The sequence below is a fragment of the Marmota monax genome, unplaced genomic scaffold (genome assembly GCF_021218885.2).
Source record: "Marmota monax isolate L192 unplaced genomic scaffold, Marmota_monax_Labrador192_F-V1.1 WCK01_AAM20220418_F8-fsc00012, whole genome shotgun sequence".
Taxonomy (NCBI): domain Eukaryota; kingdom Metazoa; phylum Chordata; class Mammalia; order Rodentia; family Sciuridae; genus Marmota; species Marmota monax.
This window is the reverse complement of record NW_026695227.1, coordinates 30431820-30555962: the sequence shown is the minus strand read 5'-3', so window position 1 is coordinate 30555962 and position 124143 is coordinate 30431820. Positions and strand designations below refer to the sequence as shown.

At 36.9% G+C, this 124143-nt stretch overlaps 1 protein-coding gene, 1 non-coding gene and 2 pseudogenes across 4 annotated transcripts; 2 read left to right on the top strand and 2 right to left on the bottom strand.

Moving 5' to 3' along the window:
* Positions 1–2700: 2700 nt before the first annotated feature.
* Positions 2701–111202, bottom strand: Spats2 (spermatogenesis associated serine rich 2). Of its 3 annotated transcripts, XM_046435962.2 has the most exons (14): positions 110897–111202; positions 68954–68997; positions 53157–53431; positions 37650–37729; positions 32773–32881; positions 30445–30494; positions 27621–27882; positions 26100–26279; positions 21444–21579; positions 15275–15333; positions 10814–10923; positions 7332–7434; positions 5168–5373; positions 2701–3985 (listed from the first exon to the last, which is right to left on the bottom strand). In XM_046435962.2, the coding sequence occupies exons 3-14, from the start codon at positions 53179–53181 to the stop codon at positions 3674–3676; spliced, it is 1632 nt and encodes a 543-aa protein (XP_046291918.1). In that variant the 5' UTR covers positions 53182–53431; positions 68954–68997; positions 110897–111202; the 3' UTR covers positions 2701–3673. The 3 variants fall into 3 exon arrangements, with proteins under 3 accessions (XP_046291918.1, XP_046291917.1, XP_058432119.1); XM_046435961.2 differs by lacking the exon at positions 68954–68997; XM_058576136.1 differs by lacking the exons at positions 53157–53431; positions 68954–68997.
* Positions 31348–31883, top strand: LOC124087111 (NADH dehydrogenase [ubiquinone] 1 beta subcomplex subunit 3-like; annotated as a pseudogene).
* LOC124087213 (histone deacetylase complex subunit SAP18-like) lies at positions 54170–56792 on the top strand (annotated as a pseudogene).
* Positions 71479–71582, bottom strand: LOC124087484 (U6 spliceosomal RNA). The gene has a single exon (XR_006850076.1). It is a non-coding gene; the product is annotated as a U6 spliceosomal RNA (small nuclear RNA).
* Positions 111203–124143: the final 12941 nt, after the last annotated feature.

The window sequence follows — 124143 nt, the reverse complement described above, 5'->3', positions numbered from 1 at the left end:
CAGCCCTTAAGTAGTATATATTCTTATGAAATATATATATCCAGAAGAATATATAAGAAATTAAATAGTGGTTGCCTCTGGGGGAGGGTACAAACAATCCAGAATGGCAGGGAAGCTTACTTTTTATTATCTATACTTTTGAACTGTTTAGATTTCATTTCTTCTTTTTAAAAAAATATTTATGTTTTAGTTATAGGTGGACACAATATCTTCATTTTTATTTTTATGTGGTGCTGAGGATCGAACCCAGTGCCTCACTCATGGTAGGCAAGTGCTCTCCCTCTGAGCCACAACCCCAGCTTAATTTCATTTCTTTATAACCATTTACAAATAATGTTTTTTCTTAAAGGAAAAAATAATTAGGTTATGAAAAGCAAGGAAATTTTTAAAAGCAAGTTGTGTAAATATATGAATGATTCCCATTTATATAAAAGAAAAACATTTGGGTTTAAAAAAATCTCTGGAACAATATGTAAGAAACTTCCCAATGATTTCTTTTGGGGAATGGGGCAAGATAGGCGATCACTTTTTACTTTCAACCATGTATCCTTTTTTGGGGGCGTGGAGATAGAATGTAGGGACTGCTAGTCGAGTGCTCTACCACTAAGCTACACTTTCAACCAGTATTTCTTTTTAACTAGTTTGTATTACTGTTTTATTTTTACTTTTGTATTTTCATGGTACTGTTTTGTTTTGTGGCACAGGGATGCTCTAATACTGAGTTACATTTCTAGCCCTTTTGAGTCAGGGTCTATGTTGCTGAAGTTGGTCTTAAACTTGGAATCCTCCTGCCTCAGCCTCCCAAAATGATGGGATTAAAGCAATGTGCCACAGTGCCCAGCTTGTGTTACTATTTTAAAAGGCACATTTTTAAAAATGGCTATAGATTAGGGGTCCAGAAAATATTTGATGTTCATAATGAAGTAAATGGTAATTATTATTAATTTTCTTTTGCAGTGGTGGGAATTAAACCTTAGGCATACTAGGCAAGTGCTCTACTACTGAGCTACATACCCAGCCAAGTCATGGTATTTAAATTTTACCTATCAAATGACACATAACTGATGGCTAAACAACTTGAAGCCCCAGTCCTATCTCTAAGTTGGAGATGGCAAGACATGTGCCTGTAAGGGAAGACATATGCCTGTAAGGGGAAGGAAAAATGACAGATACAACCTCTTTGAGGATTAGTAGTAGCTACCCAGGGTATGAAACTTTCCTTCTCTTAGGAAACCCAGAACTATTATGAACAACACAAATCAAACTTAAGATAACCTTAACTTCTCTTCACTGAAGAAAAGACAAATTAGAAAATTTAGAATATGTTCAGGAGATACTCAATGAATTATGGTTTAGATATATTATTTAAAAAAAAATAAGTCCTGGTTCAATCCCCAGCACTTCAAACACACACACACACACACTTTTTTTTTTTTTTGTAGTTCTATGGATTATTCCCAGTGTTACTCTACCTCTGAGCTACAAGCCCAGCCCTTGCTAAATTACTGAGGCTGGCCTCAAACTTGGGATCCTCCTCAGCCACAGAAGGTGCTGGGATTATCAGAGTGCACCAACATTCCTGGCTTTATTTATTATTTTAAATAATACCTTTGTAATTCAAAACAAAACAATAAAAAGAACTTTCGTTATTTTCAAAATTTTTATGGTCATTAATAATCTTCATGGGGCTGGGGTTGGGGCTCAGTGGTAGAGCGCTTGCCTAGCACATGGGAGGTGCTGGGTTTGATCCTCAGCACCACATAAAAATAAATAAAATAAAGGTATTGTGTCCAACTACAACTAAAAATATATTTTTAAAAAACCTTCAAAAATTTTTATAAGGAAATTTAAATTTCAATTTCAAGGCAGTTTTGACAAACATGTTGCTTCCCATTTGTCAGAGTGGTTAAATGCAGTCTTGCCTGGATATAGGGATAGGTCTCTTAATCTTTCAAGGTTATCTCAATCTCTGGATTTATTATATAGTATAGGCAAGTAATTAATCAGGAAAGCAGGGCTTTTTCCTGACACCTAGCAGGCTGATGGTGTTAGATAAAGTCTCCAAAATGAGGTGATCAGTCCCTTAGAAACGGTTTCCCCAGTATTCCTTGACTACTGTTTTCTTTACCCAAAGACACACCCACTCACACACACACAGGCATTCTTTTTCAATCTGTTCAACCAACCTGAACCTTGGAGGCTCAGCTTCAACCAAGGAGCCATGGGAGGCCCTGAGGCAGCTAAGTTCTGCATCACTGCCACAACCTGGGCTCAGGAGACACATGTTGGAGGAAGGAAAACTCTTATTAAATCATAGATGCTGGGAGTGGGGTGGATAGGAGAGGTCCAGCACTAGCTACTTGCTATATGTAGAAGCTCAATTATACAGTTAAATTCACTACCCCTATCCAGGGACAGGGAGGCAGGGAAAACGGTGCCAATATAACCTTTGGTTGCCTGAGAGAGTGGCTGGCAGCTGTGGTTATTCTAACCTGCTAAGCACTCCTTCTCTATCCTATGGATCCTTTCTCATAAGGAACAGCTGCATTTGCTTATCCTGGCTTTCATATTTTAATCTGATCCTAAAGCTAAGCAGCAGTGGACAAATGACTTAGGAATCAGACCCCCTCATTTAAGCACAGAATAAGCTGTCCAAGTGACTTCTACCCCATGAAGCCCAAAGAAAAACAGATACTGAAATGAAGTCTCTTGCTGCTATGAAACAAATGTGGGAACATTTATGCAGCTATTTTTATTTATTTATCTATAAAGATTTACTGTGGCAATTTTTTTCTGGGTACCTTAGATTAATACCAATTATATTGCTATAAATTTGGTTCAAGATCAGAACAGGATTCAGCAAAGGGGGAGAACATCAATTTAAAAAATCCTCAAACATTGAAACAATTTTTTTTTTTAAACTTAAAAAAGACTTTAATTAAATGCTACTTTCACAGACTTCCTTAGACTGGTTTGCAGTCTAAGGTACAGCTTAAGGTAACAAGAAACAAGGCTTTGGGCATTTTGAAGAAATTGCAGTTAAGCTACGGTGCCAAGCAAGGGACTGAAACCCTAATTCAAGTGTCAAATCTCAGGCACATTCTGAGATAGAGGCAGATTCTCAAATGTTTCCTGGTGTTCTCTCCTTTTTACCAATTAACATTTCCCTTTTCTGGCTAATCCAGTGTGGTATACAATCCCCTCAATTGCCTCTTCTGGTCAAATTGTTATTTGGAGGGAACTTGGCAGGCACCTGTGGCTTCTGCTTAGACTGAAATGGTGACAGGACTAGCTCTGACCCACTTCCTCCTGAGATAGCCTCAACAATGGGGACTTGCTGAACAAGGCCTCTTCAGGCAGTTGGAAGACTTGGTGTAGTGGGAAGAATGTTGCTTACCCTTGGGAAGCGTGGAAATAGTTGCCCCTGATTCCTGGTGGAAATGACTAATCAAAATCAGTCCATATCACTGGGAAAGGTAGAGGAAAAAACAGTTTCCCCTCCAAAAATGATAAAGAGGAAATAAGGAGAGAAGAAACAAAAAAATATTTAGAATGGCACAAAGTGATATGCATAAACTTCTTTTTGTTATTAAATCTAACTATAAGTTTTCTAAAGTCCAGTTATCAGATTGAATTAAGTGGCATACAGAAGAAAGGTCAACTGGAATTTCTCTCAAGAGTTCATAGCTTCAGGCTGAGAGGTCCTGGGTTTGCGCTGGGGGAGCCCCTTTTTGAATGAGGGCTTGGATGGACAAGGCTCCATGCTGGCTCCAGTTCCATTGGTCCCTGTAGAGTGAGCCTGGCCCCACTCACTAGTGTTTCCAGGTGCCTGGGGTGCAGCACTCTGATACTTAGAACCAGATGAATACCAGGAGCTATTTCTGTAACGACCCATACTGTCATGTCGCCCTTGGCTCGTGGGGTCACTGGACTTTTGGCCTTGAGGCCTGAATCCCTGTCCTCCTCGTCTGTTCCCCGGCAACACCTAAGGATAAAAGAATACAATGTTCAAGGTACTCTGGCATTATGATACACCATTTGTTCTAGTTTAGTTCACAGGAGTAATCTAAAAACCATACTTGAGGTATATCATGTTTGGGACTCAGAATTCTGTCAGCCAATCTGACCTAGCTACTATATTACAATACATCTTCCACCATTGTCTCCTGCTTTTCACTTATAGACTCTTCACTGAAGAGTAGTTTACCTCACTTTTCAGGAAGAAAGCTAACATGGAAGAGAATTCTTTGGGTTGTTACAAGCTCTTAATTGGGCATCTGAATTCTGTAGATTTTAGGCCATTTAAGATAAGGAACAATTGGAATAATAAAATTAGCACCATTATGGTCAATGTTGCAAACCAGGATTAAACCATATTGCAGTAGACCAAAAAGCTTATGCCCTGAGGGATTTCTTTTTTTGTCTTCCAATTTCAATGTTAAATCACTTCTGAACAATGTATTGACAGCTTTGTCTTAGATTATTCTTTTGTTTCTCCTTCAAACTAAGGAAAAGAAAGTATGGTTTACTCTTCCACTCTTCCTTTTTTTTTTTTTTTTTTGGTACTGGGGATTGAAACCAGGAACATTTAACCATACGGCCCCAGTCATTCTTATTTTTTATTTTAGAACAGGTCTGGCTAAGTTGCTGAGGCTGGCTTTGAAGTTGCGATTCTCCTGCCTCAGCCTCTAGAGTCACTGAGACTATATGCCTGCGCCATTGCATTTGGCTTTACTCTTCCACTAATGTGCTCATTCCTCATCCCTAGTAGGTTCACTTTCTCTTCCCCTGATACATTTATACTGAGTTTCTAGTGAGTTGTTGCTTTCAGATACATGCTGGAGAACCTACACTTGCAGTGCTGGTCTGTCTTGAGATGGTACATGACTTCCAGTATGACTAATTACCAGGCTATACTACCTAAGGGGTGAGGATCACTGCCAACATAAGAAAGTCAGAAATTCTTGGTAACAGGAAGTTACTAGCTGATAGTTTGAAATACCTGTCAAATACTTTCTCAGGAACTAACTGGTACTAGAGGGAAGAAAAATCAGTATGGAATGGGAATAGAGAGAGGAAGTTAGTATATTGAGCTATATCAGCACTTAAAAATTCAAAACTTGGACGCCTTTGCTCTTTCCCATTCTCAGTGTGGAAGCTAGGTTACCTCCCGATGAGGCTGGTAGGGTCGGCTGCTGTTGGCTGTAGGAGTCTCTCCTGGTGCCGAATTTCTCTTGTTAGCACCTGTAAGGCTGGGAACAGAGGCACAGGTGGAAGAGGAAGCAGCAGAGGCATCACTTGGGCCACTCAAGGACACAGCTATAACTGAGCTACATCGTGATCTGTTTGAGTAGCTATTCTTTGGATGGGACACTGAAACAGAAATATGAGGAACATGTGGTCATATGATGGAAAAGCATAAGGAATAATAATACTTCCCCTGTTTCTCCATTTCAAAATGAACAATTTAACATAAGGAACTATCCACTAGAATAGCATAAAGAAAAACCAATAAAATGGATAACAGGAAGAAACACCTCCCTTTGCTTTCATTCTTCCCTCCTTCCAAATCCTCACTGCTTGGGGTAAATGAATTCTTAGAGATAGGGAAAACAGTTTTAAGATCAAGTTACCAATGCTTCCTACTGAGTAATGACTTCCTGGCATTTCCTACTACCTAAACTCCTGGCTGTGCCTCCCAGAAGCTGACTAAGCCTGGGAACAATAGTATGGGCCATATGTTCAGTTTCCTATGCAAGGAACATTCTAAAGTACACACTTTACAAAGAAAGAGAAAGGTAAACAAATCAATTTTTTTCTAAATCCTTCAAAAAAATATGAATGATGCAAGGTAAAAATAATCAAGATCAGTTAAATATGAATAGAACTAGTCTTTACCACAAACATGTATCTTGCCAAATTTCTTTTTGCAAAAATAACCCCCAATCCAAAATGCAATCTAACTGAAAAATATTAATATTTTTAATTCAAATTTTGTTAAGAATTCAATGGTTTAAAACTATCTCCCAGCCTTAGCAACTTAGTGAGACCCTGTCTCAAAATCAAAAGAACTGGGGATGTGGGGATGTAGCTCAGTAGTAAAGTGTTCAGCCCCCAGAGCCCCCCACCACCCAAACAAACAAACAAAAAACCCAAAAACCACCACTCCCCAGATTTTTTTTCTTAGTTTTTTTTAAACTAATGATTAGTTAACAACCACTACCCTAAGGACAATATTTCACTTTTTTGGGGTGAAATAATCCAGGGCCTCATACATGCTAGGTAGGTACTCTATCATAGAGCTATACTTCCAGCCACATTTCACTTTTATACTGAGACAGAACAGAGGGTCTAACCAATTTGTCACTACAAACTTTCATTCACAGACACTGCACCCTCCCCCACCTTAAGGATAATATTTAAGGATCTATTATATGCCAGGGAAGGCTGGTATTACAATTATTATCATCTCTATTTGAGGAGTAAAAAATCCAAGATATCAGCTTTGAGGCAAAGATTCAAACTTGGTCTGACTCCAGAGCCCCATATTCTTTTACACTATGTATTTTACACCTCTCAACTCAGCAGAAAATAGTGAAAAAGCATTTTGTTTTATTTTATTTTTAAAATATTATTTTACTTGTTGATGAACTTTTTATTTTATTTATATGCAGTGCTGAGAATCAAACCCAGTGCCTCGCACATGCTAGGCAAGTGCTCTACTTCTACCACTGAGCCACAGACCCAACCCTTTTTATTTTGAGACAGGGTCTTGCTAAGTTGCTTAGGGCCTCGCTAAGTTGTTAACTCTTGCTTTGAACTTGTGATCATTCTGCCTCAGCCTCTGGAGGCACTGGGATTACAGGTATGTAACCAGAGAAAAAGTGTATTTATTCTTAGGGACCTAGTAAATAATCATCTTCAGAGTTTCAAGTATCTGCATCCACAGACTTCATAAATATTCCCATGATTACTTTTCACAAAATTAAACATACAAGAGGCACTGAGGAAGACTCAGTGGAGAAGCTAGTTAGCATGCCAAGAAAAGATAAGTCACCCAGGTGTGATGGTTCATATCTGTAATCCCAGTTACTTGGGAGGCCAGGGTAGGAGGATCACAAATTCAAAGCCAGTCTAAGCAATTAGTGAGATCTGTCTCAAAATAAAATAAAAAGGTCTGGGGATGTATCTCAGTGGTAGAGTGCTAGCCTAGCATATGTGAGGCCCTGAGATAAACCCTCATTACTGCATAAAAAAAAAAAAAAAGAGCCTAAGAGGTAAAGGATAGAAAGGACACTACCTCTACCTCTTAGAATCTTTCACCATCTCACCTTGTCCAAAGGAATCAATGCTCTTCTTTAAAGTCTCTACATCACAGGTGAATCGGGCTACTCGTCCCAGATCCTCGTCATATTTACGTTCACTAACAAAGTGCTGGAGAAAGGACAAAGAAAAGCCTCCAAGTTAGACAAACATTAAAAAATTGAACTTATAGCTTGCTACACACAGGTGGAACAGAATTATTTTCAATTTTCTTCTTTTTAACTTCTAAGTTTACTAAATGGCTATCATATTACCAGTGCTGAATCCACTCATTTCACAAATCCACTCATTTCACAAGGGCTCAAAGTTTGGGAGTTTTATGAAAAGCTATAGAATGGTGCATGCCTCTAATTCCAGCTACTCAGGAGGTGAGGCACGAGGATCACACATTTGAGGCCAACATGAGCAACTTAGTGAAACCCTGTCTCAAAATAAATAGCTCAAAATGTAGTTCAGTGGTAGAGAGCCCTTAGGTTCAATTCCCAGTACCACTATTAAAAGAAAGAAAGAAATGCTGCATGATGTTCAAAACCCAGCAGGTACAATCAAAAGAAACCTTAGGAAAGGAAAAAGGAGAAAGAATTTATAGTGGAGGACCATCTTTCCACTATTGGGGCTATTTTCCATATTGTTCTATTTAATATAGAAACAGAGGCAGCAAAAATATTCATAAACTACAACAAAAAATCCCATTTAGATGTTTTGGTGTTCTTTAAAAGGAACTTCCTTAGGAAACCCACTTCACCTTTTTATAACATAAGATTTCACAGTTCTTGAAAAAGGAACAATTTCTTGAGACTGAAAATCATTCATGTGAAAAGTCAACTTTGCAAACAAGAAAAGTTTATACTGCAAGTTATTTAATACTTTTAAGTGGACTGAGCTGAGAAGTAACTAACCCCTTGGGTCAAAAACTAACTATACCATAGAAATTATCTAGAAACATGTCAAGAATGTCAAGAATAAAGTGCTTCTAGGGATCTATTTCGATTAAAAAAAAATGTCTAAGGTAGCCTAGAATCATTTTTTTTTTTTTTTCAGATGAAAACAACATGAGAAAGAAAAATTAAGGGCCTAGATATAATCTGGAAGAACTGAAAGCCTCATAGCAAAGCAGTGTACTTCTTAACTGAGGGAGGCCTACTCCCACATCCAAAATGCATCAGAATCCTTGGGATGCATCCAGAAACACTGATAGGGAAAGGAGAGAGAAAAATTACCTTTGGGTCTTGAAGTCCTAAAGATTTTTGAGTATACTGTGCATATAAACTTGAACCAAGCTCTCCCGCTGAGCTACATCCCCAGCCCCACATGAACCTCTTGTAAGAGAACTTCAGAAAAGTAATATCAGTCTGAGATTAATTCTGAAACATATTCTAGGGTTTGTTGAGCCAAATACATAATGGGAATGACAGAAATAAAATGATCTGGAAATAAGACATTTAAATTGCACAGCACCCACTTCAGCACACTGAAAATGTGGAGAGAAACAGATCCTTAGTCAGCCTGCAGTAATATTTCTAGCAGCTTTTCAGCCACGTGGGAAGGGGAACAGATGTAGCCAGATTTCTCATCTAATTCCAAAGAGGTTTCCGGTTTCTCATAGATAGTTGAATGAGACTGACTGGCATAAATGTGAGGAAGACATTCTATAAAATTTTGTAATATAATTTTAGTTAAGAGAGAAATAGTAATTTTAAAATTTGCTTTATCTGGCTATTTCACCCTAGTTTTTTTTTTTTTTTCTTTTTCTTTTTTTGTGGGGGCTACTGGGGACTCAGGGGCATTCAACCACTAAGCCACATCCCCAGCCTTTTTTGTATTTTATTTAGAAATAGTCTGTCACTGAGTTGCTTAGCACCTCACTTTTGCTGAGACTGGCTTTGAGTTTGAAATCCTCTTGCCTCAGCCTCCAGAGCTGCTTGGATTACAGACATGGGTCACCATGCCCAGCTCACCCTAGTTGATTTTTTAAGGGAAAGGAGTGAGAACAGTCACATTCTGTAAGTTTGTGTGAATCACTGGATCAAAATGATAACAAGGATTCCTAAAAGGTCCTAGATGATCTTCCACCTATGTTTTTATTTTATAAAGGCTGTTGCAAGCCTCTGTAGCAAGTATTTCTCTCAAAAATGGCAATGAAGCTCATGTGTTCACAAACAGTGGTGGCTATGGGCTCAGGAGTAGAAAAGGCCAACTCTCCTTATTCATACAGCTAGCCACTTATAAACAATTGTGTAGAACACCAGTGTCCACAACTATCCACGAATATTCCAACTTTTCTTGGGCTCACATGCTTAGTCACAGAAATACTGTTCTGTATATAAGAATTTAAAAGGCATGAATATTGAACCTCAGTAATCTTTATAGATCACAGTATAATCAGCATCTCAAATTATCAAATTTTCTCTATAAAATCATAACTGATCAAGAAAACATTATTTACTAAAGACCTGCTATATGCCAAGGCACTGGGGATATAGCAGTTTCTGCCATTGTAAAGTTCACAGTCTGGTAGGGAAGACAGATTAATCAAATGCACATAAAGATGTAACTGCACAGAGGGATAGCGCAGTCAGGGGAGCCAGGAAGGATGAGTAGGTTAAGAATGACCTGTGTGCTCAGAGGGAACAGAAGAATGTTTTGGATACATGGAAAACATGCAGTGGTGTTCTAGCAGGAGGGAGCAGGAAGAATTGTGGAAAGAACCAAATAGTACAGTTGGAGTACAAAAGACAGGGGCCTGTTGTGAAGTAAGGACGGTGGGAGAGCCAGCCCATGCAGAACCCTGTACACTAGGTGGGAGATTATTGTATTTATCCTAAAACTACTGGAGAGTCTAAAGCAGACTACTAATTTTTTTGAGGAATAGATAGGAAGGGAGGGCAGAGGGGGCAGAGGTAAAATGGATGGAGAATCAGGTAAGAAGGTATTATAGAAGTACAAGCAACAAAAGATAGCTTGATCATGTTGGTGGTAGAGATGAAGAGAAAAGGTCAGATCTTAGATTCAGTAAAAGGTAAAATGGCTGGGCGAGGTGGTGCACACCCATAATCCCAGCGGCTTAGAAGGCTGAGACAGGAGGATTGTGAGTTCAAAGCCAGCCTCAGCAAAAGTGAGGTGCTAAGCAACTCAGTGAGACCCTGTCTCTAAATACAAAAGGGCTGGAGATTTGGCTCAGTGGTCGAGTGGACCTGAGTTCAATCCCCAGTACACCCTACTCCTCCACCCCCCTTAAAAAAAGAGGTAAAATGGACAAGGTCTGCTGACAGAGTTAACTTGAGAAATGGCAAAATTTCCTAAGATTTCCAGCTTGGACAACTGGATAGGTGATAGTACCATTTACAGAGAAAGAGAACCTGGAAGAGGGCCAGGTATGGAAAGGGAAGATCATACATTTGATATATTTGATATAACCATGAATTATGGAGATTTGCTACTTTAGCCTCCTGAGGATAAGAAGAAAGGCAGAGAGGAGAATAAGTTTTACTTTGATATCAGCTCTGAGCTCGACCAATTGCTCCTCTGACATTCGCACAGCCACATCAGTCATCTTCTTTAGAAGTTCAGCTTTCTTTTGTCGGCTAAGCAAAATTTCCACTGCAGAGGAAAAAAGTATGAATCTCAGATTGCTGCTAAATAGGATAAAGAATAACTAGAAATATAAGCCATTCAGTATATGTATTCGGACAGCCAAGAGCTTAGCTTTTTCCATCCAGAAAAAGAAAATACTAACGGTCCAGTTTCTACCTTCTGGGAGGGTCTTGAAAGCAGTTAAAGGATAAACATTTTTTTATGAATCACAAAGATTCATAAATCATTTTTCCTTTCTCAGTAAAATAAATTATCAAGCATATAAATTAAGATAAATACATATACCTGGTAAAAAATTCATCTAGAATAAATGGGTATTCAATGAAAAATAAAAATATCCCTCCTATTTCTGATTTTGTAGTCCCCTCCCTAGAGGGAAATATTAACAATTTCTTATGCATTATTTCCAAATATTGTCTATGTATAAACAACACACACCTTTCTTCCTCTCCCCATTACTCAAAAATGGCAGTCTATCATCACACCATCCTCCCTTTACCTTAGTCAGCCTTACTTAATATATCTTGTTATTCATTCTCTATTCATATATCTGTATCATCTTCATTCAGTAATACAATGTGAATATACCACAATTATTTACCATGTTCTCTAATGATGAATATTCAGGTTGTTACTATACCCCTTTAAAAAAAGACCTTCTTTGGTATTTTAATATGTTCCCTGATTCAGAACTCAGATGTGGTCATGGCAAATAATAGATGATTAAAAAAAAAACCAAAACCCTCAAGCTGGAGATAAAGCATAGTGGTACAGAAATTGCCTAGCATGCATAAGGCCCTCGTTTCAACCCCTAGCAGTGCAAAAACCAAAACCAAACGAATGGAACAAAACAAAACACCTCCCATGCACAATGGGCCAGGGCCAAGAAATCCTTCCAGGAGGCAGAACTAGGAACTGTCAGATAAACTACCTAAGGAACCTGACCATATTCCTACCCAGCAATATTTGATCATTTGCTTTTCAAGTGAGAATTTTTTAAAAATATTTTTTGTAGATGGACACAATACCTTTATTTTATTTATTTATGTTTATATAGTGCTGAGGATCGAACCCAGGGCCTCACACATGCTAGGCAAGTGCTGTACCACTGAGCTACAACTCTAGCCCTCAAGTGAGAATTTTTACCATAAATTATCCTCTTCTCTTGTCTACCGATGTAATTCTAGAGGAGGGAGTATTTACAAATTGAATTTATGGGACCTGACCACAACATGCCACATCCAGACCTCATGGAAGACCTAAAATTACTCAAAAGACCTGGCTTTCAACTGAATATACAAACTAGATGAGACTCTGGAGGTGCTGCCATTGAGAAGAAGGTGGGTACGTTCTCACTTTAGAAAAAAGAAGGACATTAGGTAGCTGAAGGGGAAGACCATGGCAAATACTTAGTTGACTGGATTATCCCATTCTCCTTTTCTTCCTATCATAAGTCCAATGTTGTTGGGCACTGATGTACTTAGGAAACACTTATCAGAAGGCTTTGCTACAGATGAGATGGTCATGCACTATATAGTTTAAACAGAACTCACAGGGCAGAGTTTACAAGAAAGGTCTTTAAAGAAATTTTCTAGCATGTCACATTTTGCCCCTCCTTGACTGAAGTCTTAGGAGTTATGTTTCAATCAAAAACATACTCTAAGGATGGCTAAGTAGGATAGAGAAACCTGGGTTCCTAATGTCATCTTGGAGATGCCTTGTCAGTTCTTGACTGGCTAACTCTTATCTTCTCAATTCATGACAGAAAAGTAAATTCACATTTATTAAAGTCACTCGATTGCATGTTGTTAAACTCAATCCTGAACTGATACAAGGAATCCCATACCCTACTGAGAAATTAGCTAAATTTATGGTAGAAAAAGCAGAAATTTTCAAAGAGCACCACCAGGTATTATATAAAGCTAAAGGTCTTTAGCAGGTTTACTTAGCCCAACTGCCTCATACATGCCACACATGGGTTGCCCATACCCATGTCGGGTTACTATCAGTAAGGACATACTTTCCCAATAAGTTAGGAACACGCTTACAAGTTTCTTAACACCAAGGCCTAACAGCTACAAATGATCTATTGGTTTAGCTCCCAAGATAAAACCTATTTGCCATTCTTATCAACTTCAGTTTCTCTTAGCTATCTGTAGCTTTCTCAGATTTTATTACACAATTGTAAAGGGCAAAATGAAGAATGTCTTGAGTAAAGATTTCTACACATATAAGACAACTTAGAGGGGCAGGGGTTGTGGCTCAGTGGTCAAGCGCTTGCCTAGCACATGTGAGGCACTGGGCTTGATCCTCAGCACCACATAAAAAATAAATAAAATAAAGGTATTTTGTTCATCTACAACTAAAAAAAATAAAATAAAATAAATTTAAAAAATTAAAAAAAGATAACTTAGAGAGAACTTAATTATATGAGGCTGGACAAGTCAAATTTCTCCCAAAGAATAAGTTTCTTCATTCATGAAATGAAAACAAAAACATCCTTCCTTGAAAGGTTGATGTAGAGATCATATATGAACATGTATGAAAAAAATCCTCTGAATTAAGAGTTTATTTAATAAAACTTTAGCATATAAAGAAGTACCTTCTCGATAGTATTGGTAATGGAGTTATTACATTGTGTCCCTGAGGAACAGCATTTTTAGGGAGAAAGGAGATAAAGACATTCAGATTGATAAAGTTAGGTAAAATTCCATAGCTCTGAATTTGACAAAATAAGATTGGCATGAGTTGACAACTGGTTGAAGTTGGGCAATGGGGGTTCATTATATTAGCCTCTATATTTGAAATGACTGAAAGTTTCCAAAAAGGACATGTATTTAAAAGGACATACTTATCAAGAGCAAGGACTATGTCTTATTAGTTTTAGTTTCTCCAAATCTTCATCTTCAAAAACAATATTCAGATGTGAGACTGAAACTGTCAAATTAAGAAATTTCAAGATGTACTGCTCAGTGTAAATGCAATCTTACCTCTGACAAACAGTAGGCAGCATCTCTGCCACATTCTCTACCTTCAACTTAAAATGGACCAAATTGAACTTGGCTCAATGCTTCCAAGCTGCCTTCTCTGTTCATAACCATAGGCACAAATGATTTAGCTGTAGTCCACCATCTCAACCCAGCCTAGTATTTCTACTTACCAGTTTGATGAGGGTGGGTCTTAAAAGAAACAATGTTTCTAATTATAAATATAGCATTTGATTTAAGAAGGTAAAACTCACCACTGAAAAGACCCAAGCCAATGCTACTGTCCAAGTTGTAGTTGGTGTGTCTTCTTTTCATATACCTATATGTTTTCAACCTAACACTTGACAGAAATGACTGAAAAACAGATGTCTGATTCTTCCATTAAAAAAAAACAAAACAAAACTCACAGATTATCCAAGCTTGAATATTCCTCCAGAATCTATTTATATAAGGAACCCTAGTCATGGGTATCTTTATTCTCAATTCAATGCCTTTCCTTTACTCATTGATTAGAAACATTGAGTGAAAAATGTTGTACAAACTGAGAAAACAAAGTTCTGAGACAGGCAATGACAGGAACTCATATACTCAATTGTATGCAATTTGGTAAAGTCTCTGATTATAAGAATTTTTTCCAAATAGAAAAATATTCCAGTGGAATTGCTTAATCCCTGGAGGTAAAAACAAAATAAAACAAAACCCAGGCACTTTCTAGGTACTTTATTTTCCTAAGAATGATTCTTTGATGGCAGATAACAGGATGAAATCTCTGAACTCCACACTGAAAATATTAAAATTTGAAAATATTTTTAAAATATACTCTTGAAAAGTTATTTATCTTGAAAGGATTTATATGCTAATACAGCATAGCAACTCAAGAATGATTAAATATATAAGCTCTTTTTTTTTTAAAGAGAGAGTGAGTGAGAGAGAGAGAGAGAGAGAGAGAGAGAGAGAGAAAGAATTGAGAGAGAGAGTGAGAAGTTTTTAATATTCATTTTTTAGTTTTCGGCGGACACAACATCTTTGTTTGTATGTGGTGCTGAAAATCGAACCCGGGCCGCACACATGCCAGGCGAGCACGCTACCGCTTGAACCACATCCCCAGCCCCATATATAAGCTCTTTTTTAAAAAAAAGTATTTTTAGTTGTAGATGGACACAATACCTTTATTTATTTATTTTTATGTGATGCTGAGGATCAAACCCAGCACCTCATACGTGCTAGGTAAGTGCTCTATCATTGAGCTACAACTCCAGCACAATATATAAGCTCTTATTGTGGCATTCATATCAAGCTTTTATTATGAGGGCTGGGAAGCAAGAATACCTGTGTGGGTAACAGCTTTAATTAAAGATTAATCATCTTACTTGCTTCAGCTTTCACTTTGTCCATTTCAGCAAGCAATGCCACTTCTCGATCCATTAAACTAGGAAAAGAACAAAGAAAAAAAAAAAAAGGTTTGATCAGAAACTCACAAAAATAGCATATCATTAACAGCAGAGACGGGCTGCTGAGTTTGTTCACTAAAAGCTACAAATTAATGCTACATGGACCACATGACAATTCTGATGTCTTACTTTCAACAAATAATATTCTTAAGGATTTCCAATGAAATAAATAGACCCAATTCCCTTTTATATCTATATATTACAGTACACCAGTTGCTAGAAGTACAAGTTGAGGACCAGTAGATGGCAGTAACAAACTATAAAAACATTTCTTTGTAAGTTGTACTAAACCAAGTCCTTATGGAAATTACTATTTCCACATATGCACTCACATATTTACTTATATTTTGGTCTACAAAATTTTAAAGCTTTGCTTTTAATAATTTTAACCATATAATATCTCTTCTAGGGCACAGGAAATTTATGATTAAGATTTGCAAATTAAAACAGCTAATCACAGTTTACCAAGTTCACTGACACTTTTAGTCCTTAAGGTGCTGAACAGGCAAAGCTGATTGCTGATACACATTTTCTTTTTCTTTCTCTCTCTCTTTTTTTTTTTTTCAAGCAGTACTAGGGCCTGAGCCCAGGAGCACCTTTCCACTGAGGTACAGCCCCAGTCCTTTTCATTTTTTTTAATTTAAGACAGGCTCTTCCTAAGTTGCCAAGGCTGGCCTTAACCTTGTGATCCTCTTGCCTCAGCCTTCTAAGCTGCTGGGATTCCAGGTGTGCATCACTGTGCCCAGCAGATTTCTGATAAACATTTAATAGTAGTCTGGAAAGGACAGAATTAAATGTTCTGGTAGGCTTTTTAAATTAAATGGGCAATTAGAACATTTGCAGTGAAAATGTAAATGGTTTGTAGGTACATAAAGATTTTCTATGTTCTTACAAAAAAGCCCACCATGTATAAGGAGATAGTAGGTAACATTAATATCCAATCTCTGGATACAAATAATTTTCCATAATAGTTTTGCTTAAGTAGTAGGAGGAAAAAATCTAAAATTTTATTATCTATACAAATGTGAAAGATTTCAATTTTAAGTCTTAGAATTTGGTGTTCATTTTGATTTATTCTTCTGAATAGAAATATGTTAATAAAAATTCCATCCATTTCTTTGTAAAAGAAATCAAACATATACACACATCAATTCAATTTAGCTCAATATGTAGGTATGTTAGCACAAAGTAGTTAATACAGAGACTACGTATGAGACATACAAAAAATGTATAAGGCAGGATAATTTCCTCAGGGAGCAAAATTCTTCATAGAGAAATGCCAGAGAACACAAGTTTGATAATCATTATGTATGATGTTAATAAACAAACTTGTAACTAAACAGATTTGGTTCGCATATTAATCCAACAGCACCAGACTACAGACAAGATACAACTACTGTGGGATAGCCATACTTTGCTAAGAAAGCATTTCCCAAACCTTGGCAATATTTTGCTCCAAGAATTCTAGCAGCATTTGGAATACCTAAAAAGCAAAACAAAAGCACAACTGAGATAGGATATGCCAGGCCTTCAGTTTGACATTATCTCTCTTCTGTTGCCAAATCACCTTAAGATGGAGACACTGTCCACCATAAGACAAAATTATTGTCTCTGACAAAGTTTATAAAATATATATGTATATATATTTTGGTACCAGGAACTGAACTCAGAGGCGTTTAACCTCTGAGCCAAATCCCCAGCCCTTTTTTTGTATTTTATTTAGAGACAGGGTCTCACTGAGTTACTTAGTGCCTCACTAAGTTGCTGAGGCTGGCTTTGAACTCATGATCTTCTTGCCTCGGCCTCCCAAGCCACTGGGATTACGGGAATGTGCTACTGTGCCTGGCTTGTAAAATATTTATTTATTTATTTATTTATTTTTGGTACCGGGGATTGAACTCAGGGCCTCTCCAAACAATGAGCCACATCCCCAGCCCTATTTTGTATTTTTATTTAGAGACAGGGTCTCACTGAGTTGCTAAACATCTCATCATTGTTGAGGCTGGCTTTGAATTTGCCATCCTCCTGCCTCAGCTGGGATTACAGGTATGCATTACTGTGCTTGATTTAAAATATTTATTAAGTGACTTCAGCAAATGAGTTTTTTGTACCTTACAATCTTTATTACGAAAGGCAGAACACCACGTGATACTTTTTGAAAGGAATTTAAGTTTTAATCAATGCAATCATACTTTTTTTGTGTATGTGGCAATATCAGTTCATACATTTTGACAGCATTTTCTCCCCCTGTAAGAATGATTAGTGACCATTTTAAAGTTTTGTTTCTTGACTAACTGGTGATCAAAAGAAATTTACAGGGTAGTACTATGTACATTCTATTTTAATAATTTATTTATTATATTGGGGAATATACCCAGGGGCACTTCACCATTGAGCTACAAACTCAGTCCTTTTTATTTTATTTTTATTTTGAGACAGGATCTTACTAAAGTGCAATCATCCTGCCTCAGCCTCCTAAGGTGCTGGGATTACAGGCATGTGCCACCATCCCTGACAATACTAAGTACATTTTAAATGTTATATTACCACATTCCTTTATTTCTAAGATTTTTAGATATTTTTGGAGGTACTTTGGTTCCTAAAATGATTTCTAAGTTTTCAGCATCTCTATTATGGCCTTTATTTTTATTTTTTTTAACTTTTTGAAGTACTGGGGATTGAACCCAGGGGCACTTAACTGAGCTACATCTCCAGCCATTTCTATTTTTTATTTTGAGACAGGGTCTCACTAGATTGTGAGTCTGATCCCCCTGCTTCAGCTTCCCAAGTCACTGGGATTATGGTTGTGCACTACCATGCCCAGGCCTATATGGCCTTCAAATTTAAGAACTTAAAAGCCTTTGGTAAAACTAACAATAGCTTGATTTAACATAAGAAGAAAATGGAAACTCAAATAAAAGTAACATTTCTAAAGTCAGTAAGGAATCAGCTACAAAAATTTTCAGAATCTTAACTGCAGACTTATATCATGATTTTAAGTATGCATAATCTCAATTTTTTTTTTTTTTTTTTTTTTTGGTGCTGGGTATCAAACCCAGCCCTCATATAAGCTAGGAAAGTATTCTACCAATGAGCTCATCCCCAGTCCCTAATCTCAGATTTCCTGATGGTCTTTTTCTCTTAATAATTTCTCCTTTCAATAAATATTTTTCATAAAATTGTAACTTTTATAAAAAGGGAAGCTGAGTGTTCACTGTTCTCATTTTTTAGTAACATACTGTATGAGAACCTTCCAAAGTAGTTTGATTATACTGCAACTTCATGTACTACTTCATTTTCTGCCTCCTTAACAGCCTTAAACTGAAGTCAATAACAGCTCTAACAACGTAAAGGAGACAAATTTTATTAATAAGAAAAGTAAAACTTGGGGTCTAGAGATAACTAAGTCACCAATAAGAACAGATCTTATGTTTTATATATTGTAAAGTTTCTGATTTTACCTTCCTCAGCTATGGGTCAGCTTTTATTTGGCATCAAAGTGAAAGGAGTCATCCATATCACTTCTCTTGTGTCCTGTAAGGGGTAAGTAATCTTACTGCTGCAAATCTGTTAGAACTCTTTGCTTTTCTTTCATACTGTAATCAACTTTCTAAGTGACATTAACTCCAAGCTCTGGTTTGGTGCCAAATGGAGTCAGCTCACCTGTCAATTATGGCTTGAAGTAGCAACTACAAGGAACATTGACATAAGGAGTTAAAAAAAAAAAAACAATCAGCCAGAGAGAAGGGCTTCCCATCAGCAGGAAAGAGCAGGTAATCTCTTTCCTCAAGTTAAATTGACCTGGTTGTTACGCTTGCTAATCAATACTAAACACACAGGTCTCAGGTAGGAAACCATTTCATTTGTCATTTACCCAGGTGGCTGGGTTCCAACTCAGCAGGAACTCACAAATCTCTCTCCCGGAACCGTGTTTCCTGGTTCAGGCTTGTTCTGAATGGAATCAGATCCTGTAGCTAAGTAATCAGTAAACTGAACAATCATGTGGTCCACAGGCCTATCAAGGTAAAGTTTTGATGATCTACACTTAGTTCTTTATTTTCCAAATACACCTACAGTATCTGATTCAACAAGAATCCAGTATAACGCACATGGTGCTCCCTTCCAGAAATTCAGAAAGAGGATAAATTAATTACCTAGTAAAATTTCCAGAAGTTAGAGCTTAATTTCAGGAGAATTTTGGAGAACTGGTTGGATTAAGATAAATATAGAGATATAGAACATATCAAGCCAGAAAACTAATACATGGAAGAGGAAAGGTAAATGTTAAGTAAAACAAAAGGGCCAGGTGCAATGGCACATGCCTGTAACCCAGCAACTTGGGAGTCTGAGGTAGGAGGATTCCAAATTCAAGGCCAGCCTGAGCTAACCTCAAAAATAAAATATAAACAACTGCAGATGTAGTTCAGTGGTAAAGTGCCCCTAGATTCAATGCCTAATACTGGGGGGAGGGGGGAGCACAGAAAGACAAATACAAGACATGACACTGAGCTCCTAAATATAAAACCTGAAAGGCAAAACTCAGGGTTCAGGGCTAGGCATGAGTAGACTATTAGACAAATTATCCTAAAAAGTACCTTTAATTTATGATGATTTAACATTTTGGAGGTTGATTTCATCTTCATTTTTCACTCTTTCAATTCCAGGCACCAGAAAGACCAAGGGGACCCCCATTCTTCCTTTCTTGTTTGCTATATGGTACATAGCAACTAGACCAAGTCTATGAACACAGACATGGTTGTGCATGGCCTAAGGAAACAGGCTCTAGACAAGCAGCAAGAAAATGAATGGATAGTTGGGAGAAAGAGTGGGACTTTCTATTCACAAGCACATCCATTCTTGTTTCAGATCTAGGTGGGTGTTTTTCTTCTTCTTCTTCTTCTTCTTTAACCAATAAACAGAATGGACACCTACATTCTTAAATAAGTCCAACAGCTTGTCTTCCCAACTGCTGTCATTTTGATTAATCTGGTCCTAAAGTTTTTTTTATTTAAAAAAAAATCCCTCTTAAATACCCCCAGAAGGGAGCTATGATTTAAATATATACTGTCTAATAGTTAAAACAGCTTTGGTATTCTAGGATTCTAGGAGACGTTAGCATATATTCCCCCCAAGAGAGTCTATAATTAAACATACTTGATTTTGTGAGTGTGAATGTGAGTGTGTGGTGCTGGGGATTGAACCCAGGGCTCATGTATGCCAGGCAAGCTCTACCACTGAGCTATTATTTCCCAGTCCCTATAATCAAATATGTTCAATAAACAGCATAATTCACAACATACATTAGCATTCAAAAGGCAGTAAGAAGGCCAATATAGTAATATTTTTTAAAAAGTATTTTCAAACCTCTTTAACTACCAAACCTGGTTTCCCTGACAGAAAACATATTAAGGTATTATAAGAATGACTATTCTACAGAACATAGTTTGAAAAACACAGAATGAAAAGCAAATCAATGATTAATAATAGGTCATAGAAGAGATTGTTGGGCTAAGGTGCATCATGAAGGATGAAAGGAGGTAAGAAAACAAAGAGCTTTTCTACTTTATAATTTTGTTTGAATATCAGGTCATTTGTTACACTACCAGTTTAAAAGACAGACCTTAAAGCAAGAGTGCATGATTTACTCTCTAATTATTTGTCTCTTTCCAAACAATATTAACTTCAGGCCCATTTCTAGAGCATATTGTGTTCAAAAGGACAAAGCAAAAAGGTAAATATACTATAAGACTTTTATAATCCTCTCCCTACTATGTGGAATAGTCGAGGATTAAAGACCCTAGTAAGTAGCTAACCATTTTTACAAATGATCATTCTTTTATGTCAATTCCCTCTCTCTCTCTTTTAATAGTGCTGAGTACTGGGGATTGAACCCAGGGGAACTCTATTACTGAGCTACATCACCAGTCCTTTTAATTTTTTATTTGGAAACAGGGTCTCACTAAACTGTTGAGGTTGGCCTTGAACTTGTGATTCCCCTGACTCATTCTCCCAAATTGCTGGGATTACAGGCATGTGCCACTCACTGTGCCTGGCCTGTGCTAATAATATAAAATGCAACTTAACTTACCAGCTCTGCAATTCAGCAAAAGCTTGTTTCATTTTCTTAATGGAAGCATCCATTTCTTCTTTAACTACAACTCGATACCGTGCAAGAGATACTGTGCAGCGCTGGAGGTCTTTTACAGATTTTTCAATATTGGAACCTGAGGGAAAAAACCCAAAGAATATTTTTAAAAAGAACATAAGTTAATTTAAAAGTTGAATCTGAGCACCTAAGGCAAATGTCATAGAGAAGAATAATGTTTCCTAAATGATCACCCTCCCAACAACACAGAATAATACAGAAGATAGAATGATATTTCATAATTTTTGAAAAAATAAGTATTCTGGTCAAGATAAAGTAATAAGAACTGGATTTATCCTCCAATCCTAAAAAGTTAACATTCACAAACAGACACAATATATGAAACAGTGGTTTTCAGACAATGAAAAACAGGTAGTGCTTTCTCCCTGAAAAAGTAGAGATGAATTAAGTAGGGACTATGGTGCCCCGATATACCAACTTGAGAATTCCTAGGTTACAGTGCAGTGAACAGAAATCCTAAACACACTGGAATTGAGAGGACAATTCTGAATTGAGAATTTAGGGAAGCCAAGGTGGCTAGAATTCTTAGGATACAGTCCTGGAGAGATCCACACAAAATTCAGAGAGCTGAACAGTGATCTACAGAGAACTCTGAATATTAATCAGTGCATAGGTGTGAGGAAATTACCAAGACAAGGAAGACGACCACTGCAAAGAAGCAGGCAGATAATTCCCTGAACTCATCCAGGCCAGGAATGGTTTGTGTCACACTAGCCAGAGTGAAAAAAAATCTCACAGTTTATAGGGGACCAGGTAGAATACTTAGAAGGGTATTGCCCCAGTAATGAAGCAAAATTAGCTGTAAACTAGAAGCTGCTGCTCTAAGTCCATCCCATCTAACAAAATTTAAAAGCAAGCCTCAAACTGTTTTTCACAAAACTGAGTCCCTTAACAAATCACAAGGATGTGTGGTGGTATATATCTCTAATCCCAGCACTTTGGGAGGCTGAAGCAGGAGGATCACAAAATTCAAAACCAGCCTCAGCAACTTAGTGAGGCCCTATCTCAAACATTAAATAAAAAAACAGAAAGGGCTGGGGATGTAGCTTAGTGGCAAAGTGCCCCTGGGTTCAATCCCCAGTACCAAAATTAATAAAGCAGAATATGCAATAACTGGCATCTGATAAAAATGATCAGTTATATAAATAAGACATAAAATAGAAAAACACAAACACAAGAAAAAAGAAGTATAGAAAAATATGGCCCATAATGAAAAGAAAAATAAAACAGAAGATAGAATAATACAGAAGTTAGAATGAGGTAGAAAAGAACATCAAACAGCTTTTAAAATCTTTTATAATCTAATACCATACATTCAAGAAGGTAGAGGACAGCATAGCATAATAATCAGCGATACAAAAGTTTTTATTTGGTTTTGCTAAATTGCCCAGGCTGGCCTTAAACTTGGGATCCTCCTGCCTCAGTCTCCTGAGTAGCTAGAATTACAGGCATGTGCCATTGTGGCTGACTTATTTATTTTGAGACAGGGTTTCACAAGTTGCCAAGGTTGGCCTTGAACTTGCAATCCTCCTACCTCAGCCTCCCAAGTAGTTGGGATTACAAGAGTATACCACAGCACCAGACTAGAAGATATAATTTTACAAGACCTCAAGTGAACTTCTGCAGACCAAAAACATAAACAAAAACAAAACAAATTCTGGGATGAAAAACAAGACTATATTAACAGCAAACTAGAACTACTCAAAACAAAACAAAACTTAGGGAGAAAAGAAAAAAGCAACCTATTAAGTAAGTACCAAATTTTCAAAACTTCTCAAATGACAGGATTAATAGAAAAATTTACCATATGAAAATTACAAAATTTAAAAAGTTCTCTTTCTATAGTATAGTTTGAAGCATTACATGTGGGTGTTATGGATTAGATCTGCAATGTCCCCTGAAGGCTCTTGAATTGAAAATTTGGTCCTAAACTATGCTCAGCAGCAATGCTCAGAGGTGGGGCCTTGGGGGAAGTGATTATACCATCTGGGTTCTAATCGCATTAATGCATCAATCCATTGATAGAGTCACAGCTGAATGGACTACTGGAATGATGTGAAAACTCAGGAGGTGGAACCTAGTTAGTCATTTTGGGGGACCCTTGGGGACTATCTTTTATCCCCAAGCCCCTGTTTCTGGGCCACCATGAGATAGCGTATTTGCTCTACCACACTCTTTCTGCCATGATGCTCTGCCTCACCAAAGGCCCATAGCAATGGATCCAGCTAATTATAGAATGAAACCATGAGCAAAAATAAATCTTTCCTCCTCTAAGTTGATTTTCTCAGGTATTTTGTCACAGTGACAAAAATCTGACTAACATAGTGGGCAAGCCCAACTTTGTAGAAAAAGATAAAATATATTTATTTACCTAACATATTTCAGATAGTTTCCAAGAATCCTATTAACCTTTCTATCTGCTGATGTCAAAGTTATACATATAGCTCATTAAAAGAATCATGGGTCTAAGAAGATTATAATTGTGACAAGACACACATTTGTAACTTCTAAATTAATTTTTAGAGTCTTGTGTTGCTTAGGCGGGCCCTAAATGCCTAGGTTCAAGTGATCCTCCTGCCTCAGCTTCCTGAGTAGATGGGACTAGGGCTCCCACTATCTTGCCCAACTTAAATTTCTAGATTTAAATTCTTCCTCATTTCATCTTTATTTCTTTTATTTTTTATGTATGTACATATCTATATTGTATGGATTTTTTTTTTTTTTTGGAACAAAGGAATTAACACAGGAGCACTTAACCACTGAGTCACATCCCTAGCCCTTACTATTTTTTAAGACAGGGTCTGGCTAAGTTGCTTAAGGGCCTTGCTAAATTGCTGAGGCTGGCTTTTTGAATTTGAGATCATCTTCCTCAGCTTCATAAATCACTGGGATTACAGGCATTCACTACTATGCCCAGTCAACTTGATTTCTTTTAGAATCTACCTAAAAGTTTTTATGCCCTATGCCTATAAACCTTTTTATTTTTGCTTAACTGGATATTCTCAGACTTCTTGTTCTGCAGAAAGTTGAGGGGTACTACAAAGATGAAAAAGGAGAGTATTACTAAGTAAAATTTAGCTCATGTGGAATAAATGACTCAATAGGAGCTACAAGTTACAAGTGTCCTTTATATTTGTTTCATATGTTCACTGGAGTGAACTATCCTGCTTAGATGTATGAAACTCAGAAGGGCTATTATCTCTCTTCTTTAAAAATTACTGGCTGTTTGTTTAATTATTTTTTAAGTTTTTAAAAATTTTTTATTTATATATGACAGTGGAATGCATTACAATTCTTATTACACACATAGAGCACAATTTTTCATATCTCTGGTTGTATATACAATATATTCACATCAATTCGTGTCTTCATACCTGTACTTTGAATAATAATGATCACCACATTCCACCATCATTAATAACCCAATGCCCCCTCCCTTACCCTTCCACCCTCTGCCCTATCTAGAGTTTTTTCTATTCCTCCCATGCTCCCTCTCCCTATCTCAGTATGAATCAGCCTTCTTATATCAAAGAAAACATTCGGCATTTGGTTTTTGGGGATTGGCTAACTTCACTTAGCATTATCTTCTCTAACTATCCATTTACTTGCAAATGCCATGATTTTATTCTCTTTTATTGCTAAGTAATATTCCATTGTGTATATATGCCACATTTTTTAATCCATTCATCTATTGAAGGGCACCTAGGTTTGTTCCACAGTTTAGCTATTGTGAATCATGCTGCTATTAACATTGATATGGCTGTGTCCCTGTAGTATGCTGTTTTTAAGTCCTTTGGGTATAGACCAAGGAGAGGGATAGCTGGGTCAAATGGTGATTGTTTATTTAAATTATTATTATTATTATTAAAGCAAAGAGCTATGACCAACTAATTCATGCTAAGTACTTCAGAGATAATAATCTTGTTAAAAGCCAGAGTCTGTCAGGTATCAGTAAGAACATGAAGTTGTGAAAATATTTCTTTGAAATGTCATGTCAGAGATAGAAGAGATTTTTTTTTTACTTGTTAAGTCAACTAGGAGATAAAATGAAAAAAAAGTGCACAAAAACACTGCAGTAAAGCAAAGAAAGGAAACAGGTTAATGTTAGCTAAGTCATTCTGGCAGTAGAGTTTGGCTGTAATTCACAAAAAGGATTCTGTTATTTGAACAACCGTATACAGTATCTGAACTACTTTCAGACACTATGTACGTGGAGGTAGGAAGAGTTGGGTAATTAGAGCCTGAAAAATAGAAAAAGTATTACCGGATGTCCAACCCACTACCTTTTTTTTTTTTTTTTTTTCAATACTGAGAATCGAACCTATGATCTTGCACATCCTAGGCAAGTGCTCTACTACTGAGCTGTGTAGCATCCCCAGTCCTTTTTCAAAATTTTATTTTAAAACAGGTCTCCCTAAGTTGCTCAGGCTGGGCTCAAACTTCTGATCCTCCTGCCTCAGCCTCCCAAATAGTTAAGACTGATGCACTTCTGAAACTTTACCTATGGGAACAAAGGTAATTTGCTCTCTTTAGCCAAAAACAGATGTTTCACTTCTCACAAGTGAACCTTTGATTTACCAAGCTTTTTATTGGTGGAGGAGAGTGGAACGTCCTCCATTCCCAGACTGGAAAACTGAGGTCCTTTGGTGGATCTTGAGAGAGATTTGGTAGCATTCTTGGAATGTTGGGCATTCTGAATAGGGTGTACAGCCGAAGACCTGGGCTCAAAGTCAGAGACACCATTCTCCAGTACAGATCCTATCCAAGAAAGAGAGCACAATGTACAGGTACATCAATCAACCAGTCTTAAATACACAAAGAAAACAGGTAAAAAATGTTTTAGGCAAAACCATACCTCTTTCAAAATCTATGAACAAATCAACTGACAAAATAGAACAAAGATGAGTGTGGCTATCAGTAGCTTCTGGCTTAGTCCTAAGAGATACCCTACATGAAAAAAAGAAGCTATAGCCAATCCATTTAGACAGGGAGTGTGTGCCTTATGGCTTCCTAGCTTCCTTGTAGTTTTGGCACTAGCAAATGGAGAGATAGTATCTCCAACTTCTACTAGCTTCTGAAAGTTGCACTATAGGGGGGAAAAAGTTTTACATTGTTTCAGGGAAAGAATTTAAAAGCTTTAGAAAATAGAGAAAGGGTGGAAATAAGAAATGAGAAGAAAACTAGCTCAGAAAAAAAAAATGGAAGTCATTGGCTATCTTTGGTTTGTTTCAGGTCAATGTAGGTACGATATTTTTTCTCTAGGTGTGTGTGTGTTAATCAATAAAAGAACATTTAAAAGCACAGCATAATTCTTTTTTGTTTTTGTTTTTTTTATTTTGAGACAGGGTTGTTGCTGAAGCTGACCCTCAAATTTTGTGATCCTCTTGTCTGAGCCTCCTAAGTCATTGTGATTATAAGCCTGTGCCACTGCGCCTGTCTAGTACAGTGTAATTTTTATACTGACATTACATTATAAAGCTAGGAGCAGCAAGGTAGGGGGAATTGGATTAACAAATAAGTAATTTTTAAGAGAAAGATTCCCAGTATCTTTCCAGCTCTCAACAAAATGGTTAACAAAGAAATGTACAAGATAAGTGCATTTACCATCTATCACTAATCTTTACTAAAAAATAAATGTGGGCCTATAAAAACCAAGTCTAGTTTTCATGAAAGCTAGGATGATCATTAATATTATATATTCCTTACTGTGTTGTGTCTTAGAATAACATCACCATAATCATCATCTCATCCTCATTTTCCTTAAAGTCTACAATTTTTAAAAAGATTTTAAAGTCAACTTCTGCTGTCTCTATGAAAAATCCTATATTTTGGATAAACTCAAACAAAACATTTCAAAGGTACTCCTTTGCTATTAGAAAATTTTATAAGATTGATTCAGAACAGAGTTAAAATATGAGAAAGGTAACAAAATTTTATGTTTCTAGGCCTTTGATAATGACAAAATGTGACCTCCACACAAAAGATAACAAAAACTAAAAAGCAAAAGACCTATCAGATTTAATGATTGCTTTCTCAACCAGGAGGTTCCTATATTTTTTAACTGAACGCAACTTTTCAAAAAAACGTTAATAAACTCACCTGTTCTATCCAGCGTATCTGGCGAGCCAGACTCTGGATCTTCTAGTTCTCTGGCATCTACTGAAAGTGTCTCCAAACCTTCACTGAGTGAGTCCACAGACAATGCATCATTGATGGCACCATTGACATGGTAACCATTAATGCCACCTTTTCCTGAGGAAGGCACAGACTGCTCCTCTTGAATGGAAACCAATTTACTGGAATCTGGGATACTGTTACTTGCTTCTGCTGTAGGTTTTGGTTTGCTTTTCTTCTTTTTGTTCTAAGGTTATTGAAGATTTGAAAAACAGAAAAGAAAAGGCAGAGCCCCACCACCACCAGTACAATCCAAAAAGGTAAGAAACTCTATCTACCTAAAGGCAACCAATGTTACCAATTTTTTCCTATGTTCTTCCAGAACAAATTTTTGAATATGTTGAATCACCACATAAAATATTTTTTTCCTATGAAAAATCCTATATTTTGGATAAACTCAAACAAAACATTTCTTTACGGCAAAACCTACCTTAAGCAAAAGAAAAAGATAAATTACAAAGTGTGGAAAAAACATGTCTGACTTATACTCAAAGAGTTAAATAAATACAGAGCTCTAACAAAAAGCAAAAACAAAATAATAACCCAATAGAAAAAAAAATGGCATAAGCTATAAACATACTAAATGAAGCATAGCCTTAGTTTAAATAATATAAACTAAAACTATATACTGTAAAATAATTTTTTATCTGTTAGATTAGCAAAGGTCAAAAAATATGATAACACTGTAGGGTTGAATGTATAGAGAAGCAATCACTTTTATATATTATTACTGGGAGCATCAATCTAATAATACTTGTCCAACTTACAAATGTACATATCTTTTGGCCAGCAATTCTACCTCTAGGAATTTATAGGTGAGACTAACATGTACAAAATTACATAGACACACCAGGTTATTTACTGCAGAACTGTTAATGATAGCTACTAAATTAATAGTTAATTATTACCTTGTTAAAGGACTGGAAACAACCCAAATGTTGGTCTAAAAGGGACTAGTTAAATAAATTATGATACATCCAAATAGCAGGATGACTATATATCCACAAAAAACAACAAAAAAGTTCATTATTGAGACATGGAGTAAATTCCAAGATCTATTACATGAGAAAAAGGAACAAAGAGGAGAATACATGTTCATATCTGTTTATATGCATAAAAATATACTGGAAGATACATAAGAAATTGATAATACTGTTTGCCTCTGGGGTAGAAAACCAAATGGCTGGAGAACAGGGATGTGATAAAGTTAGTTATGTGCATTAACTTTTGTACATTTGAATTTTTAGCTGACTATATTACCTATGAAAACAGTAAAATTTAAACAAATAAGTCCTTTACTTTTGTTTTGTCAAACCACAGCTCTGCTGACAAAACTTAAAATTCCTAAGGCTAGATGGATATAACTGAATCAATTTTCCCCCAAGTTTTTTTGGTGGTCCTCTCTGGCAGGAGCACACCTGAACTCAAGATACAATTTTCTTCTCTGCATAGCTCTCGTCTTGCTCTTAAATATTTTCTCCCATGTAAATTAGCTAAGTTTTCATATTACTGTTCCATGTAAAAAATAACTATATAACCCTGGGCCAATAAATTAAGATACTAGTGTTTTTCAGAATACTCATAACTATTCTAGGTTGGGTGAAAGCAATGGGAAGAAGTTAAACGAATATGCAAAGCTATAGGCATGAAAAGCTTCAGGACAGTCTGTAATAATATTAGGTACCTCTGGAAAAATTCTTAAGGATCACTGAGACCAGCCTGATTTGGTCAAGACCTGATAGAACTCCTAATGAAGTGATTTAGAGTCATCACAGTTGCATTTCAAAACTCCAGCATTAACCTAATATAAGAAAAGAACACCCTAAACAGATTTCATAGAGATTAAAATCCATACTTCAGGCATTTCTTTTTTAAAAAATATTTTTTAGTTGTAGTTGGACACAGTACCTTTATTTTTTTTTTATTGTTATGTGGTGCTGAGGATCGAACCCAGCGCCTCGCAAGTGCTAGGCGAGTGCTCTACCGCTAAGCCACAACCCCAGCCTCTCAAGCATTTCTGAAAGGCACTAGATTGAAGGTACAGAGTTATGGGAAAGATTTTGAGAACAGCTGGTATTCCTTGGAGAAGCACTTTGATTTTAAGGATAAGGAGAAGGGATCAAGAACTACTAGGTTAGGCATTATATTAAATACTTGTATGTATTAGTATTGCTTTCCCTACTTTAGAGATGAGCAAACTAAGGCACACAAAGATTACAATATTCCTAGATCACAAAGCCAGGATAGAATGGAACAGGATAAAAATCCAGTGCTGAATGACCCCATATCCCAAGTGCCTTCTAATTCTCTAAATTGCAACATCAGACCCCTTTGAAAAGTACCCAACAGCTATGGTAGTAAGAGTCTTCTATAGACTTAAAGTTAGTTCATTAATATTAGGGATTAAAACTCAACTATTTTAGCTGATCTATGATATGTACAGTTGAAAACCAGAACACTTTCTCTGGAGGAGTTCTGCTTCCTCCATATGCTCTCCTGCTTTACTCCCTGTCTAGTATCCTCTTGGCAAGTGCACTATGGCAAAGGCACTGTTTCTTACCTTCATTTATAGGGAGGGAACTGGGGTACTCTGTGAGACACAGTTGTATCTCAATATCAAAGATTTTTTTCAACCAGCTAAACTGAAGATATTTATGTAAACCTTTTCTTTCAAATATCTGCAGAGATTAAATTTTTAAAAATAATATAAACATCAATATCATGCTCTTAAAATTTAATTCATTTTTACCTTTTTCTTGCCTGTTACTGTCCATTCTTTGAGTACTTCACTGGCACTACCTGTAAAAGAAACCAATTAGAGATTTTCTCTCCACATACACAGTTAATCAAGAATTAATGTCCCTATATTTTATAATTACTGGAGAATTTCCAAAGTGCCTAATAATAAGAGTTAAGGATTAAATCTCTAAAGTAATATAATATGAGATCATGTCATGCTTCCCTTTTGGAATACCTGCCTATTTGGATATCCTTTTACATGTAATTAAATTTCCCCAGTGAGTTCTTCCAAGAAGAGACTAATGCAGCCTGGCCATTTTGAAGATGCTTTTTTTCCTCCCCTCAGTACTGGGGATTGAATTCAGGGCCTCCCACATGCTAGGCAAGCACTCCATATCCGGCTTTTTATTTATTTTATTTTGAGACAGGGTTTCACTAAATTGCCAAGGTTGGCCTTGAACTTTCAATTCTCCTGCCACAAGCTCCCAAGTAGCTGGGATTTCAAGCGTGTACCAACATTCTTCTGATGAAGAATCTTTTTTCATGGTTGACTACTGAGTGTTATGAGAAGTCAAACTGCTGTCAGAAAAAGTTATGTGTGATCTTGTGTATTCAAAACCATTAATACAGCATTTGAAAAGAGTCACCTAAAGAAAGACATGGCTGGGCTGGGGACATAGCTCAGATGGTAGAGGCATGGGAGCAGAAGGGAGGGGGCATGGGGTTGGAAATGATGGTGGAATGTGATGGATATCATTATCCAAAGTACATGTATGAAGACATGAATTGGTATGAATATACTTTGTATGCATATATATGAAAAATTGTGCTCTATATGTATAATATGAATTGTATGTATTCTGCAGTCATATATAAAAAAATTAATAAAATTAAATTAAAAAGACAGACAGACATGGCTCCTGAACATGAACATGAACATGGTCATGGAAAACTGGAACTTCCAGTTTATAAAACAATGGAAGATAGAAGGGACACCGTTAGAAACTGGAAAAGCTGGCTGCAAAAGGGCTCAGGGATCCATGGGGCTGCAAAGAAGTTTGGTGATACATGGGTGGCTTTGCACACCCTTTCCTTTGTTGGTGCATAAGTAAAAGGATTCATATGGGAATTTGCTGCTTTTATGGTAGCCAAAGGGGCTAAATATTATCTGGAGTCTCAGAATGAACATAGAAGCATTATTGAAGATAGCATATGGAAATACCTTAGTGACTTCTTAATTCTCTTATAAAAATAAGATTTCTTCATTGTATTGTACTTGTCTATGTATTTGTCCCTTAAAGAACACTAGTAAGGTTTAATAAAGTAAGAAAAAAAAAATAAGAATCTTTTATCTATACCTCAGTCTGTATACAAAGATGAACTGGTCTTAGCCCAAGTGTGCCATCCCCTCCTCTCAGGTTACACATTACCTTGGCTACTTTGTTTGAAAGAGACTTGCACACCACACCAGACCCAAATGCTAACATTAACATTTAGCATGAAAAGAAAAGAAAAACCTTTCAGTATATGAACCTATTTATTTATACACTTGTAAATTCAGGAAAATAATAATAATTTTATTATTAAAATTTCTAATAAACCTAACCTGATATACAAGGATGAAACAGGTTCAAGTAAAGTTCTTCTCAAATAAATTAAGTGGAAAGAAGTTTGTGAAACACTCCTCAACTCTGAATCTGAAGGCTCCACCACACTTGCCATTCATTCTTCTGTTAGATAAGGATATTCAACCCACCCAATTGAGTTACTTGTGCCAAACTAAATGATAATAGAGCTTCCAAGAATGCCAAGTCCTGGAATTTGCCATATGTTGCTGGGCCACTGAATTACTCCATTGTTAGGAAGAGCCTCTTAAATTCTTTGTTTCTTTTTTTCCTTTGCAGTACTGAGGACAGAAGCCAGAACCCAGAGCGTCGTGTATGCTAGGCAAGCACTCTACCACTGAGCCATATCCCCACCTGAATATCTTAAATTCTAATTTCACCTAACTTTAATCAAGTTCCTTATAGCAATCACCATGATGTGAGACTAAGTTTTTAGAAACCAGTGATGTGGTTTCTCAAAGTGGAGAATATCTGTATAGAATAATGGAGTTTTCTTACTTTATCTTTTATTCTAGATATCTTGTAGCTTATGTATAAATTATTTCTAGGGATGAAAAAGGCATCTTACATTAACAAAATGTGATGGTATGTTATGTTATCATGGGGTCTGCTATAGCATCTATGAAACTATAAATTGCTGTGTTCCAAAAGTCTGAAGTAACTTCTACTGAACAAATACAAACTAATAAGAAAAAAAATTGGGCTAGAATTACCTTCCATGAATGCTTGTACGGTTTTGTCCACACAATTATCAAAGTGCTGCAAAACCAGGATGATTTCATTGTTGCTCTTATTGGGAACTATTGCACGCACTGCATTTATCTAGAAAAGAAGACAGAGTCATTTAATTCTGACATGAGTAGGTCACTATGAAACTGACACATATTATAGAGAATAACAGTGACATTTCGTTTTTAACAATATTATCACTCTTTAGTGTCAGTGGAAATACATGCAACCATCTCACTGTGAATAATAAATACATGATGACAATAGCACATGAAAAATTAATATCAAAACTTAGAAAGGTATAACATTGCTGGGAGCAGTGGCACATGCCTATAATTCCATCAACTGAGGAAGTCAAGGCAGGAAGATCACAAGTTCAAGGTCAGCCTGGGCAACACAGAGAGACCTTATCTCAAAATAAAAAATAAGGGGCTGGAAAAAAAAAAAAGAAAAAAAAATTTGGAGCTAAAAAAAAAGGGGGGGGCTGGGGTTGTGGCTCAGTGGTAGAGTGCTTGCCTAGCATATGTGAGGTACTGGGTTCAATTCTCAGCACCATAAACAAACAAACAAAGGTCCCTCAATAACTAATAAAAATATTTTTTAAAAAATAAAAATGGCTGGGGATGTACCTGAGTGGTAAAGTACCCCTGGATCCAATCCCCAGTACCTGTCCCTCCCTCCAAAGCAGAACTATATTTTGGTAGTACTGGTGAGCAAACCTAAGACCTCCCTCCACCATTTATGTACAATTATAATGCATCAAAAAAGTGGGGAAGATCAGACCCAGAGCCTCATGCATGCTAGGATGCTAGGCAAGTGCTCTACCACTGAGCTACATTTCTAACCCAGAACATTTCTAAAAATAAAAGACATGTACTTTTATATTAAGATTTTTATATTAAGAAAAGGTACAGCCAGGTGTGGTGGTGCATGCCTGTAATTCCAGTGACTCAGGAGGCTTAGGCAGGAGGATTGAAAGCTCAAAGCCAGTCTTAGCAACTTAGTGAGGCCCTGTTTCTAAATGAAATATAAAAAAAGGGCTGGGGATGTGGCTAAGTGGTTAAGTATACCTGGGTTCAATTCCAGGTACACACCCACCAAAAAGAAAAGGTGGTTTCATTTAGGTATCAGATATTATTTAGCATGTTTCATCATTTTTAGCATACTGTAGGGAAAGGTAGAAAGTTTAATAAAGCAAAACCATAACAATTACAATTTCTTTGTGGCATTGTTCAAAACATTTCTACTTTGTATCACTTATCTGTGTAATAACAAAGGTAATTTATAGAAATAATATGAATTATTATAAACTATGTCAGGCATACAAAACATAATGAACAACCATGAGGTGACACCAAGTTTAATAAAATAAAACAAATGCAATTGAAGCCCCATGACCTAAGAAATCTTTTTCCCTTCTCTCCCCAGATTTCTACCCTGAATTTGGTGCCCCTGGGTTCAATCCCTAGTAAAAAAAAAAAAAAAAAAAATCAATTTCTTATTTTATTGCTACATGGTACATCCAATGTATACACAATTCATTCATTCATTCATTCAGTCAATGAACACATTATTTTCAATGTTTGGCTACTGGAAAGAATGCTATATTGTACGTTCCTATATTTATTTGCAGCTGAATCCTTAATGGCTAAAACAATATTTAGTACACTGTAATAAAGATAAAGAAAAAACATTAAATAACCACTAGTAGAATCCTGAATAGTTGGCATTTACAACTTCATTTGATAACAAATACATATGCCAACTTGTCAGATTTATTCCTAAGGTATTTCATATTTTTTTACATTAAAAATATATACCTTGTAATAACTACATATTGTTTTCATTTTTATATATTTTTATTTAGTAACCTTGATGAACTTTTGTTAGTCCCATTAATTTGTTGCTTTCCTGGATTTCTCTATGTTAACTGTATAGCCTATAAATAACATTTTTCTTCTTCTAATTCTTATAACTTTAATTTCTTACCTTACTGCATAATGTATAAATGGTTACTTCTCAAAGAAGATCTAATTCCTTTTGATGGAAAATGGTCATTAGAATCCAACTGGAACTAGATGTGTTTATTTTTACTGGGAGTCATTGTTTCCAGTTCTTTTAGGGGATATAGCTAGGAGACTTTTTATTAAATCATGAGTACATTGACATTCTCAATTAAAATGTACTATTAAAAGGTCTTTTCTCACAGGCACAGTTATATGCCTGTAATTCCAGTGACTCCAGAGGCTGAGGAAGGAAGATATCAAGTTCTAAGCCAGCCTTGGCAATTTAGCAAGACCCTGTCTCAAAAAGTAAAAAGGGCTGGGACTGTAGCTCCATGGTATTAGTATGTATCAATATACAGCTCTAGGTTCAATTCTGTGTGTGTGTGTGTGTGTGTGTGTGTGTGAGTGTGAGAGAGAGAGAGAGAGAGAGAGAGAGAGAGAGAGAGAGAGAGAGAGAGAGAGAGAGGGGGCTTTTCTTATTTTCTTTTTTGATCCTGGGGACTGAATTCAGGGGCACTTCACCACTGAATTATTTTCCCACCACTTTTTATTTTGCTAAGTTCCTTAGGGTCTCATAGTTGTGACCCTTCTACATCAGCCTTCCCAGTCACTGAGATTATAGGCCTGCACCACTGCATCTAGCTTGATTTTCTTTCTTTCTGTTTTTCTTGGACTGGGTCAATCTTGCTATGCTGCCCAGGCTGGCCTTGGACTTTTAGTCCCCCTTGCCTGAGCCTCCCAAGTAGTGGGGATTACAGGCATGCCCCACTGCCCCCAGCTTCTCATCTGATTTTCAACTTGGATCTCTTTTCTCTTATGCATAAATTTTAGATCCTAAAAATAAAAGTATTTACCAATTTGTTTTATCATATAATATTCACAATATCATTGCTAACAATACAAAAGATTACTATTAATGACAAAACCATTGAATAAAACTTAAAATTTGTAACTTTTTTTTTTTTTTTGGTGGTGCTGGGGATCAAATCCAAGGCCTTGCAAATGCTAGTCAAAACACTATACCACTGAGTTATACCCCCAGCCTGCAATTGTTTTTATCACTCTACACATGTACTGTAAAAATACTGTATTTGAATGTCAGTGGGAGATTCTTTAGTTCACTCTTTTTGTAAAGGTAAAATATTTTTAAGTCCCAATCTTACATAAAACTTGTTCTGATCCTTTACCAGGACAAATCCTGGGCGCTATGGTCCTCTATGGTAAATACCATTTGTTACTTAGACTGGCAGGGAGTACCCAGTTTAGACTTGCCACTCTGTTTTTAGACCCCTCTATATTTTTGGCATCTATCCCTTACTTCTTTTTTTTAAATGCTTTTTAATGTTTATTTTTTAGTTGTAGTTGGTTATGTGGTGCTGAGGATCAAACCCAGGGCCTCACATTTGCTAGGCGTGTGTTCCAACCCTGAGCCACAACCCCAGCCCTATCCCTTACTTCTTATGTTCAGTTACACATTTAAAATAACACCTGTAACTGTGATGTAATGGATAGCACAATGGATTTGTAGCCAAACCTGCAGTGGTCATTTAAAATAATACATGAATTTTTTAAATTCAGTATTTCTAGGTATCTTATGACAGAAATGTCTTCAGGTTGTCTAGTTAGTTACACTGCTCAAAAAGGAACACCTTTAGCTGGGCATGGTGGCACACACCTGTAATCCCTGTGGCTCAGGAGGCAGAGGCAGGAGGATCATGAGTTCAAAGCCAGCTTCAGAAAGAGAGAGGCACTAAGTAACTTAGTGAGTCCCTGTATCTAAATAAAATACAAAATAGGACTGGGCATGTGGCTCAGTGGTTGAGTGCCCCTGAAGTCAATCCCTGGTACTCCTCCAACACACACACACACACACACACACAAAAAGGAAGACTTTTATAGATGAAGACCAAGGCTTAAGGAAATAAAGTAACTTGTCCCATTAATAAGCAGAATCTGTACTACAACAGAAGTCTTAGTATTTTTTTCTCCCCTCCATTGTTACCATGCTCTTTTTGTTTCAGACTTAATTTAACAATGTTAAAATTTAAAAACCACACAAGTGTGAAAGTATATAGTTCATAATTCAAAGTGGGCTAATATATATATTTTAAGATAAATAAGAACTAAACATTTATCCCTAAAAAATGAACAGTAGGTGAAACTTATAGATTCGGTGAAAAGGTAAGACACTGGTAATTTAAAATGTGAATATATGGGCTGGGATTGTGGATCAGCGATATAGCGCTTGCCTAGCACGGGCGGGACCCAGGTTCGATCCTCAGCACCACATAAAAATAAAGGCATTGTGTTGTGTCCATCTACTCCTAAAAAATAAATAAAATTTCTTTTTAAAAAATAAATAAAATGTGAATATATTTATAACAGTGAATCACTGTATGTCTATCCCTCTATAATCAACAACATAAATTTTTTTAAAAAGACAACACATAAAACTTTTTGTTTCATATTTTCTTAAATATAGCTTGTTTGGGGCTTTATTATGAAAAACACATATTTTCTTCCAAAGGAATGCTACTTAGAAAATTTACTGCTGTTCTTGTTCTGTAGTCTCCTGGACTTAGTCATATAAATAATATTTATCATAACACTAATTAGTAACAAATGTCTTCAAGAGAATTCAGAATGAATATATACAAAGATATGCAAGAAAACTGTGTTTGCATTTAATAGGCTCTAATTCCTCAGAACCATTATGTCACCCTCTGATATATAATGGCATTCTCCTTTGTTGCTAAAATTTCACTTTCATAATAAGTTGTGATAGCCACTGGTTGTATAAGTACCTAAATTTTCCTATAATGTTTAACTTTGTTATCCATGATAACTGGTCTTACCTTCTCTTTCATGTTTTCAAAAGTACCTCCCTGGGCTAGTACAGTGTTAGACTGTAAATCAAAAATGAATCCTGATGAATCTGAAAGAAGAAGAAGGGACAAACATATTACACATGATTAAAATATACTGTATTTCAGGTAAGTACCCGAATTATATATAATTATATATTATTATAGGCCATGCCTATTACAGCAACTTGGGAGGCTGAGGCAAGAGGATTTCGAATTCAGGGCCAGCCTGGGCAACTTAGTGTGACCCTGTCTCAAAATAAAATTTTCAAAAAGGTTTGGCAATGTAGTTCAGTAGTGGAGCACCACTAGACTAGGTTCAATCCCCAGTACCACCTCCCTGGAAACATATATTTCATCTCTAAGATATAAGAGCCAAGACTGGCTGTTTTTTGCCTGTAAAACAATTAATAACAACTTAGTTGCTATTTGGCAAATCCTATTATATAGATAACTCATAACTAACATTTTGAGTTAAACTTATAAAATTTGATTTTAATAGAAAATGTACATATTGTGGAAACCAACAAATCCATCAGCTGTATTAGACTTTCCTGTAATCCCTGGTATCTTTATTTATTCTCCCTTAATTCAAAAAGCTCTCTAAAAATGATGCAAATAAATAGCTCCCATGGTAACATTTAATACTAAAGAATCTGAAAATGTGAGTGGGATAGAAGCTTCTATAACATTAATACACATGAGAGTAATTTCCATCTTCTAGACTTCGTCATGCACTTTATATTCTTGGTCTAGTGAACTCCATGGGATACATTCTTGATAAAACAATGCACCCAGTTTTATATTACCAGAAATGTATCCAAGTTTACACTGAATAAACTAAAACTACCCAAGAAGCAATGTAAATAAAACAAAATACAAAAAAATCTCGGTGTGTTTACATTAGGGGAACACATGGTGATTAATTTTTTTTTTAATCTAGATTTTAACTTCTCAGTATTTATAAAAAAGGATATCTGCAAATGTAGTCAGTTTTCACCTGTGACTATATGATCAGTAAACGACCTGTTTTAACACTCTATAATTTTGATTTCTGGTGCCTCCCAACCCTAGTACTGGGGATCAAACCCAGGGGCTCACACATACTAAGTTAGTGCTCTACCACTTAGCTATAACCCAGATCTTTTTTACTTTGAGATGGGATCTTGCTAAATCACTCACACTAGCCTCAAATTTGTGGTCCTGCCTGAGCCTCCAGAGTAGCTGGATTATAGGTATGCACCAATGTACAGGCTAACAATTTTTTTTGCAATCCAACAAGATGCAATCCCAGAAAATGGTTAGAGTGCTTTTCAAATTCTAACGTGCATACTTATCATCTAGGGATCTTATGCTAAAATGTAGTCTGTAATTCAACAATCTGGCCTGTGGCCTGAGAATTTTATTTACAGATGATATCAATAATACTGATCCCTGGTGGCTCAGTGGTAGCGTGCTCGCCTAGCATGTGTGAGGCACTGGTTCGATCCTCAGCCCACATAAAAATAAAGACAATAAAGTCCATCAACAACTAAAAAATATATATATTTAAAAATAATAATACTGATCCCTGAACAGTTCTTGAAGTAGCTTGGGAGTTAAAATTTCAACAAAACAAGTAGAAGTTCTGATAAAAGGAGTATGAAAAACACAGAAATAAGCTAGTACACTGTCCAAATTCTTTTGCTATTATTATAGATTAATTAAGGCTTTTTATATATAGTTTAATCTTTATCCTGTTTCCAAATAATTCCTAGTTGCTATGAAGATCAATAATTTATAAGTTAGATTAACAATAATCTTTTATTTGACCTAATTTTTTTGTTATTTTTAGATATACATGACAGTAGAGTGTATTTTGACAGTAGAGTGTATACATATATGGAGTGTAACTTATTCTAACTGGGGTCCCATTCTTGTGCTTGTAACATGATGTGGCATTTCACTGGTCATATATTCATATTATGAACATAGGAAAGTTATATCTCATTCATTCTACTGTCTTTCTTATTTCTCTTCCCACTCCCTTCCCTTCAATCCCTTTTGTCTAAACCAATGAACTTCTACTATTCTTCCCTCCAACCCTTATTGTGTGATAGTATCAGCATATCAGGGAGAATGCTGAACCTTTGTTTTTTGGGGGATTGGCTTATTTCACTTAACATAATCTTCAATTCCATCCATTTACTGGCAAATGCCATAATTTCATTCTTCCTTTTGGCTGAGTAATATTCCATTGTGTATATATGCCACGTTTTCTTTACCATTCACCTAATTGGTTCCATAACTTAGCTGTTGTGAATTGAGCTGCTATAAACACTAATGTGACTGCATCACTACAGTATGCTGATTTTAAGTCCTCTGGGTATATACCAAGGAATGGGATAACAGGGTCAAATGGTGGTTCCATTCCAAGTTTCATGAAGAATCTCCATACTGCTTTCCAGAGTGTTTGCATCAATTTGCAGTATCTAGCAACATATGGATGTACCGGTTTCCCCACATCCTTACCAACATTTATTGTTACTTGTAGTCTTGATAATTGCAATTCTGACTGGAGTGAGATGAAATCTCAGTGTTGCTTTAATTTGTATTTCTTTTTTTTTTTTTTAATATTTTTTTAGTTGTAGATGGACACAATACCTTTATTTATTTGTTTATTTTTATGTGGTGCCTCACACATGCTAGGCAAGCATGTTCCACCACTGAGCCACAAACCCAGCCCCTGCATTTCTCTTATTGCCAGAGATGTTGAACACTTTTTCATGTTTGTTGACTAATCGTATTTCTTCTTCTGTGACATTTTTTTTTTTTTTTTGGTGTTAAGATTTTTGAGGGCTGGGGATGTGGCTCAAGCGGTATTGAGCTCGCCTGGCATGTGTGCGGCCCGGGTTCGATCCTCAGCACCACATTCAAAGAAAGATGTTGTGTCCGCCGAAAACTAAAAAATAAATATTAAAATTCTCTCTCTCTCTTAAAAAAAAAAAAGATTTTTGAGTTCTTTACATAACCTAGAGATTAATGCTCTAACTGAGGTGCATATGGCAAAGATTTTCTCCTTCTGTAGCTCTCTATTTAAGTTCTTAATTGATTTCTTTGCTGTGAAGAAGCTTTTTAGTTTGATACCATCCAATTTATTTATTCTTGATCTTACTTCTTGGGCTTTAGGAGTTTTGTGATTAACAACATTATTAAACCAGAAGTAGAATAAAGGACATGAATTGAGCTTATTCACTTCAAGAGAAACTATGCTAGCCAATTACCACTGAGCCTTCAACTAATTCAGCTCTAACCTCTGTTAATACTGGCAATTTTGAGATTGTCACTCAAATGAAAAAAATTGGTTATATTTAATACAAACTCAGTATTTAAGCCTGAGTCTTCTAGGCTTATGACTACACAATAATTAACTGCCACTAATCTTTATCAATTGAATTGATACAGTATAGAAAGATCTTATATAGCCAAAGTAAGATTTCAAACATTTTTAGAATCACTGTAGATAGGGCAAATGACTATAACTTGAATGTTAAAATGTACGCGTCCCTCCCCTAAAGATGGATCAATGAGCAGTGTGAGATTAAACAAAGATCATTAATAATCTATTTATTAGAGAATCAAATCACTAATCTCTTTTAGAGAAAGGAAGGGAAACTTAAAGCAAAGGAGTCTGTGTTTAAATAAACTATTATTTTTACTAGCCTCTTAAATATTATGTAATACTTTTTGTTTCTTTAACAGTATCCTAGATAACACAAAGTCCAAGGGGAAAAAAAAGGTAGTTCTGCACTAAGTTATTATCCAAAACAGATTAGCCTAATACTAGAGTTTATTGGGAATACTAATTAGGATAATTAAAAATACATAAAGCAGCTATTTCAGCAGGGTCCTAGCAGGAAATGAATTCAAATTAAAATAATCTGGAGAGTCTAATAAAGTGACAACTTACAAAGATGCTAGTGCAGTACAACTGACATATTTGTGAATACTGTATATATTACTGTTTTGCTGGCTTCAAAAATCAGGTAAAGGGTGAGACATAGTGCCTCACCTAAGTAAATGCCAATAATCTCATAATGCCTCATCTAAGTGAATGCCTATAATCTCAGAGACTCAGGAGGCTGAGGCATAAGAATCGCAAATTCGAAACCAGCCTCAGCAACTTGGTGAGACCCTAAGCAATAAATGAAACCCTGTCTTTAAATAAAATGAATAAACAGGGCTGTAGATGTAGCTCAGTGGTAAAATACCACTGGGTTCAATCCCCACTACCAAAAAAAGAAAAAAGAAAAAAGAAAAAAAATTAGATAAAGGTTGTTTCAAGACAGTATGACACAGAAATATATGAGCCTGATTATCTCATATATTAAATAAACTTTGGGTTTATTTTTATCTTGCTTGCAGTGCTGCCTTCAAATCCAAGACTTTCACATGCAAAGCAAACACTCTACCACTGAGCTACATACCCAGCCCAGCTAAACCAACTTTGAATAGGTATCTTTTTAAAAAATTTTTTCTAGTTGTTGATGGACCTTTATTTTATTTATTTGTATGTGGTGTTGAGAATCGAACCCAGTGCCTTACGCATGCTAAGCAAGTGAGCTACCACTGAGCCACAACCCCTGCTCTTGAATAGCTATCTTGACAAGCTCTGAAACAGTCTAATTATGATAACTTATAATTTAATCTAAGGATAATATTGAATTTTTATAATTAATTTGGTCCAAAGTTATGATTATATTCATATCTAAGATGTCCGTTCATCAATAACAAAACTAAACAATTATTGGCAAGTATATGGGAAAAAACTGGAACCTTGGTATGTTGCTGATAGGAATGTAAAATAGCTTAGCCTCTATAGAAAGCCATATGGCAAGCGTGGGGATGTGGCTCTGCAGTATTGTACCTGCCTAGCATGCGCAAGGGCAAGGCCTGGGGTTCAATCCCCAGCACCACAAAACAAAACAAAACAAATAGAAATCCATATGGTGGTTCCTTAAATGATTAAACAAAAACTGCTGTATGATCTGGCAATTCCACTTTTAGGTACAGACTAAAGAACTAAAAGAAGAGAAATTCATATACTCATATACAGTGCTAGGCACTGAGGATACAATAGTGGACAAAACATCTATGGTTCCTGCTCATTAGGAGCAGTCTAGTGCAAGAGAGCAGTTAAAAAAAATATATTAACCATCTCAATATGATAGCAATTATGTATTAGTTTATCAAATTGTATAGTACTAAATATATATGATTGATTCCCACAATAACACTATTTAGAGAGGAGATTAAAAGCTTGACCACCTTGTTGACCATCTTGGGTCCTACCTTGAAAAGTTTAGCAGAGCTAATATTATGAACACACTATAAGACTCTCCAAAGTACATAAGTAAATTCAGTATGATTATTCATTAGCAGATTTCATGGAAAGGCCTGCTTACAGCAGACATAAGTATTGAGGGGATTCAACCCAGGCATGGAGTCTTAAGATTCTCATAAGGCTAGTAAATTTGTACCTTTGATTTGACAACTAAATGCCTATGTGTTAGATTGCTTATTATTATTATTATTTTTTTGGGGGGGAGAGGGGTAGTTGTAGATGGACAGCATGCCTTTATTTACTTTTATATGGTGCCGAGGATCGAACTCAGTGCCTCACACGTGTGAGGCAAGCACTCTGCCACTGAGCTACAGCCCCAGTCCCATAGATCGCTTATCTTTTTTTCACTAATATAGATAATGGCAAACCATTCCCTCTGAAGTGAGGGAAAAGGTGGGATTATAATCCCTCTGAGAATACTCTCCTTTAATTTTCTGTTGATGAGAAAATCAGTTGTGGTACTATTCTTGTCCAAAGTCACACAGTAAGTCATAATGCAGATTCAAGAAGGAAGTCCAAGTTTTGTGTTGTACACTAGTGTTGTTATTCATCACATAAATTGATTCAATTTGCCGTTATTTCAACAGTACCTTGGCATATCATCTTTCTTCTAAAGATTTCAGATTCTCGCAGTAACTCATTGATTTTACTTATAGACACAAAGCAAGTTGGGTAACAATATTATTCATATTTAACCATAACCAAATAAAGGCCAGAAAAGGTAAGATGCAATTAAATGCAGGTAAAACCCAGAGATGAAGAAGCCTAGACGTTCAAGCAACGTGACAAGTGTGATTATCACTGATCATATTTTCTGTTATCAACTTCCTTTTAAAAATTAAAAAGTAGGGCTGGGGTCATAGCTCAGTGGTAGAGCGGTTGCCTAGCACGTGTGAAGCACAGGGTTTGATTCTCAGTACCTCATATAAATAAATAAAAAGATCCACTGACAACTAAAAAAAAAAATTAAAAAGTAACTAAAGAGCAGAGCCTTGTGTCAACTTTTGCAGAAGTGGTATCTCATGAACAATTAAATGAACTGAAGATGTTGTCCAATACTTTTTTTTTCCTTGACAGAGAGAGAGATAGATATTTTTAATATTTATTTTTTTAGTTTTCGGCAGTCACAACATCTTTGTATCTGGTGCTGAGGATCGAGAGCGCTACTGCTTGAGCCACATCCCCAGCCCCTATTGTCCAATACTTGACCATGAAAGAAAGTGACCAATCTGGAATTGCTTTTTCTTATTCCAACCTGGAGAAAAATCTACGTAAGTCATTTAATAAAAATTACAAGAAGTGCTGGGTGCAGTGGCACATAACTGTAATCCCAAAGTTTCAAGAAACTGAGGTAGAAGAATCACAAGTTCAAGGCCAGCCTCAGCAGTTTAGTGAGGCCCTAAGCAACTTAAAAGATCCTATCTAAAAATAAAATAAAAGAGGTTGGGGATATACCCTTGGGTTCAATCCTCAGTTAAACACACACACACACACACGGAATTATTTCTTCATGGGCTCTAATGGGAAATATGGGTTATTCTATATAAATATGAATGCAAGGAAAATAAAGTTACTGTCACAGTAACCACTGGCTAATGCCTAGAGTGTATTCAGTACTTCAAAACTAAAGATGTCACCAACTTTAATTTCACAGGTATAATTCTTACGGTTTTGTTAAGAATAAGATATTTAGGACAAAGGGAACATATAAATAATGTGGAAGCAGGCTTGAAAGTGGAGTACACGAAAGATGGGAAATTTAGAACAACTATGTCAAAATGCCATTCTGTAAGACTTCTAAATCTGCTCAAACAACAACTACTATTATTACCACTAGTACTATTCTAATTACTACTGTGTGTTATTGTAGCCTTCCAAAATGCTAACACTTTCATATATTTAATTCTTCCAAAGCAACTTAAAAACCTTTATCTTTGCTGCCAACTACCAAACACACACAACCTCTCAGTGGGCTGTAAGCATTAGATTTGTCTCATCAACTGATTTTCCTACCCATTTCAGATGACAACTGTGGCTCACATGTTCGGAAAATCTCCACACTTAAATTACCAATCTAAGTATGTATTCAGTGAAAAAAGGCAACTTTTTACCTTCCTGTTTAAATTTTTTCTTTGCTCCTTTGCTTAATCAATCACATTCTGAATAATACTGTTTCTGTCATTTTAAGACAAAACACTTACTCTGGGGAAGTCTCAAACTTCTAGAATGAGTTCTGATTTTTTCAGGTACTACTTGATGGAAAAAGGTCAGGGTTTTTATTAAGGAGAGAGAAGCAATTAAATCCTTATTTTTTCCACTTGGTTTTCCCAAGTTTCTGACAGGTACACAGAATAAGCTTTTATTTTTTTAATTCCAAGAAATCTTGAGGGCCTCATTGTTTAAAAGGTTTGCTTGCTCCAATGATAATATTGTCAATTCCCCCAAGACTGGTGATTGGGTAAAAAAAAAGTCAGTCCACCTTCTACAAACTCTCTTAGTAATACCCTCTAGAGCATAGCCAGCAGGCAATGATATTGATTGAGTGCCCAATCTCTTCTGTTTCAATGTCATCTCTCATTAGTCTGGAATTAGTTCTCCAATAACAAAATTAAATGCACAGTTTTAATGAATATTTCTTTCCTACTTCTCACTGTCCTTTAGATTCTTGAAAATTCTACCAACCATACCAGGAAAGAAATTCAATTCTCCAGTACTATAGATAGAACCCAGGGTCACACACACGCTAATCCAGTAAGTCAAAATATTAAAGCCTTTAGGAACTAGTATTCTACAAAATGTTGAATATTTCCTTCCCTCTACCCACTCTATATCCCTTGCTTTGAAGTACAGAAATGAATAGGTCAATCCTAATCATATATTCTGCTCCAAGAAAATAACCTTTCTCAGAAAACTACAAACAGCACTGAAAAAAAATCTGTCACTCTTTAATCATTAACCTTTGTGCAAACGAGAATTAAATCTGTGAGCTTTTTATCTCTTAAACTGATTTATGGATCAATAATCTCAGTTTTAAATATTTTTGTATCCAAATAGTTGTCACACTATGACAGCTTTAATTGTTAAGGTTAAGAGACACTATTTAAGAAGAGACACTTGTTTAGGGGCTGGGGTTGTGGCTGTGGTACAACACTCACCTTGCGCATGTGAGGCACTGGGTTTGATCTTTGGCAACACATAAAAATAAATAAATAAAAATAAAGGTATTGTGTCACCTACAACTAAAAAATTTTTTTTTTTAAAAAGGAGAGACACTTGTTTAAACCCATTCTGCCCCAATAAAATGTTCACTAATATAAAATATAGTCTAACTGAATGCAGTGGCACACCTATAATCCTAGTTACTCAAAAAGCTGAAGCAAGAGAATCACAAATTCAAGGATAGCATGGGTAATTCAGTCAGACTTGGCTCAAAATAAAATTTTTTAAAAGGTTGGGGGCTGGGGGCTGGGTGGTACAGTGCTTGCCTAACATGCATGAGGCCCTGAGTTTGATCCTCAGTACTGTCAAATAAATAAGTAAATACAGTATATATACACAAAGTATTACAGTTGGCAATTTATCTTTAAACAAACATTCAAGTAAATCTAATCTACTAATCAGGTCAAGAACTAAAACACTGCTAGCACCCCTGAAATCTTGCCCCTTCTCAATCATCACCTCCTCCTATATGCCAAAGGTAACCATTTCCAGACTTTCACTTCCTTTCTTTATATTTGACACTACTTAAGAACATATCTCTAAGTGCTACAATTTTGTTTTACCTTTATTTATAAAACAATTTTATATTCATTTCATTTTTAGTATGTGGCTTATTTTCTCAACACTGTATTTGTTGATTCTTACAGGTTAATGTGGCTTGTTCATCTTCATCGCTGAATAATATTTCATTGTATGATTATGCCATTATTTATCTATTCTGCTAGTGATAGACAGTTGGGTTGCTTCCAGTTTTTGGCTAAAACAAACAATGTTGTTTCGAATATTGTTGTAAAAGTGTTCTGGTATACCTGGAAATAAGTTTCTGTTGAATATAAGAACAGAACTATTATGTGCGTATCCTTCAAATTTACTGCACAATGTCAAACAGTTTTTCAAAGAAGTCACACCAGTGTAGATGCTCACTAGCAGTGTTTCAGAGTTTGTTGTTCCACATAATCTTGGTATTGTTAATCTTTTAAATTTTATTCAATACTCTTTTAGAGTAATAGTATCACATTATAGTTTCGATTTCAGTCGTTTCTAAATGAGAATGAGCACCTTTATATATGTTATTAGACATCTGGTTACTGTTTCCTGACAAAACCTACTTTTGTCCAGTTTTTAAAAGGGGAACTGTCGGGGCTGGGATTGTAGCTCAACGGGAGAGCGCTCCCCTAGCAAGGGCAGGACCCGGGTTCAATTCTCAGCACCACATAAAAATAAAGGCATTGTTTTGTGTCCATCTACAAAAAAGATTCTCTCTCTAAAAAATAAATAAATAAATAAATAAATAAATGGGGAACTTTTTTTCTCATTGATTTGTAGTTTTTCTGTAATACAAGTTTCATCTCCCATTCTGTAACTTGCTTTCTCGCTCTTTAATTGTGCCTTTTGATGAACAGTTTTTAATTTCAATGGTAATAATGTACTGACATTATTTTTTATATTTTTATATATTTTTTTTTGTATTACTGGAATCCAAAGGCCACTTCTCCCTAAACCATACACTCAACTCCCCTGTCCTTTATTTTGAAAAGTAAGGGTCTTGCTAATTGCCTAGGCTGGCACCAAACTTGCAATCCTCCTGTCTCAGCTTCCTGAGTTGCTGGAATTACAGTCGTAAACCGTCATGCCCAGGTCTGACATTAATTCTTTTCCTCTCCTTTATAGTTAGTAGTTTTTATATCTTATTTCAGAATTTTTTCCCAGTGGGGCATAGTGTCATCCCAGCAGACAGGAAGATCAGAAGTTTAGCAAGACTTGCAATTTAGCAAGACCTTTTCTCAAAACCTGAAAGGGGGCTGGTAATGTAGTAGCTCAATAGTAGAGTGACCCTGAGTTTAATCCCCAGTACTGCAGTCAATCAATCACTAAATAAATTAATCTTGTCTTGAGATAATGTCAGAAACTTCCTTCAATTTAAACCACTGGGAGAAAGCACAAACCTTGAAAACATTACACTAAATGAAAGAAGCCAGACATAAAAAATTATATTGTGGGGGCTGAGGTTGTGGCTCAGTGGTAGAATGCTCACCTAGTACATGTGAGGCACTGTGTTTGATTCTTAGCACCACATAAAAATGAAATAAAGATACTGTGTCTACCTACAACTAAAAAATAAATATTAAAAAAAAACCAAGCATGTGTGAGGCACTGGGTTCAATCTCAGCACCACATAAAAATAGACAGATAGATAGTTAGATAGATAGAGGTGCTGTGTCCATCTATAACTAAAAAAAAAAAAAAAAATTTAAAACTATAATGTATTATTCTGAGTATGTAAAATTTTTAGAAAACACAAAACTAAAGAGATAAAAGGAAGATCAATGTTTATCTGGAGTTGGAATAGGGAACAGAAATTAGTCACAAACAAGTTAAGAGAAAACTTAGGAGGTATGAAGAAAGTGTTTGAAAATAGAATTATAGTAGGGCCTGGGGATATAGCTCAGTGGCAGAGTAGGCCCTGGGTTTGATCCCTAGCACTGCAAAAAAAAAAAAAAAAAAAAAATTGCTTTGAAGGCTACACAACCACAAAAATTTACTAAAAATAATACAACTGTAGGGTAGGGGCTGGGGTTGTGGCTCAGTGGTAGAACACTCACCTAGCACGTGAGAAGCACTGGGTTCAATCCTCAGCACCACATAAAAATAAATAAATAAAAAATAAAGGTATTGTGTCCAACTACAACTAAAAAATGTTTTTAAAAATAATAAAACTGTATATGGGTAAATTTACAATCTTTTGTTTTTCCTTGTGAGGTCCTAGGGGCTGAACCCAAGGGTACTTTACCACTGAGCCACATTCCTAGTGCTTTTTTTTTTTTTTTGCTTTTTTTCTCTTTGGTACTGGGGATTGAACTTGGGAGCACTACTCAACCATTGAGCCACATCCCCAGCCCTTTTTGTATTTTATTTAGAAACATTATCTCACTGAGTTGCTTAGTGCTTCAATTTTGCTGAAGCAAGCTTTGAACTTGCAATCCTCCTGCCTCAGCTTCCCAAGTTGCTAAGATTATAGGTGTGTGCCACCATTCCTAGCTAAAAGAGTTTCTAAATATTTTTCATTTCCATATGCACTATTCCATTTTACAGAAAGAATTAGTGCAGGACCAGACACCAAGAACTACTGATCTGGTTGTTAGCTGAAAGGCCTGCAGCAATAAAGAGTTGTAACTAAAACTGACTTAGGCCATTCAAGGGTAACTCCACTAAATATTTCATGAAATAAAGAATTTACAAGTATTACTGACAAAAGGATAAGATAGAAACATGGTCTGGGGCTGGGGATGTGGCTCAAACGGCAGCGCGCTTGCCTGGCATGCGTGCTGCCTGGGTTCGATCCTCAGCATCACATACAAACAAAAATGTTGTGACCGCGGAAAACTGAAAAATAAATATTTAAAAAATTCTCTCTCTCTCTCTCTTAAAAAAAAAAAGAAAGAAAGAAACATTGTCTGTGGTTGAGTAAAAACAAAAATAATTACAAGATGAGGCTGTAAATAAGATGCTACCAGAGAACAACTAGCATAGCACCTTTTTAATACACTACTATATAATTAAATTATAGAATCATTATAAATTATTTGAACCAATAAAACACGACGAAGCAATGAAAATTTTAACTGACATAAACTTCTTTTTTTTTTTTTTTTTTTACACAATGCCTTTATTTTTATGTGGTGCTGGGGATCGAACCCGGGTCCCGCCCATGCTAGGCGAGCACTCTACCACTGAGCCACAATCCCAGCCCCTGACATAAACTTTTGTACCTTGTACTTTTTTAATTCATGATCTGCAAATCAACTATATGTATAGATTTGTTTCAGAGAAAGTCCTAACAACAGATAAACTTCATGTTGTTTCTAACTAAATATAAATCTAGGCTAAGTTCAACCAAAACTGGTTAAGCACTAATGCCTATTATATAATTTAAAATGTAAATTCATTTTATAGCAGATACTAATCACAAAAAGCAATGATAGTTTTTCAAAGCTCTGGCAAAACACAGACATGAAGTAAAGACTCTAGTTTTTAAAAGGTCAAAGCAATCTACTAAAGTTAAGTTTTTAAGGAAAAAACAAATGTAAACTTTTTACATGAAGTTATTTGATTTTCAAATCCAGAATCTTATTTTTATTATAGTATTTCTTATTTGCAGGATGAAAACAGATGTTTAACATTTCAAGCAAAACTGAGAAAAAAAACAACAAACTGGATCGTGTTGACTAAAAAGAAAAAAACTTGGATTATATAAAAAATTTTATATAAAAAATTATATAAAAAATTTTTCAGCCAAAGTACATGTATGAAGTCTCGAATTGGGTGTCAACATACTTTACATATAAACAGAGATATGAAAAATTTTGATATATATGTGTAATAAGAATTGCAATGCAAAAAAACCCCAACAAAATACATGTATAAAGGCGTGAATTGGCATAAACATACTCTATATACAAAGATATGAAAAACTGTACTCTATATGTGTAATAAGAATTGTAATGCATTCTGCTGTCAAGTATTTAAAAGAATTTAAAAAAATTTTTTTTTCAGGGCTGGGGCTATAGCACAGTGGCAAACCACTTGCCTGGCATGTGTGATGCCCTGGGTTCAATCGTTAGCACCACATAAAAATACACAAATAAAATAAAGGTATGCTGTCCACATACAACAATAAATAAATATATATATATATATATATATATATATATATATATTTTTTTTTTTTTTCCAGATTATGAATCTCATTGTAGGGCTGGTGTTGTGGCTGAGTGGTAGAGCACTTGCTTTGCATGGGTGAGGCCCTGGGTTCAATCCTCAGCACTACATAAAAATAAGTAAATAATAAAGATATTATATAAATAAATAAATTTCATTCCATGGAATAGTCACGCTTCTTTAATAATCTGACCATTCCTTTGAACTCATTCTTTTTTTTTTTGGTACCAGGGACTGAACCAGGGATGCTTAAACACTGAGCCACATCTCTATCCCTTTTACATATTTTATTTAGATACAGGGTCTTGCTGAGTTGCTGAGGCTAGTTTTGAACTCACTATTCTCCTACCTTAGCCTCCAGAGCCACTGGGATTATAGGTGTGTGCTACCATGTCCAGCCTTTCTTTGAGCTCAGATTTTTTTTTTTTTAAAGATTTACTATATAATGAAACTAAGGCTTTTAAAACCATAAGCGATTCTAATATATTATTTATATTATTTTCTTTTTTCTTGGTACCAGGGATTAAACACAGTGGTGCTTAACCACTAAGCCACTTCCCCAGCCAGTTTTATTTATTTGTTTGTTTGTTTGTTTATTTTGAAACAGGGTCTCCCTAAGTTGCTCAAGGCCTTGGTAAGTTGCTGAGGCTGGCTTTGAACTTGCGATCCTCCTGCCTCAGCCTCCCAAGCTGCTGAGAAGAGTGTACCACTGTGCCCAGAATAGTATATTATTTTCTTATAAGGAGGTTTTTAAATTGCCAAGTCAAAATGAATTTCCTTCATATTTAACACATGAGATCTAAATCTATGAAGTTTTGTTTGGAATTAAAGAACACTGAGCCAGGTGTAGTGGTGCATACCTATAATCCCAGAGACTCAGCAAGTTGAGGCAGGAGGATGGCAAGTTCAAGGCCATTTAGCAAGGTTCTAAGCAACTTAGCTAGATCCTGTCTCAAAATAAATAGTGCTGGGGATATAGCCTAGAGGTAAAGCACCTCTGGGTTCATTCCTTAGAACAACCACAACAAACAAAACACACAACAACAACAACATACAAAAAAAAAAGAAAAAAAACACAATAAAGAACATTAACTTTAAACTGAAAATTCTAATGCAGGAGGCTGAGGCAGGAAGATCACAAGTTCAAGGCCAGCCTCAGCAACTTAGTGATATACTGTTTCAAAATTAAAAATAAAAAAGGATTGGGGATGTAGCTCAGTGGTATAGTACTCCTGGGTTCAGTATCAATAATTAGTTAGTTAATTAATCAATTGGGGGGAGGTAAAGATACCTATGAAGTCATTCTTTTTTTTAAATTTTATTTATTTTTGGTTGTAGTTGGGTACAATATCTTTATTTATTCATTTTTATGTGGTGCTGAGAATCGAACTCAGGGTCTCACACATGCTAGACAAGTGCTGTACCAGTGAGCCACATCCGTGCCCTAGAGTCATTCTTTTAATGAATATATTCTAGTTATGTACAATAGATGTAGCACTATTGCTGAATTTGTCCTTTTCAATTTTTGCAGCTTCTCTAGGAAAGTTGAAAAAAGTTTTACAGAGACTTTGTTGTCCTTCTCTTCATTATAACTACTTTTGATACTTCCTTACTCTTTGCATCTTTTATTTTACTTTAAAATAAAAGAAGGCTAGAGAAGCTAGAGTAGCAATCCTGGAAGGAAAAATAAAGAAGGAACCAAAAACTGGAAGCAAATTACTCTTATTCCATTTCCTTTCTTTGGGAATACAGAACGTCTTGCAGGAAGTCATCTCCTACCGTATCTCCCTAACATATGTTCACTCTCCAAATACGCACCATCAGGTTGCATTTGGCTTTCCTGAAAGTTTATTACAATTTGCTAAGTGTGTATGAATAAAAAAGCAATTGCTACACAAATTAATTCTCAGACTAGTAATACACAAAACTACTATAACCTAATATCCACAAATACTTTGCAAAATCATTTGAAACACATTTTTAAAAGAATAGTTTTTAAATACATACATATAAACGGGGATCACTGATCCACAACTACTTTCTTTCCTTTTTTTTTTAATGTGGTACTGGAGATCAAATCCAGGTCCTTACACATGCTAGGCAAGTTCTCTGCCACTGGGCTATATCTCTAACCCACTACAATTCTTTTAACAATTTATGCTCACATGAAATCTTACCCTTCTGGCTTTGTTTCCTAGACATTGCAGTTTCTTTGATTTCAAAAACTACAGATGAAAAGTATTTTTTTTTTTTTTTTGCCTTTTCCAGGCTCTGAGATTATCTCTGATTTTAGAGTGGGCAACAGAAGACTAGAGTTAGAAGCGATAAACACAAAAATCTTGGTTGTATGAAATTCTGTTCACTAGCTGTTAATCGCCTTTCCTTCGGTTGTATCAACTTCTTGTCAGGAAGTATCATTGCAGATAGTCATGGCTCTTTTTCCAGAGAGATTCTAAAGGGAAAAATACAAAAACACATTTACCATTCGAGTAATGTCTATGTGAAATTTCTAAGCAATGTCCACAGGTTTTATTTTTCTCTACTATTTTTTAAGTGCTCTATAAAGAATGTACATGTTGAAAAGCACTATTTTTCTCAAGAAAACAGTCTTTGAATCAGATCATATTAGTTTAGAAAGCATGTTTTATTTTTTTTTTTAATTTTTTTTAATAGTTGTAGATAGACAGAATGCCTTTATTTTATTTGTTTTATTTTTAATGTGGTGCTAAGGAATGAACCCAGTGCTTTACACATGCTAGGCAAGTGCTCTGCCGCTGAGCTACAGCCCCAGCCCATATTTTCTTTATCTTCTTTTGTATCTGCCTCAAATATTTCATCCTCATCACTACTTCACAAACTAAAATATTACCTTTTATCACTCCCTAAGATTTTACCACCTGATCTTCCTATCCAAATCAAGGGACTTTTCTCTTTCCCTAGAATTTAGCTTCTCAGGTTTCTCAGCTTAAATATAGCTGCAAGAAACTTGGGTGGTGCAAGTTGGGGAAAGTGCAAAACGATTTTAATATGGAAAATCAAAACATCAAAATGTGACTAGTTGGGCTGGGGATGGGCTCAAGCGGTAGTGCGCTCGCCTGGCATGCGTGCGGCCCGGTTCGATTCTCAGCACCACATACAAACAAAGATGTTGTGTCCGCGGAAAACATTAAAAAATTCTCTCTCGGTGCTCATGCTCACTGCAGGGGTCGGAGGTCGGGGTGAGCGTCTTGGGGGCCGAAGAAGAAAGATGGCGGTGGAATCGCGCGTAACCCAGGAGGAAATTAAGAAAGAGCAACAGAAGCCAATTGACCGCAAGAAGACATGCCCGCTGCTGTTGCGAGTCTTCACCACCAATAACGGCTGCCACCACCAAATGGATGAATTCTCCCGCGGAAACGTACCCTCCAGCAAGCTGCAGATCTATACTTGGATGGATGCAACTTTGAAAGAACTAACTAGTTTAGTAAAAGAAGTCTACCCAGAAGCTAGAAAGAAGGGAACACACTTCAATTTTGCGATTGTTTTTATGGATCTTAAAAGACCTGGCTATCGAGTTAAGGAGATTGGCAGCACCATGTCTGGCAGAAAGGGGACTGACTGACGATTCCATGACCTTGCAGTCCCAGAAGTTCCAGATAGGCGATTATTTGGACATAGCCATTACCCCTCCAAATCGAGCACCGCCTCCTTCAGGGTGTATGAGACCATATTAAATTTTATTTACTATCTCTCAAATTTATTTTTCAGCCAGTTATGTAAAATAAACTTACATACTCTTTCCTCCCCTGATTTTTGCCATTAAGCCTTTAAATTCTAAACAAATGTAATGCATCTATTTAGGAGTTAGATTTGGATATACTATGGGTATGGATATTAATAGAAAGTCTGTATGTTTCACGCCTCTGTAAAATATGAAGAAAAGTACTCTTAGCATTATGTGTACAACTGTTAAATATATATGTACAATCAGTCTGAATGTGAAAGTCAATGGAGGCATGGGAATAGGGTTTCATCTCTTATATGAAGTTTATACAAAGCAGTGCAGGCGGCTATTCCCAAAGGTGAAGAATAAAAATACTGAGATTAAGAAATTTAGCATGAGTTTGGGCTGTAGACTAGAGTATGCAGTTAGAAAAATGACCTATGACAATGAGGCAGCAGAGGCTTTTTGGAATGGTATGAGCTTCGACAAGTTGAAGGAATTATGTTGGAAGACATGGCCTGCCTTGGTTTGGGTGCTAAAGAATAGTGTTATGGTGAGGATTTATATGCTTTAAAATGGAGGCTAGGACATTTTGAAGGCAGGAGCCAATATCTTTAAGATCTGAAAAACTGAGAAAGGGACAAAAAAAGAACCTCTTACACATCCTGTGCTGGGGACTAGTGTATGATTTGAGAGGCATTATAACACAGTGATTAAGACCAATGTACAAAGCATTTAAATTCTGATTGTACCAGTAGCTCTGCAACCTTAGATGAATTACTTGAATCAAGTGTGTGTGGGGGGGTGGCTGGTGGTGGTTTTTAATGGAGACACTAGTCTATAGGGTTATGAAAAGTTAAAAAAAAAGACCTAGGATAGTGCTTGGTGGATTAGAAACAATAAATACTGGTTATTAGCCAAAAAAAAGAACTTAGTTAAAACTGGAAAATTATCTTAATGCATTGTTTGATTCTCATTTTGAAGTTTATGAACTAGATAACAATGTGTAGAAACCCTAATTATTTTTAGTCTGACAGTAGAAAATTGAAATCTCCAAATGATAAAAGTGCTAAAAATGTGCAAGTAGTCTCAGTAAAGTGAGTTTTATCTTGTGCATACAAAATAGTCATTTAAAATCTGATTCTGTCAAATTGGTGTCCCTGTTACAGTGAGTCCACAATTTCAGATGATTAGATCTTAGTGGTTCTTTGCTGTAGCTTACTCCAAACCCTTGGCTTATATATTCATTCAGACTACATGGACCTGAGTTACTAACCTTTTGGAGAATAACCATGATTATCTTCCTGTTTGTGGGGCATGAAAGGGGGGATGATTTACTATTTAGATCCAAAGGGTGGGAACCACATTAAGGACCTTCAGAAGCCAATTTTTTCATATGGTGTGATCTCTTATCTTACAAGGGCTCTCCTGTTAATTCATGTTATTTTCTCACTAGTTTTAAAATAAAGTGGTTTAGCTGGTTTGCCCAATTCTATTCTTTGTTGATTCCAACATGAAATTTTTCCTTTAAAGATTTCAGTCTTTTCGGGGCTAGGGATGTATGTGGCTCAGTGGTGGAGCACTTGCCTAGCAAGTGTGAGGCACTGGGTTCAATCCTTAGCATCACATAAAAAGAAGTAAATAAAGATATTGTGTCCATCTACAACTTAAAAATATTTTTAAAAATTCAGTTTTCTACCAAAAGCATAAAGTTCAAGAATATGCAGTGAGTTTGTTATTGGCTATACTAAGAATCAAGGCTTAGCCCTTGTTTTCCTTTGACTTTGCTAAAAAGGTATGGTTTTAAGTAGTAACTGAGCTATTTTCTCAGAAATAGAAGTGGTTACCATTACAGCATCTTTCTCAGTTCTTTAGTGTCTTTCCTAACTGCCGCAATTGCTTATAGGTTTTCAGAGTTGAAATTTTTCCTTTAGAACATGTGAATTACAGTACGCGACATTGCCCATGTCTTTTCGGTGTCTAAAACTGGAATGGTTATGCCCATGCTCATTGACTCAGGTAGTGTTTCAGAGATCAGTTGTGTGTGTGTGCATGCATGTGCATGTGAAGGGCAAGTATGAGTGGGGGGGAGAAAAAGCGATTAAACTGTTAGGCCACGTTGAAAAAATTTTAAACTCTTGTTATTCTTTAATAAAGAGCCAAACTCAGGCAAAAAAAAAAAAATTCTCTCTCTCTCTTTAAAAAAAAAAAGGGATTAGTCAATACTGGAGGAAGCTTCTCTAAGTTGTAAAAATATAAAATCTATTTTTCTTTATTACTAAACTTTTTTGGGGGGTGGGGGGTACCCCAACCCTTTATCAAGGGATTGAATTCAGGAGCACTCAACCACTGAGCCACATCCCCAGCCCTCTTTTGTATATATTTTAATATTTTTTAGTATTTATTTTTTAGTTGTAGTTGACATAATACCTTTATTTTACTTATTTATTTCTATGTGGTACTGGGGATCGAACCCAGGGCCTTACACGTGCTAGGTGAGCATTCTTCTGCTGAGCTACAACCCCAGGCCCCCTATTTTGTATTTTATTTAGAGACAGAGTCTCACTGAGTTTTTTAGCCCCTCACTTTCGCTGAGGCTGGCTTTGAACTATCGATCCTCCTGCCTCAGCCTCCCAAGCCACTGGGATTATAGGAATATGCCACCGCACTCAGCTTACTAAACATTTTTAAAATTTTTTAGTTGTAGATGAAAATAATTATACCATTTATTTACTTTTATATGGTGCTGAGGATCGAACCTATTGCCTCACATGTGCTAGGCAAATACTCTACCACTGAGCCACAACTCCAGCCCCCATATTACTAAACATTTTAAAGATCCTTCTCAAAAATTTCTGGGTATAGAAAGAATAATTAGGATCATTGAACTCATATAAACTAGAAAATAAACATTAAATACTGAACAAAAAGAAAGCAAATTGCAAAGTTAAAGAAAAACTGAAAAACACCACTGATTATAGATCTAATAAAAAGGTAGAAATGCTAAGCAACAGATGAAATAGAATGAATAGAATGAAAAAGAGCAGAAAAAAGAGATTAAAACAATTAGAAGATAACGTTAAAGCACCCACAAAAAATGATCCAATATAAGATAACTCAAATCTAATATAAGAACTCAAAAATTATGACTCAATAAAGGTAATGGAAGAGGATTCACAGACAATATGTAGGAAAATTCCTTGAAATAAAAAAGACCTGAATCCGTTTGCTCCCAATCACCTCCAGTTCATCAGAAGAAATGCTGTGTTCTACCTTTAAAACACACCCAGAACTAGACCACTTCTCACCTTCACTGCTACTACCCCTAAGTCACAATCATCACTCACCTGCACTACTGAATCAGAATGATAATAGCCTCCTAACTGGCATCCTGAGTCTTCTGCCACCTTTGGCTTCTATTTCACTATGGTGGCTTTTAAAATTATAAGACAGATTATAAGCAACTCTGCTGCTCAAGGCTCATTTCATTAAAATTAAAAGCCAAAGTCCTTAGAATGGCCTTAATGGTCTTATCAAATGTACCTCTCTGCCTCCATTTTCCCTTACCTTTTTGATCCCCTGTCCTACTACCCTTCCCTGAACTGAGATAATTCACTGAAGCCATACTAATCCCTTTATCATCCCTTTTATACTCTAGATATATTTATACCCTGGGGTCCTTAAAGCTTTCCCTCTTCCAGGAATACTGTTCCCCTAGATATTGACATGGAATATCTTCTTGTCTTCAAACTTTTTTCAAAAATTACTATCTCTATAGTTTTTCACAAGAAACCACTGAATCTGGGATAAGAACAATGGGAGTCTATGGTGTTGTTATCAGAGGATTTTGTAACACACACCATCAAGTCAGTAGGAAAGGTAGTTTCACCAAGGTGAGGAAAGTCATGAAACCCCCCCCCCACACACACACACACACAAAGCCTTCTGGTTTTCACAGTGCTGGGGATGGAACCCAGAACATCAGGTATGCTAAGCAAGCACTAAGCTGCATCCCCAGATCCCCGTTCAAATGATTTTTGACAAAGGCACCAAAAGCATTTCAGTGGGGAAAGAAGTCTTTTAAACTAGATGTCTTAATGAATAAAAATGAACTTAGACCTTTACCTTAATCCATATACAAAATTTGGCTCAAAATGGATCATAAACCCAACTGTAATATTCCTAGAAAATGCACTGGAAAAAAAACAACATCATCAACAACAAACTTCAACACAACCATATAATCAATAAAATGAAAAAAAAATGGAAAAACTGGAGTTGTTAAAAATTTTAAGACTTCTCATACTTTAAAATGTGCATTATAACATATAAGAATTACCTCAAAATTACCTCAATTTGCAAAACAATTTTATATTTATTTATAAGATAAAGAATTACCTCAAAATGAAAACAAATGAAAGACTCTCAAAGAGTTATTTGCATACCCATGTTCATTATACATTAGTCACAATAACCAAATGGTGGAAGCAATCTAAATGTCTACTGACAGATGATGGATAAATAAAATGTGGTACATACACATAATAAAATATTATTCAACTTTTTTTTTTTTTTTGGTACCAGAAGTTGAACCCAGAGGTATTTAACTACTAAGCCACAGTCTCAGTCCTTTTAATTTTGAGACAGGATCTCACTAGGTTGCTGAGGCTGGCTTTGAACTAGAGACCCTCCTGCCTCAGCCTCCCAAGTTGCTGAGATTACACACACACACACCACCACATCCAGCCATTCAACCTTTTTGGGGAGTACTGGGGACTGAACTCAGAGGCACTTAACCACTGAACCACATCTCCAGCCTTATTTTGTGTTTTATTTAAGACAGGGTCTCACTGAGTTGCTTAGGCCCTTGCTTTTGCTAAGGTTGGCTTTGAACTTGCGATCCTCCTGGCTCAGTATCCTGAGCGTGCACCATGGCACTCAGTCCATTAGCCCTTTAAAGAAAAGAAATTCTGGTCTGGGGCTGTAGCTCAGTGGCAGAGCACTTGCCTAGTGTGTGTGAGGCACTGGGTTCTATCCTTAGCACCACATAAAAAACTAAATAAATAAAGGCATGCTATCCATCTACAACTACTAATTTAAAAAAAAAAAGAAAAGAAATTCTATGTACGTTACAAGATAGTTAAATTTAAAGGACATTATAAGAAGTTAAATAAGCCATTCACAGAAAAACAAACGCTCTAAGATTCTACTTACATGAGATTTGACTAATCCAGTCAAATTCATAAAAACAAAAAGTAGAATCAAATGGTAGTGGCTGGGGGTTGACAGAAAAGGGAGAATTATTGCTTAATGAGTTTCAGTTTTGCAAGATAAAAGAACTCTGGACATGAAAGGTGGTGACAGCTGCATAACAATATAACTGTGCATCAATATAACTGAACTATACATCTAAAAATAGTTAAGATGGCAAAATAAAATTTTTTAAATAGATAGTATTATTATGTCTCATTCAGCCTGGTCCAAAACTCCTAGGCTCAGATGATTCTCCTGCTTCAACCTCCTGAGTATCTGGGACTATAGGGGAATGCTACCACATCTGGCCTAGATGGTAAATTTATATCATGTGTATTTAACCACAATTTTTAAATTTCCTAATCATCTTAAAATTAATCAAAGACCCAAATGTAAAAGCTAAAACTATATAAAATGCTTAGAAAAAAAAAGGGGGGACAAATCTTTATACCATTGATGAAGCAATAGTTCATTAGATATACCTAAAATACAAGCAACAAAAGAAAAAATAGATTAATTGGATTTCATCAAAATTAAAGCCAACCCTTTAGCTGGGCACAGTGGCACACACCTATAATCCCAGTGGCTCAGAAGGCTGAGACAGGAGGATCAAGAGTTCAAAGCCAGCCTCAGCCAATGGCAAGGCACTAAGCAACTCAGTGAGACCCTGTCTCTAAATAAAATACAAAATAGGGCTGGGGATGTGGCTCAGTGGCCAAGTGCCCCTGAGTTCAATCCCTGGTACTCACCACCACCACCCAAAAATTAAAAACTTCTGTGCATCAAAGGACAGCATCAAGAAGGTAAAAAGAGGCTGGGTGTGGAGGTACACACCTGTAATCTCAGCGGCTCAGGAGGCTGAGGCACGAGGATTGTGAGTTCAAAGCCAGCCTCACCAACTTAGTGAAGTCCTAAACAACTCAGCAAGACCCTGTCACTAAATAAAATACATAAAAGGTCAGGGGATGTGGCTTAGTGGCTAAGCAACCCTGGGTTCAATCCCTGGTACAAAGAAAAAAAAGTTTAAAAAAAAGCCAACAGAAGAGAGGGAGAAAAATATATGAAAATCATACATTAGATAAGGAACTTGTATCCAGAATATATACAATATACAAAATACTCTTAGGATTCAAGATTAAAAACACAAATAGGGAAATGTAGCTCAGTGGTAGTGTTTGCATGAGGCCCTGGGTTCAATCCCCATATCACCAAAACATAAATATAACAAATAAAATGAAAAAGACAAATCACCCAATTTTAAAGATTAGACAGTGAAATGTATAAATGGCCAATAGATACCTGAAAAGATGCTTGATAAATTAGTCATTAGGGAAATGCAAATCAAAACCAAAATAGGATACCACTTTAAACCTACAAGGATAGCTATAATTTTAATTCTATAAATAAGCAACAAAAAATAACAAGTTATGTTTAGTCAAAGTTGTCCTCACTAAATAAAATATATAAAAGGTCAAGGGATGTGGCTTAAATAGTCACAAATTAAGTGACTATTATGCATATTTTTTCCAAATTTCAGTAATAGATCCCCAACAGCCAAAATAATCGTGAAAAAGAATGAAGGTAGAGGCCTCACATTTCCTGATTTCAAAACATATTATAAAACCATTGTTACCAAAACTAGTATTTATGGTATTAGCATAAATATAGATATCTAGACCAATGAAACAAAATAAAAAGCTTGGAAATAAATCGTTGTAAACATGGCCAAAAGATCTTCAACAGGGTACCAACACCATTTAATGGGGAAAGAATCATCTCTTCAACAAAAATAGTTCCAAGAAAACTGAACATATGCCTGAACTTGGACCCTACTCTAATCTATATATAAAAATTAATCTGAGGGCTGAGGTTGTAGCTCCATGGTAGAACTCTTGCCTAGCCTGTGTGAGGCCCTGAGTTTGATCCTTAGCACCACATAGAAAATAAATAAATAAAATAGTAAATAAATAAAATAAAGGTATTGTGTCCATCTACAATTAAAAAGAAACTAACTTGAGCTGGGATGGTGGACCATGCCTATAATCCCAGCAATTCAGGAAGTTGAGACAATGGATTGCAAGTTCAAGGCCAGCCTCAGCAATTTAGTGAGGCCCTAAGGAACTTAGTGAGACCCTATCGCAAAATAAAATATAAAAAAAAAAGGGCTGGGTATGTATCTCAGTAGTCAAGCACCCCTGGGTTCAATCCCCAGCACTAAAACAAAAAAAAAAAATAAGCAATTTTTAATTAATTAATTAAAATATAAATATAAAAAATGTGGCATTTATACACAATGGAATATTACTCAGCACAAAAAAAGAACAAAATCATGGCATCTGCAGGTAAATGGATGGCGTTGGAGAAGATAATGCTTAAGTTAGCCAATCCCCCCCCAAAAAAATTATATAAGGGGGTGACTCAAGTGGGGTAGGGAGGGAGAACATGGGAGGATTAGATTAATTCTAGATAGGGAAGATAAGTAGGAGGGAAAGGAAGGGGAAGGGGATTAGCAAGGATGGTGGAATGTAATGGTCATCATTATACAAAATACATGTATGAAGACTTGAATTTGGTGCCAATATACCTTATATACAAACAGAGATATGAAAAACTGTAGTATAGGGGCTGGGGTTGTGGCTTGGAGGTAGAGCGCTCGCCTACCATGTGTGAGACACTGGGTTCGATCCTCAGCACCATATAAAAATAAAATAAAGATTTAAAAAATTGTGGTATATGTATTAAGAATTATAATGCAAAAAAAAAGAGTATATGTATAATGGCATAAATTGGTGTGAACATACTTTACATACAAAGATAGGAAAAATTCTGCTCTATATGTGTAATAAGGCTTGTAATGCATTCCACTGTTGGTGTGTATTTAAAAATAAATAAATAATTTGAAAAATTTAAAAAAAAATTAAGCAATTAATTAATTAATTAAAATATAAATTAACATAGAGAACTGTGATGTAGAGTTCAGTAGTAAAACCCTTGCCCAGCATGCCTGAGGCCTTGGGCTCCTTTCCCAGTACTACAAAATGATGACGATGACGACGACGACGATGACGACGACGATAGACCAAACAGCCAAATATAAGACCTAAAACTGTAAAACTCCTAGAAGAAAATATAAGGGGAAAATCTCACGAAATTGGATTTGGCAATGATTTCTTGGATATGATACTAAAAGCACATGCAAACAAAACAAAAATAGATAAATGGGACTACTTCAAACTTAAAAACTATGTGTGTCAAAGGAAAAAATACAATGAAAAGACAATTAATTGAAGAAAATACTTGCAAATCATGTATCTGATAAAAGGTTAATATCCCGATTATATAAAGTACTCTTAAAACTCAACAACTACAACAAACCCCCAAGAAACCCATTTTAAAGTTCGTAAAGGACTTGAATAGATATTTCTCCAGAGAAGATATACTGATGACCAACAAGCATATAAAAAATACTCAATACCATAGTCATCAAAAGAATGCAAATTAAACCCACCATGAGATATCAGTTACCACCCATTAGAATGGCTGCTACAAGAAGGGGTGCTGGAGGTGTGGCTCAATGATAGAACACCTGCCTAGCATGTAGAAGGCCCTGGGATTGATACTCAGCACAAGAAAGAAAGAAAGAAAGAAAATTAATTAACCATAGGTAGGGAACTGATAGTGTAGCTCAGTGGGAGAGTGCATGCTTGGAATACACAAGGTCCTGGGTTCAATCACCAGCACTAAAAGAAAATAAGTGTGGGTGAAAATGTGGAAAAATGTAAAACTTGTGTTGTTGGGAATGTAAAAATGGTAGAACCACAGAACAATTTGGAATATTTTCAAGAAATTAAAAATAGAATTATCCTATGATCCAGCAATTCCACCTCTGGGTATACATATAGAAGAAATGAAAGCAGAATATCAAAAAGATATTTGCTCACATGGGTTCACTGTAGCATTATTCACAATAGCCAAGAGGTAGAAGCAACTCAATAACCATCAATGGACAAATGAAGAAACAAAATGTGGCATTTGCATACACTGGAATATTTTTCAGTCTTTAAAAAGAAATCCTGTCACATGCTATATCATGGATAAAATTTGAAGACATGAAGATAAGTTAAATGGGCTAGGGCTGGGTTCAGTGGTAGCACACTTGCCTGGCATGTGTGAGGCACTGGGTTCAATTCTCAGCACCATGTATAAATAAATTAAATAAAGGTCTATCAAAACTAAAAAAAACTTTAAAAAAACAAGATTATAAAAAAAAAATAAGTGAAATAAGTCAGCAACAAAAAAACAAATATTGCATGATTTTTCTTACATTAGGTATGTAAAATAGTAAAACTCATAAAAAATAGAAAACAGAATGACTGATACCAGGGGGTAGAGGTTAAAAATTAAATGGGATGCTATTTAGAGGGTGTAGGGTTTCAGTTTTGCAAGATAAAAACAGTGAGTATCTGTGGCACAACCATGTGAATCTATTAAAAACCCTACTGAACTATATATTTTAAAATGATTAAGATGATAAACTTAGTATTATGAAGTTCTACCACATTTAGAAAAATTTTAAAAAGTACTTAAAATATTTCCAAGAATATGTAGACTTGAAGGGGAATAAAAGAAAAAGGGATGAGAAATGTTAAATATGGATGAATTGGTATAAATCCATCATCACTAGTGGAAAATCAAACCAAAGCACATACTCTGATGAGGATTAGTACATCATATTATAGACTCAGTGCAACTGAATGAATAAGTGATAGTTCTGGAGGGAAACTACCTAGGTTTCCACTCCAGTTCCACCATTTCCTGGCAACTGACTTAAAGCAAGATACCTAGCTTCTATGTCTCAGTTTCTTCATCTATAAAATGCAACTAGTGCTAGCATCTTCCTCACAGGGTTATTACATGATTAAATGAGTTCATACAGATGTAGCACATAGAACAACGTGTGACACATATTGACAATCACTCAATAAACACTGGCTGATATTAACTGTAATTAAAGATTATTCTATAAAACTAAAAGGTTCCAGAATTACAAAAAAATACTACCAAGACCATGTGTTACTAGGAATACTTCATAATTATAAGTACTGTCAGAGCTTTAGAATGCCAATTCCATTTATTTAAATGATATACTATCATCTAAATCAAAATGCTCTGAAGTACTCTAAGGAAAAAGAAGGTATAATTTTCCAGCATTGGAGTGCATGAACTTTTCACATTGGCAAGTATAAGGACCTGACATACTAACAAAGACCTAACTGGGTTGTACACAAAGGTATTTCTGGTTATTTTAAATTTAAAATACAGAGTGTTACAAAATCTACCTATCAATAGAATCAGAGGACAAGGGAGAATAAAGAGGGTAGAAAATGAAAGCAAAATAAATCTTCATTTTCCAAAAAAGGAATGTCTAAAATTGAAAAGATTAAGATATCAGTATAATCATTTTATTCAGAAATATGAAAGCTAATATCAAAAGAAACACTATGTGACCCATAGAAACTAGCCGGAATAGGAAGTTGGGGAGGTAGGGCAGGAGGCAAGAACTGCCCCCCTTCCTTTAAGTTGTAGATGGACATAATACCTTTATTTATTTATTTTTATGTGGTGCTGAGGACTGAACCCAGTGCCTCCAGGCAAGTGCTCTACCACTAAGCTACAACCCCAAATCTAAAAAGGACTACTTTTTATTGATATTATAAGCCCTGAAATACTACTTGATTTTTTTTAATTCCTTTTTTTTTTTTAGTATTATAGCCGGGTACAGTGATGTACACCTATAATTCCAGCAACTCAGGAGACTGAAGCAGGAGGAACTCAAGTTCAAGGTTAACTTAGGCAACTTAGCAAGAATCTATCTCAAAATAAAAGATAAAAAGGGCTGAGAATGTTGTTCAGTGGTAGAGTGCTCCTGGGTTCAATTCCCAGAATAGCAAAAATAATTAAATCTAACCTATTTTATGCAAATTGAGACCACTAAAATACCTTTTCCCCCTCTTCAGAATGGCAAATATCCAAAATGATGATCATATACACTGGTAATAAGGCTATAGAAAAAGATCCTCTCATATCTAAGCAAGAATGTAAAATTAAAAAAAAATTTATATGGAGGGTTTCATTGTATTGTCCAGGCTGGTCTCAAACTTTAGGGGTCCTGTGATTCTCCTGTCTCAGCCCCCTGAGTAGCTGGGACAACAGGTACACATGACCCTGCAAATAACAAGAATGTAAATTTGTGAAATACATGTGGGACAACTAGAATGAAGTTATCAAAATTAAAAATGTATATATTGCTAAGCATAGTGGTGCATGCCTGTAATCCCAGAGGCTAAGAAGGCTGAGGCAAGAGGATGGAGAGTTCAAAACCATCCTCAGCAACTTAGGAAGGCCCTAAGCAACTCAGCAAGACCCTTCTCAAAATAAAACATAAAAAGGGCTGGGGATGTAGCTTGGTGGTTAAACACCCCTGAGTTCAGTTCCCAATATTTAAAAAAAAAAAAGTATATATTAATTGACTCAGTAAGGCAATTTTTAGGAATTTACCTTACAAGCATATTTGCAAATGAGTGAACCAATCTGTGTAATATTATTTATAAGAGCAAAAGATAATAATTGTCCATCAATAAAACACTAGTTTAATAAGTTACAATTTATCTAAACAATGAGACTGTCACAGTATGGATCTGCAATATACCCCCAAAGGCCCATGTATTCAAGGCTTGGTCCTCGGCCTTACACTACTGGGAGATGGAATCTTTAAGAAGTGGGGCCTAGTGGAAGGAAGTTAGGTTATTAGGGGGTATGCCCTTGAGGGTTATACTGGGTCCTGGCCACTTTCTGTCTCTCTGGTTCTCAGCTACCATGAGGTGAGGAGCTTTCCTCTGCCACATGTTACTACCATTCTGTACTGTGCCACCGAGTGTCTCAAAAGCAATGAAGCCAACTGAATATGGGCTGCAACTGTGAGCAAAAATAAATCTTCCCTTTTTATACACTGATTGTCTCAGGTTTCTGTCATAGTAACGGAAAGCAGATAATATGCAAATATTTTTAAAAAGAGAAGTTCTTTAAATATTGAAATAGTAAGATAATATTGTTAAGTGAACATAATAAAGGGAAAAATGTTTTTGCATTGGCCTGCACATACATAAATATTAGAAGGAATCAAAAACTAGTATAGTACTGATTTGGGGGGGAATGGAAACTGAAAGAATAGGAAACTAGAGGAAGAAGGACTTTGAGTCAATCTTTTTAGATTTTGACACTGGACCTGCCTCAGCCTCCCGAGTCAGGTGTGAACCACCATGCATGGCTTAACACCTTTTTAAAAAAGATCCTTGCCTAGTAAATTAAATCGAAGCTGAAAGCTCTCATTTTAACTTAAAAATAATCATTTCAAATCAGAAATTAATCAATGGGTCCAAGAAATGAGTCAATAAGAACTAATAAACACTAACATACTACAACTGCATTATTAACTGAAAAAAAAAAAAAAAAGGAAGTTCCAAATAAGAGTATTTTTTTCTTTCTCTCTGTGTGTGGAGAGGGCGGGGACTGATCACAGGAATGCTCTACCACTGAGTTACATCTCTGGTCCTTTTTATTTTTTGAGACAGGGTCTTACTAAGTTGGAGGCCTCAAACTTCTAATCCTCCAGCCTCAGTCTCCTGAGTAGCTAGGATTACAGGTATGTGGCACCATACCTGGCTTATTTTCTCATTTTGGTTGTGCGAAATTTGCCAGGAGTTCCAATTCCATAATATCATCAATTTGCCAATAAATACCATTCTCATTAGATTTATAGAGGAAAAAGGAGAAGGACCCAAATTAAAGCATTAATATATTCTAAAAAGGAATTAGAACCAAAAAAGGTAATTTCCCAAGGTTAAAAGGGTAAATGTGAGTCCTTTCTATAAGTCTGCTTTTACAAGGGCACTATTTTTCTACTCTAATCTAAAAACTCTCCCATAATTATAAGACCTGATTACCATAAATATTATTTTGGGGAATGAAGTTTCCATTTAGAAAAACTAATAAATTCTTTCTCTTTTTAAAAAACTCCAAGTTAGAACAACAAAGAATTGGAAACTGTAACAACATAGAATTTCTAGAAATCTAAAATACATTCTAAGTAGAAAACCAGAAACCACATAATACTACTCTTCTTTTCTGCTATTAAAAGACACAAGCTCCTCATCTTGCTTAGCATTAGTCAGCAGCAGCAGCTGTATGTGTGGGAGCAGGGAGAGCTGAAACGGAGCAGAGTGGGAATAGTGGGAATATATATCTGTTTGTCTCCTCCTACTTCACAGCTAGAGTGTGTGTGTGTGTGTGTGTGTGTGTGTATGTATCTCAGGTGGCTGTAACCCAAGTGCAACAAGCCAAATCATCCTCAGCTCTATTATTTTTCAGTAACTGATTTAAACAATGCCCATCATTGCATCCCCATCCACTATACACATGTATAAATGCCATTTCTCCTATCTTCCTTAAGCCCAAATGAGCAAGCCCCTTAAGGGAATCAAGGTAGTTACTATGCAAAAAATAAGAGCAACTTTATTTACTGACTCTTATTCCATGCACACAGAAAAAGTACCTCCTAATTCCTGTTAATTTAAAAAATTAACTTATCAAATAATAAATATTTAATGTGAATCTATTATGTGCCAATATATGTAATTTACAAATTACAAAAGACAGAATATTAATCAGGCCTTTTTTAAAAATGAAGAAATTCTGACACATGCTATAACAGAGATGAACATTAGGGATATTATACTAAGTGAAATAAATCAGTCACAAAGAGACAAATATTGTATAACTTTACATATGTAAGGCACCTAGACAGAAAATAGAATGGTAGCTGTCACAGGAGGGAAATGGAAGATATAGTTTAATGTGTGCAAATTCAGTTTGGGAGTACGAAAAAAGTTGTAGAGATGAAAGTGGTGGCGGTTGCATAACAATGTAAATGTGCTTAATGCTACTGAACTGTACACTTACAAATGGTGGGCTGGAGATAAAGCTCCATGGTAAGAGTGCTTGTTCTGGGTTTCACCATCATCACCAGGAGGCAAAAAAAAAAATAGAGAGAGAGTGGTGAATTTCATGTTATGTGTATTCTACCACCCCCACCACCACAACAACAAAACTGTTAATAAAATTTTGAAAATTTAGTCAGGGGTAGTGGTGCACACCTTTAATCCCAGTGACTAGGGAGGCTGAGACAGGAGGCTCACGCGTTCAAGGCCACCCTGGACAACTTAGTGAGACCCTGTCTCAAAATAAAAATTGTTTTAAAAGGCAGGTGGTATAACTCAGTGATTGAGCACCCCTGGGTTAAATCCCCAGTGCCACACACACACAAAACTAAGAAAGAAATAGGTGATTTCTTGACCAGCTAGAAATAATAATCAAGGAAGAAAAACAAAAAATCTAAATAGACCTATTTCTCCAAAAGAAATTAGGGTCACAGTTTAAAATAAAATTTCTAATAATGAAAAGGAACTCATTTCTTATCTACTGCTGATAGGAATGTAAACTAAACTTCTTTGAAATACAGTGTTACTTTGTAAAACACAACACTTACTAATCCTATAACCCACAGGATTTATATTTATATTCCTAAATACCAAGAGAAATTTTTGGTCATAGTACACCAGAAAACAGGTAGTATTCAAAACAGTAAGAAAGTAAAAACAGGAGCTGGGGATGTGGCTCAAGTGGTAGCACGCTCACCTAGCATGCGTGAGTCACTGGGTTTCTCGGCACCACATAAAATAAAATAAAAATATTGTGTCCACCTAAAAAAACTAAAAAATAAATATTAAAAAAAAAGAAAGTAAAAACAACCCAAATGTCATCAACAAAACAATGAATAGATGATGATAAAGTATTAGTAAGACTCTGTCTTAAAATAAAAAGGGCTAGGAATATAGCTCAGTAGTAGAACACCTCTGGGTTTAATCCCTAATACCCCTGTCCAGCCCCTAATCCTCCACAAAAAAAGAATATGCTAGCCAGGCTAGGTGGCATGTGCTAATGGTCCAACTACTCAGGAAGTAGTACTCTTTTTTAGACGAGATCGGGCGCATTCAGGGTGGTATGGCCGTAGATGCTTTTTTAAAAAAGATCTTGCATTTTACTTATATATATTACATATCAAATAAAGTTTATGAAAAAAGAACCTAAAGGTATCTGTTGGGAAAAGTATAAACAGCAGCCATACCCCAGAGAAAAAACCCCAACATGGCGCCTAAGCACCTCTTCTTCCTACCTTCTTTTCTGCAGTGGTGCGAAAAGTTCCCGCCCGTGTGAACTCTCCCGCCGGCGCCAATTTCAAATCTCGCTGGCGGGGAACCTTAGCCCCAATGAGAACTAATTCCTGGGCTCCGGAGCTGATATCTGAAAGAACTTGCCAATAAACGGGTTGCCTGCCATTTATCTAAACCCTACCATCTCCCCCTTAGTTCTATATAAGCACACTGCTTTTTGCAATAAAATTGGAAGTCTCCCGGGGAAGTGTCTTTGCGTGGGGAATTCTTTCAGTATCCTTTTACCTCTTACTACTCTGGAAGCTAAGGCAGGAGGTCACTTAAGTTCAATAGTTCAAGGCCAGCCTGAACAATATAGCAAGACACCACCTAAAACAACAAAAGAATATGCCTCTGGGACCATATGAATTCCTCTCATTGACCAAAATGGCAGCATGTTTACCACATTCCAGCATGTGTGGTTAATGTAACAGAGCCTGAGAAGAAAATGATTGCTGAACCACCACATGGGGCTTAAGAACACAGGTCTGAGTATCATTAAACTAGAAAAATAATGGACCAGGTCCTCTTGATATAAAAAAAAAAAATGCTTTTGTTACTAAATTTGCCTTGAAAATAAATTTTCTCTAAAACATACATTTAAAATTTCTTCCCAGAATCTGACACAAACCATGGGTTTCTCAAAAATACAACAAAATGCATTCTATATTCAAGCATCTGTTTATACTGGAGTATGACAGTTTCTTACAAGATATCTTTAAAAGCATAAGAAAGCTCTTAACTGATAAGTACTATAAGAAAGCTTTTCATTTCATTCATTATTCAACTAATATTCACTGAATATTTTCAATATTTACAACTTGTGAGAGCTTGTGTAGGAGGGTATTCTTTCAGTTTCAGGGAAGCAGAGGTTATATGAGAGGTTTAATATGAGAGCAGGTGGTGAAAAAGTGGAAACCAAGACCCTAACTATTCAACTAGTATGAAGTATGACAATAAAGGAAATCAAAGAAATGGGTATTAGCTAGAGTGCTAGTAAGACTAAACAAAAGTGTCCCTCCCCCCAAAAATGGGAAGACTTCATAAAAAAGATCAAACATACTACAGATAAGGCAGAAGCAAGACAGAAAATGTAATCACAGATAAAATGAATCTCATATTCAATGTCAATCTTTTTTTTTTTTTGCATTTTTTCACATTTTTATTGGTGCATTTTAGTTGTATATGGTAGGATTTATTGTTACATACTCATACAAAAACACAGAATGCTTCATTAATTTGCATATCATCCTTGTGCAAGGGCCATGCTAATCTTCTCTGTATTATTCCAATTTTAGGATATGTGCTGCCAAAGATGCCATAATCTTTGTAATGCCTGATATATGCCAGGAAACTGTACTAAGCATTTCCACATATATTATCATATCTAATTCTCACAACAGCCCTGTGAGGTAAGATAAACATACTTCAGAAACAAAGAATGAAAAGAGAAACAAGCCAGGCATGATGGAGTGCACCTGTAACTCCAGCAACTTAGGAGGCTAAAGCAAGAGGATCTCAAGTTGGAGGCTAGCCTCAGCAACTTAATGAAACCTTGTCTCAAAAATTAAAAAAAAAGGGCTGGGGTTATCGCTCAGTGGTGAAAGGCCCCTGGATTCAATCCCCAGTATCAAAAAAAGAAAAAGAGAAATAAAAATCATACCAAATGACATTGATTCAGTAATAGAAAAAGGAGGAGAAAAGAGCAAGGTGGCTTTGAAAAGGGCTTTATAGGAGATAAGAAACTAGCATTTATTGTCTACAATGCACAGGCAACCTAATATCCTTTAGGAATGTGATTCTATGAAGTACTTACTATTCATTTAATGGAAGAACTTGCTTGATATGGTTTATGTGGGTAGCTCAGCAGGCTGAGGTAGGAGGATTTCAAGTTTGAAATTGCCAGCCTTGGCAACTTATCTTCAAAATAAAAAATAAAAAGGGCTGGGGATGAAGCTCAGTGGTAGAGTGCCTCTGGGTTCGATCCCCATACTCCCGCTGCCCAAAAAAAAGAAGACCTTGAGGTTGTGGGAATTTTCCAAGATCAAACAGCTAATAATTGGTGAGGTAGTGATTCAAGCCTAGGTCTATGAGACTACAAATTTTATTCCTTTCCACTACATTACACTGCCTCTTTAACATCAAGAATAAAAAGATTGGGCTGGGATTGTGGCTCTACGGTAGAGCGCTCACCTAGCATGTGCGGGGCCCTGGGTTCGATCCTCAGCACCACATAAAACAAATAAGTAAAATAAAGACTGTGTCCAACTACAACTAAAAAATAAATATTTAAAAAAAAGAATAAAAAGATCATGAAGATCCAGTTAAAAAAAAAAATGAAATAAGTAATGCCAACTCAGTGCCTTCTCTGCATTCAACCACCCAGGTAAAAAGCATTTACCATTGGGGAGTTACTAAAGTTGCAAGAAATTAATTTGTACATATAAGAACTAAGAAAGGGCAATTATTCAAACAATAATTGAATATCTTTACTAATTGAATATCTGCAAAATATTACACACTGGATGGTCTAGTAAGACTTCCTACCTAGCCATTTGAAGATACAGTTTGGGTATCTGTAAACAGTCCAAAATTCAACACTAATCTAAGGAAATATTTAATGTTAAAGTATCAGAAAATATCCACCCAAGAATAACTTTTAGTTTTCAAAACTGACTTTATTTACTAAGAGTAAAAGGCCTCAAAATTAACACATACTGAATTAAAACTTTTTAAAACCCAGGATACCCATTTATATTTTGTACTTTTATAATATAGGGTAAATACATAATGAAAAAATATAAAATGGAGCAGAAAGATCACTGGGCACTGTCTCATGAACAGAAGCTTTAACATTTCAGAAATGCCTAGAATCTTTTGTCTGAACTACTTTTGTTAACTACAACCACCAATAAAATAGATGGTATATTTTCATATTAGACAAGATCTACATTTGACAAACATTTTTTCTAATCTAAGATTCCTACCAGTCCACATCTGTATAATCATGAAACTACATTTGCTGTTTTCAAAATAATAGCTTGTTTTCTACTGGTATATGTCAAATGAAAGGACAGAATGATATTTTTTAACGAACTTGATTAAAATATGTATACACAAGGCTGGGGCTAGGGCTCAGCGATAGAGCGATCGCCTAGCATGTGCGAGGCCCTGGGTTCGATCCTCAGCACCACATAAAAATAAGTAAATAAAATAAAGGTATTTAAATAAATAAATAAATAAAATAAAGGTATTTTAAAAAAATGTATACACAGTTTAAAGAATCCCAAACCAGGGGCTGGGGTTGTGGCTCAGCAGTACAGTGCTCGCCTAGCATGTGCGAGGCACTGGGTTCGATCCTCAGCACCACATAAAAATAAATAAATAAAGTAAAGGCATTGTGTCCAACCAGAAATTAAAAAAGAAAGAAAGAAAAGAATCCCAAATCAGCTATTAATACATGAACCAACCATCAAATCAACAACATATTTTAAATTCATTAATACAGAAAGGAAAGGGTAAATCAATGCTCAGACCTCTGGCTTTCTAAGGCCCAAATTAAAAATATCTTTAATACCACTAATCTCCATGGAATTACTGGCTTCAGAAAGCAGCTTTTTACTTCAAGCAGGATCAAACTAATCCCCTGACACTCCCAGGAAAGTAGTAAAATCAAGTTGTTCCAAAAATCTTTACACTTGGCATTCATTCAGATCCTTCTAACCCACCCTCAGGCTTGTAAAATGTCAGGAAAATATTGCTCTAGCAAGTAATTATTTTATCCAAAAATGAACAGAGCAATTTAGACAGAAATTTGTATCCATGCCATTCATAAATCCATTCTACTATACTTCTTAAAATTAATGCATAATGCATGCAACATATCATGCATTAAACATCCTAAAAGATAAATTTTCATGTAGCTGAAGTAAGTAATACCAACAGATTTTAAAACTATGAGAAGTTCTCCCCACTCTACTAGGCCTTCCAAACCACTCAGGAATATTTCTGGTGGTAATCTGTCAAATGGAGAGGGAAAAAAGAATGGAGATAAAAACAAATCAACTGAATATTATGGAAGGCTTATCCCAAAACTTTCAAACTGCAAATGAGTTTAACAAACTGTAATAAGAAGTCTTCACCATTTTAAGTATTTCAAAATAGGTATGTGTTATCTTCCTTTCTGGAGGAAAACTTTCATTTTTGACTCTTCTAATGGTCCTCATACTGCCAAAAAGTAGCAGGTGTTTGTTTAGGATTCTATCAAAACTTTCTCAAAATATTTTTCAAATACCAAATAAAAAATAACTGGGTCAGGGTTGGGGTTGTGGCTCAGTGGTAAAGTGTTTGCCTAGCATGTATGAGGCCCTGGGTTCAATTCTCAGCACAGCATATAAATAAATAAAATAAAGATCCATCAATAGCTAAAAAGTACATTTTAAAAAAAAAAACTGAGTCACTTAAAATAAAAAAGTTAAGGACAGGTGTGGTGGCGCACACCTGTAATCCCAATGGCTCAGGCAGAAAGATGTCAAGTTCAAAGTCAACCCCAGCAACTTAGGGAAGCCTTAAGCAACTTATGAGACCCTATCTCTAAATATTTTTTTAAAAGGGCTGGGGATGTGGCTCGGTGATTACGCACCCCTGGGTTCAATCCCTGGTATTAAAAAAAAAAAAATTAAATAGGACTTTCTCTCTACCCCAAATTTAACAAAGTATAGATCTGAATACTACCAAGAAAAACAAAAGGGGAAAATGATTAAATATAGGTGATTCTTCTTCCCAGTAGACAGGCAGTGACTAACAGCAACTTTCTAGTCACTAAGCTATCATCTTTTTCTCAGTTCACAGAGAATTTGGGTTGAATTTCTCATGAAGTTCAAATACAGAAACAAGGATAAAGAAAAAGAAAATGGAGTAGAAAGAATACAAAACACAAAAGCCTCATAAAATACCCCAACTTTTCTGAGTATCTTCAGATCACCATATAAGGCAACAGAGCAGTTCCAGAGACCATTCCTTAATGCTATTCAAAGTTTCCTATAAGACATTTGACTAGCTGCTCTATAATACCCAGATTTGAAATTAGTTCCATCACCTATTCCTTTTTCAAAATTTCCCTTAGGAGTATCCATACAGGAATTAAGAAAGCTAGCTAATGTGATTCAGCTGGAAAGTGTGAATCACAAGCAAGGACATGTACTCTTCCGGTCTTGCAAAGACGTTACTTATTGGATTCAAGCAATTCTCTAAATGGTAGATTTTTTTTTTTTTTTAACAAAGTTTCGGTGATTATGTTTTGTTTGTTTCTTTCTTTCTGGTACTTGGGAAGGACTAAACCCAGGGCCTCACACATACTAGATAAGCAATCTACCAATGAGCTACATCTGCAGCCCTTTTTAAAATTTTTATTTAAAGATAAAATAAAGTTGCCCAGGTTGGCCTCAAACTTAGGATCATCCTTCCTCAGGATGATAAATAACATACTGATCCGGCTCTTTGTTTGTGGTTGTTTTTGTTTTCTTTTTTAAGATAGAAAGAACTGGGGTACTGGAATGTGCCATGGTGATCAGTTGTTTCTTTTTATTTCCTCTTTTGGGACAGAAGGACCACTGTGCCTGCTCTCATACAAAAGGAAAAAGAATAGCAGTTCAAAGCTTCCAGGTTCTGTGTCTACTGAAGAGGTACTTGTTACCATGAAGTCTCCTTCCATAACTCTTGAATATTAAAAAAAAAAAGGGGGGTAATCTTTTACCTCCCTGCCCAGTGAAAAGAGAAGAAAAGGCCTGACCTATTATATTATAGGCTCCAAAACCTAATAAGTATATATGTGGGGTATTTTGTGTTTTAAAACATTTGCAAATTCTTTGGCCCTTCTATCAGAAGGTAGAGTCTAATTCTTCCCCCTTTGAAGAGAGTGCAACAGAAGGCACATTAAGCTACCTTTCCAGGTAGGTTATTGTATATTCTCTCAGGCACCTCTGCAAGGTGCTTTCTCAGGCAACTCTGGAGTTCTGTGTCATCACGTAAGATACCTGTGAGACATATAAGATGCTCTGGGAGCAGTAGCTACCAGGTCTTCTCAGCCTAGCCATCTTATATGTGAAGGAATTGTCCTTTGAAATGATGGCTCCAGATCCAGATACCATCTATCTCCAAGTGCATAAGAAACCCGGAGAAATAATTCTGAATGATTCCAGTTCAGCAATCATCTGAACCTCCATGTGGAACCCTAAGAAAGAACCACCTAGTCAAGTCCAGCTAAATAGTGAAACCATACAAAGTAAAAGGGAATTTTTTTGTTTATACCACTAATATGAAATTATGTGTTTCGGGACAACAGATAATCAAAACAGATTTGGGCATAGGGAGTAACTGCTGCTCTAACAAAAAAATTAAAATGTTAGCCAGAAACAGTAGCTCATTCATGTAATCCCAGTGACTCGGGAAGCTGAGGCAGGAGGATCACAAGTTTAAGGCCAGTCTCAGCAATTTAGCAAGGCCCAAAGCAACTTAGGGACACCCTATCTCAGAATAAAAAATAAAAAGGGATGGGGCTGTGGTTTAGTGGCAGAGCGCTTGCCAAGTATACGTGAGGCACTGGGTTCCACCCTTAGCGTCACATTCAAAAATAAGCAAATAAAATAAAGGAATGCAGTTCATCTACAACTACCAAAAAAAAAAAAAAAGGCTTTTGGACCCCCAAACTTCTATGGGAAGGAAACAGAAAATTATCAAGCTGCCAAACAGAATACATTTTATAGAAAAGTTAAGAATTCAAAGAGCGGAACCAAGAGATATGGAGAATCACTTAGGCAGTACAGCTGAGCACTCTGGTAGTATTACAGAACTGGTAATAATATGCATCACTGGATTTCAGAATTGCTGCAGACCAGTGACTACTGTGAGTCTTCGTTTTTCTTTATTTCTAACTAGGAGTGTCTATAAGTAGTTAGCTTACATCTGTCCACTTTTGCCTATTGGGTGGGATGGGCAGGGGGTAGTGGATAACTTGCATCTTTAGTTCACAGGTCTTCAAAATGAAAGCAATGGTGAATAAGCCATGACCAAGCAGCCTGATCTACACCTGTATCTGATTCAGTCAGCAAGATACTGGACCTCAAACTACAGCCTGATGCTATAATAGAAGATTGGGGGCAGGCGGGGGTGGGGGTGGGGGGGTGCACCTTGAAGAAGTGATAAGTGCATTTTGCAAGCGAGAGGAATGTAAATACTTCATGACCAAAGAACAGACTGAAGAGGCTTTGAAATGACCTTTAACACTTCTCCCACCAAAAGATAGAGTCTAATTCTTCTCCCATTGAATGTAGAACAGCCTTAGAGACTTACTTCAAATGAATAAAATACAGAGGAAATGACACTTTGATTCTGACACTAGGTCATAAAAGACTGGCTGTCTTACTCAGAAGGAAGTGTTTTTGAAGCTCTAAGCCTCCATGTAAGAAGTCTGGTCACCATGAAGTCCTTATGCTGGAAAGACTACATAGAAATAGAGACATCAAGCACTGCAGCTCTTCCAGCTCCTATCTATTTAGACTTTTCTGTTCAAGTGCCAGACAAGTCTAAGTCTAGATGGAAGTCTTAGAGATAACTTTAGGAGGGCTGGAGTTATAGTTCAGTGGCACTGCATTTGCCTGGCAAACGAAAGGCTCTTGTTTAGATCTCCAGAATCACACAAAAAGAGAGAGATAACTTCAGGATCAATCACTATCTGGCTGCATTTGAATGAGAAAACTTGAGCAAGAACTAAGCCCACATAACCCCTAGAACCATACGGGTTTTATACCACAAAGTTCTTTTGCTCCTTCATAATAGATAATTGCCAAATACATGCCTGAAATCACAGTTTAAGACACAGGGAGGTTAAATGTACCCCACCTTCTTTTTCTTTTTTTAGTTTTAGATGAACACAATATCTTTATTTATTTTTATATGGTGCTGAGGATTGAACCCAATGCCTCACACGTACAAGGCAGGCATTCTACTGCTGAGCTACAGCTACAGCCCCTTTTTAAAATTTTTATTTATATATTTTTAATTGTATATGATACTGTTTAATTTTGGTTTGCAAGTGCTTATTTTTTAATTAATTTTTTCATTTATATGTGACAGTGGAATGCATTACAATTCATATTATACATATGGAGCAAATTTTTCATATCTCTGGTTGTATACAAAGCATATTCATACCAATTTGTGTCTTCATACACGTATTTTGGATAATAATGTCCATCACATTCCACCAACATTTCTAACCCCATGCACCCTCCCTTCCCCTTGTAGCCCACCTTTCTATATTACTACCCAATTATCATCCAGCAATATAGCTCCTTACTCACCCAGTTCCTTCTTCCTATTCTTCCAGCTGAAATGTTTGACTTGACCATTATAAAATGTATTTTTACCTTTAGTTTAACATTTTTCCAATTACAATTTTTACGTTTGGTTTAACATTTATCCAATTACAATGTAACAATTACTATCAGTTTCAAAATTTGTGCCAATCTAATTTTGTTATTTGAAATTAACCTCTATTTACACACAAGCACACAGAATACTATAATGATATAATACTAGGAGATTATTTACGTTTCAAGTATTGTTAAATTATTAGATAAATTGAGGCTGATAGTGATGCTGCTTCCTCCATAATAATTTGTAGTGTTTTAGAAATGTCTGTATTTTGGTTTTGGTTTTGGTTTCTTGGCTGCGATGCTAGGGATTAAACCTGGGACTTTGGGCATGCTACAAATCACATTCCCAGCATTTATAGTGTTTTTTGTTTGTTTGTTGTTTTAATATTTTTTTTAGTTATACATGGACACAGTATCTTTGTTTATTTTTATGTGGTGCTGAGGATCGAACCCAGTGCCTCACATGTGTGAGGCAAGTGCTCAGCCCCATTTGTAGTGTTTTAAAATGTGTTATACCTGCAGAAGTAAAGCAATCATCATTAAAGTACAATAACCACTATTTATAAAAATCTAAACTCTAAAATCTCTTCATTTTTAAATGCTGATATAAGCCAGATGGGTGGGGGGGAACCTCTTTTGTGTTTGAAGATATACAATTCAATGTATTTTAGATCACTGGCAGGGAATTTAATGTTATAGCTCTCTTAGAAGAAAAAATGGAATTTGATTTTCACAGATTATGAACGTGGTTAAGCCCAACTTCTACAGAGAAACTAAAAAAGCTGAGCCAAAAACTAATTGGCCCTAGCAGAATGGCAGAAAGTGCTTTGGAAGAAAAATATCAAAAAGGTCAATGGTGAAGGTAACTTACCTCTGGAAGAGTAATTACTTTCTCCAATGTGTGAGCATTCCGAACTAGAAATTCTGAGGAGAAAAACACTGAATCTTCTAAGTCACCAAATAACTAAGAAATCCTAAATTATGTAGCAGCTATTTAATTAACCTTTTTTTTTTTTTTTTACTTTTTCCTAGACTGTCAAATGTTTGATTGTTTTAGCAAGTACCAAAGGGAAAAATCAAATATAATCATAATTAGTTTGAGAAGAAATCTTAAAGAATAAAATATGTCTTATACTTTATGTATGATTATTTGAATACTGGATAATACAGATACCAAAGTATACACTATAAAGAAAACTACTTTAAAGAGCTTCTAGCAGGATAGGTAGCTGATACTTATAATTCCAGTGACTCAGGAGGCTGAAGCAGGAAGATCACAAGTTTAAGGCTAGCCTTAGCAATTTAGGGACACTCTCTCAGCAAAATTCTGTCCAAAAATAAAAAGGCCTGGAGAAGTAGCTCAGTGATAAAGTATCCCTGAGTTCAATCCCCAGCACCCAAAAAGAATTTCTACGTTAATATATTAGATTGGATGGGGCTGAAGTGGTGCTCAGTGGTAGAGCTCTTACCTAGCATGTGCGACGCCCTGGGTTCAATCCTCAGCACCACATAAAAATAAATAAATAAATAAATAAAAATAAAGGTACTGTGTTCAACTACAACTAAAACATAAATATTTTTTAAAAATTATATATCTATATATTAGACTGGCAACTAAAAAGAAAGAAAAAGTCAGTGAGCAAAAGTCTATTTAACTTATAATGTTGCTGATTTTAAATATCAGGCTGGACTCAGAGAGTCTTCCAATCCAGGGGCCTGGGGCGGCGGGGGTGGGGGTGGGGGGTTCGTTCTCTCTTATAAACAGGGCAAATGTTTAGGCCATATGCAAATTATAAAACAGGTAAATATCACTTTCCACAGTGAACCCACACACACTCTATCTAATTACAGCTTTCTCATTCAAAAGTTCCAGCCTTTCAATAAAACTAACTTTAACTGTTAGAAACCACTACATACACTGAACTTAATCATATAAAAGAATAAATATTGAAGGGCTAGGACTATGGCTCAGTGGTAGAGTGCTCGCCTCGGCACCACATAAGAAATAAATAAATTAAATAAAGGTATTGTGTCCATCTACAACTACAAATATTAAAAAGAAAAACTTTAAAAAAAATAGAATAAATATTGGGCTGGGGATGTACGTAGTTCAGTGGTACAACATTTACCTCAAGTGAGCAAGGCCCTGGTTTGAATCTCTGCCTAGCAAAAAAAAAGGAAGAAATACTTGATAGTCCCAAATCCTCCCTGGAAGAATAAAGACTGAAAACTAATCTAGTAGAAAAATGCTGGATTCCCAAAACAATTCCTTTTAAGCTATACACCAAAGAGATATAGGTGTTTTACTTACCACTGTATCCCCTAGTACCCAATAGCATATTAGTGAGCACTCAAAACTGCACATATGAATCAACATTTTCTTTTTATCTTCCATGTGAGAACTTGTATTCTAGTTCCATTCTAGCTACTTAATCCGGGGCAAGTTACTTGATTTCTAAAGCTTTAGTTTGTATTATACAATATAAAATGAGTTCGGGGGAAACTGGGGAAGGAAGATTAGCTAGCAGATCTCATGAGGACAAGAACTCTGTCTATCTTATTTACCTCTGTAAAAATGAGTTCTGGGGAAATTTTTTTTATTTTATTTTAGTTGTAGTTGGACGCAATGCCTTTATTTTATTTATTTATTTTTTTATGTGGTGCTGAGGATCGAACCCAGCGCCTCGCACAAGCTAGATGAGTGCTGTACCACACAGCTACAACCCTAGCCCCAGTTCAGGGGAAATTGAGGAGGAAGATTGGCTGGTCTCATGAGGGTAAGAACCCTGTCTATCTTATTCACCTCTGTATCCTACAATCTAACAAAGTAGTTAGGGTACGTACAAATATTTATTGAATAAAGCTTCTGCCAGCCCTGACTCTGTAATTCTTCACAATTTGCTTAAATTATGTTTTCTAAGGAGAGAGCCCAATGAGAAGCATATAGTATATAATACAACAAGAAGATTTAAGATTCCTCTACACTCAGCCATAAAGGGCTTTTTAAAATTAAAACATTGCCAGGAGCAGTGGTGCACACCTATAACCCCAGCAACTCAGGAGGCTGAGGCAAGAGGATCACAAGTTCAAGGCCAGCGGAGCAACTCATCAAGACCCTAAGTAAACTTAGCAAGACCCTGTCTCAAAATAAAAAATAAATGGACCAGGATTGTGGCTCAGTGGTAAAGCACTTGTCTAGCATGTGTGAGGCACTGGGTTCAATTCGCAGCACTGCATATAAATAAATAAAAATAAGGGTCCGTTGACAACTAAAAAACTACATTAAAAAAATAAAAAGGGCTAGGGCTATAGCTCAGTGGTAGAGCACCCCAGGGTTCAATCCCCAGTGCAGACATGCACCAAAAAAAAAAGGAAAACTAAAATACATTTAAAATCTCCTCTCTATATACACACATACAGATACTTTGCAAGAAAGTGATACTATTTATCCCCTAGATATAAATTTTAAAAAGGTTAAGATTTAGATATAGACAGGATGCCAGAACAATACAATTTTTCAGATTCTTCTGGGCTTTTTTTAGTCTATTTCTATTATGCTGCTTGAATCACTATTAAACAAGCCTGAAAGACCATCAAATCAACCCATTTCCAATCCAAAAATGTATTTCAAAGTCAATTACTACTACTTACAAGTAAGAGAGTAAACATAATAGTTATTTATTCCATCTGACCATTCTTCAGCATAATTGCTTGAGAGCTGTATGTACATACAGGATACAATCAAAAACTACCACCTATTTATTATCTAGGGTCCTTTCTACGGCACTATTATTAAAACTATTACACATGTGAGGCCCTGGGTCTGCCCCCCCGACATGTAAAACATACACACACAACTATCCAACTAACATTTAAAAGGATTTTATGCCTCTGGAATACCATCCTCATATGAGGTGTGACTTTTGAAACGTTGGTTCATCTCTGCTATCAGGCAATAATGACTAAAAAAATTCAAAAACAAATTACTAAACAAATTATTATGCTGACATATTCCAAATTGTTCTTAGTATTAGAGTCTAATAATTAATAACTTTTGGAACTATTAACCCATATCTGCACTAGCACTTTGCTGTCTATAACCTACCATTTACTACTTTATGTTCACTCAGCCACTTATTACATGGCAAATATTGTGCTAGTCCAGGAGACCATAAACATTTTCTATCAAAGCCAAACAATAAATGTTAGGATTTGTCAGCCATAGTCTGTCACAATATTCAACCCTGTTGTTGTAGTGTTAAAGCCACATTAATAAATAAGCATGGTTGTGTTCTAATTAAGCTTCATTTACAAACAAGGCAGTAGGCTGTTTTTGGTTTGTCAATCCCTGTTCTAGCCTATGGGAGACAGCAGTGAAACAAAATTTTTGTAATTAAAAATTAAAGTCAGCAAACACACACCCACACAGAGAATTGAATGCCACTAAGTGCTATGGTAAAATCTAACGCAGGGTAAAGGGGATAGGAGAACCAGGTACTCACTGACATGGTGATATCTAACATCTAAAATGAGGAAGAGGCGAAAGCCATGCTACCTGCAAAGGAAAAATATTTTAAGGGAGTGCAAATGCTCTGAAGAAAGAACTATCTAGTATCTTAGAAAAATAGCAATAGTCACTGTGTAAAGTGGCATGCACCCATAGTCCAAGCTGCACAGGAGACTGGGGCAAGAGAATCACACAAGCCCAGCAGTTTGGGGCCAGTCTAGACAACACAGTGAAATCCTGTCTCTTTTTTTGAAAGAAAGAGTTTAGGGGACAGGAGGGAATGAGGGAGAGAGGGAAGGAGGGAGGGAGGAAAGAAAGAAGGAAGGCAGGCAGTTAGGCGGCAATGATGTCATTGTGGATAGAGGGACGTGAGAAGGAAAAAGAGCCAGAAAATTAGGCCAGAGAGTAAGCTGAGGCCCTTGTCAGAAATGTGGCATTTCTACTAAAGTAGAAAGCCCATGAAAGGTTCTGAGCAAAGGAATGACAAAAGCTTACTTATTAGAGGATCTTTTAAGATATCTGTTCAGAAAAGACTGCATAGAGACAAGGGCAGGAACAGAGAAATCAATCAGAAAACTAATGCAATAATCCAGAAAAGACAGAACGGCAGTTGGAATCTTGGTGGTAGCAGTAGATATGGGATCAGATTCAGTATATATTCTGAAGGTAAAACAAGATTGGATATGAAATGTTACACTAAAAAGCCTCAGGGATAATTCCACAGTTTTGGCCAAAGTAATGAGAAGGGTAGTCTCTGTTTGCTGAGATGACAATGACTCTGGAAAAAGGCTTGGGAATACAATGTTTTGGGATGCCTATAATAATAATAACATGTTAGTCATGCACACAGAGATGTTAAGTAGGCAGAGGGATTTAGAAGTCTGAAGTTAACATACTTTTTTTTTTCAAATTTACAAGCCACATGGCTGTCTTCTTTTTGCAGCTAACATACTTTTACATTATGATTGTTCCCAGTATATGATCACTTTCTCCAACTGGATTATAAAATCCTTAAGAACAATTAACACCTCACCATCACTTAGCTCACAGATATATCCTCTACTTTATACACAGTTTGAATAAGGTTATATTTCTAGTTCCTAAATCCGTTAAAGGCAGAAGCAGCAAATTCACAACAGGGAAAAGGGGGTTAGGGATGTAGCTCAGTGGTAGAGTATTTGCCTAGCATGTGTAAAGTCCTGGGTTCAATTCCCAGCACTATGAAAATAAAAATAAATAAGACAGGGAAAATAACACAGCAGCTATAACTAACAGCTAGAAAACAATAAACAAAAGAAATTATAAAAAGCTGACAAAAACTAGCAAGATACAGCATTTAAATATTTATTTACTATAGGTACAAATACATATACAAATGTCACTAAGTTTGTTTGATGCACTTAGTATTTCCAATTATCTTTAATTGCATTTAATGTGATTAATTTTAAAAATATTGCTATTAGCTGGACACAGTGGCACACACCTGTAATACCAGCAACTCAGGAGGCTGAGAAAGGAGGACTACAAGTTCAAAGCCCAGCCTCAGAAACCTAGGGAAACCCTCAGCAATTTAGTGAGACCCTGTCTCAAAATAAAAAAAATAAGAAGGGCTGGGTATGTAGCTCAATGGTAAAGCACCCCTGGGTTAGCTCCACAATACCAAAAATTAAAAAAATAATAAAAAATACTGCTATTAAAAATGAAAAAAATAGGGCTGGGGCTAGAGCTCAATGGCAGAGTGCTTCCCTCACACACATGAGGCACTGGGTTCAATCCTCAGCACCACAAAAAAATAAGTAATAAAGGCATGCTGTCCATCTACAACTACCAAAAAAATTTTTTTTAAATGAAAGAAATAGCATGGAAGAATAAATAAACCATTTATTTGAAATTTTTGTTTTATTCTCACAGATTTGTTACAAGGGAGCAAATGAAGAATATATATATATATATATATATATATATATATATATATATATATATATATATATATGAAAGTCGTTTAACAAACATCTCCTTGTGTTAGAAGTGGTGGCTATCAGAAAAAAAATAAGTCATCATTCAAGCTTGAATCTCTTCCTAAGAGGCAGAAGTACAAACAAGTATAATAATGTGATCAGTACAATGAATAGATTTTGAATTCAGACATCTGGGTTTGAATTTTGACAATGATACTTAAGTACCTTCAGGCATGTTATTAATATCACTGTGTACAGTTACTGAAAAGATTATGTGTAAATTAATACAAATATTAAACTAGCACAGTGGATTGCTGGTAGCTCATTGTAATCCTCATTCTCAGACATATATGATATTATGAAATCCTTATGATGGGCTACACTAGGTGCCTGTTAACTTTTCTATAAAGAGCAGTCATCATCTGGGCATGGTGGCTCACAGCAGCTTGGAATCCCAGCAGCTTGGAAGCTGAAGCAGGAAGAACACAAGTTCAAAGTCAGCCTCAGCATCTAAGCGAGACCCTGTCTCTAAATAAAAATATAAAAAAGGGCTAGAGATGTTGTTCAGTGGTTAAGACCCCTGGGTTCAATCCTAGGTATCAAAGGAAAAAAAAAAAAAAGAGCAAGTTACCAAATATTTTAGGCTTTGGAAACCATATAGTCTCTATCACAGTTACTCAAAAATGTTGTTGCATCGTGAAAGCAACCATGATAGTACAGAAAAACATAGGCGCAGCTGTGTTCCAAGAAAAGTTTTATTACATAGATTTTTTTTAAGTGTTTCTTTTTTTTTTCTCAAAGAGAGAGAGAGAGAGAGAATTTATTTATTTATTTTTTAGTTTTTTGTTTGTTTTTTTTTTCCCGGCGGACACAACATCTTTGTTTGTATGTGGTGCTGAGGATCGAACCCGGGCCGCACGCATGCCAGGCAAGCGCGCTACCGCTTGAGCCACATCCCCAACCCTATTACATAGATATTTGAATTCCATATAATTTTTATATTTCACAAAATATTCTTTGATTTATTTCAAGCATTCATCTGTAAAAACCACTCTTAGCTTACAGGCCATACAAAGATGGGTAGCAAGCCAGATCTGACCCATGAGTCATTTGCCAATCCCTCATGTTTAGAAATGTTGAGGATGAAGACAGTGATCAGAATATATGATTCTGTACCCTCTTCCCCTGTATACAATGAGGTATAGTACGCAGTTGGAGAGACAAAGACAGAACACCTGTGGCTGCTGGACACCTAACTATCCTCCTGTTTTCTCTCTGCCCAGCTAATTCCTGCCTTTAACGGTCACTAACTCCAGAACCCAAAATCTTCCCTGTTGCTCCCATGTATGATTAATCTCATGCTTTTACTACAGGCTCCCAAAGAACCCTGAAAACTTCTATCATAGCATTCACCACACTACCCTATAATTTATTTCTCTTCTTAATATCTTCTCTGCTACATTATAAATCCGTGTAAGCAGGAACTTATCTACTTGCTCAACATCTCTAGCATCTAGCCCTGTGCCTGGCACGTAGTAGGTGCTAGTAGATATTCCCTGAAATTAATGACTCTAGTAAGAGTCAACTCCCACATCTAGCAACTGCTTTTAGGAACCTGTCAGAACACAGAGCCATGGGCAGGTGCCCTCCCTCCAAACAGTACTTTACTCTCCTTTCCCAGAATACAGCTCTAACTTTTCCTCTTCTAATTCCTGTTTTCTTGGCCAGATTTAAGGATCTAAAATGAATTCTCTTTGAAATCTCTTCCCTTCCTTCCCTTTTTTTTTAATATTTATTTTTTGTAGTTGTAGTTGGACACAATAACTTTATTTTATTTATTTATATGTGGTGCTGAGGATCAAACCCAGGGCCATGCATGTGCGAGGCGAGCACTCTACCACTGAGCCATAACCCGAGCCCCCTTCCTTCTCTTTTCAAACCTTAAGCTGAACCACCACCACCCACTAATTCTTTATTGTGATTTTACTGTCATCTCCCTAGCAAGCCAGTAACAGCTTCATTTACCAGTTTTTAGGATATTTAAGAATAGGATATTGAGAGCTAGGGTTGTAGCTCAGTGGGAGAGTGCTTGTCTAGCATGTGCAAGGCACTGGGTTTGATTCTCAGCACACATATTAAAAAAAAAAAAAAGTCCATCACAACTAAAAAAATATTTTTAAAAAAGAATAGGGTACTGAAAATATGTACATGTGCTACTCTAGGTTTTCAGTAAGAAAGGGGAAAAAAATAGAAGTAGGGTGTAAGAAACAACTAAACCACTAAACAACTGGGAGTTCCAGTTTTTGAACAGCTAGAATAATGCGCTTTTTACCATTGCCCACTTTGGGCCCCAGCTACTCTGGCCTTCTCTGCTGGGACACAAGCATTGAAAGGAATAAAGGGCCTGATGTGTACATCCTGTGTAACAGAAAGGGCAACAATAAAACAGCAATCCTAAAAAAGAAAAAAAAAAAAAAAAAGAAAGGAATAAAGGGAAATTCTTACTCTTCACTCTTGGGCTTTTTGAAGTCTCTACCCTTCACTGCTTACACTCAATTTGTATTGAGACATTGGGGCTAATCTCATTATGGTCTCTGGGCCTCTTTACATGGCTCACCACAAGATCTCAGGACTCACAGGTCATTCTAAATCCTCCAAACTATCATGTTTTTTCATGAATTCCCCCTCTTCCACTCTTCCTCAATTCCCACTCCTCTGTTTCCACCATATCCCCTGGAATTCCTGTGCAAAATCCTCTATATCTTCAACCTCTTGTTTGAATGATCCCATCGTCTTTTGCTCTAACTAAATCCAATTGCTCTGAAGCCCTGTCCTTTTTTTTTGGGGGGGGGTGGGGGTGGGGGGTACCAGGATTCGAACTCAGAAGCACTTGACTACTGAGCTACATCCCCAGCTCTATTCTGTATTTTATTTAGAGACAGGGTCTCAATGAGTTGCTCAGCACCTCACTTTTGCTGAGGCTGGCTTTGAACTCACGATCCTCCTGCCTCAGCCTCTTGAGCCACCGGGATTACAGGTATGTGCCACTGAGCCCAGGTTGCTCTCTTGACAGTACTATTAATACTGTTTTCTCTCCACACCCCTTTTGCTACTGGGCCTGGAAGTTAAAGAGGTAGGTATTCACCTTGTACCTAGTTTCCTCTTCCAGATTATTCCCCTTCCTTCCTAAGAAAGTCTCGCTCAGACCACACCATCACCTACCCCTCTTCATTATGTTCTGAATGTACATGGAACAACACTACTTCTCAAACTTAGAAAATTTTAGTTCCTGGTTCACCAGCCTATCATTATTCCAGATGATTTCAGTGTTCACCTAGATGTCTGTTCCAACACTCTGACCTCTAGGTTCCTTCATCTCCTCTCATTTTTTTTAGTCATACTGGGAATTGATCCTAGGGATGGTTTACCACTGAGCTACACATCCCTAGGCCCTTTCGCTTTTACTTTGAGACAGAACCTCCCTAAGTTGCCCAGGCTGGCCTCAAACTTGCAATTTCCCTGCCTCAGCTTCTCAAGTCACTAGCATGTCCCGCCATGTCAGGCTTATGCAACAATTTTAACAAACTTATCTTCTGTCCTACTTTGACCACTCATTTCCCATAATCAATATTCTAGACCTTGTCAGTATATATAGTCTCCCCATAATCTCTTTTTTTTAATTTGTTACATATGACAGCAAAAATGCATTACAATTCATATTACACATATAGAGCACAATTTTTCATATCTCTGGTTATACACAAAGTAGAGTCACACCATTCATGTCTTCATACATGTACTTAGGGTAGTGATGTCCATCTCATTCCACTGTCTTTCCTACCCCCAAGTCTCTCCACACTCTACCTTATCTGCACCTCTTCTCCAATCACCACTTCCTATCTTTTCAGATTGCTCCTCCCAGCACCCTAAATCCAACAATCCTTTGACCCCCATTCACAGAATTTACAAGATATTGATCCCATTCTCCTCTCACGTCAAATCCCTGAGCTTAGCGTTCATGGCCTATCATGCTAATCACTCCTTTGCATATACTTCAAGCCTTCTGCCTCCTCCCTTACTTCATCATAGTTACCTGGCTGAGCACCAACTGTGCTTAAATACAACCACCTGCCAAACAAACTAAACACTTTAAGACATTCAGGAGGCAAATAGAATTTTTTTTTAGTTGTAGATGAACACGATAGCTTTATTTTTATGTGGTGCTGAGGACCGAACCCAGTGCCTCACATGTGTGAGACAAGCGCTCTACCACTGAACTACAACCTCAGCCTGGCAACTGGAAATTTTAAAACTGAAGGATATTTAATGTTAAGGAATCATTAAGTGTTTCAGCATGATAATAGTTATTTTTGGTAAGAGTTTATATCTTTTAGAACTGGGTATGGTGGTACACACTTATAATCTTTTTCTTTTTTTAATTTTTATTAGTCATTGATGGAACTTTATTTATTTGTTTGTTTATATGTGGTGCTAAGAATCAAACCCAGTGCCTCAAACATGCTAGGAAAGCACTCTACCACTGAGCCACAACCCCAGCCCCTCCACACACCTGTAATCTTAGTACTCAGGATGCTGAGGCACAACCATCCCAAGTTTGAAGACAGTCTTGGCAACTTCATGAGACCTTATATCAAAATAAAATAGAAAAAGGGCTGGGGTCTTGGGCCTTGCGTGGTTGCACATGCCTGTAATCCCAGTGGCTCAGGAGGCAGAGGCAGGAGGATCGAGAGTTCAAAGGCAGCCTCAGCAATTAAGTGAGGCACTAAGCAACTCAGTGAGACCTTGTCTCCAATAAAATACAAGATAGGGCTGAGTATGTGGCTCAGTGGTCGAGTGCCCCTGAGTTCAATCCCTGTATACTCCCCCCCCCCCAAAAAAAAGGGTTGGGGATTTAGCACAGGGTAGTGATAGGGTGCCTATGGGTTCAATCCTCAGTATTGAAGAAGAACAAAAAAAATTCATGGGCTGGAGATATAGCTCAATGGTAGAGTACTTACCTATCATGTACAAGGTCCTGAGTTCAATCCCCAGCACCAAAATAAATAAACTCATATAAAATAAAATCCAGACCTTTTTACAACATATTTATACATAAAATGTAATTTCTGGAATTGCTTCAAAATAACATGAAAGAGTAGAAATGTATGAAAGTACATATAAAACAAAATTAGACATGAGTAAATATTTGTTGAAGCTAGGTAGAAAGTACATGAAGGCTCTATCTACTTCTGTATGTTAAAATTTTCCTCTAATAATATGCTAAAAACAAAGGATGCCTGTACCATGTAGCTAAATGTGGCTCTAAAAGAAAAAAACACACATCCAAACTAAACAGTTCTCACATAAAATTCACAACAGCTAACTCCACAAATGGTCTCTCAGTTCAACATGACAATCGTACAATTTTTGCCTTACTGATTCACTTTCCCACTCTCCAATTGGTCCATTTCAAGCCTCCTCTCCCATCCTTATTTCCAGGTGCTGCCCTTAAATTTTCTCAGAGAAATATATGACAATCACCACCAATACCTGCATCTGTTCCCATATGCTCTGTCCTCCTCCCTCCTATTATTTAGTGAATGAACTGACAATTCCTGACTAAAGCCAACATCCTCACTTGAATACCCCAAGCCCTATTGCCCAGTCATTCTCCCTTCTCACTCCAGTACCAGTTAGTGGTTCATCTTCATCAAAATGATAAATACTGGGCTGGGGTTGTGGCTCAGTGGCAGAGTACATGCATTGAACTTGTGAAGCACTAGGTTCAATCCTCAGCACCAAATAAAAATAAATATATTGTGTCCATGTATAACTAAAAAATATTTTTTAAAAAATTTAAAAATAGACTTATTTCTCCATTAAAAAACAAAACAAGGGGCTGGAGCTGTGGCTTGCCTAGCATGTGTGAGGCACTGGGTTTGATTCTCAGGATCGCATATAAATAAATAAAATAAAGGTCCATTGACAACAATATTAAAAAAAAAAAAAGCTGGGCGCAATGACACACACCAGTAATCCCTGCAGCTCTGAAGGCTGAGGCAGGAAGATTAAAGCCAGACTCAGAAAAGCAAGACACTAAGCAATTCAGTGAGACCCTACCTCAAATAAAATACAAAACAGGGCTGGGGATGTGGCTCAGTGGTTGACTGCCCCAGAGTTCAATCCCCAGTACCCAAAAAACAAAGCAAAACCAAAAACACCTAATCCCATTTTCCCCTCCAGCTACTTATCCATTCCTCTTCTCTCCAGTTCCCTTCCTCCCCTTCACCTTCCAAATCATATCCCTAGGCTTTTGCTTCTTGATTACTCCAATAAAGCCTCTCTCTCAAGACTCAACAAGAACAAGCCAATGCTATGGTGGCACACACCTATAATCACAGCAAATTCAGAGGCTGAGACAGGAGTGTCACAAGGTCTAAGCCAGACTGGGCAATTCATCAAGACCCTCAGCACTAAGGATGTAGCTCAATGGTAGAACACTCTGCAGTACCCCACCTGACACACACCCCCCAAAAAAAATCTGCAACAATTTCCAAATCTGATGTCTTCCTTTTATTTATATCTGCAACATCTAGTATACCATGCATTTTGTCTAAACATTCCAATCCCCAGAATTTAAGTTCAAAGAAGACAGACATGTTTGTCCGTTTTGTTCACAGCTGTACAACTAGAGCTAAGAACAATGCCTGGTAAATGGTACTTTTTTCCCCATATCTTAACATCTCTGAAAAACAGTACAACTGATGATAATTTACAACTATTATTTGTTCTGTCCAAGCTCCCAGAGCATTACCAATCTGAAGCAATTAAAAAAAAAAAAGGAAAAAGATAAAATTTATTTTATGTTCAAGCATGGAGAAATAAATTCCTGAAATGACTTTTGTTTTGTCTTTTGCAGTGTTGGGGATCAAAGCCAGAGCCTCGCTCAAGCTAAGCAAGTGCTTTACCACTGAGCTATACTGTCATTCCCTGAAAGAACTTTTATTTATTTGTAGTACTGGGGATTGAACCCACAGCCTTATGTGTGCTAGGCAAGCACTCTGCCACTGAGCTACAACCTTAGTCTCCTGAAACAACTTTTAATTAAAATTCTGTTTGAATGTTTTTGTACCATATAGGTAATGTGAATTCAAACTGAGAGCCAGTTCAAATTCCATTGTGAAGCTCATCTTCACAATGCCAGAGTCATCCCGGTTGCCTTGCTGAGGTTTTCTGTTTGATGGGTTTACTACTGATTTACATTCTTATGCAGTTTCCTAGTGTTACAGGGGCCTCCAATGGATTATATGTTTGAATTTATTTCCCTTTTCTAGTAGGACATAAATAATCTTATAACTGATTATATCAGAAATTGCAATACAAACTCATTATTTAGAGAAACAGGGATACTAAAAGCATTAATTTTAAAAAGCTAGGGCTGGGGATATAGCTCAGTTGGTAGAATGCTTGCCTTGCATGCATAAGTCCCTGAGTTCAATCCCCAGCACCACAAAATAAAAATAAAAAAGCTAGAAGTGCCTCTCAGGAAAGGGAAAAGAAGGAGGGGAGAACCAAACCACAAAAATATTTGATTCTACAAACTACATACACATATAACTATGATAAAAATGAACCCTAAGACCTAAAGGGGGAAAAAAGAAATAAATGATCGTTGAGGGGGAAAAAAAATCAGGAAAAAAAAAAAAAAGAGAGAGAGAGAGAGAGAGAGAGATGTGGACATGGAAAAATGTAGGGTCAGAAGGTGGAAAGCCCTTGAGTATATAACAAAGGCAAAGTGAAGGGGAAGGACAAAAACAAAAGGAACAAAAATCTAGGTCAGCTTTACAAAGTCTGGAGATTAAGTATGCCAAAACAGCCTAAGAAAAAAAGTCAAAACTGTCAGGTTGTATAGTATAGAAGAGGCCTTTTCTAGTTGTAGTTGGACACAATATCTTTATTTTTATTTGTTTTTATTTTTATGTGGTGCTGAGGATTGAACCCAGCACCTCGCACGTGCTAGGCGAGTGCTCAACCGCTGAGCCACATCCTGAGACCTAGAAGAGGCCTTTTCAATTGAGCTCCATATACCTAATGTCCATCTCCACCTAATCCCTACTAAAATAACTGCTTAACTCAAATTATTTTCTAACAAAAACAAGGGGTAGGTGGGCTTTTTTGTGTTTACATTTAAAAGATTGAGTGTCTGTGAGGAAAAAAGAATATTCATAATCCAGATAAACCAGAAGCTCTATCAAAAGTTCTATCAAACAAAATTTAAAAGCAAGCTTCAAATTGTTTCTACAAAACTGAATCCCATGGGCTGGGATTGTGGCTCAGTGGTAGAGCACTCACCTAGCACGTATGAGGCCCTGGGTTTGATGCTCAGCACTACATAAAAATAAATAAAGATATTGTGTCCAACTACAACTAAAAAATATTAAAAAAAAAAAAAAAAAACAGGGGCTGGAGTTGTAGCTAGTGTTAGAGAGCTTATCTGACACGAGTAAGGCACTTGGGTTCGATCCTCAGCACCACATGAAAATGAGTAAATAAAATAAAGTTAACCAAAACAGGTGGATAACAATTGAAAAAAAAAAAAAAAACTGAGTCCCATAACAAATCACTTCCAACAATGGAATAAAAAAAGGGATGAGCTATATATAGTTCCATACTGCACATAAAATAATCCCAAATTAATATGCCAAGTGAAATAAACCAGATGCTCTGCAAAAGATGTATATACTGTATGAGTCCATTATATAAAATAGAAAATGCAAACTAATCTATGACAGTAAGTAGATTAGTTGTGGGGTATGTAGAGGAGGAAAAGGGATGAAAAAGGGAATAAAGAAATCTGGGAAGTCCTGGGTGTGTTCATCTTGACCCTGGCAATAGCTGCACAGGTATGTCAAAACTTATCCAAGTGGACCCTATGTGAAGTTTATTCTATGTCAGTTTATCTAAATGAAATTGTTTTATAAAAAAAAAAAAAAAAAAAAAAAAAAGGTAGAAAGAACCAGATGAGAATATGTGCAATACATAAGACAAAGGATTAGTATCCAGAATTTCCTACAAATACCTACAAATCAATTAAAAACAAAAAAACAAACTAAGGGAAAAATAGGCCACAGAGGTAAGTAAATAATTTACAAAAGAGGAAATCTAAATGATACTAAAAAAAATTAAAATATGCTCAAACTCACTAACAATGAAGGAAATGCCAATTTAAATATAAAATAGTGGGGCTGGCGTTGTGGCTCAGCAGTAGAGCACTTGCCTTGCACATGTGGAAGCACTGGGTTTGATCCTCGATACCACATAAAAATAAATAAACAAAATAAGGGTGCTGTATCCATTTACAACTAAAATAAAAAATTTTAAAAAAATAGAAAATAGTATGACATTCAAAGAACAGCAAAAAATTACAAAGAATAAAATTAAGAATTGGTATAAAAATGAATTCTTATGCACTACTGATGAATGAATAGAAAAGTGAAACCTCTTTGGAAAGCAGTTTGCTATCTTACATGAACGTATCTAAGACTTAGAATTTCTACTCTCATTAGCACAAGGAAACATGTAGAAGGTTCACTAAAACAGTTTATAATGGTTAAAAATCACTAACAACATAAATGTATGTTATAGGTTAATTCATTTTATGAGGTAGAACCATACAACCATATAAAGCGCTTAAAAAGTTGTATTTAGTAATAAGAAACAAATGTCAAAATTCATACCAAGAAGAAAAGTAAAATCCCAAGATAAGTACAATATGATGCTGCTTTACAAAGTTTAAAAATTAAAATATTGTTCTTCTATTCTAAGGAGCACTATTATTTCATGAAAATGAAAAAATTACAATCAACTGTAAAATAAATCCCAAATTTAGAGATTAAATGGAAGCATCCACTTATCTAAGGAGTATTAGAATCAGTTAAACACTATTCTATATGGATTACGTGCCTAATACATGTAGTAAAAATTTTAAGCAATGCAAGATATTGTGGATGAATATTGTTACAGTGGCTACTTCTGGTGAAGGAGGGAAGAGATAACTATCATGTTTTGTTTTGTTTTTTTAATCTAATATCTAGGGGCCAGGGATATAGCTCAGCTTGAGACTGTGTGCTTAGCATGTATAAAGATTTAAATTCAAGCCCCACTGCCTCCAAGTCTTTTTAGATTAAAAAAATACAATGTCTTGGGCTGGGTTTGTGGCTCAGTGGTGGAATGCTTGCCTAGCATGCATGAGGCACTGGGTTCGATCCCCAGCCCCACATAAAAGTAAACAAAATAAAGGTATAAAAATATTTAAAATATATATATACAATGTCTAAATTGTGGTTTTTAAATGTCACTAGCTAATAAAAGAAATGAGGGCTCCTTAGAGGGGAAAAAGTTGATTCTATATCTGTGGAAGGAAATAAATAAGCCTGGGTTATTTTCTTGTTCCAAAAAGCAAGAAAGTTATATCAAAGACTATTGGGCTAGGGTTGTGGCTCAGTGGTAGCGCGCTTGCCTAGGATGTGTGATGCACTGGGTTCGATTCTCAGCACCACATACAAAAATAAATAAAGGTCCATCAACTACTAAAAATTATTTTAAAAAAAGACTATTGGGGTTATAACTAAAAGGACAATAGAGCCAATTTAAATGAGTTTCCACAGACTTAAATAGGACAATATGAGTATCACTAAGAATAAGGTCATCTTCCCCCAGTACTGGGGATTAAACCCAGGGGCACCTACCACTGAGCTATAGTCACAGACCATTTTATTTTTATTTTGATATAGGGTCTCACTAAGTTGCCTAGGCTGGCCTCAAACTTAGGATCCTCCTGCCTCAGCTTCCCAAGTCATTAGGATTACAGGCATGTGCCACAGTTTTCAGTTACTGTGGTAGCTTTAATGTATGTTCACAAATTATGTCTCTCCAAGAGATGGACTTTTTTGTTTGTTTGTTTTGGTGTATGGTACTGGGATCAAACCCAGGACCTTCACACATGCTAGGTAAGCACTCTACAACTGAGCTACATCCCCAAGCTCTCTACCCACCCAGCTTTTTTGAGATATGGTCTTGCCATATAGATAGTAAATCTACATCTATAATAGAGTCCAGTCTGGCCTCAAACTTCTGATCCTTCTGCCTCAGCTCCCTGGGTTGCTAGGAGTAAAGGCATGTGTCTATATTTATTTATATATGTTTATGTTTTATTCATTCATTCATTTGTTCATTTACGGGTGCTGGGGATTAAACCCAGGGCTCTGATAGTTGCCACTGAGCTAGCTACATCCCCATCCCCATGAAGTAGAGCTTAATTCCTTCCCCATGAGTATGGGTTAGATTCACTGATTCAGATGTTTGTTTGCTTTTGCAGTGCTGGAGATCAAATCCAGGACCTCACACATTGTGATGTGACAAGTGCTCTGCACTGAGCTATCTTCCTAGCCCAAGTGATTCACTTTTTTTGGTATGAGGTGGGTGGGGAATACTAGGAATTGAACTCAGGGGCCTTCAGCCACTGAGCCACATCCATGGCCCTATTTTGTATTTTATTTAGAGACAGGGTCTCACTTTTGCTTAGTGCTTTGCTTTTGCTGAGGCTGGCTTTGAGTAAGATCCTCCCAAATCGCTGGGATTATAGGGGTACACCACCATACCTGGCCCAAGTGACTCACTTTTAACAAAGAGAATATGAAAAGAGACAAAACAGAAATTTTACATTAAGGAAACCTGGCAGACATCATCTTAATTAAATGATCAAGGTTAACATCACCAAGTCAGGCATGGTGATATACACCTGTACTCCTAGCTACTTGGGAGCCTAAGGTAGAAAGATAGCTTAAGCTTGGTAGCTGGAGACCAGTCAGGGGCAATATAGAGAGATACCACGTCAAAAACATAAGCAGCAACAAAAAGTTAACATCATCGATAAAAAGATATGTTGACATCATCTACCTCTACTCTCTGATACAACAGGATGAGAAGGGCACATCACCTCTGTGTGGGTATTCTTCCCAAAAATCCATATGATCACAGGAAAACATCAGACAAATCTTCCACATTGAGAGACTTTCTATAAAATACCAGGCTAATGTATATATACATACATACACATATATACATATATATACATTCACACACACACACACACACACACACACACATATATATATATATATATAGGCATGTAAATGTAAGTGGAACAAAATGAAATGTTACATACTAGGCTTATAACAGAAATGACCTCTAGAGAGGGGACTGTTGTCATTTCTGTTATCAGGGAGGAAAGTATTATTTGGAAGAGCTAGAATTAGAGACCAATGTAAAAGGATCTTTTCGATGTTTACTCTATTTATTTCCATTGCACTTAAAAAAAAAAAAAACAGGGTCTCCATAAATTGCCCAGTCTGGTCTCGAATTCACAATTCTCCCACCTCAGTCTCCTGGGTAGTTAAGATTAGGGCACACATTACCATGCCCAACTAGATATTACTACAATGCTTGAATTTTTTTCAATATTCACAAAATACTTTGCAATGAAAAATGAGAAGAAAAATCAATATTTCATACACTATAAAAATTCTGTGAACTGGGGACGTAGCTCAGTGATACAATGCTTGCCTAGCGTGTACAAAGCCCTAGGGTTCAATCCCCCAGACCACTTAAAAAAATCTGGTATCAGCACAGAATATATTTGAAAGAATATATAAGAGAAAGTGCTACCAGTGACTGTCCTTGGGGAAGAGAACTGGGATATTGTTTTTATCATTTATTTCTACACTATTCAATTTTATTTACCATATCTACACATTGCCTTAAAAAGAAGTTAACATGGGCTGAAGCTGGGGCTCAGTGGTAGAGTGCTTGCCTGGCATGTGTGAGGCCCTGAGTTCAATCTTCAGCATCTCATATAAATAAATAAAATAAATTAAACATACAGTGACAATTAAAAAATATTAAAAAGAAGAAGGCATTGCAGGCAGAGTTCACAGAACTCTGTTCACAGGTACAAAGTCATCCTCAAAAACAGGAGAGTTCAGGGCTGGAGTGGTAGCTCAGTGGTAGAGCACTTACCTTGCATGCATTGGTCCTGGATTCAATCCTCAGCATCACATAAAAATAAATTAATAAAAATAAAGATATTGTGTCCATCTACAACTAAAAAATTTTAAAAAAACAGGAGAGTTTAGGATAAAGTTAGGGAGTAAAGGGAGAGAGTACCTTCAGGAGGGATTTTAATAATCACCAGTTCCTGAATGCAAATACTTCCCGTTACTTATTCCAAGAAAATAATATAATTTAAATTTGCACACAGCTTTCTACTTAAACCCAGCGTCCCCTCCAAATCATGACACAATAAAACAAGCATATCTAACTATAAACCTATAAGAAAACATTAATTCAAGTGGATACAATCCTGACTACAGTGTAAAATTCTAAATAAATTATATAATTACTTTGATATCTTTCTTATCTCCATTTGACCTTTTTTTCTTTATCTTTTTCTTTTTTTTTCTTTTCTTATCTTTTTTTTTTTTTTTTTAGTGCTATGATTGAACCCAGGAGTCTGCCACTAAGCTACATTTCCAGCACTAGCACTTTTTATTTTTTATTTTGAGACAGGATCTCATTAAGTTGCTAAAGCTAGCAGTGAATAAAATTCTCCTGCCTCAGTCTCACAGTTGTTGGGAATACTTAATATACATGCTCCACCACACCCAGACTCAATTTATCTTCTTTTGACTATCCAATAAAGCCAAGTTGCAATAAGTAAAAAAAAAAACAGTGGTGGTCAGGCATAATGAATGGCACACGTCTATAATCCCAGCTACTCAGGAGGCTGAGACTCCTTAGAGGATTCAACGTTAAAGGCCAATCATTGAGCAAGACCCTGTTGTAAAGCAGGCATGAGACCCAGGTTTAATCCTCAGTACCACCAAAAAAAAAAAAAGTAGCACATCAACTACATAGAATTAAATATAAAAAGAAGGCTTCTCTAAGTTTTCAAAAACTTCTTTTTTTTTTTTTTTACGGCCCAAATTATTTTTTTTTCCTTTTTTTTTTTTTTTATTGTTGGCTGTTCAAAACATTACATAGTTCTTGATATATCATATTTCACAATTTGATTCAAGTGGGTTATGAGCTCCCATTTTTACCCCATATACAGATTGCAGAATCACATCAGTTACACATCCATTGATTTACATATTGCCATACTAGTGTCTGTTGTATTCTGCTGCCTTTCCTATCCTCTACTATCCCCCCTCCCCTCCCCTCCCCTCCCCTCCCCTCTTCTCTCTCTGCTCCCTCTACTGACATTCGTTTGTCCCCCTTATATTATTTTCCCCCTTCCCCTCACTTCCTCTTGTATGTACTTTTGTATAACTCTGAGGGTCTCCTTCCATTTCCATGCATTTTCCCTTCTCTCTCCCTTTCCCTCCCACCTCTCATCCCTGTTTAATGTTAATCTTCTTCTCATGCTCTTCGACCCTACTCTGTTCTTAGTTACTCTCCTTATATCAAAGAAGACATTTGGCATTTGTTTTTTAGGGATTGGCTAGCTTCACTTAGCATAATCTGCTCTAATGCCATCCATTTCCCTGTAAATTCTATGATTTTGTCATTTTTTAATGCAGAGTAATACTCCATTGTGTATAAATGCCACATTTTTTTTATCCATTCATCCATTGAAGGGCATCTAGGTTGGTTCCACAGTCTAGCTATTGTGAATTGTGCTGCTATGAACATCGATGTAGCAGTGTCCCTGTAGCATGCTCTTTTTAGGTCTTTAGGGAATAGACCGAGAAGGGGAATAGCTGGGTCAAATGGTGGCTCCATTCCCAGCTTTCCAAGAAATCTCCATACTGCTTTCCAAATTGGCTGCACCAATTTGCAGTCCCACCAGCAATGTACAAGTGTACCCTTTTCCCCACATCCTCGCCAGCACTTGTTGTTGTTTGACTTCCTAATGGCTGCCAATCTAACTGGAGTGAGATGGTATCTTAGGGTGGTTTTGATTTGCATTTCTCTGACTGCTAGAGATGGTGAGCATTTTTTCATGTACTTGTTGATTGATTGTATGTCCTCCTCTGAGAAGTGTCTGTTCAGGTCCTTGGCCCATTTGTTGATTGGGTTGTTTGTTATCTTATTGTCTAATTTTTGGAGTTCTTTGTATATTCTGGATATTAGGGCTCTATCTGAAGTGTGAGGAGTAAAGATTTGTTCCCAGGATGTAGGCTCTCTATTTACCTCTCTTATTGTATCTTTTGCTGAGAAAAAACTTTTTAGTTTGAGTAAGTCCCATTTGTTGATTCTAGTTATTAACTTTTGTGCTATGGGTGTCCTATTGAGGAATTTGGAGCCCGACCCCACAGTATGTAGATCGTAGCCAACTTTTTCTTCTATCAGACGGCGTGTCTCTGATTTGATATCAAGCTCCTTGATCCATTTTGAATTAACTTTTGTGCATGGCGAGAGAAAGGGATTCAGTTTCATTTTGTTGCATATGGATTTCCAGTTTTCCCAGCACCATTTGTTGAAGATGCTATCCTTCCTCCATTGCATGCTTTTAGCCCCTTTATCAAATATAAGGTAGTTGTAGTTTTGTGGATTGGTTTCTGTGTCCTCTATTCTGTACCATTGGTCCACCCACCTGTTTTGGTACCAGTACCATGCTGTTTTTGTTACTATTGCTCTGTAGTATAGTTTGAAGTCTGGTATCGCTATATCAAAAACTTCTAATAGTGGCAATTTACAAGCAAATGTCTAATAACAAGGCAGAATGATGAAACATGATCTAAATCTCAACTATAACTAGATGACATTTCTGCTTTGTAGTTCTTAGGAATAAAATAAACTTTAGTGATATACTACTAATTTCTGCCAAAGATAAGCTAATTTTATGTACATGTGTTTCTAATTCTTTTTTTTACATAGAGGCGTTAATTAAAAGTAAAGCATCAACACTGACAGATTCAAACCTTTATTGACAACAAATATAGGTTTTGTTGCCTCTCTATTCCTATTCGGAAATGGTAAGCAGTTTCCCACCAATGCAGGCCATTCATAGCAAAAATAATTGTAGCTATAACATTAACTAATATATATAGAGTGCATACTATGTGCACTCACTAAGCTATAGCCATTAAAATTCAATAGCTGGGCTGGGATTGTGGCTCAGTGGCAGAGTGCTTACCTAGCATGTGTGAGGCACTGGATTCAATCCTCAGCACCATATAAAATAAACAACCAGGCTCGGTGGCACACACCTATAATACCAGCAGCTCGGAGGCTGAGGCAAGAGGATCTGAGTTCAAAGCCAGCCTCAACAACATAGCTAGGCCCTACACAACTCAGCAAGACCCTGTCTCTATAGGATCTGGGGATGTGGCTCAGTGTTCAATCCCCAGTAACAAATAAATAAATAAATACTACACAACTCAACAATTTCACTCTTAGTTAAGACCCCAAAGAATTGAAAACATATATTCAATCAAACATAGTACATGAATGTTTACAGCAGTATTATTCACAACTGCCAAAGGTGGAAATAACACACTGACCATCAGTAGATAAATGAATACACAAAATATGATGTCCATACAATAGAATAGTATTCAGCCATAAAAATAAGTAAGGTTTGATACATGTTACAACATGAATGAACCTCAGTACAATGCTAAGTGAAAGGAATATGCAAAGTCACATACTGTATGATTCCATTTATTTAAAATATCCAGAATACTGGGGCTAAGGCTGTGGCTTAGTTGTAGAACATTTGCAAGCAAGTGTTAGGCATTGGGTTCGATTCTCAGCACTATATATAAATAAATGAATAAAACAAAGGTCCATACATCTAAAGAAATATTTTTTTAAAAAAAGACTGCTTTCTTTCATTAAAAAAAAAAAAAATCCAGAATAAGTAAATCCATAGAGATAAAAGAAAGCAAATTGGGGGTTGCCAGTAATGGGATTGGGAAAAATGGGAAATAAATGCTCAATGAGTATGGAGTCTCCTTTAGGGATAATGTAAAAGTTTTGGATAGCCTGGCTTGGTGGCTCATGCCTATAATCCCACCTACTCAGTAGGCTAAGGCAGGAGAGTCACAAATTTGAGGCCAGCTTGGGCAACTTAGCAATTTTATGACACTTAACCTGTCTCATAAAATAAAAATAAGACAAAAGGTGGGGATATAACTAAGGCAGAATATTCCTGAATTCAATCCCTACTACCCACCCCATGCAAAAAAAATTTCTGGATAGAGGTGATAATTGCATCACATAAAACAGTTGATTTTATATTATATTAATATGTAATATTTAAAAATCTAATATTCATGACAACTCTGTAGTAGGAGTTACTACAGCACCCATTTTAGGATACAGAAAACAGCTCAGAGAAATCAAATGATAGCTGGGCACTGTGGTGCACACCTGTAATCCCAGCAGCTCAGGGGTTGAGGCAGGAGGATCATGAGTTCAAAGCCAGCCTCAGCAATGGTAAGGTGCTAAGCAACTCAGTGAGACCCTGTCTCTAAATAAAATACAAAATAGGGCCGGGGATGTGGCTCAGTGGCTGAGTGACCCTGAGTTCAATCCCTAGTACCAAAAAGGGGAAAAAAAAAAAAAAAAGAATTTAAATGACAACCAAATACAGATAAATAGAGAATCAAAGCTATATTTGTGTTCCCAATGGCTTGTGCTCTTAACTAACAAGTTATACAGCTTCCCTTCTTCCTTTTTTTTTTTTTTTTTATTTGAGACATTCTCACTACATTGTTCAGGCTGGCCTCCAACTCTTGGCCTCCAACAATCCTTCTACCTCAGCCTCCCCAAGTAGCTGGGACTACAGATGTGTGCCACTGCACAGATTCAGCTTCCCTATTTTAACAAGAAATTAAGAGAAAAATATCAAAAATATGAGACATAGAATATCATAAATATGAGACTTGGAAATATCACTACTGGCAATCATAACCAATGCCATTTAGTAGACCTACATTTCAGGCATCAAAATATTCACTTATGGGCTGTGGGTACAGTCCAGTGGTAGAGCACTTGCTATAATGTCCAAGAACCAGGATTCAGCCAGGCAAGGTGTCACACACCTGATATCCTAGTGATTCGGGAAACGAAGGCAGGAGGATCACAAGTTCAAAGCCAGTCTTAGCAATTTAGTGAAGTCCTTGGTAACTTAGCAAGACCCTATCTCAAAATAAAAAATAAAAAGGGCTGGGGGTATGGCTCAGTGGTTAAGTGTACCTGGGTTCAATCCCCAGTACCAAAAGGAAAAAAAAAAAAAAAGAACCAGGATTTGATCCTCAGTATCTCAAAAAGAATTTTTAGTTAATTAATTAAATTTAAAACTTCATGAAGGCTACCAAGAAGGCTACTAATATGCTTGGGCCTATTTCCCAATGGAAATGAGTAGCCAGGAGAGTGTAAAAGGATCATGTGTTCTCAGCTGTATTGCCCAATCAAAATGTTATTATGTAAAAACTGAATATAATCTGACTTATTCTTATGGAAGTGTTAAGATTTCAGGTAACAAGCAATCAGAATGAAGGAACCAAATATCTCTGCTCTTTGAAGAACCTTTCCTACTTCATCAGTCTAGATGCCCAAACACACATTTAGGGGATGTGGCTCAGTGGCTGAGTGCCCCCCAGTTCAATCCCTGATACCAAAAAAAAAAAAAAAAAAGTAATCATTGTTGTTGCACTGTTTCTTGTGCTCCCAAATTACAAAAATATTGCCAGGCTCAATGGTGCATGTCTGTAATAACAGCTACTTAGAAGGTTAAGGAAGGCAGACCGCAAGTTTGAGACCAGCCCAGCAACTTAGCAAAAGTTGTCTCAAACATCATTTTTAAAAAAAGAAGATGGGGGGGTGGCTTGGGATATAGCTCAATTGGTAGAGTGCTTACCTCGCATGCACAAGTGTTTGGGTTCAATCTGCAGCACCACACACACACATACACACACACACAAAAAGGCAGATGGGCCGGGTATGGTGGCACACACACTATAATCCCAGAGGCTGAGGCAGGAGGATTGTGAGTTCAAAGCCAGCCTCAGCAATTTATCAAGGCCTAAGCAACTCAGTGAGACCTTGTTTCTAAGTAAAATACAAAAAGGGGCTGGGGATGTGACTCAGTGGTCAAGTGCCCCTGGGTTTAATCCCCAGTACCATAAATAAATAAATACATAATCAATCCCCGGTACCATAAATAAATACATACATACATAGAATTTAAAAGGTAGATGGGCCAGGTGTGGTGGTGCATGCCTATAATCCCAATGGCTTGGGAAGCTAAGGCAGGAGGATGGCAGGTTCAAAGCCAGCCTCAGCAATTTAGCAAGACCTTGCTTCAAAATAGAAAAATGTTTAAAAGGGCTGGGATACAGGGCTAGGGTAGTGGCTCAGTGGTAGAGCACTCACCTAACATGTGCGAGGCGCTGTGTTTGATCCTCAGCACCACATAAAATAAATAAATTAAATAAAGGCATTGTGTCCAACTACAACTAAAAAAAAGGGGGGGGGGGCTGGGATATGGCTCAGTGGCTAAGCACCTCTAGGTTCAATCCCTGGTACCAAAAAAAAATTTAAAAGGCAGGTGATTGGAGATGTAGCTCAGTGGTAGAGCTTCCCTGGGTTCAACCCCTAGTATTTTTTCACATTTTTTATTGGTACATTATAGTTGTACATAATGATTTGTTGTTACATATTTGTATATGTACACAACATAATAATATAATTTGACCAATACCCCTCCCTAACACTTCCCATCTCCCTCCCCCAATCCCCCCAAAATTTTTAAAATATTTTATATGCAGTGCTGAGAATCAAACCCAGTGCCTCATACACGCTAGGCAAGCACTGTACCACTGAGCTTCAACCCCGGCCCTCTCAATTTTTTTTAAATTACAATAATAACTCATATAATATAGTTTAGCTTATATAATCATCATAACATTATGAGCCACCATACTAATGATAGATGTTCAATGTGAACTTTTTAAATTCCTATATAAAATATAAGATTTGAGTCATGACAGAAATGAGAAACGTTATCACTAAGCTTTTAGATAATCATCTCAAAAGTCTACATATAAATACTAAGATATAACAAAATAAAATCTGGGTCTATGCTAAATGGTTCACTTAGTTCTGTGGTACCACCTATCTCTCAGGTGTATTACTTTGGCATCCTGTCATTCCATATTAGTTATAAATAAAGAGTTTTGCTGTTTTCATCAAATGTAATGGAACCTCTCATAATGAAATCCTTGTACAGAGGACTTTTTGAGGACATGCTGGTGAACAACAAAGGCAATTTACTATAAAGATGTATGAGGATAACCTAACAAGGTAAGCAGAAGAATTCTGTCACACACTAATGTACATTTCAAATCAAAGTAACAGTAGGCCAGGAAGAGAAAGCAGTGGGCTGACCACATTGACATGTTATAATGACAGACTAAGTGGACAGGTAACGAAAAGTGCTGTTCTGTTATGGGGAATAGGTTTAAAACAATAGCAAGCCAATAACTGGGCAGACCATGTGTACTAAAATAGGAGACCCTATAGGTTTTACAAATTTGTGTTTTCAGTGCTATCCAAGTCACTAGAATAATGGTAGCATCTTCAAATACAAAAAGATGTTGACTTATCTATCCTGACCCATCCACATCATATAATGGCCTTATCACAAACCTTCTCCTCAGTCCCAACACCCTTTAGCCTATTCCAAAGAACACACACACACTCCACAACTAGTAATCATGCCATCCTGCTAATTTAGTAATGTAAAAATCTTCCTTCTTACCAGAAATCCATGGTTGTTATTTAGGGTTTGGGTCAGGGAAAAAAACCTCATGAAATCCCTGAAGATCCCAAAACACCTCTAATCAACTTGCTCCTAACCACAAACTAGTCATAGGACAACAGCTGCGGAGCTTGCCTTTAAGCCAGAAGCAGTGGTGCATGCCTGTAAATCCCAGTGACTCAGGAAGCTAAGGTAGGAAGATCACAGGTTCTAGGCCAGCCTCAGCAGTTTAGTGAGGCCCTAAGAACTCAGCAAGACCCTACCTCAAACTGAAAAAATAAAAAGGCCTGGGGGCTTACTGGTTAAGCACCCCTGGGTTCAATGCCCAGTACCAAAAAAAAAAAAAAAAAAGCTCCAAGAGGACGAGGAGGAGGGAGAGAAGGAGTAGCTGCCTTTAAATATCTTCAGACCCTGCAGAACATTTTAAGGGTCTGGGGCTACTACAGAATGTATATAGTTTATTTCAGGAATCCACTCCTATAGGCTACCATACTGGATATGAACATGCAGATTAAATGCTGTCCTCCAGCCAATCCTTAATATAAAGCAACCTAAAGATAAAAGCAATTATGAATTTCAAATTTTTAAAATATTTCAGAACTAATTTAACTCTCTAGTAGTTGGGCTGAGTTTCAAACAGACTACATCCATAGTAAGTATGGGCTTACTTAAAAAGTCTCCTCAAGGCTCCTGGAAAACAGCATTTGAGCCTGAAATCACTTTGAAGCCAAATAAGCTTAAGAAACAAGATGCAAGGGTGTGACATTTAGAAAAAATGATTTGGGACTTGAGACCCATTCTAAGGGACAGCTCACCATAATTACTTCAATCTATTATATCGGGTATTATGTGACAATTCATATACATGGAAGGGAAAAAAATGGAGTCAATGACTTCAACCAGTTTTACTTCCTGTTCTATTCATGTATTCCAGGAATCTGTTAGAAATATTTAAACATATAACAGCTGAGCCCAGAGTGATGCACACCTGTAATTCCAGCAACTTGTGAGGTTAAGGCAGAAAGACCGCAAGTTTAAGGCTAGCCTGGGTGATATGAGTACCAGAAAATATTATAGAATTATTGAATGTGGATTATGTTAATTAGTGTATGTGTTAGATAAAGACTGTAAGCATTATGTCCATGATGTAATATAAACCGCAAAACTTAGATAAACTGCGGAACTTAGATGGACTTAAGATAGTGATGGAAGAGTATACCCAGGCGTAGACTGCAGAGCTCACCCAGTTATCAGCTGCAAGCACAACAGAACTAGAACTTAAAAGCCCAGCCTTCTGAAGCCTGGCAGGACTAACAGGATCTGGATAGAGAAACAGAGAACTCCACTGCTGTTGTCCCCCACCCCCCAGACTCCTCCTGGATGGAGTTCCAGCAACCTGGACTTAAGACACATCACAGGTGAGCGTCTGGGACCCCTGCGTGTAGACTTAGGACTCAGAATTAGGATCTGTGTCTGAAGTCTGATGAGCATTAATAAAATAGATTTGGTTGAATCTAACTGTGCCTCAGACTGAGTCTGTAGAAACCACCCGTGACAGTGGGCAACTTGGTAAGGTCCAGTCTCAAAATAAAAAATAAAAATGTCTGGCCAGGCGCAGTGGCGCACAACCATAATCCTGGTGGCTCAGAAGACAGAGGTAGGAGGATCAGAAGTTCAAAGCCAGCCTCAGCAAAAGCAAGGCTTACTAAGCAACTCAATGAGAGTCTGTCTCTAAATAAATTACAAAAAAGGGCTGGGGATCTGGCTCAGTAGTCGAGTGCCCCTGAGTTCAATGCGCAGTACAAAAAAAAAAAAAAAAAGAAGGCAGCAAAGTATACAACAAATGCTTTACACTATTGACACATTTTTCAGACACAACACACAACACTCTGAAGATTATCACCCATAGTGCATGGGTAAGTGGAAGGATCTGTATATCACAAATGGTTCCTTACTTTTGAATCATTTCCAATACCAAGTATCCTGCTAACAATATAGGAAGTCAGTAGAGAAAGCACCATTACTCATACATAAAGGCCAAGCGCTACCTTCAGGGGAACATGTAATAAAATGACCATTTTAAAGTAACTGAGCAGCTAGGTGCAATCATGCATGCCTGTAATCCCAATAAGGCAATAAGATCACAAGTTTAAAGCCAGCCTCAGCAACTTGGCGAGGCCCTGTCTTAAAAAATAAATAAATAAAAATAAAAAGGGCTGGGGATGTTGTTCAATCCCAGGTACAAAAAAAAAAAAAACACAACAGAAAATTCCCTACCCTCCATTCCCCATCTCTAGCCTCCAGGCACTAGGCTGATGTTCTGGCCAGTAACCTATGGTTCCTCTCTCAGGCCACAGCTGTTTCTCTTTATTTCTCTAAAGTTGCCTCAGTCTAGGTTTCTTGGATCCTATCTATATTTAGAGGTAATGCCAGTACCAACTGTGGGCTCAACAGGTGTTTGGAGAGCATTTGAGCCTGAGCAGTTTTTATTGTTTTCCAGAGTTAATTGGTTTTGGCTCCACAACTGCTTGCCTTAGCTTCTACAAGTAAGAATGCCACGTATGCACCATACTTCAGCAGTACACTAGGCTAAATAGAAAATCAAGTATAATTAAAAAACAAACTCTTAGCAGAAAGATGTTTTTAACCGAATTATCAAGACCCCAGAAGCTCTGTTAAATCACAGGGGAAATAAACTGTCCACTAACCCAATCTTCATCAAAATCACTGCTGTCATATCAAAATCAAGTTTCCTATGCTTTACTACATACCAAGATAGGGTGGAACAGAAAGAAAAATCAGGCAGTGAAGATTTAAAGAAGGTAGCTGGGCATGGTGATGCACACCTGTAATTCCAGGGACTCTGGAAACTGAAACAGGAGGATTGCAAGTTTAAGGCCAGCCTCGGAAACTTAGCCAGGCCCTAATCAACTTGGTGAGGCGCTGTCTCAAAATAAAAAATATAAAGGGTTGGGGTACAGCTCAAAGGTAAACCACCCATGGATTCAATTGCCAGCATGGGGGGGGGGGGGAAGATTTAAAGAAGGCATCCAAAAGAGCTGGGTCTGGATTCAGCTTTTGTTAGTCACTAATTCTGTGACCTTAGAAAATTATTTAACCTCTTAATTTACAAAAGAGGAAATAATTGGGGGCCCCAGTTGTAAGCTCAGTGGTGCAGCACACACTGGGTTCAATCTTCAGCACCAAATAAAAATACATAAATAAAGGTCTTGTGTCCATCTACAACTAAAAATATTTTTTTAAAAAGAGGAAATAATTGTGAGGATTAAATTAAATGAGATAATGCATAAAAAAAATCTTAGAACCTTAGAACCTTGCCTAGCCCTTATTATCACTGAAGACACTACAGTCACTTCTTGCTTTGTTCAATTTTTATAACATACTTATATAAAAGTACAATTTATCTTCCACCCCCCCATACTAGGGATGAAACTCTGGGGCACTCTACCAGTGAACTACATCCCCATCCCTCTCTACTTTTTATAAGGTCTAGCTAAGTTGCCCAGGCTGACCTCAAACTTACAATCCTCTGGCCTCAGCCTCCCAAGTAGAAAAGTACAATTTAGATTATTAATTTTGGACCCTTATAAATAACCAAATGCTACCACTGGAGACACAGCTGAAAAATAACTGATGCCCAGAAATCTTTAGATGAGTCAGCAAAACTTAATGCCCAAAAGCAAAAAGCTTAACATGGACTATTTATGAACACATATGGTAATTGCAATTTCAAAATCAGCAATTTTCTATAGTACCATCGAAAATTTGGTCTGAAAATCCAGTATTAATAAAATGCAAAGATTGTAACTCCAGAAATACTTTCCCACAATATTCCAAAATCACCTTAATTCAAACTTGTAAAGTATGAGGCAGCCTGATAATTTAGAGTCAGCACCAAGAAACAGTATCTTGGGTAGAACCCCAACACTTTTCCATGAGTATAAAACCCAGTAAAAAATGAAACATGAATATTTCTCAGTGAGAAATTGCAATTCTAACGAAGTACTGATAACCTGGATTTTATCAAGGCTATTCATCCCCTTTTGGTCCAACTAAAACAAGTTCTGTGTTCCCCAAACACCCTCAACTCTGCATTATCACTGATATAACTCAAAGCAATATATTTTTGGTGATGTGTTTAACTACAAGTAAATTACCTAGAGGAAAAATAGATATTATAGATACGCTTTTTCAACAAAACGGACTATAAGTGATAACCAAATTATTAAAAGAATGGTGTGTACTCCTTAGCAAAAGGTCAAGCCTGAGAAAAACCCATTTCTAAAAGAACCCAATCATCCTGGATGAATTAAGAGAAAGATAGTTCTCTAGTCCATCTACCATGGACTCTACACTTCTGCTTTAATTCAAAGCCTATCTATTGTATTTCTCTACCTCTTTTTGCCTTGTTTTCTACTCCGTTTCCCTCTCAATTCCAAATATGCCCTTCTACTCCTCATCTTCAAATTCCATTATTGCCCTCAAATCCTAAGGCTCTCGGACACCCACGCAGATGACCTTACGCATCCCCACTTCATTGTACTTCAGATCCCAAATGATCCATTTCATTCTTTCCGATCTTGCTCGTTTTTTCTTAAAATCCAATACCCCACACAAGCTCATACCACAGTTCCCCTTCATTCCATTGTTTCCCTGGCCTATCCCTCGGAAACTCTCAGACCCGGTTGCCTCGCCCGCCCCACTAACCCCAGAAACCCTAGACCCTCTGGGCACTCCTGGTCCCAAAGGGCTCACATCCCCCTGTTCTCGGTTCCCCAACCCCCAACAACTGCCCCCTCCCCCGTTCCCTTCCTGGAGCCCGCCCTCCACCTCTGTGACCCACTGAGCCCCACCAACCTCTTCGACCAACACCCCAGCTCACCTAGCCCGGGCCCAGCAGTCGCCGCGTCCCCCCCAGTTCCGGGCTCTGAGTCCCGGACGCTCCCGGGTCTGAGAAGAGGAAAGGAGATCTTCTGCCTCCTTCTATTCTGGAGCCGCCGCCGTCACCGCCACGCTCCTCCCCCAGCTCTCGCAGGGCCCGAAGCCGCCCCGCCTCCACCGCCGCCTTCCCGGCTTCCTTGGACACCCCGGCGGCGGGCCGGGAATCGCAGCGCGGCTGGGGGCCGGAGTGCCAGCGATCCACACCGACCCTCAACCGGGCTCGAGCTGCTCGCCCCGCCCCGGAGCCCTCTCGGGCGCGTGCGCGCTAGCCGGCCAGAGCGCAGAGCGCGTGCTCGCGCCGGCGCGAACCTGGCGCGCCGAGCTCGTGGCCGTTGCAGCTAACCCGCGCGCGAGCGAGGCCCGAGCGCGAGGCGACCCGCGCGCCCTGACACCTTAGAGTGGAGAGGTGTGGGGCGCGAGACGGACTCAAGTTGGTCCAGTTACCGCTTTTTTCAGGCGCTGGTCTCTCGTGCCACCCGCCAGCTCGCGCGCTAGAGTTTTAGGAACTCTGGTTTTGCCGGAGACTGGTAATTACTGAGGAGATGAGGAATGAATAGGTCTGGGACAAACTAGATGGAAGGAGGGAACGGGTGAGACGCGAGTCCACGTTGGCGTGGTGAAGGGCCCAAGGCCAAGAAAAGCCCGGCACCGCGTCGTGGGGGATAGCGCGCGCAGAGTGGAGGGCCGAGCTGAAACTGACGGAAAGAGCCGAAACTCCCCCGGAGTTGGCCGAAGACGCGCGCGTGAGAGAAACCTCGCTCGCTGATTCCTGCTGTACCTCTGCGGCCGCGACGCTAGTGCAGGCCGCCCTCGATTGCGCATCTTACGACTTAACGCCTACCCTTGCTTCTCAGACCAAGTTTTTTTTTTTCTTTTTTCTTTTTTTCTTCCCCTAAAGGCCACTTCAGAGCCACTGGGTGTGGGAAATGCCAGTACTCCGGACAACAGAGCCATTCAGCGTCCCTGGCAGTCCGTGAGGCCGGTGGGGCGTCGAGTTCTCTACCCTGTTAATGTTCGCCGAACACAATGCCTAAGTCTGTTTCGATGACGGATTTCTGATCTGCCCAGCCGTCTGCATCTTTATGTGAGACTGATCAGTGAGGCCTCCCATCCCATCTTTCTGTTAAATACATGTCTTAATAGTCACTCCCAACCTCCCCAGGGCGAAATCATCTCTCGTATTTGTGTATCTTGAGCCATCGTCCTGAAAGTGAAACACAAGAGAGTTGGCTGGTCCGTGGTCCCTCCGGAGGTGCTAAAGGCTGGGATTTAGACAATAAGCACTGAACAAATTAATCAGAATCTAGCTCCATCTTTTGAGGCCAAATAAAGTGCTTCTGAATGGGTCATTCAGAAGCCAAGAGTGTAGATAATTATATAGATATCACAAAACGGTAGTTTTGGTTTCCATACGTTTGTCATTTCAGATACAGTACTTGTCTTAAATAGTACAGGAGATAGCTACCAAGTCATCTGATCTTTGTGGTCTTTCTTAATTTTATATGGGACATGACGTCAAAAATCTGGAGCCCCTGCTAGGGATATGGCTCAGTTGGTATAGTGCTTGCCTTGCATACACAAGCCCCTGGGTTCAATCCCCAGCAACAACAACAACAAAAAACTATTTTAAGGGCTGAAGTTGTGACTCAGTGGTAGAGCTCACATGTGTGAGGCACTGGATTCAATCCTCAGCGCCCCATATAAATAAATGAATAAAATAATCCATCAACAACTAAAAATATATATTTTTTAAAAATCTGGAACCCACTGACCCCTGTTGATTCATGCCTAAACTATTCCAACTATATAATTTAACATATAAACAAAAGACTAGGTCATTCAGCTTCTTAAGGTACTAGACCAAGTGTCTGTTTTTTCAAAGATTCAAATAGCAGAGGATTCAAATATCTGCTCTCTTCACTTGTTCAAGGCATTGGGTCACTTACAAAGAATAAAAGATCATTGCCCCTAAGAACAGTATCCAATTGTAAAGGAGATGATGAGCTATTAAATAATTAACTATAATAGTGGTAAGTGCTTTAGCAAAAAAGTGGAAACTGATATAGGAACACAGGGAATGAATAACTTCCACAATTCTCCTTCCTACCCATGCTGAGTAGAAGCAGGATGATAAGACCCTTGTTAATAGGGATCCTATTCCATGATGACTGATTTCACACACCTAAAGTCACTTAAGAAATGCTTTCATTATAGAAATTGTTGCTACTGCAAAACCAGTACAGGTTTTGGGGATGTCAAAAGTCCTCATTTTTTAAAACTTTAGTCTGTTGGAAAAGTCATGATTCCTAAAAGATCTTGAGAAATGTCTTATATATGAATAACTCATCTGAAGAGAGAGAAAGTAGATGAAAGAGCACATCTAAACCCAATCCATGAGCACTATTAAAATATCACTGGAGGGAGAGTGCTTTCCTAGCATGTGTGAGGCCCTGGATATGCTAGATGAAAGGAACAGGTGAGACGCAAGTTCACTTCAACATGGGCATGGAGAATGGACCAAGGCCAGAAAAGGCTGGTTTCCATAGGGATAAGAGAGACATCTGAGGGAGTGGGGGACAGAGCTGGAACTGACTGAAAATGGAAACCCCCTGAGTTGCAGGAGTTTCAATCCCCAGAACCACAAAAAAAATAAAAATCACTGGATGGCCAGATAACCAAAGTATGTGCAGTATTTACAATGAATCATTACTATATGCTTTATGATTAGTATGTTTGCTTGTTTGGTTTTGTAGTGCTAGGGATCTAACCTAGGGGCTCCAGCATGCTAGGAGGCATGAACTCAGTGATAGAAACTATCACTGAGTTACATCCCCAGCATGTTCTATTATGAGAAAGGATCTCAATAAATTGCAATGACTGGTCTGGAACTTGCCTCAGCCTCCCGAGTACCTGAGATTACAGACATGTAATTCCTTTCCAGGCTGCAATTGTATTTTAAGGCCTGTAAACTCGCATCTCTCTTTGTCTACACACACACACACACACCCCACACACACACATAGCAAACATCACTGGAAGGGTGGGGATTGCCTATCATGTACAAGTCCTTGGGTTCAATCTATATACCCCAAACAAAATAATAAAACCACTGGTAATTTATGAGACAAAGAATATTGTATTTAGTAGCTATCCAAAGGAGAATCACAGATGTAGTTGGAACATTTTGCCTGGTCCCAGCCTGGGGTGGTAGGTTTTACTAAAAAAAAAAAAAAAAGCTGCCCTCTAAAGAGGGAGGATGTTTTTCTGAGCTGGGTTGACAAAAGGGGTACTGCAACTCATGGCCCACCTTTCCCCTTTCTCCATGCAGTGCTGAATCCCTCTAAAAGACATTGAACAAACATTTTTAAAATACTTTTGGGGGGCTGGGGTTGTGGCTCAGTGGCAGAGTGCTCGCCTAGCACATTCGAGGCCCTAGGTTTGATCCTCAGCACCACATAAAAATAAATAAAAGTATTGTGTCCAACTACAACTGAAAAATATTTTTTTAAAGAGAGAGAGAGAATTTTTTAATATTTATTAGTTCTCGGCGACACAACACCTTTGTTTGTATGTGGTGCTGAGGATCGAACCTGGGCCACACACATGCCAGGCGAGCGCGCTACCGCTTGAGCCACATCCCCAGCCCCTGAAAATATTTTTAAAAAATACTTTTTGGTTGGGGTTGTGGCTCAGTGGTAGAGCACTTTCCTAGCATGTGTGAGGCACAGGGTTCAATTCTCAGCACCACATATAAATAAAGTCCATTGACAACTAAGAAAATATTTTTTAAAAAACTATGGAAAGCAGTATGGAGATTCCTTGGAAAACTGGGAATAGACCCAGCTGTCTCTCTCCTCCATCTATACTCAAAAGACTTAAAAACAGCATACTACAGGGACACAGCCACATCAATGTTTATAGCAGCACAATTCACAATAGCTAAACTGTGCAACCAACCTAAATGCCCTTCAGTAGATGAATGGATAAAAAAAAATGTGGCATATATATATATATATATATATATATATATATATATATATATATATATATACATATACATACATACACACACACACACACAATGGAATATTACTAGCAATAAAAGAGAATAAAATCATGGCATTTGCAGGTAAATGGAAGATAATGCTAAGTGAAGTTAGCCAATCCCAAAAAAACAAATCCCAAATGTTTTCTCTGATATAAGGAGGCTGATTCATAGTGGGGTAGGGACAGGGAGCATGGAAGGAATAGAAAAACTCTAGATAGGACAGAGGGGTGGGAGGGGAAAGGAGGGGGCAGGGGGTTAGCAAGGATGGTGGAATGTGATGGATATCGTTATCCAAAGTACATGTATGAAGGCACAAATTGGTATGAGCATACTTTATATACAACCAGAGATATGAAAAATTGTGCTGTATATGTATAATAAGAATTGTAATGCATTCTGCTGTCATTTATTTTTTTAAAAATCAATTAAATTAAAAAAAAAAAAAAACAACTCTTCTTTTTCCTACTGGGGATTTATCCCAGGTGTGATCTACCACATAGAGCTATCTCCATCCCCCTTTTTTTTTTTTTTCAGACAGGGTCTCCTGAAGTTGCTTAGGGCCTCACTAAATTGCTGAGCCTGGCCTTGATCTTACAATCCTCCTGCCTCAGCCTCCCTACTTGGTAGAATTACAGGCATGTGCCACTACACTGGCTCAAAAATACTTTTTTTGACCAGGTTAAAAATATTTTTTTAAATTGTTTTAGTTGTAGTTGGACACAATACCTTTATTTTATTTTTATGTGGTGCTAGGGATCGAATCCAGCACACCACCCTGCACATGTTAGGCAAGCGCTCTACTGCTGAGTTACAACTCCAGCCCATGTCATATTTCTTTTTTAAAAAATAGATATTTATTTTTTAGTTGTAGTTGAACACAATACTTTTATTTTACTTACTTATTTTTATATGATGCTGAGGATCAAACCCAGGACCTTGACCGTGCTAGGTAAGCACTCTACCATTGAGCCACAACCCCAGTCCCCTGTCATGGTTCTTTGTAATGTATTTATATTTATATAGATATAGTTATACACATACATACATATATTTTTCCATTGTGCATGTTTTACTTCATAATAAAGTGACACTGCCTGCCTTGAAATAATTACAAATTGTTCAAAGTCCACCAATTATATTGGAGGAAAAGATAACAACATATATTTATAACCTACTCTGAAGAAAACACCAAAATCGGTTTCTGAAATGATTAGAGTAACTGCCAAAGTTTTTTTAAAAAATGAAAAGAGCAGGTGAGGTTGAATACACCTGTAATCCCAGCAACTCAGGAGGTTGAGGTAGGAGGATCATAGCCTTGGCAACTGAAACAGTGTCTCAAAATTAAAATAAAAAAGGGCTGGGGTTGTAGCTTAGTGGTAGAGCACCGGGGGTTAAATGCCTATTATCATAAATAAACAAAAATTAGTAAAGGAAAATTAGATCGTTTTAAAATAGCATTCAGGGTCTGGGGGTATAGCTCAAAGGTAGAGTGCTTGCCTAGCATGTGTGAGGCCCTGGGTTTGATCCTCAGCACCAGGAAATGTAAGTAAATAAATAACAAAATATAAATAAATAAATAAAATAAAAGTAAGTAAATAAGTAAATGTGAAAAATATTAAGTAAATAAATAACAAAACAATATTGATGTCTCAATTCAGCCTTTAGGGGATTAATTGATCCCACAGATCAAATGCCAAAATTACAACTACGAAGAAATCATGACAGGATCTTCACTTTGGTAAATATATTCTGTATTAACCTAACCTAATCTGATGTTTTCAAATAGATCTTTGAGATAAGAGATTAGAGTTTTGTTTTGTTTTGTTTTTATTTGTTTTTTGGGACTGGGGATTGAACCTGAATCCAGGGGCTCTTTGTCACTGAGCCAATCCCCAGCCCTTTTACTTCTTGAGACAAGGTCTCCCTCAACTGAACTTCCAATCCTCCCACTTCAACCTCCTGAGTCACTGAGATTACAAGCATATAACACTGCACCCAGAAAGAAATATAATTTTTAAAATCTCCACTGAAGCTGGGGATGCTGGCACATGCTTGTAATCCCAGCAAATCAGGAGCCTGAGGCAGGAGGATCACAAGTTCAAGGCCAAAAAATAAATAAATAAGTAATTTGAGGCCAGTCTAGGCAACTTAGCAGAGACTCTGTCTCACAATTTTAAAAATACAATAAAAAGGGCTGGGGATGTAGCTCTATTGTAGAGTACCCTGGGTTCAATCCCAAGTCCCAAGTACTGTGAATAATAATAATAATAATAATTAAAATAAATAAAATCTCCATTGAAGGCAGAAACCACAACAGGCACAAAAATGAGTGGAGTACTTCCTATGAGGTTGGTCTTTTCCCTTTGTCCATACTGCCTCTAATATCTAAGAATATTCATGTTGGCAGTCCAAAGCATGTGTTTCAGAAAATTAGTTTCACAGGATACTAAATAGATGTTATCTGAGAAAACTATTCCACATCCAAATAAGTTTGAGAAACACTGGTTAAAATCAAGTTAAACTGGTTTCTTTACTTCCCAGAGCATTTAATATGGTAATGTGCTTTGTTCATATTAAAGGGAATAAGTTGAAATAGTTTGAAGTTTCTCCCAAAGAGCCACCCTTCCACCAAGAGACTTGTATTTTTTTCAGGATTAATGTTTTTGTTTGTGTGGTGCCGAGGATTGAACCCAGGGCCTTATGCGTGTGAGGAAGGTACTCTACAAACTGAGCTATATCCCTAGCCCCTAATGTTTCTTTGAATAGACATTCTATAATGTTCTGTTAAGGAGTTTGATTAGGTTAGCATTTGCCATTTTAAAGATAACAGAATTGAAGTCCAAAGACATGGCTAACATACCCGAACTTGTGCATTAGATGTTAAGAAATGGAAAAAAAAAAAACTTAAACTATCAAAAATTAAAGTGGGCCTGGGGGTGTAACTCAGTGGTAGAGTGCCTAGCATATGCATCCTTAGCATCTTTTTTTTTTTTAAGAGAGTGAGAGAGAGAGAGAATTTTTAATATTTATTTTTTTTTAGTTTTCGGCGTACAACATCTTTGTTTGTATGTGGTGCTGAGGATTGAACCCGGGCCACACGCATGCCAGGTGAGCGCGCTACCGCTTGAGCCACATCCCCAGCCTCATCCTTAGCATCTTAAAAAAAAAAAAAAAAAAAAAAAAAAGTAAAGTTTTATACCACAGAATTATTGGCAATGTCAAAAATGTCAAAACCAAAACTCTTTATCTGAAGCATTTGATTCAATGTGAGTGCCTTGTAGATTTACTAAAAACTTAAATTTTATTTTATTTATTTATTGTGTTTTTTTGTTTGTTTGATTGTTTTTGGTACCAAGGATTAAACCCAAGGGTGCTTAACCACTGAGCCACATACCCAACCCTCTTTCATAATTTTTTATTTTTTTTGTTTTGAGACAGGGTCTTACTGGGTTATTTACAGCCTCACTAAATTGCCGAGGCTGGTTTCAAACCTGCAATCCTGCTGCCTCAGCCTCCTGAGCTCCTGGGATTACAGGCATACACCACCATGCCCAGTTTGAATTTGATCTTTAGTGAATTTATTCTTATGTGGAAGAGGTACAATTAATAATGCTTGTCCTGCTTAGTGGCACATGTGTGTAATTTCAGTGACTCAGAAAGCTCAGGCAGGAGGATCTCAAGTTTGAGGCCAGTCTGGGCAACTCAGCAAGACCCTGTCTCAAATGTTTTTAAAAAGGGTTGGGAATATAGCTCAGTGGTACAGTGCCCTTGGGTTCAATCCCCACTATTGTGGAAAAATAACAAAGAAGAGCTTTATTCAGATCTTGAGTTCTGATTCTGACATTGCCAATAATTTTGTGATGTAACACTCCAGAGGTAAATGCTAATCTGGAATTTTAGCATGCTCTTTTATTTATACATTCTATCATATTTTTTTTAAAAAAAATTTATAATGCCAGCCAAGCACTGTAACACACACCTGTGATCCCTATGACTTAGAGGCCGGGCAAGTGGATTGCAAGCTGGAGACTAGCCTCAGAAATTTAGTGATACCCTGTCACAATATATAAACGGATATATAAAGAATGTATGTATATATTTAGATATATAAAGGATGTAGCTCAGTGGTAGAGTACCCTGAACTCAATCCCTAGTTCAGAAAAGTAAAAAAATCCTGCCTAATTTCTATAAAATATTTTATGATTTATTAAGTGCTCCCAACACATTGTCTCATTTGATTGTCTTAACATTCCTGTGATGAAGGCATCATTATCTCTATGTAACAAATGAAGAAACAGCCCAAGTGGGCTGGGGATGTGGCTCAGTATTAAAAGTGCTTGCCTGGCATGCATAAAGCCCTGGGTTCAAATCCCTAAGCACCAAAAATAAAGAAACAGCCCAAAACTGTTAAATAATTTATCCAGGGTCACACATTTACTAAATATCCTATTATAGGAGAAGAAAGTCACTGCCCTCAAGAAACCCTAGTAGAGTTAAGGAGAGAAGACTTACAAATATGAGACAAGGAACAATTTTATGGCAACACATTGTTAGAAATGTTTGATAGAATGTTACAAACTAGACAAGAATACTGGAGATGGAATTCATCAGTGAAGGCATCATTTATGGATAAATCTTAAGCATCTTAAGCTGGGTCATAAAAATGAAAAGATTTAGATTAGCAGAAAGAAAAAAGAGTTCTAGGAAAGAAGAGTGACATCAGCAAAGATAGGAACATAAAAACAAGAAACACTCTAAGGGACTGCAGATGTAGCTTAATGGTAGAGCACCTACCTAGCACACAGGAGGCTTGGGGTTCAATCCCAGTACTGCAAGAACACAAACAAACAAGCCAGGTCACAGTAGAAACACATGCCTATAATCCCAATGACTCAGGAGGCTAAGGCAGGAGTATCATGAGTTCAAAGCCAGCCTCAGCAACTTAAGTTCTAAGCAACTAGCAAGACCCTGTCTCTAAATAAAATATAAAAAAGGGCCTGGGTGGGTGGGCAGGGTATTAGAGTCCTGACTCAGTAGTAGAGCACTTGCCTGGCATGGGTGAGGCCCTGGGTTTGATCCTCAGCACCACATATAAATAAATAAAAGATCCATTGACAACTAAAACATTTTTTTTTAAAGGGGGTAGGACTGGGGTATTGGCTCAGGGGTAGAGCGCTCACCTAGCCCGTGTGAGGCTCTGGGTTCGATCCTCAACACCAAATAAAAATAAATAAATAAACAAAGATATTGTGTCCATCTACAACTAAAAAAATAAGCAAATATTTTGGGCTGGGGTTGTGACTCAGCGGTAGAGCGCCTGCCTTCCTGGGTTCGATCCTCAGCACCATATAAAAATTAATTAATTAAAGATAAAGAAAAAAGGGGGTAGGGGGCTGGGGATGTAGCTTGGTGGTTAAGTGCCCCTGAGTTCAATCCCCAGTATAAATAAATAAATAGGACAGAGGATTAATTTCAGTAGTAAATTGCCCAAAGGCAATCCCCAGTACCAAAAACAAACAAAAAACTAAGAAACACATGATGGAAAAGAATAAGACCTTGCACATCAGATAGAGTATTAATCTCCATGTTATATAAAGAAACCAAAAAACTTAACACCAAGAAAATAAATAACCCAATCAATAAATGGGCAAAGGAACTGAACAGGCACTTAACAGAAGAAGAAATAAGACTGATCAACAAATATTTGGAAAAATATTCAGGGGCTGGCTGGGGTTGTAACTCAATGGTAGTGTGCATGTTTGAGGCACTAGGTTCTCAGCACCACATATAAAGAAAGGTACACCAACAACTAATACACACACACACACATACACACCACATTACAAAAAGAAAAAAATATTCAACATCTCTAGCAATTAGAGAAATGCAAATTAAAACTACATTGAAGCCAGGTGTTGTCACATACCTCTAATCACAGCAGCTCAGGAAGCTGAGGCAGGAAGACCAAGGGTTCAAAGCCAGCCTCAGCAACTTAGTGAGGCCCTAAGTAACTCAGTGAGACCCTATCTCAAAAAACAAAACAAAACAACAACAACAAAAAAGGGGCTGGGGATGTGGTTTAGTGGTTAAGCACCCCTGGATTCACTCCCCAATACCAAAAAAAAAAAAAAAAACCCACTGAGATTCCATCTCATTCCAGAATGGCAATTATCAAGAATACAAGTAACAATAAATATTGGCAAGGATGTGGGAAAAAAGATACATTCATACATTGCTGGTGGGATTACAAATTGGTACAACCACTCTAGAAAGCAGTATGGAGATTCCTCCAAAAACTTGGAATGGAATCACAATTTGATCCAGTTATCACACTCCTTAGTATACCCAAAGGACTTAAAAATCAGCATACTACAGTGATGCAGCCACATCAATGTTTATAGCAGCACAATTCACTGTAGCTGAGCTATGGAACCAACCTAGGTACCCTTCAACAGATGAATGGATAAAGAAAATGTGGTATGTAGACATAATGGAATATTACTCAGACACAAAAAAGAATGACTTTATGACTTTTGCTGGTACATGGATGGATCTGGAGACTATCATGCTCACCTATAATCCCAATGATTCAGAAGACTGAGGAAGGAGGATCCCAAGTTCAAAGCCAGCCTTAGCAACTTGGTGAGACTCTGTCTCAAAACAAAAATAAATAAATAAAAATAAAAAGGTTTGGGGATGTATCACCCCTGGATTCAATTCCTGGTACAAAAAAAAAAAAGGAAAAGGGGGGGCGGAGGGAAGTAGAGGGGTGGAGTGGAGAAAGAAAGCAAATGAAAAATCAGCTTCTTGGGGTATGAACTTGAAGACCAAAGCAGTGGTATGAGATGTGTTCAAGCAAAGTTTAACATGAAATAGACTGCCCCTAAAGAGATCAAATGACAACTAAAAATCATGCTTCAACTGGAGCTTGCCTTGAAAAACACCCCAAATTCAACTACATGGTTGCTCTCTTATTCCAAAGGGGAGGAAGGAACTCTGATAATGAAGCTGCTGAGGTGCCACTTGACTCTTCAAAAAAGTGAAGCAGGTGGGAAGGAACATATTTTACCCTTGTGACAGCCCAATAGCACCATCTATAGTATCTAGCTAAGACCACAATAGCATCATTCTTTCTGAGAGCTTCTTCAGACCACCCACTGTTAAAATAAAAAGCTAAGACAAACTAAATTCAAGTCAGGAAGTCTTCAAAAGCCTCCTGAATCTTACAGTAGATGCAAATATAGCTTTAAGACACAGTGCCTAGGAAAAGATCCAATGGCCCTCAGTTTGTTATAAGCTCAATGAGACACACATAACAACCAAAAAAGCTAATAAATTCTTAGGTTCCTTGATTTAAAGGATGATATATTGTCCAGACCTTGAGAACTTAATAGCCCCACAGTACCCTGTTCTGTCTGAACACACTGAGAATTGCATTTAGTTCTGGGCACCACGATTTAAGAGCAATATTGACAAGAGCTATAAAAATGTTCATACCCTTTGACCTAGTAATCCCACTCATGGGATTTATTCTAAAGAAATAGTTCAAGAGAATAGATGAATTAGAGGTATAAAGATATCGATGCCATTCTTTACAAAAACATACACCTGCACTATATATATATATATAATATCTCTTAGGGAATATTATATAGCATTAAAATATGAGTTATGTAAAATAAAACATTAAAAAGATGCATACAACATGGATGAACCTTGTAAATATTATGCTAACTGAAAAAAGCCAGACACACACAAAGAGCTGCATATTGTATGTTTCCACTTATTCACTTTGTCCAGGATAGACACATCCATAAAGATGGAAAGTAAATTAGTGGTTGCCAGAGGCTGGTAGGAGAAGGCAATGAAGAATGATGGCTAATGGGTGTGGGGTTTCTTTTTGGGGTGGTGACAACATTCTGGAACTAGAGAATGGTGATGGTTACACAACCTTGTGAATAGACAAAAGCCACTAAATTGTACTCTTTAAAAAGATGAACTTTATAGTGTGTGCACTTTCGCATCCTACTTAAATGTATATTATAGCAAAGTCATAGTAAAATATAAAAGTGCCTATTGATTTATAAGCATTTTTACATATTACTATATAGATGTCATCATTTTCAGTGATTGGGAAAAAAGTACAAAATTGTATCCTTACCAGGCATGACGGCACACACCTGTGATCCCAGCTACTCAGTGTGCTAAGGTGGGAGAATCACAAATTCAGGGCCACCTGAGAAATTCAGTGAGGACCCTGACTTAAAATAAAATTCTAAAAGGCCTGGAGATACAGCTTAGTGGCAGAGAGCTTCCCTAGTATGTGTAAGACCCTGGGTTCGATCCCCAGTACCAGGGAAAAAAAGTATCCTTGTTATGATTTAACCACATAAAATGACATACATTTATTGCTGAGGACTAAAGATAACAAGAATAACTAAAAACAGGACCTCTAAAGCTCAAGAAATAATGCCAAGAGTTAATCAAATTAAAAGGCTTCTGTACAACAAAGAAAGCAATTAAGAATGAAGAGAGAACCTACAGAATGGGAGAAAATCCTTTCTAGCTACAGTTCTGACAGAGGATTAATTTCTAAAATATAGGAAGCACTCAAAAAATTAATACCAAAAAAACCCCCCAAATAATCCAAATAATAAATGGGCAAATGAATCAAACAGGTACTTTCAAAGGAAGAAAATATAAATGGTAAACAGATATATGAAAAAATGATCAATGTTGTTAGCAATTAGGGAAAAGCAAGTCAAAACTATACTGAGATTTCTTCTCATACCAGTCAGAATGGTAGCCATCAAGAATGCAATAATAGGGCTGGGGATGTGGCTCAAGTGGTAGTGCGCTCGCCTGACATGCGTGTGGCCCGAGTTCCATCCTCAGCACCACATACAAACAAAGATGTTGTGTCCACTGAAAACTAAGAAATAAATATTCATTCTCTCTCTCTCTCTCTCTCTCTCTAAAAAAAAAAAAAAAAAAAGAATACAATAATAGGGGCGGGGGTGTATCTCAGTGATAGAACATTTGCCTCACATGTGTGAGGCACTGGGTTCGATCCTTAGCACCACATAAAAATAAATATATTTTAGAAAAAGAATACAAACAATAATAAATTCTAGGGCTGG

Bases quoted from the DNA above. Each gene is read 5' to 3' on its own strand.
- Spats2 (XM_046435962.2), bottom strand. From the start codon at position 53,181: ATGTCTAGGAAACAAAGCCAGAAGG. The intron at 32,882-37,649 runs GTAAGACCAGTT...CTTCTTTTCTAG, and splicing joins TTGAAAACATGAAAGAGAAG to ATAAATGCAGTGCGTGCAAT. The intron at 15,334-21,443 runs GTAAGTTAAGTT...TTCTTTTCCTAG, and splicing joins TTTGCTGAATTGCAGAGCTG to TTTAATGGATCGAGAAGTGG.